General features: G+C 39.2%; 7 protein-coding genes and 1 non-coding gene across 12 annotated transcripts in view; 7 read left to right on the top strand and 1 right to left on the bottom strand.

Annotated features, from left to right (window-relative positions):
* atg9a (ATG9 autophagy related 9 homolog A (S. cerevisiae)) overlaps positions 1 to 7,957 on the top strand; it is an 11,805-nt gene extending 3,848 nt beyond the window's left edge. Inside the window, exons 8-20 of the mRNA XM_042501019.2 lie at positions 1 to 36; positions 138 to 258; positions 407 to 582; positions 727 to 849; positions 1,148 to 1,335; positions 2,064 to 2,217; positions 3,316 to 3,495; positions 4,291 to 4,503; positions 4,613 to 4,845; positions 5,033 to 5,150; positions 5,304 to 5,574; positions 6,027 to 6,175; positions 6,272 to 7,957. The exon at positions 1 to 36 is cut by the window's left edge and continues 105 nt beyond it. Of these exons, the coding sequence (XP_042356953.1) occupies positions 1 to 36; positions 138 to 258; positions 407 to 582; positions 727 to 849; positions 1,148 to 1,335; positions 2,064 to 2,217; positions 3,316 to 3,495; positions 4,291 to 4,503; positions 4,613 to 4,845; positions 5,033 to 5,150; positions 5,304 to 5,574; positions 6,027 to 6,175; positions 6,272 to 6,280 (1,971 nt within the window). The 3' untranslated portion in view covers positions 6,281 to 7,957. The remainder of the gene's footprint in view (positions 37 to 137; positions 259 to 406; positions 583 to 726; positions 850 to 1,147; positions 1,336 to 2,063; positions 2,218 to 3,315; positions 3,496 to 4,290; positions 4,504 to 4,612; positions 4,846 to 5,032; positions 5,151 to 5,303; positions 5,575 to 6,026; positions 6,176 to 6,271) is intronic.
* Positions 7,958 to 8,492: 535 nt separating this feature from the next.
* trnak-uuu (transfer RNA lysine (anticodon UUU)) lies at positions 8,493 to 8,565 on the top strand. Its single transcript has one exon. It is a non-coding gene; the product is annotated as a tRNA-Lys (tRNA).
* Positions 8,566 to 9,820: 1,255 nt separating this feature from the next.
* On the bottom strand, positions 9,821 to 13,371 carry c14h21orf58 (chromosome 14 C21orf58 homolog). The gene is made up of 7 exons (XM_042500756.2): positions 13,339 to 13,371; positions 13,118 to 13,175; positions 12,479 to 12,561; positions 11,630 to 11,806; positions 11,266 to 11,380; positions 11,055 to 11,188; positions 9,821 to 10,944 (listed from the first exon to the last, which is right to left on the bottom strand). Exons 1-7 carry the CDS (start codon positions 13,369 to 13,371, stop codon positions 10,723 to 10,725), a joined length of 822 nt encoding a protein of 273 aa, XP_042356690.2. The 3' UTR covers positions 9,821 to 10,722.
* A 1,086-nt stretch (positions 13,372 to 14,457) lies between these two features.
* Positions 14,458 to 65,043, top strand: pcnt (pericentrin). 4 transcript variants are annotated; one of them, XM_088087286.1, is made up of 61 exons: positions 14,458 to 14,653; positions 16,169 to 16,198; positions 18,923 to 19,099; positions 20,176 to 20,319; positions 21,686 to 21,832; positions 21,959 to 22,860; positions 23,135 to 23,485; positions 24,238 to 24,646; positions 24,901 to 25,317; positions 25,389 to 25,607; positions 26,406 to 26,501; positions 26,655 to 26,798; positions 27,134 to 27,389; positions 27,593 to 27,672; positions 28,038 to 28,335; positions 28,609 to 28,709; positions 29,426 to 29,537; positions 29,782 to 29,908; positions 30,142 to 30,261; positions 30,342 to 30,420; positions 31,017 to 31,121; positions 31,748 to 31,859; positions 31,943 to 31,983; positions 32,065 to 32,187; positions 32,316 to 32,562; positions 32,697 to 32,847; positions 33,787 to 34,240; positions 34,345 to 34,542; positions 34,669 to 34,740; positions 35,669 to 35,773; positions 36,813 to 36,965; positions 37,755 to 37,901; positions 41,105 to 41,265; positions 41,667 to 41,839; positions 42,831 to 43,012; positions 43,108 to 43,270; positions 43,473 to 43,715; positions 44,202 to 44,434; positions 44,652 to 44,759; positions 45,069 to 45,089; positions 45,846 to 46,082; positions 46,180 to 46,353; positions 46,578 to 46,730; positions 46,821 to 47,000; positions 47,198 to 48,217; positions 50,824 to 50,994; positions 51,136 to 51,325; positions 52,383 to 52,720; positions 52,825 to 52,927; positions 53,794 to 53,966; positions 54,054 to 54,329; positions 54,490 to 54,647; positions 55,064 to 55,193; positions 55,335 to 56,126; positions 56,237 to 56,437; positions 56,554 to 56,763; positions 57,955 to 58,181; positions 58,276 to 58,355; positions 58,447 to 58,594; positions 58,702 to 58,829; positions 62,948 to 65,043. In XM_088087286.1, exons 1-61 carry the CDS (start codon positions 14,606 to 14,608, stop codon positions 62,989 to 62,991), a joined length of 12,582 nt encoding a protein of 4,193 aa, XP_087943412.1. In that variant the 5' UTR covers positions 14,458 to 14,605; the 3' UTR covers positions 62,992 to 65,043. The 4 variants fall into 4 exon arrangements, with proteins under 4 accessions (XP_087943412.1, XP_042356084.2, XP_042356086.2 ...); XM_042500150.2 differs by having other exon boundaries at positions 21,683 to 21,832; XM_042500152.2 differs by lacking the exon at positions 16,169 to 16,198 and having other exon boundaries at positions 21,683 to 21,832.
* A 271-nt stretch (positions 65,044 to 65,314) lies between these two features.
* Positions 65,315 to 73,168, top strand: senp2 (SUMO specific peptidase 2). Its single transcript, XM_042501452.2, has 17 exons — positions 65,315 to 65,658; positions 67,044 to 67,105; positions 67,199 to 67,311; positions 67,762 to 67,828; positions 67,973 to 68,054; positions 68,166 to 68,340; positions 69,067 to 69,173; positions 69,288 to 69,370; positions 69,544 to 69,592; positions 69,692 to 69,764; positions 69,870 to 70,025; positions 70,115 to 70,246; positions 71,145 to 71,369; positions 71,607 to 71,686; positions 71,800 to 71,884; positions 71,984 to 72,079; positions 72,169 to 73,168. Exons 1-17 carry the CDS (start codon positions 65,480 to 65,482, stop codon positions 72,229 to 72,231), a joined length of 1,827 nt encoding a protein of 608 aa, XP_042357386.2. The 5' UTR covers positions 65,315 to 65,479; the 3' UTR covers positions 72,232 to 73,168.
* A 979-nt stretch (positions 73,169 to 74,147) lies between these two features.
* LOC121954120 (transformer-2 protein homolog alpha-like) lies at positions 74,148 to 80,238 on the top strand. Its single transcript, XM_042501456.2, has 8 exons — positions 74,148 to 74,329; positions 76,374 to 76,507; positions 76,620 to 76,779; positions 77,066 to 77,254; positions 77,741 to 77,856; positions 77,970 to 78,143; positions 78,411 to 78,481; positions 79,115 to 80,238. The coding sequence occupies exons 1-8, from the start codon at positions 74,312 to 74,314 to the stop codon at positions 79,123 to 79,125; spliced, it is 873 nt and encodes a 290-aa protein (XP_042357390.2). The 5' UTR covers positions 74,148 to 74,311; the 3' UTR covers positions 79,126 to 80,238.
* Positions 80,239 to 81,710: 1,472 nt separating this feature from the next.
* LOC121953839 (obg-like ATPase 1) lies at positions 81,711 to 90,563 on the top strand. Its single transcript, XM_042501079.2, has 11 exons — positions 81,711 to 81,864; positions 82,209 to 82,306; positions 83,639 to 83,782; positions 85,253 to 85,380; positions 86,195 to 86,370; positions 86,505 to 86,585; positions 86,723 to 86,820; positions 86,932 to 87,072; positions 87,477 to 87,573; positions 88,499 to 88,621; positions 88,745 to 90,563. The coding sequence occupies exons 2-11, from the start codon at positions 82,209 to 82,211 to the stop codon at positions 88,847 to 88,849; spliced, it is 1,191 nt and encodes a 396-aa protein (XP_042357013.2). The 5' UTR covers positions 81,711 to 81,864; the 3' UTR covers positions 88,850 to 90,563.
* Positions 90,564 to 92,693: 2,130 nt separating this feature from the next.
* LOC121953986 (transcription factor Sp3-like) lies at positions 92,694 to 106,314 on the top strand. Of its 2 annotated transcripts, none has more exons than XM_042501283.2 (9): positions 92,694 to 92,835; positions 93,162 to 93,259; positions 94,845 to 95,075; positions 96,746 to 97,336; positions 100,360 to 100,560; positions 100,964 to 101,168; positions 101,277 to 101,466; positions 102,168 to 102,364; positions 104,500 to 106,314. In XM_042501283.2, the coding sequence occupies exons 1-9, from the start codon at positions 92,829 to 92,831 to the stop codon at positions 104,748 to 104,750; spliced, it is 1,971 nt and encodes a 656-aa protein (XP_042357217.1). In that variant the 5' UTR covers positions 92,694 to 92,828; the 3' UTR covers positions 104,751 to 106,314. The 2 variants fall into 2 exon arrangements, with proteins under 2 accessions (XP_042357217.1, XP_042357218.1); XM_042501284.2 differs by having other exon boundaries at positions 92,712 to 92,875.
* Positions 106,315 to 136,128: the final 29,814 nt, after the last annotated feature.

Here is a 136,128-nt window from a genome sequence, read left to right as displayed (position 1 = left end):
ATCTACCACCGCATCCTCCGCTTTAAAAACTACATGGTGTGTCCATTTGTGTTAACAGCACTGTCTGACACAGCTATTTCGAAATACAATGAAACAGTGTCACCTCAAACCAAATCTTTCCTCTTGTACTTCTCAAGGTTGCCATGGTGAATAAATCACTCCTTCCTGTGCGATTTCGACTTCCTGTGCTTGGAGAGTCTGTGTTCTACACCCGGGGTCTCAAATACAACTTTGAGCTTATCTTCTTCTGGGGGCCAGGTGCGTCCACGTTTAATGTAATTCATTATATAAATGCATTAGTGCAGTTCTGTGGTGTCATTCAGATGAAATTAACTGTTTGCATGCATTTGCTAATTTGTCAAGGTTTACACTTTAATAGGAGTCTCATTTTAACCTTGCTCTGTAGGCTCTCTGTTTGAGAATGAGTGGAGCCTGAAACCAGAGTACAAAAGAGGAGGTAACAGGCTCGAGCTGGCTGAAAGGCTAGCATCTCGCATCCTGTGGATTGGGATTGCCAATCTGCTTCTGTGTCCAGTCATCCTGGTGTGGCAAATTCTCTACGCCTTCTTCAGTTACACAGAGGTAAGTGGTTCACAAGCACACACAAAGTCAAGACATTTTCTTTCGTCATTTAGTGCTCTAGACAAGAGTTTGGTGTGTCTGTGTGTGTCTGTGTGTGTCTGTGTGTGTCTGTGTGTGTGCGTGCATGCGTGCGTGCGCGCATAGGTGATCAAGCGAGAGCCTGGTTCTCTGGGAGCGAGATGCTGGTCTCTATACGGTCGATGTTACCTGCGTCACTTCAATGAGTTGGACCATGAGCTTATGTCGCGCCTCAGCAAAGGCTACAAGGTTGGTGTTAGAGCTGATCTCCTGCCCATGGCTCTTTAAAGGGATAGTTTACCGAAAAAATAAAAAATAAATATTATCCCTCTTACTGTAGTGCTGTTTATTTATATGATTGTTTTGATGTGAGTTGCGAAGTGTTGGAGATATCAGCCGTGGAGATGTCTGCCTTCTCTCGAATATAACGGAACTAGTTGGCACTCGTCTTGTGGTGTTCAAAGCGCCAGCCCACTCATCCACTGCCAATAATGAAGTCAGTTTCCTCCTTTTTCTCTTCCTCTTCCTTTGTTCCTGTTTAATTCAGGCTGCATCCAAGTACATGAACTGCTTCCTCTCACCATTGCTGACGGTGGTTGCCAAAAATGTAGCGTTTTTTGCCGGGTCTCTTCTAGCTGTCCTCATCGCCTTAACTATCTATGACGAGGACGTTCTCGCGGTGGAACATGTCCTCTCGTCAATCACACTGCTCGGAGTCTGTATCACTGTCTGCAGGTAGGGAATTAGTGTCACCATGTTAATCTGTCTGCTAATCTCATCTGTCTAAATAAACATAGACAGAATTGATTTAATGATTTTATTTAACAGAAGCATTTTGTAAACACACAGAATCATTTAATGGCTACAACAGTTGTGGTTAAATGGGGAGGGAAAGAAGGCGTTGGGGGAAAGGCAGTGCAGCCTGCACCAGCTAATCATTGCAATTATATAAACAACTTAAGTACAATAGGTAAAATACATCACCAGATCATTTGTAATCGTCTATAAATCTTAACCTTTGTCACTATACATCACATACAAATGTAAAGCATGAATACAAGACACAAGTCTCCAACTGCACGAAATGCTAACCATGAGCCATTTCTTTATTGCCCTTTTAAAGCTACCCAGTGGTAATCCTGTTAATGCTCCTCAGCAGCTTATTCTGCTGTATAACTGAGGAGTATAAGAGGGTTTCCTTCTTTAAGTAGCTCCAGACTATCTGCAGTCTGTTAATAGCTCTAAATTGAAATACTCAGATATCAAGGAACATTCTCATGAATTAAACTGTGTGGAAAAATCCACTCAAGAATCCATCATAAAGTTTACAGGTAGATTCAGACATATAGGATTTAATTGTTATTTCCATTTAGAAATCCTCACTCAGAAATATATATTTTAAAATAACTTGATGAGAATGTTTTTCAGTCTTGTAAACTCTCTCTCTCTGTCTGTCCCTTCAGATCATTTATCCCAGATAAGCACATGGTGTTTTGTCCTGAGCAGCTGTTGAGGGTCATCCTGGCTCATATCCACTACATGCCCGACCACTGGCAGGGTAATGCACATAGATATGAGACTCGTGACCAGTTCTCCCAGCTCTTCCAGTACAAAGCAGTGAGTATAACTGAACTGAACTGGGAATAAATATCAAAACTCAGAATAATTACAAGGTAGTAAAGGAGCAGTGTGTAGAATTTAGTGGCATCTAGTGGTGTGGATTGCATGTTCGAACCAGCTGAAACTTCTCCTGGTTTGAATTTTTTCAGTGTTCATTGTTCAGTTGGTTTTTACTAAGAGCTGAATTATCGGCAGAGGTCTCTTTCTCTCCAAAACAAACAGACCAGGTAATTAAAACTGAACTTTAAAGCTAGTTTTGCATCACAAATTGGTATCTCAGACACTGTTCTAGGGGTTGACCGATATTGGTTTTTCAGGGCAGATACCGATTATTAGTACTTAATGAGCCTGATAAACGATATTTGGAACCAATATGCATTTACAATAACAAAGACAATACTTCTTTTGAAGTTTAGAATTTGGAATATAACAAACTCCAACAACAAACTTTCTTCAAATGCCTTTACCAAATGTTTAATCAAAAATTTTAACAGAAGCTCAATTATATGCAGAGGTGTCTTTATCTCCAAAACAAATGGATCCAGTGATTTAAACTGGTAAAAACACTGGTTAAAGGAGTTCCATGTTAAAAAAAACTGTGTTTTTCCAACACTGCTCATCATGGACTGGCTGCTAAATACTGTAGCCAACACAAAAATGCAAATGGCTCTATCTAGAGCCAGTGTTTGGGTTGTCTGTTATGGGCTACGGTAAAAGCATGGCGCTGCAACATGGCAGAATCTGTGGACGAGGACCTGCAGCCTTGCTGGCTATCTGCGTGCACATTGATGATGGGAAAAAGAAAGTAGTCTCATTGAAGCAAATGACAAAAACATGCATAAATTAGTTAATAGTGAGGCTGTCTGGTTTTTTTTACATTATATTCATGTAATATACTTATCCAGAATATGTTAATCTGCATGAGAAATTAAAAAAAAAGAAAATATGGGTTAATACAATCATCAGCGTACAACATTCACTTTGTCCTGGACTGCGTTTCAACTTGTGAATTAGAAGTACCTTTGACGTTTTTGCTGAACCGTCCTCTGTGACATGTGTACAGTGTTACAACCTTTCCCCTCTGTTTTCTTCTAGGTGTTTATTCTGGAGGAGCTGATAAGTCCAGTGGTCACTCCCATCATCCTGATCTTCTGTCTCAGGAGGAAGTCTCTGGAGATCATTGATTTCTTCAGAAACTTCACTGTTGAGGTGGTCGGGGTGGGAGACACTTGCTCTTTTGCCCAGATGGACATCAGGCAGCACGGACACCCTGCGGTGAGGGACTAGCACAAGTGGTTTGCAGTCACGTAAACATACAAATATAAAGATACACATGAAAATACCTGCTGTATGACATGGTTTAAATTCATTAAATCCAGAGTGAATCAGTCTGTATGCAGGTTACCATTAACACTCACATTGTGCAAATTAAAACTGCAAATTTAAATGTACTTAGAGGAAACATGTCAGTTTAAAAAAAACTCCCATTTATCGCAAAAATGTTTTTATGCTTACATGAGTTGGTATTTTAGGCGTTTTGAAAAAGCCATATTTCGCAAAACTGCACTGGAAACACTTTTTTTCCTCTTTTATAAGTCACAAGATGCTATGACTACGCACTTGTGGGTAGGAAATGGCCCCCTTGGGCATGATGCAGCAGGCGCTACAAGAGGTGTTATTGCACATGTAACTCTTCAAAAGTGGAGCAGATCATCGGAAGTTTTGAATTCACAATTCCTCTGCGAAATCGTGAACTATCACCCCCCAAAAATCCCTAATAAGTGGCCGCTCCCACATATAAGGGGTTTGCATTTCAATTATCACTCGTTTAACATTCCTACATCACCTTCAATTGGAAATAATGACGGTGTCTGCAATAGAAATAAACCTGCTGATGTTTTGAACATCCATCGCCATGTGCCTTCAAATGTTATCCCAAGAGGTGAAGTTGCATAACACCGCTCAATAGAAACACAGTCATCTCCCAATTGTGTTTTATCGACATTTCGAAAACATTGCGTTAATTTTTGTGTACATGTGTGCATTTAACCTTCTTTCTTCCTTCTGTAGTGGATGTCAGAGGGGAAGACAGAGGCATCTATCTACCAGCAGGCAGAGGACGGGAAGACAGAGTTGTCTCTGATGCACTTTGCCATCACCAACCCCCAGTGGCAGCCTCCTCAGGAGACCACACACTTCATCAGTCAGCTGAAAGAGCGAGTTCACAGAGAGGCCGCGGGGGCTCCTTCAGACACACATCCGCTCTCGCTGTCTGAGTCTGAGGTACAGGGATAAACCAACGTCATGCTCACAGTGGCCACGAGTTAAATGTTATCACATCCTCAGAGGTAAAAACTGCTCTTGTCTCTTGCCCCTTCTCTCCCTCTTGCAGCCAAGGAGCCTCATTGCAAACCTCTTGGTGGGTCCCTCTACGCTGACCTCCGTTCATTTCGGCAGGGACAGCTCTTTGACCAATCATGCAGTGCCTGGCTTAAGCGACGGGGCATCTGCGTTACGCTCCCTTTCCCCAATTAGTAGCAGTCTTCATCTGAGAGGCAGTTTGAGTGCAGCTCACAGGACGTCTGGCCACACTTCGACCATGAACAAAGCTATGGCAGGCTCTGGGTAGGAAAATTATGCCTCAACTATGTTCCTTTTCTGTACAACACTAATTATTTACTGAGAGGCTGGAGGAAAATCTTAAAGAAATTCATCATGGATAACCAACTTTAAACCCTCAGTTTTCTCTTGTCTTTTCATCATCTCTATCACCTACTCTTCATGTCCTCATTTTTGCATTTCCTTTCTGTAGGACTGATGCCCGAACTGTGAGCTCAGGCAGCAGTGCATGGGAAGGTCAACTCACTAGTTTGGTGCTGTCAGAGTACGCCTCCACTGAGATGAGCATCCATGCACTTTACATGCATGAGGTAATTTTTTTTGTGAGCATGTGTAGGAAGAGAGACAAGGACATCTGCGGGAGGCACAAACTGAATGAAGCGCGGCCTGTCTTCTTACCCTGAATATCTCATTGATCTTCTCCATCTTGTGTCCTGCCTATCTGTCTATTTACGTCCTCATAGCTACACAAGCAGCAGTCCCGTGGCGAGCTGTCCCGTCACACATGGCATCGGCAGGAGAGTGACGAAAGCAGTGACAGCGTCCCCGATGAAGTGAGGAGCGAGCCCAACCGCCACTCCAGACATTTCCCTCGCTCACACACTTTCCCCACCTCAGTTCCCAGTCCCAGCGCCATCCCCACTTCAGCTTCAGCCAACAGCAGTACCACAATGGGCCAGGAGGGGGTGTCATTACACAGCAGCAGCCAGCGGCGCTCCAGTGGACATACACCAGGTGATATTTTTTATCATCTCTACATGTTTCACATCACATGCACTTGAATGCTAATCTTTTTTATATTATTGCACTCATGACTTATAACATGACATATAAAAAGGCCTCAAGCACAAATGTGAGTTTCTTCCTTCTGTGCAGGTCATTGAATCTCTCTGGAGACATGGACCAATTTTTTGACTGTACGGTTTCTGCCATTGTTTCTTTCACTCATCATATCACTCTGAAAGTGATCTCAAGGCTTTGGTTTACCACTCTCATTGTAGTTGGAGAGTGGGCTTTGCCATGCACTTGAGCTAGAATGATTTTTAAAATATATTTAAAGTTATATTCTACTTATTGTTCTTGGGGTGGACAGTCTTATACTCAGCACAGTAGCTGTACAGGTCCTATTCAGATCAGTGTTCATTTCTGGCTTTCTAACCGACGCTGTATGTCATTCTGTTTTTCAGACTCTTTGGGTTCAGGGGGGAAAGTAGTGAGGTCTGCCCGGGGTGTGCCCATGGGAGGGTGGGCAGAGGAGGGTCAGGCAGCTCCACGACACCATGAGCCACTACCAGAGGAGAGCTCAGAGGACGAAATGCCTCCTCACATACACAAGGTGAACGCTGTTTGTGTGTTATTAGAATGGGGATGTTAATTTTCCCGTGCGCACTGTAAGTAAACTGACATTCCTGTTCTCTTTCTCTCACTTTAGATCACATAACCAAGCCATGTGAATAAACACCAACGTCCCACTTTCCATAGATGTCCACACATTCTTGTCCTTGATCAAACGTTTTCTCCAGGATTGACCATTTGATCTGACACAGATAAAAATGGACATGTGGAAGAGTGGTGCACCATGACTCCTACAAACACTTTACCGGTGAAATCATCTGAACAAGTTGATGCCACCATCATCCGTTCAAAGATAGAACTTGCTACATGCCTAACCAGGCAAACAGGGTAAATATCTGAATTTGTGCATCAGAGGAGGATCCACAGGATCAATTTATTTCGATTAGCCATTGATATCATCAGATTACGCTGCGCTCTTTTATAACACCAAAAGATAAGGTAAAGAAAGTGCATGTGTTGCTGGGATGTAAACTAAAATTGTGAAAACTTCATCCTTTGCACTGTGGAGCTATTGCTGTAGAAAAATACGCAACAGTTTGCCTAAAATGTCATCACAATAATATTTTAATCCTCATTGTGCTATCTGTATTGTTTCACTCAAATCAGATGGCCTGAGAGGTGAAATTTGAAGAATGTATGGTGTCTCTCTAACAATAACTGCATTCACCAAAATATGTTTAGAAAGATACTGGTGACACAATGACTTTCATAGTGTGAAACTGTTATTTTACCATTAGCAGAGGGCTATTTATCCTACCCTGTGCCGCTCTGTATTTCAGCTTCAGTCTCTTTGCAAAACATATGAAAGTATCGAATAGTGTCAAAATCACTATTCACATGACAGTTTGACTAACATCCTAGTCCTTAGGGATTTTTTGATTTCCCTCTGCATTTGTGGAATAACAAAAAGTTATTTTAAACATTTTTAAATGTTCATTAATTCTCCCCAGTCTGGCTGAGTTTGCACAGATAGATGCTTGTTTAAAAAAACAACAATTGTACAGCATTGCCTGGTATTCTGCTAGCAGACATGCCCTGTGTAAATAAATGTCATCAGATTATTTCACAGCAATCATTCAGAACATTTAATTAACCAAGTTTACACAATAATAAGGCCAATATTTTGTAACCACACATGCTGTATTCAAGCACATTTTAATCAGATTTAACCCAGATTTTGTATTGTTTACCATTCATTCATCTTAAACAAAATGCATAAGGGCGCAGCAAACAAACAAGGCTGTTTTAAGCATGTTAATATTGACGTATGTGCCATAAAAAAAAACCCTGAAGCACAAGTGCAGACCATCCTCCACACATTTGTCTAACTATCCTCCACATCTTGCTAAACACACAGCATGACTCCCCCCTGCTCCTCTGTCATTACACCGCAATTCTTTAAAAGAAGAATTATGCACTTTATTAATCTGTTAATGCAGAGGTTGTCACTTAACTTGGATTGTTTGTATGTGTATGTTTTCGTATAAATATATTTAGATAATTTTATTTATCAGAGGGATGTGCCATGATGATTGACAGTTGTGAATTAAGGTTTGGTTTTATGTTGTGTACTTGTATGGAGATGAAGAAGCACTGTCACACTGTTAACCTGGACTGATAATATGGTCAGGGATGCAGTGATTCAGTGTGGTAATGTTAAATCAAAAGTGATGCGAGGCGGTTTTTGTTGTTTTATAGATTCTGTAAAATACCGTTTTGTACAGCTGTAAATTCATCCATTAAAGACAAGGCAGTGGTTCAATGATTTTTGTGTAACCTGAAAAAAACAACTAACATAACAAGATGACACAGATAGTCACTGACTAAATATTTTCTAGTTTAAAGTTTGTTTAGCCATTAGATTTTACGTTTGCGCAAAGTCATTGACGGTTACCAACGACATCGTGTGTACAGTTAGCCGAAATTAGTAGCCTATATTACGGTTAAATATCTTATTAATTTGGGCAGCTACTCGGCGTTAGCCGCTAACAACGCTCCAAAGCTAGCACAAGGCTAACCATCTTGTTAGTTTGTAGCATGAAATACAGTCTATTGTTGGTAGCCAGCTATCGTTAGCTGCTGCAAACCGCTAATACCGTTCAAAAGTTAGTTTGTTAGCCTGTTAATCCTATGGCGAGCTAGGCTAGCGTAAACTGCAAACAGCACTCCAAAGTTAGCATACAGCTATCTATCATCATTACCTGTGGTGGCTCCAACTATGCAGTAAATATAAATATTGACCATTGAAATCTGCATGGTACAAGTATATAAATTGTCTTGATGCCGAAGTGAGAAGAGCCCGGATAGCTCAGTCGGTAGAGCATCAGACTTTTAATCTGAGGGTCCAGGGTTCAAGTCCCTGTTCGGGCGATAGTATTTTTTTCTCCCCGTCTGGGCTACAACCGTTTTTGTGGAGACATAACCATGTTTTTATCTGTGGCTTTGGGTTTCCAGTCCTTGTTCGGGGCGTTGAGTCTTTGTTTTTTCTCATTAGTCACATCTCCGCGAACCAAAGCAACTGAAAACTTTAATTTAATTGTGTTAGAACAACGTTAATCTTAACCAGTGGTGTAGTGCTAGTTGATGAGGCGGGTGTACCACTAGCTACATGCGTATGTTATAGAGGAATCCCGGGAAATGAAAGAGTAGATAAATAGGCCAAGGAGGCAGTGAAGAGAGGACATGTGGACACTAGCATCAAACTTTCAAAGTCTGAGGGGAAGAGCATCATTTGGAGGGAAATAAACAGACAGTGGCAGCAGTACTGGGATAATATGACTAAAGGACGAGACTTATAAACACACACACACATATATATATACAGTATATGAGTATATGAGGGTGGAAATAGAGGACGTAATAGACGAGTACAGGTGATTGTCGTGCATGTATTACAGGTTATTGTTAGTAGATTGAGAATTTGTCACACTCTTTGTAAAAGGAAACATCCAACTCCCCTGTGCAGCTGGTGTATCATGGGGGAAACATTGGAGCATGTGCTTGTTTTCTGCAGAAAGTATTTCAAACTAATTTTATTAAGAGATAACCCCTTGAGATGCATCATCTCGTCTTCCAGGGGGTCCTGAGGGGAAGTATGAGGGGAAGAGACAGGTATGTTTGACGGGGCTGCAGAGGGAAGGACGACAGGTGGCCAGTCTGAAAGATGTGATTGAGTGTCTCTGCAAGAGAGAGGGAAGGAGGGTAATTTTTAGGTGTTTGGCAGTAACTGGTCTCATCAGAAGATTGTGAGAGAGTAGGACAACAGAGTTCGCGTGAATCCAGAGGGAGGCAGTAATGCAACTTCAAGGATGCCAACTGCCTTTCACCCCACAGAAGACGAAGAAGAAGAAGAAGAAGAAGAAGAAGAAGAAGAAGAAGAAGACTATAAACATCCAGAAGAAGTGGGTACATTGTATACCACCACTACATCACTGATCTCGACCAGGTTAACTGTCTCTGATGTTTCTGTTCAAGTTATTGTGCCTCATGTCTAGAATGGAGAGTACGTGGTCAGAGTTGATGACTAGCTAATATTAGCACATACATGCAGCTTAAAGTAGTGTTCTCTGTTTTTGTTTCTCTGCCATTCATACATGCAGTTCCGGGGAATCTATTCGCATTAACTTACTACTGGAAAAAAGTTGAACTAAAACAAAGCTACGCTAGTGATAAATCTGGTTTGGTTAACTAAAGGTACTCAGAAAAAGTTGTTCAAACTACTTTGTAAAATAAAAAAAGATCAAATTGATAATGTGCATGTGATATGAAATAATAAATAAAACACAAATAACTTACTTAAGTTTATTGCTGAGGGTGCCCACTTGTTCATAGGTCATATATAAATAAATAAATTGGCAAAAAAGAAACACTTTTCATGAGAAAGTGCAAGGAAAAGTCATCTGTGGCTTTTCTAACATTTAGAAACTATTTCCCTGTTAGCCAGGCAATGTTAACTGCCAAGACAGCATGCAAAAACCTCTCTGAATATCGGTAGAGAATAGCTTGAATCAGTATTTCTGAGGATTGTGGTCACAGGAGGTTCAATTACAGTAGAGACCAAATGTTAAAATGAAAAAAATCATACCTTTTACTGGTTTCAGTTTCAGTAGTTAAATACACAAAATATTGAAAAAAAAATAATTTCACAACCTAAATCACTCTGCAAATAGGAATGCAGATGACCTACCAGCAATCTACTTAGAATTTAGTTAAGTCTGATTATATGTAGTTCACTACTTTCTGACACTGCATAAATTATCGTTTTGGACTTTTTCAAGGATAAGAAACTTTTCCAAGTGACATAGCTCATTTGATTAGTGCAGGAGCAGTTTGTTTCTTAAGTTTTTAGCTCTTTTTAGGTTCCATACGTTAGTCATTCAGGGCTTCACTTTCAATGTGTTTTCAACTATGTGGGGACACTCAGAGTGAAATCTGAGTCCTGTAAAGACATGAACACAATTATATGTTTGTTAGTAAAAACTAATTATTTTAAATACGAAACTCAAAGTACATGTGTGCTGTTTAACCTTATGTATTAAGTGGTGGGAGTGTAAAAGGGGTTGTATGGTTTATGGTTGGTAAATGTCCCGCTGCTTGTCCTGCTGGGACAGATGAGACCATTGGTAACCATGCGGGGGGACAGATGGGAGGCAGCTGTGATGCTGCAGGAGTAGTACCGTAGTGATGATGATGATGGACAGTACGTCCTCTTGGTTTGACATCTGGCCTCAAGAAAATAGGGTAACTGTCCTAAAAATACACATTGGAGACTTTGTTGAGAGACAGAGATGACAATATTGTAAAGGGTCAGAACTGAGCTTTTTTACTTTGTATCACAGAGAGCGTGTATTTGTGTGTACCTGCTCAAGATATGTAGTTTGAGGGACACTGGGCCCTCCAGGTGGCAACATAGAGGGCATGGCTTTCAGCATCATATTGTGCATTATGATCTGGTGCATCTGGGCATTTTGCATCAGCATCAATTCCACCATATCTAACACACAATATAAACACACACACATGAATACAGGTAGACTTAAATAAGATGGATCTCTGTTAGCAGATGCATACCCTCCTTGATGCTGCCTGAGCGTGGTACAGGGTGAGGCTGGGGTGGAGGAATCTGAGTTATCAGAGGCTGCTGTTGTGGCAGCTGTTGTATGATGGTTGCAGGCTGCTGGGGGAGCTGCAGAGAGATAGGGAGACAGGGAATTAATTGCTTTTTTAAAAAACATATTTAATTCACACTATTCTTGCACTATACTTGAGCTTCTTGCAAGCCAGTCTGGATAGCAGTAGTCGGGCAAAAATAGAAGAAAGGAAGGGGATCAGGAGGAGGAAAAGAGGATTAAATACACTTAACAGACCACATAGAAACAGAGAAACAGATCTGGGGGATTGGGGTGTTTTTTGAGATTAATGCTGAGTGTCTTACAGTCTGTTGGATGATGCGTGGAGGGTGAGGAGGGGACACAAAGGGTGGAGCAGGGGCTGACTGGTGTGGTGGGAGCTGAGGAGGCGGGTGAGGGGCAGTGGGGAAATGTGACTTGTACTGTCTTTGTGACCCTGCCCAGGTGTGAGGTCGGTTGAGGTCCTCTAACATGTGCTGCTCCTACGCAGAAGATACCAAATACCAACAAAACACAAACAATTACACACTTTTCACAATGAAAGCTGAAAGAAAAGACGTTTAAGTGCTCTAAACTGTTGGGAATATCTTATGTTTTTCTTTTATTTTGTCATCTTAATGTCTGAATGTAGCAACATAAGAAATTATATTAATATTGTAAGGCTGCCTTCTTCCAGCCTTGACTTTAAAGGCTGAATAACCCGAAGGGTAAGAAAAGCATGAGGACATATTCTCAGTTTCTTACTCTCTTTTTAATGTCTATTGCAACAGTTATAGGAAAACTGATTTCGACTGAACGCACGTGAAGCATCTCTCATATCACTTCGCAGAGGGTGCACCACATTAAATAGTTCCTCATTTTAACTTAAAACAATATAATGTGTAAGTTTAATGTGAATTAAATTAACTTGTTGATCTAAATAAATAAGAAAATAAAATAAAAGTTCACAAAAACAAATCTCATCTTACAACATGTTGATACCAGAAATAAAAAAAAATGTATGTTTACTTTAGAAGACATACAGGGTTAGGATGTCACTAGATAATCTCTTTTGTCTGTTTATATGTACTTGCCCTCACTTTTTTTGTTATAACAGTATTTTGCCATAAACACAAAAAAAGAAAAGAAAGATAACTAAGATATTATGAACAAACCTTGAGCCTTTGCAGTAGGTCCTGCTTTCGCCTCAGTGCACGATGTAGTTGATCCAACTGTCCTCGATCATAACGATAAGTCCCTGAAAAGACAAACTCACATTCTCATAAACCACTCTCTTCATTTTTTTCAGTTTTCTCATGTCTGCCTCTTTTATTTGCTAGTATCTTGTTTTGAAGTTAATCAAATTCCTTCTACCTTAGTCATCAGCTTCTAAGACGCCTCCTCAGTGCTATGCTTTATATCCATTTACCACCAGATTAATACACAAAATGTATTGAAGTATGTTATGTTTGCATCTTCATCTGCCATCTTTGGATATTATTCTTGGCCTAAGTGTAGATTCTGGGGGGACGCAGGGAACACATCTCCCACATATTGAAATAATTTGCATTTGTTTCCTACATTAAAAACATAAAAGTAGCAGAGGACTTTTATTTTGACAAAATTAAAGATATTTACACCATAAATTGATTCTGAAAATGCACAAATGGTACATAGGGTTGAAACGAAACCTACATCCTTGCTTCTTATTATCAGATATGTCTAGAATGGAGAATGTAACTCTTTCTGTCATGGCAGATGGTGCCATCCACAGTTCAAAATTCTTTATCACAAAGGCGCTTTGTTTATCTTACTTGCAGACTGGGCAGACTCTGCTCTCTCGTCCATATTGTGCTCTTTGTTTTCCAGTCTCTAGAAATAAAGATATTTCTTAAGGATTTGAATGTATAGTTCTCAATAAAAGCAGAAAGAAAAATAATGCTGAACTATTTTACTTGAGAATACTAAATGATCAAAGTATATTAATTTCAAACATTATCTTTCCACCTTAACAAAATGTAGACCAGCCTCTCACCTTCTCCAGCAGTTTGAGTTTGAGTCTTGTCATCTGATCATGCTTTTAATATCTAATTTTACCTGCAATCTTTGCATTTGGATTCACGCAGACGTTTTGTGTACACCTGTGTGTTTGAGTCTAAACTAAAACCAGACAGCGGTTGCCATGGGACACACCCATTTACCAATGGCACTTCATAATGACCTGCATGTCTAGCGTACTTGTTGAGATACACATGATGCATGTTGATATGTCATGTTGATATGTAAACAATATTTATTATATTTTTTACTACTTATTTTTACTACTTTTATTCTATTTGAACCCTCAGGCAGTGCAAATGAATTTTGTTTTATTCTGTACAAACTGTGGAACACTTTGCCCAGTGAGATCACACTCCCTACTTCATGAGCATCTTTTAAATCCCTTGTCAAGTCTTTCTCTTATAGGAAAGCATTTATGGATATTTAATATGTAGCCGTTGCTAGGTTTTATCATCCCTCCACGGCCATTGTACGCTACATTTATATTATGTTTTCTAGTATTAATTTATGTGATTTGATTTGATGATTTATGTGTTGTTTGCACTTTATTTTATTGTTGTTGTATTGCTGCCTTGTATTTAATATGTTGCCTGTCTAAAAAGCACTTTGTGACCTTGTTAAGAAAAATGCTTTATGAATAAAGTTTATTATTTTTATTCATCTATTCGATGACAATTATTCTATTCTATTTTGTGCTATTCTAAAAGGTTAAACTCGTCAACATTGCTTTATTGGAAACAGTAATTTGAGTGAGGTTAACCTTTTGTTTTATAGGTTTTTGCATTGCCATAGAAACTCCTCAGCCAGTGGATGACTCCATACATTCGCTTTCAAAACATAGGAACGAGCAGAGGTGTGTTTTGTATTAGCCTGCTCTGATTGGCTACAAAAGCCGTCAATCCTAGGTTGTCGACTGGATGCAACTATTTCATTGGTCAGCTGGATTCTAGTTTTTGAACGACTTACATGATAGAAGGCGGTACTTAAAGGACGCAATCCCCATTGGCTGAAGATGTGAAACGGAATGATTTTATTGGTCCGTTCGTTCGGGGAAACTCGATAAGGGCGGAGTTGAAGCTACTTGGCGGCCATATTGAATATTATCTGTTGACAGTTGTGTCTAAAGGAAGCCAAAAGATTTAGTTTTAGCTAACTTATGCTTAAAGTGAAGGCCTGTTGACTTTATAATCTGAATTAGGACGTATGTCCTAAACTTTAAATGGTTTGATTCAACCCAAGAGATGGATGAAAATGAACGGCAGAGGAAACTAGAAGCTGGAAGAGCTAAGGTTGGTTGCTAATATTTAACACTCGCTAATACGGAATGCTAACAGTTAACGCTAGCCAACTCTTTTGTCATAGCTTTGCGTTTGTCCACTGCTAACTACACCCACATGCAACATTATTGTATGTTTTGTTTGACGTTGCTTAGATCCCGTTTGATCGTTAAGTCACAAATACTCTGACTTTTACTAATTTGCCGCGCATATAGCGCGGGTTGATTATTAGCTTGCACACAGCTAACGATAACAATAACATTTATGAAGTAGGGCAATCGGCTATTGAGTTGGACCACTTTGTAAAACGATACACTTGGAGTCCATCAGAGACAGAAGGAAGCACCTGTTTTCACGGACAAGGGAATTTGTATGTAATGTGTGAAAAATATGTTACCTATTTCAAGATTGTTGCCCTTGAGCTGTGACAAAGCAAAGTGCAGGTGCACCTCAACAAACAAGCACATTTTACATATATAAAATGTCCCGATCTGCTTGTATTGGTGGACGAAGTAATCAAAATATTCTACTTAAGTTAAACTAGGAGCACCACAATGTTGAAGTACAATATAAGTGAAAGTCCTGAATTTAGAATTTAATTTAAGTACGAAAGTACTACCATCAGCATATACTTAAAGCAGCAAAAGAAAAAGTACTCATTATGCCCTCAAAATAATAATAGTAATAGTAATATCACAGCACTGGATTACATTTATTTATGCATTAATGTGTGCATCCCTTACATGTTGCAGAGCAAAGGCAGAGCTCATTTTAACAACTTTACATAACTTTACATGCTGTGTTGTATTTTGTGTTAATTATCTTAATATACATACAAATTAAAAAACTGAAGTTGCAAGATACACGTGGAGTAAAAAATAGTAGAAGTATAAGGAGAAGAATATGTAAATACTATATTAAACTGCAAGTATCTCAGCTGCACTGAAGTACATTACTTGAGTAAATGTGCTTAGTTACATTCCACCTGTCTATGTTTGTAATACAGGTATTATTGCACAGCCTCGCTGCCTTGTAAACAATTAAATAACATATTCATAATCCCTATGTTAGTTGTTAGATGTTTGCCATACTTAGGCTTTTTTGTAACCTCCCACAGCTTTTAACAGTTTTTAAGCTGTACCTAACTGACACTTAAAAGAGCTGATGACTGTCTGCCCGTACAATAGAGTGTCTCCTATGGCATTTTTCACCAGTCTCAGTCTAAAAATGGCTACTGTAGTGTTTTCAAGATTGAAAAAGCAAGCAGCTGTGTTTATTTCAGTGGGAGGTTATATTAGTAATGGGTCAATAATTAAGAACGGCTTACCCTGACTGTATTGATAACCATGTTGTCTAAAAACTAGCTCATGCTAAAACTAGGTCACCTGTTAAGAGCAGCTCATTAGATGTTGTAGTTCAATCTCAGCTCATGGTAGAACTCATTCAAAATATACATATGGTACATTAATATGATGCATAATACTGATAAAAATAACTCAACTGAACTGCTGATATTCTTCATGACAGAAATCATCCAACATGCCCCGAGGCCAGTCAGTAAGTATGGAAAGCGGTGACTGGCATATGACTTTGTCATGGGATTGTGGGTTTATGGATATTGTTTCTTTGTGATTTCATATGCTTTTTCTTTTTTTTTTGGTGGGCAATCAGGGCTTTCTTCTGTTTTCCTGCACCGTATGATTGCTGTCACCTTTTGAGATTTAATCCCACTGCTCTGAAAAGAATGACTCAGTTATCAAGACTGTAAACCTGAAAGGAAATCTGTTTTGCATTAATAATTTCAAAGTCTACTGTACAGACGGGTGACGAATTAAAGGAACAAAACAACATAAAGTGTCTGAGTAAGGTGTTGGGCCATGTGGTGCGGCATGAACAGCTTCAGTGTGCCTTTGCATTGATTTTACAAGTCTGTGGAGCGCCAGTCTTCCAAAAGATATTTGCTCATATGGTGTTTTATAATATAAGTAATTTTTATGCATGCTGCAGAGCAGGGCTGGATGTTAAATGCTTAATTTCACAATGCACTGCAGCTGTGTGGAACAGGGTTTGAAATGAACGTATTTGTTGACCTGCCACTGTGGCTGATGGATTCCAAAATCTACAGATTACCATTATTTTTTTGGCTTGTTAGTGAAGCAAATACAGCAGATACTTGCATATTTTTCCAGCATTTGGCTGGTGCTAATTTCCATCCCTGGTGTGGAAGCATCTGCATTTCTTATGTTTTTCCACTCATTTAATCAGATTTTCCTTGAATTTGTCACCCTGTAGTCACACAGCTTCCATACATTGCCATGCTAGTTGCAGGCCATCAGGTGGTGCAGCGAGCCCATGAGATTTGGTGAGGTTCAACATGTTGCACTTGCATCTCACATGAATGGTGTTGCTATGGCAATGCAGCGCTGTCATTTGCCTTTACTGTATTTGGCGCATCACAAACCTCTCATTGCCACTTTGAAAGCATGGCACGTATGAATACACTTACACACAGACAAACATGGAAAACAATCAGATGGTCTTTGTAGTGACATTGTGGAGAACACAGTAGTAGCATTCAGCAGTCTAGTAACATGAAGTAGCCACAGTAAGCTGCATACAGCCAGTTAGTCAGACTCTCAGTAGTGCGGAAGGAAGCGGCCTTGGGCTAAGCACCGCTCATCTGGCTAATATTTCTTTCTGAGATGCGATGTGTGTCGTGGCAGGCGGAGGCGGTGAACAGGGTGATGGAAGGACACAAAGGGTGTGGTTTGAGTGACAATGAATTTAAAAGCAGAGGGACAAAATGAGGTGGCAAGAGATTTAAGTGAGGTCGAGTTAAGGGATTGATTGTTTTAGGAAAAGCTTTTGGTTTTGGGAGTCAGTAAAGAAATATGATGTGATGCAGTGGATGCACTGCAGGGTGCTAAATTGGAACACAAAGCAAATCTACAATGTGGTTTTATAACCAGGCACGTAACACGTCATCAGAATAATAAACATCGGTGCACATGCATGCACATACTATGTGGTCATGCACATGCGTGTGACTCATCACACAAAGCAACAAGTAGCTCCCCAGGTGCCATGCAATCTCAGATTGAATAGAGCATGCACACTACAATGCTGCTCGCCACACTCACAGCTCTGTCTCCTCCTCTCCATGTGAATGCATCTCCCAGTCTCCACCCTCTCTCCTTAGTCGAGACACATGCCATCCCCTATCCAGAGTTTGTGGATCCCTCTGCACTGTACGTTGGATGTGGCAGGGAGTTTTAGGCTGAATGGTTTGGCACAGTGTGCTGTTGTCTACAGACTACAAGGTATACATCTGGGCAGTAGAGCAGCTGCCCTGATGAGGAGGAGTTGACAGGTCTGACCATGAGCAAGAGGAGAAGTCGATGATTGACTGTCAGTTATTGATGGAGGGATTCATGAGGGTCTCTGTCAGAACGTGGACTGCTGTAATCTGATTTAAGCTGCTTAAAGAAGACAGACCGGCTGAGAGACAGAGAGGGACAGCGATAAAAAGAGGAGGAGTGTGCTGCAAAGAGAAACGGCCTGAGGTGGATTTGCACTAAATCGGTCCCTCTGGAATTCAAGCTAAATTTCATGACTTGATTGAGGACGATGTTTCTCGCTGTGATAGGACTTCACTTTTGATTTTTTTTTTTTTGTTCTCTCGTGGTTTCAGCGAGGACTTTGTGATGCTTCACAAAACTCCTGTCAACCACTTTCGCCCACTCCGACTTTGACTTTCCTACTTGCTGAAAAAATGAGACTGACTGAGATGGATGTGCACTTTTTTGAGTTTCTTCTAACCTTGTGCTGTTTCTGGTCCGCTGAAAGGTTGTCCAATGTGTGTCACTGAAATCTGCACTTCTCATGGGTTTGATGAAGCTCTCTGGAGATTTGAGAATATTTAGCATCGTCACCTCATTTTAAACTACTTTGTCAGGCTCCGGTGTAGCCTATTTTGGGTGTGAGTTTGGGATTTCTTCTTGCTTCACTGGGCACTGTCTTTGCTGCACAACTCTGACTCATCAGAATATAAGGGCCGCCAATCTTTCTTCTTTTCTGCTGCGAGGAGAATCAACTTGCTTTGAAGTATTGAGGGCTGTTGTGATAATTTTGAAACTTTTTCATTTTTCAACTGAGGAGATAAATCTGGACTCCAATTCTTTCCTATTTTTGACCCCTGAGCTTCACCATGCTGATTGTGTGGTGGTGCTCAGTGGTCCTGACCTATGTGTCCATCTACCTCTCACTGTCATTCCTGCGCAGCTTGCTAGCTACCGACAGAAGCGGGCGAAAGGCGACGGTGCGGGGGCGCCGAAAAAGACGCAGAAGAGGAAGGGCCAGGCTGTCTCGCAGAATGACGGAGAGACGCAAGGCTGCCGCGTAGAACCGGCACTTTCTTCAGCCAATGACACAGAGCTGACCAAGAAGACCAACCATGAGGTACACCACTGATGGGCGATATAGCCAGTCAAAATCTTCTGTCATGATTTATGTAATGCTGTAACACAGTAATGATTTATAACATAATACAGTAATTATTCTGTAAGTTCATTTTTGAGGGTTTTGTTGCATATATTGTTAGAATGGTAATATAAAATAATATAATAGCTATGTTGCCTTAAGTTAGTTTCAAGGAGTTCATGTTCAGCACACAGGGGAAGTTTCAGCTGGTTGCAATCTGCAGTGCTCACCGCTAGATGCCACGAAATACACAGAAATGAAAATTCTTTAAGAAATGGTTTCAAATAACCATACCGTACTTCATCAAGTGTGATTATTTAGTTCTTTTATTTGGAAAGTCAGTACAAACTAACAAAAAACAACTGGCCCACAATGCTAAAGTTGAAAATAAATGACTCAAAACAATAAGACTACAAGTCTTTGGAAATGGAGGAACAATATTTCAAATGTTACAGGTTTTAGTATTTAAAACTTTACTCTCCTCTTTGTCTCTACCCAAATTGCGTTACCTTGTGAGGCAGCTGGAATTGTAAGATCATGTGGACTGCCCCAAATAGTTCCCGTGGTAGAAATGGTATTGCCATATCTCTATGCATTTCTACTGTTGCACGGTAAATACCGTCACCCAACCCTACTGCTAACGCTACCAGCCAATAGAGATTATAAGTCATGCAGCATTAATAGAGCCACAGAGACAACTGAAGAAGTCTGATTTGTGTGGACCTTCAGACGCTTGGTTTAATTGAAACAGCTGGTCATTCTCATCACACAGATTGCGTGAGATCACTCAGAACTGTTCCGGGGTCACACTACATGACCTCCAGTGTTTGTCTAATCTTGTTTGCTCACTGTATGATTTAACAAGTGGTCCGTGCCCCCTGCTCAGTAAACATACATTTGAGAAATAGGTCACTAACCATTATGTTCGCCTGTGGGGCATGTTGTCATAGCAACCTCATAAGGCTTAATGTTGGCACTATTTAATGCCTCTTTAAAGGGAAAGTTTGCATTATTGTCAGGAAAAGTGGAAGAAATAAAACAATTTAATCCTGTAGGAACCCGAGCAGCCAGAGAAATTGGAGGTTCAGCAGAACCAACGACAAAAGGATCAGCCCCCGACCCTGGAGAAACATCCGTCTCCTGAGGAAGATTTAAAAGAAGAGGAGCTAGCTGTACTTACTGGCAAGGAGCAGCTTAAGGTATACACAGTCAATAAATGAACATTTACAGAGCATATCTGGCTTTTTTTTAGTATTTCTCCCAGTGCGTGTTGAAGCATCCGCCTTCTTTTTTTGTATTCTAAGTACTTCCCTTTGACGTTATCTGGTTGTTGCTGTTTGAGACTCAGCTGGGCTTAGCTATGACTCGATTTGACTAGCAAAGAGTATGATGGGTTTAATGTCATGAATGCATACTTACGCATTATAATCTGACGCTCTCAATTCAGAGTGGAAACTGGGCTCTGAAGCTATTCTATAAATCAGCGCTCCTGTTTACATGCAGTGTATTTAAATAAGTCTGGTCATAAGGAGTAATGCGTCTTCATGCTTTGTTTACATTAAGACAATTGGAATCTTGTTATGGTATTTCTGTGTGGATGATTGAGAGAGAGAGAGAGTGTGTGTGTTCGTGTGTGTGTGTGTGTATGTGTGTGTGTGTGTGTGTGTGTGTGTATATATATTTGTGTGTCATCACCAACCCATGGGGAATGTAAGGGTCTGCTCTTCTGCATGGCTGCACTGCTGCACTGATCTGAAAATACAGCATAGTTTTTCTATATTACGTCTCTGCGTAGAGGAATGAGTTTAAACTCGGTGTCTCATATTGTGGGAATGTTTTAAAAAGTCAAAAGTTATGTTATGGGAAAATGTCGTGATACTCCATTCACACAAGTGCATTTTTGTTTTAAAATGCCATATTTTAAATACTGCAACGTTTACACCTAATGTCTTCACTACTCCTCTCTTCTGGAGTCCTAAGAGCAGAGAACTGTGAAGACACTGCTAATTCTGTTTTCTTTTCAAAACTCTGAGGTTGTGTTCAATATGGACAAGCAGAAATGGCTACTTTTGGAAATGATGACGCAGACATTCACGTTTGCTCCCGATTGGGGGTCTTATCAGTCACAACATTTCAAGTCAAAACATAGCTAGATCTACATACTCTTGTGATTTCATCCTTCTGGAGTAGTTCCTGTTGTGACGGCTCCCTCTGGCAGCAGATAATGGTCCTGACTGGTTCCGCTCTTAGGCTTTATGCCACTATATTTACTTTGTAACGACTTCAGTCTCTTTTCTGCCGCCTTGACTACCTTATACTCGTGTTACCTTCAGCAACACTTCCTCCTCTTTGTTGGCCCAAGCAAAGATACTTTTGGTCTTATTTTTTACCATCTCTTTAGTATTTCATCAAACAATGCAAGTCGACAACCTGCTTGGCCTTTTAAAATGCAAACATTAGTGTGGATGTGTTGGTATTTTTGTCTTAATTTCTATTCTAAGTATGTGTATGGACTGCTCATGCTTATAAAAAAATCAACCCATACCTTTATTCCACTTTCAGCAGTTACAGCAGGCTGTGGAGAAGCGTAATGAGATAATTGCTCGGCTCAGCTCCAACCTGCAGGAGGCCCTGGCCAGCAGAGACCAGGTACAACTGGAGGCACAGTCACTGGCTGGACAGATTCAGGCACTTCAGAGACAGCTCCAGCAGGTAAGTGCCACTCAAAGCTAAATCTGTGGCAGTACTTCAGGATTATCGTTCCCTAAAAATATGCACACCACCATTGATATGTACAACAACTTGACTCACAAGTTCTTTGAAAAATCTTTCACACAGACTAGCGTAGAGTTTCTGCGCATAAAAACTCAGTCAGGGGCTGAAGTCCTCAACAATCAACAACAGCATCAGCTCGGCCATTGCTCCCAAGATGCAGACATCAATCATAAGGAGGCGCCATCAGGGGAGTCTGGGAGTGCAGGCCCTGGCTTCCAGTCAAGTTTTGACGGCTCCAGCGCTGGCACCGACAAAGAGACAGACACCGTTCTGCACAATCTGAGGGCCAAGCTTGAAGAAGAAAGGGAGAAGAGCCAACACATACGTGCCGAACTAGGAGAGGAGATTGGGAAACACCAATATGTGCTTTCTTTACTGGAGGAGGAGAGGAAAGGTAGGGAAGAGGAGCGAAAGGAAAGGGAGGCACAGCTGCATGACCTCCAGACCCAGTTAAGTTTCGTCCAGACTCAGTGCCTTGAGATGCAGCAGTTCAAAGACGAGAAGGAGAAGCTGAACAGAGAAGTGCTGGAGCTGAGGAGAAGGCTTCAGGAGGAGGGCGATGCAGAGAGGAGATTAAGCGACGAGGTGGCCAGCTCTGCTCTTCGACTCCAGAGACAGGAGGAGGAGATGCAGAGGCTGAAAGAGGAGCACAGAGAGGAGGTGGAGAGAGTCAGGCAGCTGTTGGAGGAGAGGGAGAAAGAGCTGAAGTTCAGAGAGGAAGAGGTCAAAGGACTCAAAGCCTCCAAGAATCGGCACAACCAAGCAAAAGCTGGTTTTAATTGTGATGAGAAGATCAGTATAGGTGATATCAGCGGACCTGATGAGGACAGCATGAATGTATCGATACCTGGAGATATTCTGATGGAGCGCTACCTTTCTTCAGCTCCTCTTGCACACTCACAGTCTTCGGTGATCAATGAAAGCTTTGAACACCGCAGTCAGCTGGACATCTCTGCAGACTGCAGGTTAGACATGCTAACTGTTGTGTGTGTTCGTGTTTCATTTAATCCCCTAATCCCCTTATCGTCCATGTGCAATTGATGTAAATATATTTTAACTGTTGAGTTTGCACTTTGTTTTTTACTGTTGCACCTTGTTTTTTTTTTACTATTTATATTGTTTTTTTTTAACTATTTATATTGTTCTTTTGCAACAATGCAAATTTCCCCATTGTGAGACTAATAAAGGATTATCTTATGTTATCTCATCTTAATTTGTCTCTCTGCCTCTCCTTCGCAGTTTTGAGCTGAACAGTGAAGTGTTGGGAGATGAGCCTCTGTTGTCAATCTCAAACCGCTTGCAAGAAGGAAGCGACAACCACCACAACACCTCCACCCCACAGTTCTTCCCTGTGGATGATGATTCCCACCCGCAGTCTCCATCTCAGTGGCCTCACAACTCCACCGCTGGTGAGCTGGAGATGAGTAAACTGTCCGAGCAGCAGTTTGAGGAGACTGATCTGGAAAAGGAGCTGCTGCATCAGCAGTGTGGGGAGCTCCGCGATGAGCTGGCTCTTAAGGACAGGGACATGAATGTGTTACAGGAGGAAGTCATCAAGAGTGCTGAGGAGCTGGATGAGGCCAGGAGCAGGTAATGGAGTTATTATCTCTGCCAGGTATAAGCCTACAGGCGATCATGCATTTGGTCTTTTGAGTGTGTGCGTTGGTCTTTTTGGTCTTTCGAGTGTGTGTGTGTTTGTGTGTATCTGTCTGCAGCTAAATGCGCAAACTACTGGAACAGTCAGCCTAATATTTTGTGTGCACATTTATGACAGTATTCTCAAGGATCAGCTGCGGGTGTGGTTATTCACAATTGTTGAAAAACCTGTGTTATTGGCTGTTTTCCTCTGTCATTGACTGCCTCTTAAGCGGCCACTTCAATTTTCAATTTAATTTAATTTATAAAGCCCAAATCGCACGAATCGCAATGTGCCTCAGAGGGCTTTACAGCATACGACATCCCTCTGTCCTTAGACCCTGACAGCAACCTCAGGAAGACCACCTTTTGTTTTGAAGTTAAATGTTTCATCATTTTTCTTTTCTCCAACAACAAGTTTCTCCAGTGTTTGTGGTTTCACAGCCGTGCATTTATTTTCAAAGTAAATAGCCCCTGCTCTTTGAAAACTAGCTCCCCCTGGATTTTATTGTGAACGTATCTAAAAATCTATGTTGAAGCTTTTGGATAAAAGTAAATTAATCTAAACTCATCTACTAGTTATAAAAAATATAAATGGGCGTATTAGCGAATGCAGAGTGACCTGGAGTTTTTATTGGTTGCTTAAATCTATGCTACTGTTTGAATCAACTCGTTAAACTTTTTTTGAACTGTGTTTATATGTTCAGGTGGGCTCAGGTATCAGAAGAGCTCAGACAGGCTCTCTGGGAACTTGAAGAGGAGAAGGAGAAGAGGAGACGCGTTGAGGAGGAGATGAACTTGAAAGCCCACGAACAAGACAACCTGAAGAACAAACTCAGTGCCTTAATGGATGACAGAGAAAAAGAGAAAGCAGTAATGTTGAAAGGAAATGAAGCTACTGGACCCTCCCTGTTTGCTCCTGCTACCTCTTCATCAGAGGAGGGGGATAAACTGGTAGGGGATCTAAAAAATGAGCAGGAGAGGGAGGCTGGTCTCTCGTCTCATCAGAAACAGCAGGAGCTGCTGCTGTTGTCGCTGCAGGACATAAAACAGCCCGCAATCTCTGCCAAACAGAGCTCCGAGCTCAGAGATGACAACCAGCTGCAAACACTACAGGTACACCAGTGTGATAAGTGCGTCTGTGTGAACAGCTTAGTAGGACTGTAAACATGCTGTTTTCTGTGTAGTTGTTTTTATTTTTTATTTTATTTTATTTTACACAACTTGATTTAGGATGGATAGAATAATACTAAACAGCAACAGTAATGCGTTTGTGCTTAAAGGCTTTTAAGTGACTTAATGTCTTGATAACAGAAATAAGTATAATGCACAAAAAGCTAATAGAAATCCATTTTTTTCCTTTTCCCAAGGCTCAGTGTGAACTTCTCACGTTGGAGCTAGAGGAGACAAAAACGACCCACAAAACCACAGCAGCCCTGCTGGATCAAAGGACTATGGAGCTGGACGAAACATTAAAGGAGCTCAAAACGACTCGTTCACAGGTTCTTGATGTTCAAACCGAGGTGGAAAGATTGCGGGAAGAGCTGGAGAAGAGTCAGGGCAGTCTGGACAGCGCTGAAAAAGAGAAGAACGAACTGGAGTCTCAAATCTTCTGTTTGAAACAAAACCTGATAAACCTGGAGGAGGCCCAGCTCCAGGCAGTGCAGGAGAGAGAGGAGCACAGGAGGAAAGAAGAGGAGATGGATGACCGGATTAAGAAAATGGAACAAGTCTTAGAGGAGGAACTGGAGCAGTTTGAGAATCTGCTGAAAACCAAAGATGTTGAGGTGAGACGTTATGTAATAACGTATTTCTTCTCTTCTAGAATGAGATTAACATAATAAAATTATTTTTACAGTTGGCTGAAGAGAAGGAGAAATGGGAGGAAGAAAGACAGGAGAAGGAGAGAGAGCTCCTTGATGTGAGGGAACACCTAGAGGAGCAGAGGAAGGAGTGGGAGGAGGAGGTGAAGGCTCTCCTGGAGAAGCAGCTCGTGGCTGTCGAGGAGGCTACAAAAAGGCTCAAGACATCTCACCAACAGGAGATAAAAGACCTGATGGAGAAACACCAACAAGAGGTGGGATTTACAAACTGCACAAATGTCTCTGATGTCACATTCGGGCACTATTGTCACTTAATTTTAAAGATTTTTTTCATGGCATTAATTATTTTAGTTTTAATTGGAAAGTGAAAACATTTAAAATACGTGTTTTTATTTAAAACCCCCAGGGACCCATATTTACTCATCAACCATGATTGCTTCACATTAGTTATTTATTTGTGTATTATGTTTTATATATTTATATATTCTGTATACTGCATGTAGTATAACCATAAACATAGAGTTCTGTCTCTTTAAAGTACATGTTCCATATTGAACTGCATTGTAGTGAAACCCTCCTTGACTGTATTTAGGGCAGGACATCTCAAAAACTTCTGTGTTTTTTTTTTTTTTTTTTTTTTGGTTTTAATTTTTTTTATTGTTTTTTAGTCTTTTTTTCAGTTTTTTTCTGCATACTGTTCAGCGAATTTGTATGCACTGTCTATACAAAAGTTTTTCAACATGTTGTTTATATGTATTTCTTTGTTTTTACTGGAATGTTTTCCTTTTTTTTTTTTTTACTTACTTTACTTTTTTTACTATCTAGATTTTATGCAGTCTCATGTATGTGCCAAAAAAAGACATTTTTTTCCTAAGCTTCCAAAGTAATCTTAAGAAAAAGGAAAATGAGAAATTTAATACAAATTCGGATTTGTCAATTTTTTTAGCATTAAATGAAAACGAGAATAGTGCAGAATTAGTGCGGCTAAACTTTGTGTGAGTGCCTTGTAGCCTGGTAATTTACTCAATATGTTTTCCTCCATAAATTCTTAGATTTCTGAGTCGAACACTCGCCTGGAGTCAGAACTGCTGAAGCAGCGGCACGCTGTGGAGGAAGAACAGAAGAAACAGATGAGTCTAATCAAACAGGTATCTGCATTAATAAGTCTGAATACCACTGAGCAAAAACACCACTCTTAACAAGAGCAGTGGAATCTGCCCTCTGACTTATTGAACTTTTTGGATTCTGTTGCAGTTTTGTGTAATGTTTTTTAGCTTCTCGTGTCTCCCATTCTTCCCCAGGTAACTGAACGTGAGCATGAAAGGATGCTATCACAGCTGACTGCCAAACACATGGAGGAGCTTAGTCAACTGAGGACAGAGGTGTCATTAGAGCTGAGGGAGGCTATGGAGGCTGCTCACCAGGCTGAACTGCAGCAGGCGCAGGTATACTAAATATACGCTCACAGGCACAGTGTTTAGTCTTAAGCCACAGCATGCTACAAGATAACGCTTCTGTCTCTCTTCCCAGCTTTTTTCCTCCCTTACATAACCATTTCATAGTTGTGGGGATTTTGTCACTTACAATGACTCACTTAACTTTAGAGTTTATGAATTTAATTCTACTTTTTATAATTCGGTATGGAGGATAACAGTGTCAGCTAAATGCCTGAACAGTAAATATAACACTTAATCCTCTTTTCCCCTTCAAAAATGCAGTCACTTTTAGACTCATGAAAAGCTCTCACATGAATCGTACCTTGTGCTTTAATTTCCTTTAGGTCCAAAAGATCAGCGAGCTTGAAGCGTTGCGTCTGAGCCTGACCAGCGTCCACACGTCCCAGCTGGAGCACTCCCAGGTGAACATGCAGCAGGAGCAGGAGTCTGCTCGCAGCAAGGTCCAGGCCTCCATGAGGGAGACATTCGCCAAGGAGCGTGCTCTCCTGCAGGCCCAGCATCAGACAGAACTGGACCAGATCAGACGGCAGAACCAGGAGCAGCAGGAGAGACTGCGTGAGCTGCACCAACAAGACATGAGTGAGTGCAGATTAGAGTGCTTTTCAGTTGTTCAGTTTCATGTTCGCCCGCAGGTGCACTGAACATGTGTGCCATTATGTATGTGGGCGAATCACACTCATTCTTTAGAGGATGTTCTGGACAAAGTACAACGGCAGATGTAACCTTCACATTCTGTGACGTGGGTGAATCTTTTCATTTGTTTTGTATGTATATTTCTTTAGATGAGTTGAAGCAGCAGTGGGAGACTCGTGTTGCTCAGGAGAGAGCTGCCGCGGAGGAAAAGCAGACCAAAGACATACAGGTCAAGCTTCATAGAAAATTGTTTTACAGTGATTGCATTTGGTTACTGAAAGTCTGTGGTTTGAAAGCTCTTTGAAATTACTCATTTTTCCAGTATTATATTATAATCAATTATTTTTATGATTGATCTCTTTATTGAGTTTTCAATGATAAGGGCAAAATACATTCAATGTAATTAACACCAAAAATAATTTATTCCCAACTTCCCACCCAAGTAAATAAACAAGTAAAGGACCAAACTTACAAAAAAAAAGAAAATAAATAATAAAGTATAAGTAAAGGGGGTGGAGGGGCATAACAGTTAAAAAAAAACATAATTGTCATTATTATCATATTCAGTTCTTCCTCATTTTGTCTTTTCCTCAGGCTCTAAAGTACCAGTGGGATAAGGACGCTGAGAGCACCCAGTCGAACCTCCACACATCACTCTCCGAAACCCAGAACAGCCTTACTGCCACTCAGACAGAACTCGCCAGTACCCAGGCCTCCTTCATCCAGACCAATAAATCTCTTACTGAAGCCCAGGCAGCTTTGTCCCAGACCCAGTCAGAGCTGCGTGACTCATGTGCCAAACTGGAGGAACTCCAGGCCTCCAGTAAGGAGCAGAACCAGAAACTGGTGGACGAGCTGAAACAAGCCCGGACTGACAGAGATGCTGCTTCCCGTGAGTCTCCTCCTCACTCAGGCTGTATATTTCCATGAACACTGCATAATCCCCTAAATTCACTATTTTACTAATTAAAACAGTTTTCATTTTAATCTGCATCTTGTGCATCAGATAGACAGCCTCGCTGACTGGCTGATGGCCAATCATGTCTGCCAATATTAGAGCTTTGTACAAGCCTGAATCATGCATTTGCAATTATGCATATTATTCCATGTATTTTCTGTTCTAGTTGATGTAAATTGTGATTGCTTTTTTCACTCCGCTGCTCAGGTGCTCTGGAGGACTTGGTTTCAAGTCACAAGGCAGTGCTGGAGGAGAAAGAGCAGCAAGTACTCCACCTACAGGAGAAGGAGCAGCAACTGCAGCAAGAGGTGAGGTCATTCAGACACGTTAACATGTAGTTAAATTTGCCAGTTATTTCACATTTTAATCCACAGGCTCTATCAGTAATTGATGGAAAGTTTGTATATTGTTGATTTTTTGTGTGTTTTCATTTTATAGACGTTTCAGTCATTTAGCTATCAGCTATCTATCAAACAACTGGAAAAAACTTTATGCAGAACTTTAAAGAAGCTGGTTCTCAACATGGAGGTGGCTTAGCTGGCAGCTAGCAGCTAACAGTGCTAACCTTGTTAACCTGGGAGTGAACCAGAGGTGGGGTTGCTACGCTTCCATGACAACGCCTTGGTTTGGGTAGCGTTTGCAGCAGTAACCACTGAATGAGTGCAGATCAGAGCGGCAGCGGAAAGTATGCCAGTGGGATACACACACAGGACCTCACATGCACAAACATGCGCATGCCACTGGACTGTCTACCACAACATTGGGCACATAACCTCAGATTAAATTCCCCACAGCGGGAGTGTGACTTCATTCTTTCATAGTTCATGCATTTGTGTTGTTACATATAATGTTTGCTCTGTTTTTTTTGGTAATGTTTTCATGTGTGCTTTTGTCTTTTTAACTTTTGACTTTTTTTTAGCCCCTTTGCCTTTTGCCAGGCCGTATTTGTAAAAAAAGAATTTGCTCTTAATGAAAGGCCTGGTTTAATTTAAATAAAATCCAATGACTTCTCTCTTTGAACCAGGTTTTGCACCTTCAGGAGGAGAAGAACTCGCTAAAACAGAGCTCAGAACAAGAAGTAGGTCAGCTGTGGACCCAGTTGGAGAGCATGAGGGCCAGTCGCCGAGAATTGGGAGGTGAGATTGATTTACCAGTCTGACATCTGCTTGACATGAGGCTGTATCTTCATCTACTACTTTTTTTTAAAATCTCATAGTTAAGATATTCCAACCTCTCAAGTACAAGATGTCAAATACATGTTACTTTATCAACAACAGCTGGTCTGTGATGCGATATGAAGCACAGAGAAAATAGAGCTTGACTGCATGCATGCTCTTACCTTTTTTCTGTCTTTGTTGTCGACCTTTTTTTCTCTCACAGAGCTGAAGGAGCAGCTGCTTGCTCGCTCATCTCGCGTTGATGACATTGAGCGCCTGAAGACAGAGTTTAATGAACAAAAACGGGAAATCAAAGAGCAGAATGAGGCTGAGCTGGAGAGCCTGAGGAGGTATGAGACCACAGTCTTGATGCATTCAATCTTATAAAAGTCTTTACCGATATTGCCTCTCCGGTTTTGAAATGTAATGTTTAAATTAAAATCTATGGTTATTTATCACTGATGTGGTTTGTACATCCTGCTTTATTTTGGTCACAGTCATGATTGTCAGTTATCTGTCACCTGTTCTCTCCCTGCCCTTTCACTGACCAAATAATAAATGTTTTACCTTCGTCCTCCTGCAGGTACTTTGAGCAGCGATTGCGTGCAACAGAGGAGAGCTACAGAGAGGAAATTGCTCTGCTCCAGCTGAGGCTAGTGGAAAGTGCCTTGGAGGAAACTGTGCTTAAAACTGCAGATGACAGGTAGGTCACAAGACCAAATATACGCACTTAAAACTTGGATAAAATTCTTCTGATATAAATGCATTTGGCTTCTGTTTCAGTTTAATATTTCAAGGCCAAACTAAGGAGGAAAAAGATGATGTGCTTTCTGATACCAGCCTCAACCTGGAGAAACACGAGGTGCGTACATACTGTGTGAGGAAATCATTGATATAAGGCATTTTAAAGACCCTGTGTTGATTTTTTTTTTTGGTATTGAGCACTTGAGAACTGCAGGTTTCATGAGGTAATTATCTTTATTTTTTCTGCACATTTTATTTGCATTAGTGTTGTGATCTTAATCACTATCTTTCTTGTTTCAAGTGTTTTTTTTTAACCGCAGAAGATAATACATAAAGTTTATTGTCGGTCACTGCTTATTTCCATTTATATAAGCAAATTATAAAATGCATGTACACACGCAGGTGTAAAACAGATCATTTAGAAGATAAAGGATTGTATTTTGAGATTGGAAAAATATATAAAAAAATAAGCAAGTGAAGAGATAGAAAGAAACACTTTTTCAAAAATAAAAGAGTAATAAAAGAAAAACTGACAGATAAAGATGTGTGTAAACTAAATTCAAGAGACTTATAAAACAAATCTAGGAGCATTACTCAGATAAGGTGGTCTAGGAGCATTGATTTCCTTTATCTTCCCCCACAGTCTTTCTTATCTTCCTAAACCTGTCCTCTTTATCACAGTACATCCTAAGTATCGTGTTATTTCTCATCCAGGAAGCTCATGACTGTTTGCGCCTTCAGCTGGAGGAGAAACACAGAATGGAGCTCTCCAGTCTCCAGTCTTCAATGACTCTTTCCTTCAAGGAGGAGCTGAGACAAGTGAGACATTCAGTCTTTAATGCCTAATATGAGAGGCGCTGTTGGTAAGGTTGCACAATATATTTTTGTGTTTTTTTTAATGATCATCGTGGCAATGAAAACATTGCAAAAACTATGATATTGCACAGTATTGGGACTTTTTGAGTCTGTTAAAAGAGAGAAACAGCAGAAAACACTTTTAAATGTTACTATTCACCTTTTTCTTTAATGCTGCTTTTTGTGTTCAGTTTGTTAAATTAAAAAAATCATTTTCATCTTTTAAAATTCAACAAGCAATACTTTATAGTTTAACAATACACTGAACGTAGCAGAGGCAGAATAAACACTACGTTTTAATATCTGTTTATTATCGCTAAGTAATGTTTTTATCACAATATTTAATGTTATCACATTGCATTCTTTTCTCATAATGTGACTATCGGGTTAATGGGGCACATTTTCAAACATTGTCTCCTGGAAGGGGTTTGTAGTGCTGCATTTTGATGCTAATATAAAAATCACTCATCCAGCATCAGATAGATAAGGGCAGAGGGGCTTCTGAAACTCAATGACCCTCCAACAAGCAGAGTATATCGACCCTTTTACTCTCTGATTTACTTGTTTTTATATCATTCCTTGCACATTAGGTTCGCTCAGACCTCACTGACCAGTACTATCAAGAGCTGCAGGAGAAGAAGACTCGTCATGCCCTTGAGCTGGAGCAACTCAGAGCCAAACTATCTGACCGTCACTTACAAGGTACTTCACACAAAAAAAATACAGACATGGGGTTGAGAAACTGAGCAAGTTAAATAACATGTTCTTATACATCTTCGTTGCAGAGCTTACCAGAGCTCGTTTGGAGGCTGCACGGCATGTTGAGGTGAGAAAAGATATTTAAATAAAGACATATTACACAGAGTTTATGGGCATAACAATGTGAGGTTGTGGTGATTTTCAATAGGTGGAGGTTGAACAGAGGATGTGGTGTCACACTGAGGAGCTGCACACAAAGTTGGGCATCATCAGTTCCCTGGAGAACCGACTCTCTGCCTTGAGTAAACAACATGATGCAGAAATACAAAAGGTACACACTCGTATACAGGCCTGCACACTAGAAAGTTAAAGATAAACAGAAAGTTCTACAAAAAACACAGATTTAATGGTACAATTTGTGAATTTTACTTTTGTATTTGCTCTTGCCAACTTCCACAGCTGAAACAGGACTTTGCTGGGGAGCTTGTCCATCTGGAGGAAGCTCTTAAACAGGAGAGGGAGGATGTTCAGGAGCAGATGAAGAGGTTGAGAGAAGAACTCCAAGAGCAGCATGAGGCAGAGCTCTCAGTCCTGAGGCTGGACCTCCACAAAGAGACGGAGAAGGAGAGGACTCGCTTTGAAAAAGCACTTGATGAAGAGAAGGAGAAGTTAAAGTCTCTACAAGCTGCTCTGGACAATGATGAGAGTAAGAGCATTTTTGAAAGACCCACATGGTTTTTAGTAGTCTGTCAGTTCATTGTAGCTTCCAGTTAAATCAGATATATTTTGAAATTGAATAATTTAAATGTTCTCCATCAGCTTGTGCATTTTGTCTGTCAGGCCCACAGGTTCTGATCGTGCGGCAGAGACTAAAGGCCCAGTATGACAGTGAGCTGCAGAGGGCAAAGAGCACCATGGCAACAGAAATCAAGGAGCTCACTGCTCTTCTCCAGGAGGAGGCTGAAGAGCGGCTACACCAAGCCCAAGAGAGGTGAGCTCTATGGAGGCTCAAGATCCTTCAGACCTGATAGTGGCTGGAGTTTGTCAGTTAGACCCTGACACGAGTCATGTTTGTGTGCTGTTCCTTTCTCTTCGAGTGGACCACCACTCGAAAGACAAAAATCTTTTTTTTTCTCGTTTGAATTTTTGTGCCATAAATTACACATATGATGATTGTCAATTTAAAAGATACATTTTTTGAGTCCAGAATGTTGCAGTTTGTCATAATGTCATTTAGTTTTGTGTGAAACTGCTCAGTGAACTTCATCTCTCACCTCACACAATATACGTCACCAACACCAGCATGGCATTTAGCTTAGGCAAGATAAAAATTATTTTAAAAATAATAGCAAGTGTCGTCTTGAAATTGGTTGTTTTTGTGGCAAACAATACGAAACTCAAATGTATTCTGTTCAAAACAGATAATACTGGCAAATATTATGGTATTTATTTCTACGATTTAGTGTAATTTTCTGTTGATCTGCGCTGCAGCTATGGAGGTGATGAGAAATGTTCCTTTTTTCCCAAAAGTGTTTCATCTAGTCCTACCCTACTGTGCTGTTTTGACTAGTACTAACCCTAACCGTGAACACTCTGCCTTCATCCTAACTGTGACCAACCTTAAAGTTTCGGCATGAAGAGTACCAGATATTCACAACACAATAGTGTGGGACTCGGCGAATGAGCTAATGGGAAAAAACTAAAACTGACAGTCCACTTTAATAGCTATTTTGATATTTATCAAACATGACAAATTTTCAGCGACAGTGTTGCGTTAATGATTAAAAAAACTAAATGTTATCCATCAATTTACTGCAGACTGATGTGTTTTTCCTGAAATTGTAACAAAATCACATCCAGTTTCATCTTAAGGACCCTTGGAAATGCCTTGTTTTGAGAAATTTGTGTTATTTTATGTCTGTGTCTTCAGGTTCCAAGAGGAAAAAGCAACGTTGGAGCAGAGTTTGGCCCAAAAGTATGAAATCTCTCTGGCAGAGCTGAAGAACAAACATCAGACTGAGCTGGAACATGAGAGAGCGACACTACTGAACAAACACTCACAAGAGAAGGACGCACTCAATGCCAAACACAAAGCACAACAAGATTCACTTGGTGCCAGTCACAAGGATCAGCTTGCAGCTACGGCCGCGGAGCTCGAGTCCAAACACAACGCCGAGCTTGTTGCCTTGGAAGCAGCTCTTAATTCCAAACGAAAGGCAGACCTTGAGAGTCTGGAGGCTGTTTTTCAGGACACCAATCAGGCTCAGCTGGAGGCTTTAGAAGCCGAGTTAACTCGCAAACACCAGGAAGAGAGGGATGAACTGGAGAAGAGGATGCTGGGTAATATGGACACTTTGGAGGCCACATACCTGCAGGAAGTGCAGGTGAGGACACAGAGTTTGTAATGTCGAGCCAAGTACATAATACTGCTGTTGTTTATGGTTTCCCAGTTTGTCAGTGCTTTTGAAAGCCTTTATTTTTTTTTCAGACTCTGCGTGATGAAATGGTGCAACTTGAAGAGAAACATCGTCAAAACCTGGATCGTCAGAGTTCAGAACGTAAGCAGCTAATGGAGCGCCACGCCGCCGAGCAGCTGTCTGTCAGAGAGGAGCTGAGGAAAGAGCTCGCTCAGATGCACATTGAGAAGTTTAGTGCCATGGCAGCAGAGCTCAGCCACGTTCACAAGGTGAGGTCGACTGCCGGCTGGTTTACATCCAGTCAAATTCAAAATCACAGTTGGCAAAAGTACAGGTAGTTTACAACTTCTACTGTCAACTTTGTCAAAATGTTTCTTTTTTCTTTGTTCTTACAGGCTGAGCTGGCGACTCAAAAAGAGGCCTTAGACACTGAGCACTGCAAAGCCCTGGAAACCCTGAAAAAACAGGTACTCATGCAATCATCTATATGTTATTTTGGTTTTCAAATTCCTACAGAGCCTGAATTTCAAGTGTCTTCAATAATGGCTCAGTAGTTTTAAGTCTACATGCTAACCTAAATACGAAATATTGAATGTTTTATTGTCCTTAAATTAAAAAAAATTCAAAACAGCTGTTTCCACTGATTTAGAACATGTTTGTGTCGGTTGGCGATCACATACTACTGCACGTGACTGCACCATTTTGTCATTCCTACCTTGAAACAGCATTTATTCACAGTCTTTACAAGGAAAGAATGTGAAATTCTAATACTAAATAAAGTCTTTTCATGTCTGTTGGGTGGGATTTCCAAATAAGACAGAAAAAGGGACATTTTATGCAGCTAAATTGAAGGCTTGGATTGTTATCATAAATTGCTTGTGCAGGGCAATATATATACCATGAGACATTATGCTGTCAGTCTATTTGTATTTTACCTTTGAAGGTAATGCTGGGAAACACTACGGCAATAGTGGATTTTTAGAATTTTTGCATCTGTGTACTCGAGTATCTTGAATTGATGTGTATTTGATTTGCAGAATTAGAAAAAACAATTTATTGATACAATAATAAGATAAATGTTTTGAATGATTTTCTAAAAATATACCACTATGTATATTACAATGCAATATGAAATGACATCACAAAACTACAGCTCATATGTGATATACGATTTTATCCATTTTGCAAACTCTTGTGTTGGTGTTAAATTAATTTTCTCTAATGCTTTTGAATGCTATTTCATTTCAATAGTGTTACTAAATCATATCATTACTTTTCTTTGTTATGAGTGTTTAGACAAAAAACCTCCATGATGGTTCATGTTGACTTTTCACTCCTGCTCTCTCCAGTTTGATTTTGTCTTAATAGTTAGAAATATTTTTTTGTCTTTCTCAGGTTTTGGAACTCGAGCAACAGCACAGCACCGCTCTTCAGGAGCTCTCACACACGTGCACTACTGAGAAAGAGCAACTCATCACACAGCACCAGCTCCAGCTCCAGGTGTGTGAATATGCCTCTTTTACAGCGTGAGTTAAAGGGATAGTTTGAATTTTATTAGTGGGGCTGTAGGATGTACCTATCCATAGTCAGTGTATTACCCTGTTTGGAGAAGCAGCCAGAAGTGTTTGCATTGAAACAAAGCAGTGTACTGCTGTGGATGGGATCAGAAACAAAACATGAAAGCCACCCAAAAAAAAATCAGTGTAAGTTCAAGCGTATGCGCTATTTTGAATATTTTTACAGCTTTGTTTTGATGTCAAAGCCTTTTTGACGGGGGAAGGAAGCAGTTATATCATCCTCTTCACAGCCACCAGACTCTGCTGCCTTGATTGGTTAGTTTATTTGTGTTATTATGTGACTTGATGTTTTAAGTGGTTACTTCAGACTCACCAAAGTCACATAATAACACAAGCTCACTTAATGATCGAGGCAGCAGTAGACCAGCAGCTCCTGTGTTCTGTGAGGTAAAAATTATGTTTTTTGTCAAAAGAATTTGCTGGTTGTTCCCTGTCAGAAAGGGCTGTCTGTCTGCAAGCAAAAACAGTGAGAATTATTATAATATAGCGTACACTTACACTGATACTGTTTTATTTTTTATTTTTTTATTTTTTTTCAAGGTGGCTAAAATCTTATTTAATGCTGCCCCCGTCCCAAGCAGCACATTGCTTAGCATCCATGCCAGCACTCCTGCTTCTCCAAACTGGGGGTGCCGACTGCCATCTACTCTAAGTAATACACTGACAATAGATAAGTACACCCCCCAAAAAAACTAATTAAAAAAAACCTCGAACTATCCCTTTAACATCCCGTGCTCTGCCTGGCGAGTTGTTTTAATGGTTGTCAGTGGAGTTCTTGTCTCTGTGGCTCTTACAGCCCATTAGAGAGGGGATTACACAGAATTATTGTTCATCCTTCATAATGGTGTATTTGTATGCAGAGACACAAAGTATTTATTTGGATGCACTATGAATCTAAGCACTTGACCCATCTTAATATCGTGGCATTAAACAAACAATGTTGCACGTGTCTGCTGCTGTAGGAGCTGAGGGGCGTCTCTGCACGGGAACTGGAGGCATGTCGCAGGGAGCTTGAAGAGGAGTCATCGAGGCAACGTCAGCACTTCCTCGAAGAGGTGGAGCTCCTCAAAGTCCAATCAGAGGAGAGACTGCAGGACAGGATTAATCAACTGAAGGTAAAAGATGAGTGATGAGGAAAAAGATGTGGATTGCTGCGAAGCATCTATTTTGCTAAACATCTTTAATATTTTAACACCTTTTACACACCCCGTAGTCTGAATACAATCACTAATTTCATGCGAAAAAATCTGATATTTCCCATTTCATTTTAAGTTGTGTGTTTATTTGACTTTATATGTTTGAAACATCATTATGTAATATCTCTGGATTATAAGAGCTGTCGTGTGTGTGTGTGTGTGTGTGTGTGTGTGTGTGTGTGTGTGTGTGTGTGTGTGTGTGTGTGTGTGTGTGTGTGTGTGTGTGTGTGTGTGTGTGTGTGTGTGTGTGTTGTGGCATTGCCCTCTCTAAGCTCCAGCTGCACCAGTTCAGTCCTCGGGATAGCTCTTCCTGTTGGACTCTGTCCCACTGGAGCTTTAGTCAAACCCAGTTTCCACATAATCCCACCATCATCATATATGTAGAAGTGTCCTTGTCCGTCTGTCTCTCTGTTCTGAGTCTGTGTTGCTATGCTGTGAGTGTGTTTGTGTTACCGCCATCTGAACAGTGGCTAAATGGGATGGACCTAAGCTTTTTATCCTCTGATGCAGAAGGTTTTAAGGCTGAAGGTACTTTTTTTTTCAGACATTTGGCATTTGACCATCTGAAATGTGCAAGCCAGCAGTCAGCCGTAAGCCAGTGAGACATGGCCAGCTATCTCTGTAGCTGAAGAACAAATAGACCTGCGCTCTGCTGCAGCTTTTTAATATGGTGATTTGATTTACCGACATCACTGCTTTCTTTTGAAGACGGAGTTCGAAGAGCAGAAGGAGGCGGAGCTCGAGGACCTGAGGCGGAGCTTCACATCTGAACAGGAGGAGAAGGAGCGGAGCTACACGGGCAAAATGAGCCAGCTCACTTTCCAACTGCAGCAGCTGGATGCTGTGGTTGCCCAGGTACTAGACGCACATGAAATCCCTATCTAGTCTTGTGTTTATATAGATTTTACACTTTAATGCTCTTTCTGCAAAAGATGATGACACCTAAAACTTCACTTTACTCGGAGCAAGACTGGACAGGCCTCAGAAAATGTGTTATATCATGGGCGTGGAGGCTTCAAGGACAAAAACTAGACAGTGTGGGAATCAAGAGTTGAGAGAATGTTGCTGCTAAGGCATAACATCCATAGGCTAGATTTTGCATGCATAGGATTACACCTTGTTAAAGAGATTATCATATCAATGAAACGCCACACTAATCTTGTGTTTGTATGTTTGTGTGAGTTGTGGAGTCATGCCCTCTTGGTTGAAGCCTGCAGAAGAACTGAAATGATTAGTTGGGCTATCAATAATCCGTAAATCTTTTCAATTGTGGAGATTTGCGGCTTTGTTTTGTCTTTTGTTGGAATTACGTGAATATCTCGTGGTTTTGGATTGCTGGTCTGACACAACAAGTCATTTGAAGACATTGCTTTGAGCCTCAGGAAATGTATTTACTGACAGTTTTTTAGACTTGAAAACTAATTCGAGACTATAATTGTCAGGGAGCATTTCCTTGAAACAGCTAGCAGAATGCAATTTGATTTAGAATATTTGAATGATTCCAGTAAAAACAGCACGCTGGGGAGGGACCTGTCACCGATATTGATTGGCGGTAATGGTGGTCAATTTGACGTCAGCAGTGCTAACAACAGCAATATCATTTATGAGTTTTCAGTGATTAAGGGCAAGTTACGTTAGTTTGTACAAATAATAAGCGCGTTTCAGCTGGGCATCTGTTGATGCAAAGTACTACATTAATGTCACAATACAGACCCATTGTTTGACATAATTTAGTCCATCTACATGTCAATATATATTTGCGTTATTTAACTGTATGTATTTTCCGGTATAACAATGTGATGGTTTATTGGAGAACTACTCATCTGTCAGGTAAAAGTCATTTGAAAATCTGCAGAATTTCAGTTTAGTTATGGTTGCAGCAGTGCCTGCAGAAAAATCAAAAATCAAAGTGTATTTTTGTAGATCAATTATTTAAAAACAAAAGGTATGAGCAAGCGTGTAGGTTTTGTACGCCGGTCAGTAACTGGCAGAATTTATTGTCAAGGGGGAGAAACATAACAATTAATTTCATTGGATGCCAAATTAGTACACACCCCTGAGAAGAGTCATCAATGTTTCTTTTTTTTTTTTTTTTTAGTTTTCCTCAAAATGATAAACTCTAAAACACCATTAAGAATTCCTAAAAAATGGCATTATGTCATGGTTGGCCTGACAGTGGCGTATAGGTGACCGTCAGTGCAAGTCATATTTGATTTTTAAAAAGAAAACCCAAATAATATTTTAATTTCATGTGTACTTTAATGATCAAAATAATCTATAAACTCAAACATGCATTTATATTAATTTATGTCTCCTCATGTTTATTTGATCATATTTGTCTGTCAGTCAGAAATTATGGAGCAAAGTCTTACATTGTTGTTGGTTGTTGGGGAGATTGTCTAACACACAACGCTTACATGTTAATTGTTTACTGTCCCCATTGTTACTAACAGGTAGTCATTAAACTCCCCATAAAATCTAAACTATATCTAAAAAAATATTTTTTGACTGCACAGGGACTCACTTCATAAATAAATTTGGGATGTCTGTTATGTGCCTCTCTTATATTAATTCTGTAAATCCATGATAAATCTTGTTGGCACTATTGGCATAAACGGTTGCTCGTGTATGTATACTTTTGTTTCCATGGCACCTTCATGGCTTGGCTCTTGATAGTTAGATATTAGCACACACACACACGTACACACACACACACACACACACACGTACACGCGTGCATGCATACACACACCCATGAGGTCAGCAAAGAGAGGTTGGGAGGGGGCTGTTGTCAGGGCAACAGCATTGTTTTGTGGAGCCAGGTGGCTGCATGAGAGGTGTTTGATGGGAGGGAGCGGGAGGGAGAGGAAAAAAGAGAGGGAAGACGTGGTGAAAGGGAGAGAGAACGAGAGGACAGAGGAACCAAAGGTAGGAAAAATTTACTCCAGCAGTGCATTAAAACGCTGATAAAGACTCCACTGAGAGAAAGTGCAGCAGTGAATCCAGAAGTTGTGTTTGCCTTAATCCCACACGGACTTGGCACCTAACTGGGGAATTTCTGCCAAGACAGCCTGATGATTACAGTCTCTGTGTGCATGTGCGTGTGTATGTGCGTGTGTATGTGCTTTTGGCTGATATTAAAGGAGGAGGAATGTGGGGTTTTTTTTTGTCTTATAGCGGATGAAATTAATGTATTTTCGGCACTGATAGTGGTGTTTGTCATTGGTGGATAAGGCCGATTTCTCTGATAATCCACATCTGGTTTTGACTTCCTTTTGTATACAGAACATGCCTTCTGCTTTTGTCATGCTCTTGGCTCTGATAGTAAGCAAGTGGCCATGTGATTTTTGTTATTTCTCTTGTACAGGAGACTAAGAATGAGAAAAAAAATCATTTCTTGGATGCATTGCAGTTCTCTCTCGAAAAATGATCTCTGGATGTAGAAAAGTAAATATTTAAGACTCAGTTCTTGCCAATATGATCGCCTGTAACAATTTGTAAGGCTATTGTCCTTACATCTGAGTCAACTTACATTCTAACTTAAGCTACTTGTTGAGTTTTGGTGAGGAGGGTGGAGTTGAAGGACAAAGGGACAATGGCTACACTTTATGCACTGTTTATTTTAATCATGGATCATTAGAAATATGCTATGATTTTAAGGTAGCAAGTAGTCACAAATTGACAAAAATAAATCATACTTGGAAATCAAAAAATTTAATGCGTCAAGATGCATCTGTAATCCTTTTATAATCATATCGTAATCCTCTGAATTGGAATTGAACCCTGGAGTGATTCCTATTCCCTAATGCAAAATATATGATGCTTTTTGAACAAATAGAACAAGCGTGCAGGGAGCCAGTCTTTGAGATGTTCAATGAGAAATTTTGGTTTGAACTTCTCGCCATCATTTGTTGTCAATGCATTGTTTCCCCCCTGCCTGGCGCACATGGGCAGTTTTTAAACAAGTCTCGTAGCTCAGGAGGCAGAGGAGGGAGTTAACAGGTTTGTGTTGATTGTTGGTTTAAATTAACAAACTTTATCTGTGTTTGTTTTTCAAGCTGCGAGCAGAGGTCGGCTGTCTGCAGGGAGAATTAAAGGGGAAGCGTGCGGAGATGGAGACCTTGGACACTCTCCTCCAAAGACGAGAGCGAGAGAGTCAAGAGGGAGGCAACCTTCTGAGGATGCTCACTGATGACCTGCAGACTGCTAAAGAGGACAGGTAAGAGATGCTCTCTGTTGAGTGTCCTGTGTTACACTTAAACATGTCTTAATGGTGAGGAAACCAGCCATCTGTTAATACACCTGGTGACTTTTTTCAGTCAGATTTTTGACATGTCAAGCTAATGGCAACTTTGGACTACACAGATAATAACAGATTCAGTATGCTCTCCAAAACCGGAGCATGAATTAGCTGCATGTTTAATGAATACCCAGAAAAAAACTATTTTAAACTGTCTGCCCTGAGAGCTCTTGTAGGTACTACTTTGTGGTTTTTACTGTGTTTTCTAACCTTGAAATTGTATTACTGTCAGTTTGTCAATTTACCAAATAATTAGTCTCTGAACGGGCATGTACTGTGCTCTAGCGTTTGTGTGTCTGATGTCACTGTTGTTTTCCCAGACATAAACTGCACCAGGCCAATGAAAAACTGAAGAGAGTGCTGATTGAGATGATTCGAAGCACCATCGCAACAGAAGATCTGATTGGACAAAAGATCAACGCCAGAGCCAAAACACCTGAGCAGGGGACCAATCGGAGATGCTCAACAGGAAACAAAGATGCACAAGAGTCAGGTCTGTGGGCATCTCATTTATTGTGACACACATGACCAAAATTAACATTAGCGAATATTCACCTCCCGTTTACTTGACTGTTATTGGCTGTAATTTTCCAAGTGAGCCAAGGTGGAAGAGACAGTGATTGTTAGCATGTCTAACCAGCCAATATTGTTTGATATTGGCCGTAAAAATACAAACTGACCCCCATGAGAGATTCTTCCTGGCTGCCAGCGAGTCAGGAGACATCCATGGAACGCAAGAAAATGTATCAACAACATCATGTTTTTCTGTATTTATTAGCAACCTTGTTAACAACCATTATTGACATTAACAGACTACACACCTGCAATCTCATTTCTGTGTGCATTACATCTGGCCCTGCCCACATTTAGCATGGATATCGCCTCTTTAAGTGATGATCACTTGCCTGTATTTGCTATGACTGTGCCCTTATGCGTTAATGATACAGGGAAGAACATTGTTCTTTTTGCACAGTCAGATTTTGTTAAATATAGAGTAGGCGTCGACCTATATTGATTTTTCAGGGCAAATACCGATTATTAGTACTTAATACGACCAATATCCAGTATTTGGAACCGATATGCATTTACAATAAAAATGACATTTTTTCCTGTCAAAATTAAGAATTTGAAATATAACAAGCTTCAACACAAAACTTTGTTTAAATGCCTGAAACTTATAATCACATACAGCAAGTTCCCTGCAACTTGTTTTTATAGGTTCAGTGAGAATTTAAATAAAACATAATAAACCAAAAAACAGCTCCCTGAGGATTTACAAAATAAAAGTTCCTCCCATGCTGACACTTTGTTTGCATGTATTGCAGACTGCCTTTCCTTGTGTTGTAATTCACACACTTTTTCATCAGTCAATTTTATCTGTGATCATTAAAATAATCGCCGGTACAGATATTCGGCAAAATGTTTGTGCAATTTTACTGTTTGCGTCTGTGCAACAAATCATTTTTGACTTACTCTTTTCGTAGGCATTTCAGTTGCAGACTTTTCTTCAGAGGACATGGAGCTGACGCAGCTGCTCTGTGAGAGCCTGCTGGTGTCAGATACTCAGATCAATCCTGGGGGAGAAGAAGCGGCTCTGAACGCCTGCAGCAGACTGCGTCACACTGTTGACACGCTGCTGGAGCTGCTCAACCAGGCCAACACACAGGTAAAGGATGCATTATACCTGCTGATACCTCAACAAACACACAAAAACCTCCTCTCTTCTTCATAGTATTGTTCGCCGTCTCACTTTTTCTCCAGCTGGAGCAGACTCATGGTGTCCACCTCTCTCTCGAGGAGAAGTTCTCTCAGGGCAGAGACGACTCCGCCCAACTGCTTGAGCAGCACACTCTCCTGATGGAGCAGCTCGATCAGGAGGCGAAACTGAAGAGTAAACTCCAGCTGGAGCTCCACAAGGCAGAGGGTGAGCACTGCATCCTCGCTGGCTCCACTTCACTTGTCTACTCTTATGCTGCCAAATTACAGCAGTTAATCCACTGACTGTTGCCACGCCTGCCTATGCTCAAATTTTATCTATTGCACTGAAGTTTAAACATAACATAAAGGCTATTTCTGATGCTAAGCATGATGATGTCATACATTTTGGATTTGCATTATGTGTTCAGGTCTTCTGGAGGGCTACGTGGCTGAAAAAGCAGTCCTAGAGGAGTCTCTACAGCAGAAGGAGGCACAAGAGGAGAGGCTAGTGGAGGAGCTGGAGGGCCTGAAGGTGAAGCTACACCAGATGCAGGGCCTCACCGCAGAGCTGGACAACCTCAGACTGAAGCACCAGGAGCTCAGTGAGGAGCATGCACTTCTCCTGCGTCAGAAGGAGCATCTTTCTGCCGGTCTGGGGGAGAGGGAGAAAGGTAAGCAGAGAAATCATGAAATCGTGTGCGTCTGTCTGCAAAAAATATTACATGACCTCTTTAGCGAGCTTGACCACACACTTATAATAATGTCTGTGCTCAGATGTTTCTTCTCTCCGTAGGCCATTGGCTCAATTTAGATCCTGACGCAGGTTTGTGGGTCAGAGTGGCGAATGAGTGTGTGTGTGTGTGACGAGGGGGTTGGGGATGAATATGCAATATACTTGCAGTGCTGTGTGAGGTTGCTGTTTGTGACATCGCCAGTAGCTTGTAGCAAAGGCTCTCTGAGTGCTGTGTCATTTTTACCTCTTAAAAGTGTTCTAGTTCAGAGCTGCCAATGCATTCAATGCCTTTTCAGGAGGAAAGGTGCAGTATTTGTAAAAGTATGTATTTAACTCCTCTGATGTTTTGGCTCTTAAAAAAAACCTGCGTGCACATATTTGCATCGAAACATTTTCCCTAACCTTCCTTTTTTTAATTTTCAAGCTCTACTGGCAGAGACGGAGCGGTTAACCCGGGATAGGCTGGACTTGCAGCGGCAGGCGGAGAAGGACCACAGCTCTCTGTCGTTGCGCCTCCGGGCCTTGGAGAGAGATCTCGAAGAGCAGGAAACAAAGGGCCTGGAGACGGAGCAGCACCACAAGACCCACACTGAAGATCTGCGCCAGCGCGTCCAGGCACTCGAGAAACAGCTAAAACACGACCGGCAGTTTATTGAGGTGATTTTAAAAATTCAAACTTTAAGTTTAAAATGTATTTCTTTTATATATCTGTTCTTTTGTTTGCAGTCTCTTAAACCTTACACCTCACATATGATGTTGCATTCTAGTTTCACTTTCTTTTTAGTTTTATTTCAGAGTGTCACAGGCAATTTTTCATGTTGCTGCTTAATGTAGCGGACACAGTCTCTCACATCACTTGTTCCCGTGCGTATAGGAGCAGGCTGTGGAGCGTGAACACGAGAGAGACGAGTTCCAGCAGGAAATCCGAAGCCTGGAGGCCCAACTCAGACAGACAGCCAGCGTGGATAACAAGGGACACAGGGTGAGGGGCATTCATTTGATAGCAAGTATATACAGATGCAAATATAAGGTAATATTTCTCTAGAGGACAATATCATATACAATTTTTTTTATTCATAGTTATAGTGCATTGTGTTTGCAGTGTGTGTGTTTTGATGTATTTGTTTGTGATGAATGTCTAATACTACTGATAAGATTATGAACCGGTTAACTGAAGTATATGTAATAGTAAAAATACTTACAGAGGTTGAAGTGATGAATGCATTGTTTGTTTGCCATTGAGCCTGACCTTTGCCATGTGTTTATCCCTGTGCTGAACGGATTGCTGTAGTTTGAGGACTTGGTTCTGCAGGTATGAAATCTAACTGTAGCGTACTTCTCTAAGCTCCTCTGACTCTTATGCATGGTGTGTATCCTGCGTCATTATTTTTGTGCAGTCATCCATAGATCCATTCTCACTGCTTGTCATACATTCATTCCCATTTCATCCAATGTTTGTTTATAATTTGCTTGTTTCACCTTCATGTCACTGCTCTTTGGAATGGCTTTAAGGGATAGTTTGGATTTTTCAAAGTGGGGTTATAAAAGGCACTTATCCATGTTCAGTGATTTTCCCAAATGCCCCCAGCTTGGGAAAGCAGGCGATAGTACTGGCACAGAAGCTAAGCAATGAACTTTTTTGGACCTGGGCAGCACCAAACCTTTCTTAGCCTCTGAAAAAAAAATAATACCAGTTTCAATGTACACTATTTATGGAATATTTTCACAGCTTTACCTCTCTGTCAGACAGCTCTTTCCGATCGGGATCTGTCCACAGCAGTACTTTGCTTAACTTCCTTACTGGTCCTGCCTTTTTCTCCAAACTCGAAGCGTGTCAACTGCCATCTACTGTGTGTAATATGCTGTCTATGGATAAGTTCCTCATACAACCCCTCTTCGAAAAATCCAAACTCTACCTTTAACTTCAGTGTTCGGTACCAGTGGCTGCAGATCCTGAAAGGCTTATTTATCTACAAAACTTGTAGCTTTCCATTTGCAAATCCTTTTCTGCTACTTAAAACTCCAGAAACTTGTCATCCAAAATGTCGTCCCCTCTATGTCTCTGCAGGTGGAAAGTCTACAAGCTATCATCAAAGACAAGACGGAGGACCACGCCTCCCTGCTTGCAGCCAATCAGCAAGCCCAGCGCGATCTCGCAGAGCGCAACGAGGAGATAGATAAGCTAGCTGGGCGAATCAGAGAGCTGGAGCAAGCACTGCTGAACAGCGCTGAGAATAATCGATCCATCAGTCAACTGGAACAAGAGCTCCACAGAGCGAAGTTGAGAGAACAGGAGCTCACGCAAGTAAGAAAATGTCTTGTGTAAAAACTTTAAATCACTCTAACTAACCTCTGCACCCACTCGTTTTTTTTTTTCTCACACATGTGCTCACTTTTGTCAGGACAAGGAGGCGCTGGAGCAGCAGCAGCTGTCCAACAGGCTCCAGATCTCCGCCCTGCAGTCCAAACTGGATGAGACAAGACACTGTTACCATGACAACACGCGTGACCCCACCCACGAGCTTAGCGATGCCCTGGATGCTGCTCAGCAGAGTCTACAGAGCAAAGAGCAAGAGGTCTATAAGATTTTAAACAAAGCTGGTTTATGGTAGCTGAGATGGTTTGGGCTGACTGATGCATGTGGCTGCAGCGCCACCTTTTGGTACAAATGTACAGAGTAGAGATGTGCAGACTTGAGCTTTCAGGGAATTCTAGTACAAGCGATGGCTTGTAGAAAGTTGTATGAATATACTGTATATATTTTGGTCTATATTTAAGAAGTAATGTTATGTCTTTCTAGATTGAGGTCATACTCAGCCAACTGGAGACGGTGCAGAGGGATTTGAGCATCAAAGAGGTTGAACTGAAACACCTCACACTGCAGCTGGAGCTGCTGACCAATCAGAATGCAGCTCATGTTAACGAGCTCCAAGAACAGATTGCTGCCCTAAAGGTAACTGCCTTCTCACCTGCATATTTATTTCTTTATAACTATGTTTTTAGATCCATTCTCTTAATAAAAGTAATTTCTGTCTGCTTGCAGGAGAATGTGTCTGCTCTCACGATTCTCAAGGAGGAGAAAGAAGGACAAAACGAGGTGGAGGATACAGAGGAGGATAATCTCCCTTCAGCGTTACTCCATGAGAAAAATCAGGAGATCGACCACCTCAACGCTGAGATCCAAAGACTGGAGCAGGAGCTGGAGAGCGTCAGGGAAAACGAGGTCAGTATAAATACACACAGAATACATGCAGACAGTGTGGAAGTTCCTGTAGTTGATGAGAAAAATAAAATTGTTTGATTATATTCTTTGTTTATTTTTTGTAAAAATGTAAATGTAATTAACTTTAATGCATATATATATTTCATAAATCAGTTTTTGTGAGGCTGATTCATTTTTCTGGTTTTTCTGATAAAAAGGCTTTAGAGGCTGAGCTCGAGGATCTGCGCTCACAGGTGGAGCACCTTCAGTCTGAAGTCATGAGAGTGCGTCAGGACAAACAGGAAGAGGAGGAGCGCCTTCATGAGGTCATCAGCACGCTGCAGGCAGAACTCGCCACGTTAGGGCCCAACCTGCACGAAGTCAGTGACTCTCAGGATTGTGACAGCGTCACTCCGTCACCGGCTCCCAGCCCCGAACCTCAGCGCTACCCCATCCAGGAACAAGTGAGGAGGGGAGGCCCACACAGCCTGAAGCAAGAGCTCAGTCTGAGTCACTCCGCCTCCTCTCGTCCCCTCCGATCTCGTGTCAAGGCCCTCCAGAGTCAGCTGGAGACTGCGGTGGCAGAGAAAGAGGGGCTGGAGCGATTACTGCTCACCCAGGAGGAAGAGTACAGAGGACACGGGGAGGAGTTCGGGAAGAGGCTGACAGCTGAGAGGGAGAGGGCAGATGAACTCCAAGGTGTCCTCGCTGTCAGAGAAGCCGAGCTGGAGGAGGTCAAAGCTCAAAAAGAAGAGGAGGCGCAGAAGTGGAAACTATCTGAAGAGGAGAGGGACAAAATTCAAGCCCAAGAGATGAGCGCCCTGCACAAGAAGAACGCCCACCTCAGCTCTCTGATTACAGAGCTCCAAAAGAAAGAACAGGAGAGCGCGAGCGTCATCGAGACCCTAAAAACAAAAGAGCAGGAGATGAAAATAGAAATGGAGGTCCTGAGAGAAACCAGTCTGACTCTTGAGAGACAAGTCCAGGAGGTGAGAGCCGAGGTGGGAGACATGGAGGAGCTGGTTGCTGAGGAGAGGACAAAAATTATAACGTTTGAGACTGTGAAGGGAGAGCTTTCTGCTGAACGCGAGGCGCTGAGGAAGAGGGAGAGACAACTCCAGGAGGAAATTGAAAGGCTCAGACAGGAAGTGACTTCAATGAGAGCGTGTATCCAGGACCTGACGGCTCAGCTCCATGAGAAGGAAACCAGTCAAGAGGAGGCTCAAAAGGAAGTGCTGGTGAGTGTCAGCCACAAGGTAAACTGCATTGTTTAGGCAGAGCTGCAAGTTGATTAAATGACTAGTCGAGTGTCATAAAATTAATTTGTAACTATTTTGATAACTGAGGAATCGTTTTTAATATTTTTTTTTATCAAAATGCTTCAAATGCAATGCAAAATGATTTTATGCTTCTAACATATGAGACTTTGATGCTTTTCTAATGATTCACTAAATAGATTTGGATTTTTGGACCTTTAATCCGATAAAACACACCATCTGAAGACGTCACCTGGGGCTCTCGGAAATTACACAGCATGTTTTGCTATTTTCTTATACTTTATTGACAAAACACTTAATCTATGAAAATATTTGGCAGATAAATATATAATTGCTGAAGTACATCTCTGCACAACCTAATGTGTGACCGGTGCGTCGGAGGAAGGAGCAATCTAAAACTGAAGAGAGAAACTCTCACACACTGTCCGCTCACTGCTGACACATTTATTGAGTGAATGAATAATATTTAACTATTTTCGTAACTGAGTAATTGTTTTTGAATAAATAGATAATGAAAATATTTTTTAGTTGCAGCCCTGGTTAAAAGCATAATCTGAGATAAAAACAGGATTCCCACGGTCATGAAAAACCTGGAAAAGTCATGGAATTTCACAGTCACATTTTTTCAGGCCTAAAAAAGTCAGTGAGTCAATGTGTGACAGTGTTTTGTTTACCATCATGTAAGTTTTCTCATTATTTTCCCCACGTTGCATCTCCCTTCATGTTTGTTCGCTAGCTGAAATTACATTTGAATCGAGTTTGAATCTGATATTTCTGAAAATGCTGGGCAAGAAAAAATAATATTATGGGTCCTTTAAAAGTCAATGAAAAGTTTTGAAATTTTGTCTGTAAAATATGAAACCCTGCATAAATGTAAACCAAGAGTTCAAACTCAGAACTGCAAACTCCTTACTTTTCAAACTTAAGGAAATAAACAATCAGAAAATAACCAGAGCTAAAGCTCTATTCACACAAAGCTACAATCACCTGAAGATCTTTGATTATTTATAATAATTGTGGTGATCATTGGTGATTTAAATCTTATGCATATCAGTCAAGTCCGTTTGTCAGGTGAAAATTCCACCACAACTTACCTGCCGTATCTTGCTTTAACCCACAGGTCATGTATATAATGTTTGTCTTGTGTTGGGAATCAGCATCTGTGTGATTTGGGGTCGTATTTAGGGTTTTTTATTTTCATATCACCTAGCGTCTGCTTCTTTGCCAGTGTTAAGAATTATAGAGGCTGTGTCTGTGATTATCATAAAAAGTTTTGACAGCATTTTCAGTGCAGGAGCCTCATCTCGCTGCACAGCAAAGAGACCCGTGTGCAGAAAATGCATTCTTGAATCCATCAGAGGACTGAAATCTTAAAAGATGATGAGAGTAAAAACATTTGACATTGTGTAGCAGAATCACGTCTGTTTGCTGAACCCACCGAAGGAGGTTAAGTCTGTACATGTCCTCTAGTATTGCTGTGTCGTATGTCTGTGTTGTGCAGAGTGGAGTTACAAATGACTGCACATTATATCCCTGGTAATAATGTCAGTAAATTTGAATACTTTGCTGATGCAGTGCGAATGTGCTGCACAAAACACAGACGTGTGGGTGTAATTTCTAAGTTAAATGAGGTCCCCTGGTAACACTTATCCCATCCAAATAGGCCTTAAGGAATTAATTACCTAAGATTTTGATGGTATAAAAGGCTATTAGTTAATAAACAGCAGTTGGAGAGGCCATTTTTTCCAGATAATCATGTCTTTAAATGTGCATTACTGAAGATTTATGAGGTACCGACAAGTCCTTGGTCATAAGAACCAGAACAAAAAACTTTCTCTTCAGCCTGTGCTGTAGGTTTGATGGGATGGATTTTTTTATTCAACAAAGGCCTTCAGACAACTTAGAAAACCTGCTTCAACAGGCCCCGTGTCTAAACAGGAAATATCTTTCTGCCACTTAACTTTTTTTTTTTGCTAGCATACAGCTGTGCTAGCAGCTGCAGCTGAGGGCACATCTGGTTACAGTTAACTGTCGTAACACGTCACATCACAGCGTCGCTCCTGAGGCAGCAGATCTTACTAACACAGAGGAAGTGACATTAAAATGAGGAAGAAGGAGCACAATCTTTGTTAGCTGCAGTTTTTAAAACCTCTGAGGAATTGTGTCTTTCATTTCTTTTCGTTCTAAGCTGGCAGGATGTGGTAAGGAGAAGTTGTGGTCGTCAGAGAGAATGCATGAAGGCTGTAATGCATTTGTTGGGCTGCTGCATGTCTTTGCAGTCTGATCTGTTTTTTGGGGAGTTCATAGTTGTTTGAAGCAAATGTAGCTGTTGTTGTAGTGTAAGGAAGTATCTAGCATGAGATTTGAAAGAATGAATGAGACATAATGACATCTGGTACTTGTTAAGCTGCTGTTTACATTGCAAGGCAAATCATCAGCGTGTCTTTTGTATAAACAGTACTTTTTTTACAAGAAAAAATATTGCATTTTGATGCCGAATTTTAATGAATATGAATTTAAGAAAGGCACTATGTTGCTGCTAACGACACTGTCTCTCTTTGTCTCAGACCCATGCTGAGGTGACCCTGGCCAAAGCCGACGCTGCCTTGAGACAGAGCGAAGCTGAGCTCTGCAGACTGAGGGCAGAGCATCAGGCTCTGAGGGCGGAGCTGGCTGCAGTGAAACAGGGTCTTAGTACCAGTACAGAGAGGGCTGAGAAGCTACATGAGGAAGGACAGGTGGGAATGAATATATCACTTAGTGCACAATATCAGGTATAAGTTGTAATGTGCCAATATTTAATCTGTCTGTCTCTCTTTACAGATTCACTGATTGTTGTGAGATAATGTGTTCTAATGTCACTTATTTCTGTTGGTTAGTCCAAAGACCGTGCCCTGGTGGACCTGGAGACTGACAACCAGCGGCTGAAGGAGGAGCTCCGAGGTCTACAAGAGGACCTGGCTGTACAGGAAGAGGAACTGGCCTATCAGAAAAGAGAACTACAGCAACTCAGACATCACTGTCCCCAGCAGGACACACTTCCTCACCATCAAGGATACCCACAGAAGGGTGAGTGCTGAAGGGAATATTATGATTTTTTTCAAGTGGGATTATATAAGGGCAATTCTTTCTAATCAGTGTATTACATGCAGTAGATGGCGCCCTGCACACCCCCAGTTTGGAGAAGCAGACAGAAGTAGCGACACAGAGGGACGCCCAGTAGCTCAGTAAAGCGGGCGCCCCATGTATAGAGGCTACATCCCTGCCACAGCGGCCTCGGGTTTGATTCCAACCTCGGCCCTTTGTAGCATGTCATCCCCTCTCTCTCCCCCTTTCACCCTTAAGCTGTCCTGTCTAATAAAGGCAAAAGCCAAAAAAAAATCATCTTTAAAAAAAAAAAAGAAGAAGCTAAGCAATGTACTACTGTGGACAGATGCAGCAGCGAAACATATTTGGTTTGGACTCACCAAAGTCGCACAATAGCACAAACAACTAATTGATTGAAGCTGCAGTAGACCAGCAACTCCTGTGTTCTGCAGGGTAAAATTACTGTTTTTGTTAATGGAGTCTGGTGGTTATGAAGAGAGCACAGATAGCAGCTTCAGTTCTTCGTCTAAAAGGGCTTTCTGATGGAAAAGTACAACTTTGAAAATATTCTAAAAACAGTGCACTCCTGTGACACATTCATACCAATTACATAGAATTTATGTTTATTTGAGTTTGAGCTATCCGTCTATAATGTAATGGTACTAGGAGTGCAGTGATGTTGGTCTGGATTGAAATCAACGGTGAATGTTACTCGAGCTTAAACTAAGTTTTTGGAAAAAGTCTACTTGCCAATGAAGGTAGAAGGTAGATTTATTAGTCATTTTTTAAACAAAGTTTAAAAAACAAAATGATATGTTTCCTTGATCCTGCTACATCTGAATACCAGCAGCTTGCAGATGTTATATTGGCCTCTTGGACCATGTAATGAGCCTTTTTTTAGTATTTATAAATATACCAACTCCATAGAATGATTGCGCTATAAGAGCTGTAAAACTCCACAGGGGAACCTTTAAACATGATGAAGTTACAACAGAAATGTGCTCTCATCATGACAATTTTTATTTTCTCCATCTGGCAGATATTTCTCACAGAGCTTTTGAGGACGTCGTCAGCGTCTCTCGAGATGAAGTCTCTCTGAGCTCTCCGGAGGTTTTAAGGAGACTCGAATGCTCCGAAGACAGAATCCCTGAGCGGTTCCACGCCTCCATTCTCGGCTCTCGTCTGTCTGAGCTCAGTGCTCTGAACAGCTCGGGCCTGGAGCTCCACCAGGTGAAAACGTCTCCCAGGGTTGTGATGGAACCTCCGCCACACTCCAGGACCATCACTCCAGATCCAGCCACACAGACTACCCACTCACCAGGCTCCGTGTCGGTGTCTGATAACTTCTCCATGCTCGACTCACTGGACACTGATAAAGTAAGTGGTCTAACATTTTCATGCATGCTACCTTTTGGGATTGTCTTTTGTTCAGATACAGTTTAATATTTATTTATATATTATTTTTTTTTAATTTTTTTTAGGCGCGTGAACTGGAAGATCTTGACCTGACAACACCGCCATCTCCTCTTGGCTCCACCTCCTCCTTGTCTGCACCAGAATGGGCCAGTGATGGATATGGCAGTAGTGAGTATCGCCACTTTTTTTAACATAGTTTTTGGACAAAATGGAGCGATATGGCACAGGTGAATAAGTTGCATCAGGCTTTGGCTACATAGACGACACTTTTTAGTAGCATCAGTTAACTGTTGGTTTTGACCTGTTAAATGATTTTCTTTGACAATAAAGAATATATATATAGTGTTCCTGTAGGTGCTGGGAATCCTTGAAAACACTTGGATTTTAATGTGGTATATTTTCAAGGTTTAAAAAAATGCTTTGATTTTGAATAAAGTGCTTGAAATTTGAATTGCTTTATTTCCATAATAAATACCAATCTGACTGAATAGTTTGCTTTTAGATAAAGAGCTTAAGATAAGTCAGATTGTATCAAATTGTACAGGTGTACCTTGTAAAGTGGCTGCACAGGTAATTGAAATATTATTGAAATCGCAATATGGCCAAGTGCAATATCTTAATGAAAGAAGCTAATAATAATAATAATAATAATAATAATAATAATAATAATAATAATAATAATATTTATTTATTTTTTTAAATATGTGACACAACATAACATTGTAAATGAAGCTTTGTTGTGCAAAAATTACCGTTACCAGAAAAATCAGGACTCAAATGGCAATTTCAATATCTGTCAAAATAATTGCAATATTATTTTATTTTATTTATTGCATATTTGTGGCCACTGAGTATGTGTGTTGAGTATAAATATGTAATTTACTACAGCTGTAAGGTGCTGAAAAAGCTTGAAAATGCAACTTAAAAAATGCTTAAAAGTGCTTGAGTTTGACTTTGGGAAAAGTGTGGAAACCCTGTATTTAAAATATCGCCTGAACTATCTCATTAAATCTTCTTCCCTCCTCGTTTTTCAGATGTGAGCTCAGAACTGGGTGCGAGGCTGAGAGTGGAGCTGGAACAGACTGAAAGGCTGGACGCTCAGTTTCTTGAGTATCTCCGCTGCCGAGGAATGAACCCCACAGTTAACACAGACAGTGCTGCAGGCAGTATGAGCTACAGTGATGACCTGTTGTCACCTGAGCTTCAGGTAGGCTTTATTTATGCGGTGAAATAATTCTGTTCATGTGACAGGAAGCCATAATTTTACTCAGTTTCTTTCTTGCTCTTTCTTCAGGGTCTGCTTAAAAAAGTGTACCAGGAAAGCTGCAGAATTCTCACTCTGTCCCAGCGTCGCACCGCTTCCTCAACACAACCTCATGTCTCGGACGTAAGAGCCTTCTCATTAAACCAAACAGAGCATCATTCTAAAGATAGCTTTGTCATACGGGACCGCCTGGACAATTCGTCCTCCAACCCCCCCATGAGCTGGCAGCAGGAGAAGAGGGCACTGCAGGAGACTGTGATCGCTCTCCGCGAGCTGCTCTGTCGAATGGCCCAGAGAACCACACAAGTGAGTATTAAAGAGACTTCACAGTCATTGTTTGAAAGCACATTTTGTTTTAAATTTTAACTTAGTTGCCTGAAGACATTTTTTATATAAGTAAGAGAAATGAGAGAGATTCAACTTGATATCTGAATGTGCGCTGATCACATGCTTCTTTCTTCCTCAGACTGACTGCAGAGATGAAAGTGACTGGCACAGAGATCAACTCCAGACTGACAGACAAGTTGAATTTCAGCTGAGGGCCGAGCTGGAGGAGAGCCAGAAACAACTGAAGTGTGCTCGCGACACTCAGCAAGAGCAGAAGAACAAAATACAGTCATGCAGGTAACATATCATACAAAAACAGAAAACTCTATATTGTCAATCACATTGGGTAAAATCAGCATTTTTTCAATAGTGGGATGCAATTTACTAGTGTTTTGTATGTTAAAATTGTGCATTCTGTATATTGAAGTGGCAAATTGTATTTTCGAAATTGAGATTAAATGACTTTGGATGCAGGTAAATTAATTAAATCCACAAAAATGATACTCAGTGGCTGACAAAACTGCTCACCTCCCTTATTTAAAAATAATCTTGTATTTTGTATTGTTATAACAGTTTAGGGGTTCTTGGTTCCTCAGGTCTTGTTTTGGTTTAATGTATGGGTGGTGCTAATATGAATTTCTGTCACACACACAAACTTCATTTAATGCTCATAAAAGCAGAGAAAAGTTTTAATTTTACTTTTTACCCTTCAGACTGGCTATAGAAGAGAGTGAAGAGGCTTTGAAAAGAGAGCAGAACAAAGTCCAGGAGCTTCAACAACAACTGGAGCAGGAGAGAGCCCTGAGTCTCCGTAAGGACAGAGAGGAGGAGGAGAAGAGAGAGGTAAGACGAGGTCTAAAAACATGCACTCACACAAAAATGATGAAATGACAGCCGTGAGCAATGTGAAGAATGTGTAATCAGAGTGTGCTTTAGCTTTCCCTTTTTAAACTCTGTCTCTCCCTCTCCATCTGTCCTCTCCAGGCTGTGCAGGTATCCTCTGAGCAGCAGAGGTCAGAGGTCATGACTCTGAAGGGTCAGGTGGAGCAGGAGAGGGTGGCCTGCAGCAACCTCAGACAGGAGCTTCAGATTGAACAATCCCGCAGCGTGCTGCTGGAGAAATGCCTCAGCGACACCCAGAAGGAGCTAGAGGATGAACGCCAACTTTCAGCTCGCCAGCAAGAGCTCAACTTACAGGACAAGACTCGTCTTGAACGCCTCCTGACTGAAGCAGAGTCCCGCCTTGCAGAAATTCACTCCAAGCTCGCAGATGCTCACAGGAAGCTGGATGAGGAGCGAGACCGTTGCTCCAGACAGGTGGACGAACTCAGCCGCAGATACGAGGGGGACACAGCCCGAGATAGGAAGTTCATCTCCGACATGCGCGCCCAGCTAGAGCAGGAGCGTCGGCAGGGGGAGGAGCTGGCAACTGTGATGGACAAACTCAGGGCGGAGCTACTGCAGAGCAGGAGAAAGTGGGAAGAGGAGGACAAAGCGAGGAGGGAGGAGCTTCAGAGGGAGCAGGAAGCCGCCACCCGGCATCGTGTAGCGATGGAGACACTGAAGGAGCAGAAACAGGAGGCCTGCTGTGCTGTAGAGGTGGAGCGAGAGCGGTTCAGACACCAAAGGGGAGAACTGGTCGAGCTGAAGGAGAGACTGCGACTGCTGAAGGACAAAGAGAGGGAGAGGGAGGAGCAGTGGGAGAGAGAGAGGAGAAGAGGGAGGCAAGAGCAGATGGAGAGGGAGAGACGGCAGGAGAGGACCAACAGCAAACTGGTAAATTATCATTCTTAAACTATTCTCACAAAGTTCACAAATATTCTCTTAATTTAGACATATTTAAGATCATTTTCATAAACACAAACTTTGTGTTTGTTCACTTTTAGTGTGAGTTGGAGTTGTTGAGGCAACAGGACCAGCAGCGCATGCAGGAGCTGCAGCACACTCTGGCAGAGCTGCAGAAAGAGGAGAGAGAGATGGCCGCTCAGAGGCTGTCAGGACGAACCTCAGGGAAGCAACACGCGGCTTCGTCTTCACAGCAGCTCCAAAGTGACTTCCAGACAGGAAGCGCACAACAAAACCAGCAGGTACACAAACACTTGAGTTGAACCAGAACTTGGCACACTGCCGCACACCCCTGTACTTGGCTGGTATTATAGGAATGTAAATTTACTAGACTGAAAATGTACTTTTCCCACTGTAGACGCCACCATCGCCCGGCCTGCTGGAAAGGTTGTTGAAGGAGAACTCGGAGCTGATGGAGCGTGTGACATCACTGAGTCAGGAGAGAGCCACCCTCAAACACAGACTCACCTGCCTTGAGCGACAGCTGCAGCGAACAGAGAACGAGCTCGCCAAGGTCACCGCAGAAACTGAAAACAGGCCCATCAATGACGTCACCAGCAACAGCAAGGTCAGTGGGAAACACATGCACATACACACATTCGTTATGATTTTAAAAATGGCATAATGAAGATAATTCTGTATCAGGGGTCCAAGAACATATTTTTATAAGATTAATTATTACACTGTTGCTATTCTTTCCTTTTATTTTTTCAACTGCAAAAGTGTTGCATTAACAAGTGTTGAACTTCTGAGTTTAGGCCACCTCAAAGAAATGATCATCCTGGGGAAAACATGGTGCCACATGTCGAAACTTTCCCCAACTGTGGTTGTAAATACTTGTTGTTTGTAAAGTGGCTATATTATTTAACTTTTGTCTCTTGTTACTTAACACATTAACTGCACCAAGTCCCAATATATTTTAAAGTTGTTGATATACTTTGATGATTGCAGTCAGACAACCTGGAATTTAAGTTGATAAAACCCTGGCATTAACTTTCTTGTTTTGAGTAGTTGGTGTTATCTGGCTTTTAGGAATAATGTTAAGGGGAGGGGCACTACTACGGATTGGCATGAGTAAAGGAGTACTCAGTTTGGAAGTCAGTATTTGTTCAAGTAAATCACTTTTTTTTCTGTCCTTTGAAAAAATAAAAAAAACAAACAAACATGAATTGATCCTGTACTGTATTAAGAGTTTACATTTTTTTAACAAGATGCAATGATTTCACTATCTGTGGGTATCTGCACAGATCCACAGAGCGAAAATGATCTGTGCAGCCGCAGTTGGCGTTTTCAGTCAGGCATCGCTCGATCTAACGTTACAGACAGAATAGGGACCAGGTGCAAAAATAATGTTTGGAAGTATTTTGACAAAATAAACAAAACTGATGTGCAGTGCAAGGTAAATGTTTTGTGGATATGGTTTTTGTTTATGTGGGCTAATCTCTAAAGTCTGTGCAGCACAGAAAGGAAGGCTAACCTTATCTGCATTTCTGCTTGACTGTCCATTTCGGACCTTGTCCTTACATTAGATTTTTTTTTTTTTTGGCAAGTGCTCTTTAATATAATAATGGGTTTATTCAAATATGGAGATTACTTGAAAAGCCTATCCAAACCCAAATTACTTTATGTTGGCTTAACTGTAAAAATATCATTGGAATATAATATTGCCTAATGTCACCCAGCGAGCCTGAACTATTCACTGTTCTGCTGATGCAACACGGCGATGGAACATTTACAACCTGTGTTTGTTGCTTTGCAGGTGCAGCGGTTGTATGAGCGGTACCTGCGTGCTGAGAGCTTCAGGAAAGCTCTGGTGTACCAGAAACGTTACCTGCTGCTGCTGCTGGGAGGTTTCCAGGAGTGTGAGCAGGCCACGCTGTGTCTTATCGCCCACATGGGGGCTCGGCCGTCACCCCCTCTCTCCTCCCAGAACAGACCACTCGGACGATTTAGGGCTGCTGTACGAGTTGTCATCGCTGTGTCGAGGTAGGGAGCGTTCCAGGATGTGAAGAGTTACCGCAGCTTTGTGTGTGGATAAAAATGATCACACAATCACGTTGTTTTGTTTTTTTTTCTTCAGAATGAGGTTCCTCACCAGGAAATGGCAGAGAGCCATCAGAAGATTGTCTGTCTCTGGGACTGTAAACGGGCACGCTGCAGGTCAGCTTAGGGAACACATTAAATGATTACATGAATCACTTGACTGTGTGTGTATGAGTGGGTGAATTTTTAATCCTAATGTCTCTTACAGGACCTAAAGCTGAAGTTTTAAAGCAGCAACAACAACAGCCAAGATTAAAGTTCGACTCGCCACCAAACAGAGACAGTGGTGCCGTCCACAGAGACACAGTGTCTGCTCTTGTTCCACCCACAAAATCACCCTTCAGGTTGCACAACAGGTTTGAGCTCTTCTTTAACTTTTAGATTGTGAAGTGGCAGCCTTCACAATAATTTTATTAATTGAATTAAGTTATTTTTTCCTCAGTGAGTGTTTTTCACTCCTCAGGACGTACTCCAGCTCCACGCTGGCCTCTGGGCATTCAGGAGGAACGTCTCAGGATCCAGAGCGATCGCTGACTGAATATATCCACCATCTAGAGAAAGTCCAGCAACGATTGGTGGGAGCAAGACAAGGTGAGCAGCATCGTGAAACGGGTTATTTTCAGCACAGTAGATGGAGTTGAATACACAAAGCTGGATGAAATCTTAAAAAGCTGTCTTGAACACTGGGTCCATTCATTGGTCAAAGGATTGGGGCACTGCCACTTTCTGGCTTTCATGCATTGCACTCTTCTCTATGTCTATGTTTGTAATATTTGATCCGTGATTACTTGCACAATGCTTTGGGGCAGAATGCAGTTAAAATATGAATTACACTGGTGATGGTACTTGCAAATTTCTTGGCATCCCACTCGAAACCAGCCAAATTATTAAGCACACCTCTCGGGTTCTGAGCGGCTAATTGGAAAAGTAGCGAGTGATATCACACTGGGAGATGTTACAAGGCACTGGGTTTGTGTTTTATAGCACTAATGCTGAGATCAGACCACACAATATCAGCCTGGTGATAGTCCAAACAAAAAAAAGAGATAACACAGCCACTAGGAGCACAGACCACTTTCTGTCAACAACTCTAAACACAGACGGAGCAGCAGAGCGACAGGTGCAGTGAAAGTCAAACTTAACCTGTTCATTGCTCCGGGTCCTAAAGTTTGCTATCACTTGCCTCTGCAGCAGCTGCTCCTCTCATCCATCAATCTGATCTGATGAGCTGTGATCAGATCGACTGATCAATTATCCACGCTGTGACTCAAAGTCTGCAAACTGCTATTGACGATCTTAGGAATTCCTCCTGACTTGCAAAAACGTATAAATTTTGAACTGACTTGACATGACACACACAAAAAATTTTTTTTTTTTTTTTTTTTTTTTTTTTAAAATTAAAGTTTGGCCATCTGACCAACCAATACAACCACATAGTTTCAAATTCTGTGGGAAACACTTCACTCTCTACCTTCTATTCCCTGGAAGGAAAAAGACGGAGCCACCTTTACTGTCAAGCAGTTGTTAATATTCTCAGGTTTACATCATTCATGTAGGTGCTGTCAGATGGAACAGTTATGCTGTTTTCTGGCACCTTACCCATCACCTCTACATGTCAGTCAAGTGAGAAAGACTTTAAGCTATGATAGGCTGAGTTCCAGCTGCTGTCTGCCATGATACTGAGGCAATTTCTGCATGACTCTGATTGACTTATTTGACCAAAACATTGTGTCGTCTGATCCCAGCATTAGATTCATGTCTTCTAATTAGGTCATTTGTTTTCCAGGAAGTGTTTATCCCATATATGAGAGAAATATAGTCAGAAAACATGTTACAGAGTTTTTTTAACAAGACAAGTAACTCTGGGTAAAATTAAGATTCTGTGATGGGCAGCCAAACACTTCCTGCCAAACAGCATGTGATTAAATCCCACCAAACCTTTGTGCTCTGTCATCTCCCAACATAGTAAACAAGACTCATTTAGCCCCGCCCCCTAAAGTGGAAAGGAGGATACAGTCCGCCTGTTCCCCTGATATGATTGGTTATCGGCAGCGCTGGCTGCAGGAGAACAGGACGTGGCTGTACCTGAGCTGCTTGTCGCCCCTTTACCTGAACGGTCCAGGTGAGTGTGAGTGTAACATACTCACTCCACCAAATAACAAAGCAGCACAGTGCACCTCTCAGGACGGTCGCTGACTTTTCACCAGTCGCTGAGGTGGCACTATCGAAGGTGATAACACTCTGGTCTGGAGTGTACATGCCCTGCAGGTTTTCCATATTTATGGTTATTCAATAAAGCCTATTTTCTGCAGATTGTACACATAAAACTTCAAACTTTTTAAATGCATTTGCAGATTATCAAGCCATTTGTTTCAGCGTATGTCGGAGTGATGTAAACATCAACGAAACATGGATGTAAATTAAGCGTGATATTAAAAAAATCCTTCACAGAGAACAGTAAGCTTGTTATCACTGAAAGAAAACATGAAAACCATCTTGCAGAGTGGTGCTTTTAATGTGATGGTTGGAAAATTACGTTGACATGATATGATAAATAATTTCAGGCCAAATCGTCTGACGATTTTTATCAAAGTTTCATACTTTGGGCGTCATTACTGTCAAATGAGGTATTAAATTGCATTCTGGGTTGTATTTAAAAAGTATTTTAAACGTTTTTGATGTAACTTGTTAAATCCTGCAGAAACCCTGAGAGATACCCCTTTTCTACTAAACGGAACAGGTCCCTGATGCTAAAATGTCCTGGATATGGCCGCTGCCATCTTGCGCTGGTGAGGTTATTGGGAGCCAGAGTCTGTGCAGTAATAATATCCACAGTGGGGGGAGTTCACGCCAAAACACTGGCCACCAATCACGAGCAGCGCCATTGAATTTGAGTGCATGGGTTGGCACGCACAGCTGTCCATCATGGCGGAAAACCCCCTTTTTGTAGAACTGAATAACTCATTAAAACCAAACTTATCATAAAAACAAACACTTAAACAAATATCAGGGTGACGAGAACTGCCTTCAGTGACAGAAACCATCTTTTGGAAAAATGTATTTGGTGTGTACTTTACTACCTGTACTGCAGTCAGACACCAGGAGCCGACGAGATTGAAAAGTTACACTTTGGTAAACTGTCATGTTGTCCATCTTTACGTACAGGCTATGACTGGAACCAAAAAAAATAGCAGGTTTTAATTGACCTGAGGCCATGTTGACATAAGTGGGCGTGTCATATTCGTCATATTGGAAAGAAAGCATGAAATCTTTCAAATAATAGTCCTCTGCATCCTGTTAACGTTAATAGTTGATTTGTGCCTGTTTTTCGCTTAAAAATAGATTTTTCTCGAAAGAATAACAGCTTGTAGGCAATCAATTTGATCATTTATGGCCCTACAATACAGACGCATCCTTGATTACAGAGGTTTCCGCTCAAAAATGGTGGAATGCGGCTGGTTCGCTATCGTACTAAGATTCCAGGAAACCTAACAGAACTGGCTTAGAGCTAATTTCGTGGAAAAGGGGTATCACTGAGGAACTGATAGCTGACACAGCCCGAGCCTTAACAAACCAGTGCACCCTGTATAGCTCTGTAACAGCTCAACCTCAGCTGATTCACTGTGACGGATTACCTGTAAGGCTTGTTTCATACATGCAGACATAAACTGACACAGTGGTTGTCTCCATGTTAGAAAAAAGACATTCAGGAAAAAAATGGCATCATCCGGGGAGAGAAATGTTTGGCCGTACTTAAACACGTTAAATAGAATTCAGTTGATGAATTAGAAGTTGATGCAAAACCTGCAAGACATTTACCCAAAGAGACCATAACAATAATCTGTTATGCTGCCTTCTTGTGCTTCTCTTAGGAAATATCGTACTTCCCAGTTGTGCAGTCGTAATTAACGACATTCCAGTGCTCTGGTCAAAAAATAAATTAAAAAAAGCAAAAAATATGGACACTAGAAGTGAAAAAGGTTGTTTTTTTTTCATGGCTGATGTTTTACCAAAAGCAAGTAGCACAGATTTTCTCACTGTTTCCATGCTTTCTGCCATTTCTGCTGCCATGAAACGTCTCAACTCTGCCACTCAGGTTTCATTTAAAATTTCCCAATACACCACTCGTAATTTCGACTTTGGAGGGCCATTCATGTGCTCGTAACTCGTAAAAAAGGTATATACAATATTTCTGCGGAGCACATGAAGGCAGCATTAGTCATGTGGGGTTTTTATTTTATTTTTATTTCATTGCAGGAGCATTTTCTCATGTATTGTTTTACAGAACTGAATACTTTGATGATTATAGAGGGTTCTGCTAACACACCTTTGCATTATTTACTCGTAGTAAACTGCATCAGGAACGTTCAGGCTTTTGGCAGCAGAGCAGTAGATGCAGAAAAACACCCAAAAAAGATGTGCAACTTCAAATATTCCAGTTTTTCATCAGTGCTGTATTGCTGTCTATTTATGTCAAAATCTGTCATTACAGAGCACTGTTGTTTGAGTTCACATATGTAAGGACACTTTTAGCAAATTATAATTTAAACAAATGCATAGTTGTTTTTTACTCAAAGAAATACTAGTCCGACCGTAACCAGTGGTTTTATCTTAACCTTTACGATAGCTTATGTGTGGAATTTATACTCTGGATGCGAATCACCTTGTCTGATACTTTTCTTTTTTTTTTTTGGTGTGTTTCCCATCAGGTCCGTCTGTTTTCCAGCCCGACCCGAAGTTATCCGACCACTGAATGAATGATTGTCTGCTATCTGCATATCCAAAACTGTCCATGCCTTACATCCATGTAGAAATATCTAGAAAGGAATATCAAACATGTTGATTTTTTTTTGGATGACATGTGATTTTATAAGTGCATAAATTATTTTTCAACATTTTCTATTGTAATTTTTCTATTCTCTGTATGATAGTATTTTGAAGGACACTTGAGATGTTGCGAGTACAAATGTTTTTCATGATTTGAAACAGTGCTGTTTGTTATTTTTCTACTAATGTTTTTATACCTTTTTGTGCGATGTAAATAAGGCTGATAATAATTGTACATGTCACCAAATTTGCACTGATTTTTACTGGAAGTCCATGATCAACATAGCTAGTGAGCACATTATTGCATAAAGGTGAACCATATGTGTTTTTTGTACTATCTATGTTTCTACCATAAAGTTGATAAATATTTTAAATGTGTGTTTTCAAAGCAAACAGACTGAGTTTATTTAATGGCAGCTCATAATCGAAGTGCATCCTGAGATTTCTGTTACATTTGCACAATGAAAAAAACACGTATATGTTTGTCCTGTGCTGTTTATTTAACCCTAATACAGGATAGACTGAGCATACATGCTTTTTATACAATACCCTGTTAACAGTTACAATAAAATAACAGCATCTGAGTACAAACAATAAAAAATGTAGAAGCTTATTTAAAATGGCCACATTTGGCAGGCAGCGGGTGATCACTGAACAGACTTTTAAATAACTATAGACACAACTGATATCAGCAATATTGTGTCTTCCATTAAAGATGTTTTACTTTTCCAGTCCAAGTTTTAAACTATTTTAAGTTTTTCTCTCCATTTTCACCATAATGGATCAATTTCATTCTTGGCCTCTATACTGGCTGTTAAATTATTTTTTTGGTCTGCTAGATAAAGTGACTACTTTTTTACTTTTTAGTGAGATTTATGACGACCATGTAAATGACCAGTTTTCACCAAAAAATAAAAAATGCATGAGAAAAGGCATGATAAAAATGTTCATTGCATGTCAGATGTATCCCAAATCATAATTGTCACTAGCAGTATTTTCATTGGTGAAATTATGAGCAAATACAAAGTCAATTTCAAGCTATCATTTTGACTTAGGAAGTTACATTTCTATTGAAGCCAAGAACGGTCGTATGTCCAATTATTTATTTTATTTTATGCTTTTATCTCTATCGTGTGGTTATTATGTCAGTTTCATGAGAAGAGCTTTTGTTATCTTGTAATGAGATAATGTGGTGTCACAAAGAACAAAAAGGGGTTTATTTTGTTATTTCAAGAAAACAAGCTTTGTTATGTTGATATGTATATTGAGATAGTTGCAAAAAGCTTATAGTTTGAAATGTTTATCAGAAACATTATCTTTTTGTAATTATCTTGTTATTTAAGATAGCAAAGCTTGTTTTCTTGAGATAATGAAATAAAAACTTTATTATAAGAATCAGCTCATCACAAAGAAACAAAAGCTTGTTTTATTTTTTTTATCTCAAGTGACCAAAATAAAGCTTGTTTTCTCAAGATAACGAAATAATTTATTTGTTTGCTCAAGATAAAGTTAGTTTTGTCGAGACAATGTGATTAGTAGGACATTATTTTGAAATAACAGCATTTTAAAAAACAGTTTGGTAGACTGCCATGTTTGGCTTCTGTACATTTCTGACTTTGACTTTAATTTTTTAGATATTTCATCATTTTGACTTAAGATGGGCATTTTTATCAGTACAATACTTTTTTGTCCGAAATGGCCTTCCCTTGATTTTTTTAAATGATTTTTTTTTTCATTGATTACACTCTGTTTTGTGCAGGAAGGCTCCTTTTCTAATTTTATATGTCATAAAGTCTTAAATGTGATTAGATGCGATTTATTTTATGGTATAACAAGACATGAAAAGTACAATTGCAGTGGCCAAATAATTTATTTTTATTTAAAAATTACTGGATATTTTAAAGAGTTCGGTCTATTTCAAAATATTCTGTATTCGCTACCAAGTTTGGTATTAATCAATAAATACATTTCTCTGTTATTTGTTTGTCTTCTTGAGTCACTGTGATGTTGTAACTATGATATCGATCATTATTATGTAACAAATAATCGAAGTCTGAGCAGCTCGGCAGCAGCCAATGACAGTCTGCTCTGCCACTGACGCTCTTTACCCTCTCACTCAGGGGTTCGTTTGTTTTTGAACTCCGCATACGCCGCTTGCGTTTGCTCCGCCACTTTAAGGTTCCATTCCAACCGTACTTTAGAACTCCGCCCATTTGTTTTCAGCAGGCCTATGAAACATTCGCACTACGTGGAACATCAACACTACATGACGCACATCCTTCGTGCTGCTAACGCTAAGCTAGGTTAATGGCAGGCTGTGTGTCGTACATCGTTGTTTGATATCTTTATCTGCTGGTGAAATAGTCCTGGACCGCGCCGAAGACCGCGCTACAATTTACTCGTACTTGTCTGGGATGTATGGATGGATAGTTGACGGAATCTCGTCGCTGTTTGAGCCCGTTACGAGGCAAAACCCCACCGAGTGGCCCGGGAAAGGTAACGTCCGCGAGGAGGTATCCACGCGACCTGGCGTGGAAGTGGGAGCGCAGCGGCAGGAGAACCACAGCAGACCGGCTAAACGGAACTACCAGAGGTCGGTCGGTGGAGATAAAGACGATTTTGGTCCTCTTACAAGCGTTAGGGGTTCACGAATAGTGTTTGAATTGGTGGTTCACCATTTTATCCTCTTAGATTTTAATTAATCAATAACACAAGGAGGGAAGTTTACGTTAAGTCATTTAACTAGCTAATGTTAGCTAACTAACACTAACGGTCGTTTTTGCTCACTGTAGGGATGTTACATCAGCATAGACATCATCTGACATTGTTGTTAAGTTATTGTGATATTGACATTTTAGTTAATTGTTCGTGTCTCCAGAGCATAACTTAAAACATTCATATAAACCATTCAAAAGTATATGATACTTTAGTATGCTATAATTGTCTTTAGAGACCAACAGCCACTCAAATATAATGTTTACGTTTATTATTATTTTTCCTGCGGATAATTACAGGTGTGCTTTATGTTGTGTGTGGTTAGCTGTGAATAAACCGCTGTAACAAATGTAATTTCCTGTGAGGGATTGATAAAGTATCAATCTATCCATTTATCAATCTATCTATCTATCTATCTGTCTATCTGTCATGGACACTAGTTCTCATGAGGTTAAGGCAGTCCAATATTATAGTCCTGCAGTAAATCAAACTTTTGTGGAGGTTTTAATGTTCCGTTTTTCGTTTCAACTCTTTCAAATGTTTTGATTTAATTGTTAGGGTCATTTTGGAGGCTGTAGTTCACTGTACAGTTGAATTGTATTGTTGGCAGAGATGTTTTTAACATTATGTTGGAGCCTGTATCTCATACAGCTTATCGAAAGGTATTCCATAATTCTGGAGCATGGTCAACAAAAGCTGGATTGCCTTTTTTTAGTTTGTGTATAATTGTGTGTATTTAAAAACCCAGCAGTAGAAGAGGCAAGAGCTCATCAAGGATTATAAAATAAAGGAGAGTCTGAAATATAGTGTTTCGGACAGTTGCTTCAGCAACCCAACGATGTTTTGAGATGTCACCTTTGACTTTGGAAGAGTATTTCACACTTTTCTTACAGTTTACTGACTTGTATATGAAAGACTTGGCAGATGACTCAACAATGAAATTTGTTAGTTTCGACCCAAATATTTTGTCTCCCCCATTTTAATCAATAATGGTACACTAAGCAGGTTTAATGTAATATCAAAAGTACAACAAACTGAAGCCTCCAAAATGACCATGAAGTTGAATCAACACCTCTCTAAAACATTTTAAGCAGGTGAACCTAAAAAACTGGTAACTTCATAGACAAAATATATGATAATTACAAATTGAAGCTAATCTTAAGTGTCATTGCATCGTTGTATTGTGTTATTGAATCGAGGTATTGTGATATTTTATTGCTAGTATCACTCATTTCATTTCAAACCTTGTTTCTCCGGTTACAGTGTTGATGTTGCAGACAGTGTTTGCCAGAGTGACCAGGTCGAGGTGAAAAGACGGAGGCGAGGTTTGTTGAAGAAACAGAAAATCTTGATATTAATTCCAAAAATGTCTCCCACAAATGAAAACGGTTGTTGATTTGTCGTGTCCTGTGTGTCAGATGTAGTCATAAGTTTTGTGAAGAAGACAGTGGCAGGGGTGGCAGGTCTGCTCAGGTTGCGGAGACCACTGACACCCAGGTGTGAGAAGCCCAGACATTATGAAGAGACGCAGGTTTGTGCTCCAACTCCCTTCATCACACACGTTCATTTGAGGTTTTATACAGGGAAATTACAGTCTTGTTTACACAGATACACTGCTGCTAAAATCTTCTGCAGACATTGTTTCATGTAAATATCAGTTGTCCTGTTTAGACTATATTTAAATGCTTTCTGGGTGACCACAAGTAAACACTTCAAATTAAAGGTGTTACATCCAAAATGCACAGAGAACGTATTTAGGAATTTTACTGTGTTTTTGTATGAAGTGTATCATGAACACACTTGACTTTTTAAAATTTACTCACCTTTGTAGTTTGCATGATCTGAAATAAACCTACAAAAACAGATGGACAAAGTTGTGGGGTTTGGACAAATAGATCAGGAAGTGCCCACAGCTTAAATCTGATACTCTGACTTTGTATTCTCTATCTTGAATCACCTTGCATTTCCTGTTTTGATCCAGCCTATTACTCTGATGGGAATAGATGAGCTCCACACCTCCTGGCTGAACAGTACAGAGTGGAGAATGAGTAAGTGAGGACAGCTGTTACTGCAGGAGAAAAATGATGTTTTGATTGTGTTAATGTCACTTTGTTTTATCCGCACTCCTTATTAAGTGGTCCTCTCAGCTGTATCCTCGTTGTCAGTTGGTTGATTTTGTTCTTTCTCCACAGGTAAACCAGTAGGAGGAGGGAATGAGAGGAGTGGGAAGAATCCCTTTCAGAGCTCCTCACCTCCTTTAATGAGGAAATACAGGTAAGTCACCGTCCAGTTCCTTTGGCTCAGCCGGTTTTCTGTAAATACACAAATCAGTGTTTCCGTTTGAAAATGCTCGCTTGCTAATGTAAATATCTTTCTTGAATCCAGCGGGGCAGGGCTGCCTGCAGGGCTCCCAGACAGAGGGAAGGACAGGGAGAGGAGAGGCTCCCTCCAGCTGCTGCCTTCCAGACCTGCTCTGAGAGTGGGAACCACTAACTCTGATTCAACCTGCAATGGCTTTGGACACAACCGCTGCTACAAGCCCAGTCTTACTGTGGAAGAGGTGAGATAATCAGGATTATTAGGCTTTATTGGTTGGATTTATATAAAGATGCTTTATAATCCAGCATTGTTGGCACCGTTTTTTTTAATCTTCTTTGTAAAACATGATTGCCTTATTTATTATGTGAAGTTTAAAGGCAGGCTGACACTATCAATATTTCAGAGTTTTAAAAAAATCTGACAATGGCATGCCCGCTTACTTTTTTAAAAATCAAAACACATAACAATCTTGACAGGGATCCTTTTAAAACCCGAAAAGGGCACTCTCTAGAGTGCTGGTTCCTTTTCCCACAATTGTTGTAATTCCAGTAAACGCGATGCAGTGGTGGACAAACTATGTACTGGTGAGACTGTTTCTATATGAACTCAAAGCTAATTCAGCATTTCTTGTTACATATCGACCAACATGTGCAGCAATACAGTATATCTTCAACGAGCTTATATTAGCTGATTTGATGGTTTAGCTCTAGGTAAATTATGAAAGGTAGCTGAAACAGTAGATTTATTCTCTTTGCGATCAGGTTGAAGAAGTAAAGCTCACTCAAATGATTTCCATCTAATTAAGTTTCAGCCTTCAATCCACATTTCCTGCTTTCAGCATTCTGAACACCTAAGTTTTTAAGTAATATTCACCAAGAGAAATCCCCTCATAACACCATGACTCTTGCTTCAAGACTCTGTTTCACTTGGCTGTGTCAGTTATCATGTGTTTGGATTCTCTCTTTAGGCCATAAAGCAGAACAATAAAGAGCACTACAGGCGCTTGCTGGAGATGGTTACAGAGAAATACAGCAAAAGCCAACCACTACCTTTCAACCAAACAAAACCGCAACAGTGAGTATAACCCCGTTATTCATGTGGAGTATTTGGACTTTTCGTCAAGGTCCATTTAACAACATACCGCAGGACATGAGCTGCTCTTATAGTCTCTGCACCCTCTGCTCCCAGTGAGTCGCTTTCACAGGTTGATCACAAAACTGCTGCTTCAGGGAAAGCCTTTGAATCAGTGCCCAGGAAGACGGGATACACAGGTAAAGGCCTATTCAGCTTAATAAGAAACTGATCTGAATTTGTACTCGGGTAGTTTTACGTGACCCTTGTTTTCAGGGTCGTGGTTCCCATTAAATTGTTTTTAAAATATTTAAACAATTATTTAAATAAACAGACTAATATGACTGACCCTTATATTTTTTTTTTTGCACAGCTGCCCCAAGTGTGTTTACATGGAGAAATGCACCAGCAACCAAAGACAGGTTAGTGTAGTACGTCTGTGTTTATATATATATTATGTTTGTCATTTTTTAAAAATTAGTTTTGATTATTTTACTAACCTTTATATAATTCTTCTCCAGGCGGAGTAGCTTGACTTTTAGCAAGACATTCAGTGGAGCCTTTGATGACACACAGCCTGTTAGATGTGCAAAGGTAGTCATCTCTCTCTCTCTCTCTTTCATGACTTGTTGCAGGAGCTGTTAAATTTTTATCATGAGTGGAAACACAAATGCATTATTTCTGTATTGTGTGTTGCAGGAGAAGCAGGCCGCAGACTTGGACCTTTCAACAGAAGTAGCTACTCGCCTCAATCTAGTGGACAGAGAGACTCCTGCTGTCAGTCTCCCTGACGCGCATCCTGCACACACAGCACATACGAGGCACAGCGATGAGGACATACCCAGGCTGACCAAGGTGAGAGGGTCAGGAGTGAAGGTGTAGTCAGTATACTGGAGAAAGCATAAAAGCAGTTTATTTCATTTCATTGTTGTCTTTGTGTGCAGGAAATGGCAGCGGAGGTGAGTTGTGCTCTGGCTCAGAGTGATCCCAACCTTGTTCTCAGTGCGGCCTTCAAACTACGCATCACACAGAGAGACCTGGCCACTCTGCAGGAGGGCAGCTGGCTCAACGACGAGGTATGTAACTAGTGTGAAGACAGTTTTGAGTAAGTTTATTATAAGTGGGATGCCAGTTTAATTCATTAATCAGACATGTGGTCACACATGAATGAATGGATATACTTAACAATGTTTTAGGGAGGAATGGATACGGTACCCAATTTACATGTGTGTCACTGGCAACATACTGTCAGCCCCTCCAGGATGTTGCAGTGCCGAGATCAAAACGATCAATGCAAATTCGACCAATCGCTGTGAATTCTGCACAACACTGCAGTTTTCTCCAATCACTGCAACTCTTCCACAAATTCGAACAGTCATTATAGTTCCTTGTCAGTTTTGCCAAACATAGCACTCCCAACATCACCAAGCTCACTTCCTTGTTTCTGGTTGTAAAGATGCAGACATGCGAGACACAAATGTCTCACATTTACCAAAAGGCAATTCTCCAATGTTATGCACAAAAGCTGGTGCATAAGGTTAACTGTGGTGAAACACAAACAAAAGTCATTGATAAACATTTTTCACCTGCAAAGCACATCCGGAAAATTGCAAAATCACCATGACAGAGGCTATTGCATCCAGATCTACTGCAAGTGCTGAAAGCATAATGGATAGATTTAATATTCATGTTTAGTGGTCACGTGATGTCATATAAATCACAAACTTATAACTGCTTTTTTTTTAGAAATTATAACTGGAACGAGTTGCCTTCGATTTTAAACGAATTATACAAAAAAAAACCAACCAGTTCTGCAATTCTATAAAGGCTAAAAACATCTCACACGCATTGCTTTTTTTAAAAGAAAAATTAAGATGTGAAATCAGGCCATTTAGGCCGATGCAATCCCAATTATGTTTAAGAAAAATTTAAAAACTTGTATTGTCTTGCACAACCTCTATTTCCTCTACCAAGGTGATGAACTTCTACCTGTCTCTGGTCATGGAGCGATGCTCTGGTGAAGCAGAGGGATTAAAAACCTACTCGTTCAGCACCTTCTTCTTCCCGAAGCTGCGGGCTGGAGGAGGCGGACAGGCTGGAGGACATGCCGCTGTGAAGCGCTGGACCAAGGCTATCGACCTGTTCCTCTACGACCTCATCCTGGTGCCTCTGCACCTGGGCGTCCACTGGGCAATGGCTGTGAGTCACAATGATGTCACATTCCTGCTTTTTAGTGGGTGATTTTTGACAGACCGTGTTTTCATAATCCAGTAATTAATTTGTCACTTAAATCCGAAGTATTTCGTTTTTCTTTATCAGTGTCAGAAAATCCTAATTATTCAGTGTTGTTAAAGAAAAGCATGAAGAAGAAATCCAGTTGGGTAAATTTTACTGTATATTTTAACTTTTTTTTCTTCCCTCTCTGTCTCATTCCAGGTGATTGATTTTAAGTCAAAGACAGTGAGGTCATACGACTCTATGGGCCAGAGACACGATGACATCTGCAGTCTTTTACTGTGAGTCCTTGTTGCGCTCTTCAGCTTTACAAATCTGGCTATTTTAAATGCTATTTCCATATATCTGCCTGTATTCTTGCACATTGAATGCCATTAATATGCAAATTTTCCAGACTCTACCTGAAAGAGGAGCACAAAGCAAAGAAGGGCAGAGAGCTTGACAGTGCTAAATGGACTGTTGGAAGCTTGAGGGCCACTGTAAGTCAAACTTAGACAACTGACTCATTACTAAATTATTATTATTTTATTTTTTGTATGGTGAGTTTAATGGCTCATACACTGTTCATGCCCCTGCAGGAGATTCCCCAGCAGAAAAATGGCAGTGACTGTGGTGTTTTTGCCTGTAAATACGCTGACTACATCGCAAAAGGAAGACCTCTCACCTTTAAACAGGTATACACTTTATTCACCTCACATGGTAACACTTTTTTGTTTATGTTTCACAGCATTTTTATACAAACATTTGCTTTTTTTTTTGACAGTGCCACATGCCTCTCTTCAGGAAATTAATGATTTGGGAAATCCTCAACCAGAAGCTGCTATAGAGGATTGCAACAATCTCAATTAAACCACCTAACAACAGTGACTTTCTCAATGGGAGCAGCATTTGTGTACAGTTACATGGTGAAGAAAGAGAAATGAATGGGCCAATTAAATGGACTCAACTGACTGAAATCTAACCCAGTCTAGCTGATCTGGTCTGGAAAAGTTAAAACACTAGTCTTAATTATGCCCCCTCTTCTGTCGGGGACGTATTAACCCTTTGTAATCTCTGAGTTGTAATTGGAGACATTATCGTGATGGAAGAAGTGTGTGTATGACACAAGCTTTGGCACTACTGACTGAATGGCTTTTTTTTTCATTGACTTTGAATTGTTTGTGGTCCTGATCAAAGTTCTGCCTGAAGTGCCTTCAGCCCTCTGACACTGAGCTCAACCTAGAATATGCTTTTGTATATTTTTGGAAATTACTTGGTCACAACTCAAAAGTCAGAATTTATTGAATAATGCTGTTGCACGTCGGTGATATTATTGGGGTGATTTGGCTGTCCCAAGTATGTTGAGCAGAGCAGACGGCAATAAAAATCAATATCTCTGTATGTAATAGACAATGAAAATCAAAATACCTCCTTTCCAGTCCCATTTCCAAAAAAATGCATGGTTGTGCGCTTGTAGTATGTTTGTTTTGCTATTATTTATGACTTGACTGGATGAGAGAGTGTTTTTGGATTGTGTGTATCGTTTGTTTTTACTCCATGACTGGAGCGTTAATAGTTGTTTTCATGTGTAACATAAGGCGCTGTTAGATCTGTGAATCTTTCCATGAGCATATTGCAAGAGGCTTTTAGGGCTATTACATTGACTTACAGTATAGTGTACTGCATAACAAACTACTGTACACATATGCATGTTTGAGTTCATGCTTTAAAATGTGATTTGTTTTTTTTTTCTCCCTGTAATAAAGGATTTCATTTTTTTTTAATTGGAGTTTGACACTTAAAATGAATTATGCAGTGCTGCAAGAGGGTTCATCTGGAGTTGGATCCCATGACCTAAAATCTATATTACAACAATTTGTCACATTTTCCTAAATATTAACACAATGTTATACGATAAATCAATGCTGTGTTGGTCGTCTGCAACATCAGGGATTATAATGCAAACTGGAGTCTGGGGGTTGTGGTACAACATAGTGATGTTTTGTAGTCTCATTTAGCCACTTGTTAGCAACCATCTTTTTTAGACACATAAGATTCAAAGTTCAGCTTTGAGACCTGAGCAAATTGGCTTGATGTCTTTCAGAAACATTAGGAAAAAGGCAATGACCAAATTAAGAAGAAATTAGCCAAAAAAAAAGCACAAGAAAATGTCCTGAAAATTAGCAAAAATAAATTAAAAATCACAATAATTTAAAATAATTGTATATAATTAGACTTGTTTTTCTACATTTCCCCCAGCTTCTCTAAAAATAATTTTCTAAATCTAATTTCTAGCAGTTTGTAAGCCATTTCTTACCAAGTTGCTTATTTTCTACATGCTTTAGGAAAAAGTGATGTTGATTCAGGTTTCAAAGGGTTAACCACAGACCTTATTTAATGCTTCTAAACGAAAACCCATTGACTTTGACACGAGGTAACCGGGGGTACGGACTCAATATTTGGGGTTCTTTAAATTTCCAGTTTGACTAAAACATAAGGGGCTGTAAACCTGCAGGAAAAAACATTATTCTGTGTTGCAATCAATGCCCCCTTTGCCCCCCTTGTGGGCGCCACTGCAATATAACGTTACATGGTGAAATGTATGAAAATGTAGCCATAAAATTGCATTTCATTCTTAAATTGTAGAGGTGATCATTAATTATTTACATTCTTATTATTGCACCAGTTTCTTGTACCTTTGTCAAATAGTATTCAGGCGAAGTTTCCAGAAGTTTTATACGGATCAAACCGGAACAGGTAACGATCTCCTCCGTGAGCAGGACGTTTGCATCGTTAGCTAACGCTAGCCCGTTTCACATCTAATCGGCTTGTTAAATGGTGAATTCAGCAGGCGGTGACGTTAAATCAGTCCTTAAAGGCAGTTTACTGCGTACTTTTTAACACATCTACTGTCTAGTTACGATAAAATGAGCGACACCGAGCAGGTGAGTTTTGTTTAACGTTACACGTTAAGATAATAGCAGTTGGAAAGACGTTACGCTAGCTACGTTAGCTAGCTAGCTTAGACGTTAGCTGCGTTTGCAGGTCGGATAATGACAACACATTTTAACTCTCCTCAAATCTAAATGAAACATGTGCATTTGGCGTTTAATTGTGAATTATTGAAAACAACGTTAGAGAATGTGTCGTAAATGTTCAAAACGCACAGCACAAAGCATAGCAGCCGAGAGCTGTGACCGCCGCCTTTCCCTGCTACTTTAACTTTTTCATCAATTTTAGATATTTACAACAATTAAATAACGACCTATACTCAATATTAGTGGTTGTAATGCTCAGCTGTTTATCCGTGTACAGTAATTTAGAACCGACCGAGACCATACCAAGCTAACTTACAAACGTGCGTTTTATTCACTTAAAATGTTTTCCTGGTTTTGCTGTTTTTGTTTTTGTACTTTTTTGGCTCTTGCAGAAACCATCATGCCTTATCACCCTTGTTTGTTCTTTGTCAAGGTTGAGGTTCGAAGAAAGAAAAAGGCGGAAGACGTTTCAGATGTGAAGTTGTTATTGTTTGGCGCTGATGGTGTTGATGCATGCTAATGATATTGGATGCTGAAAAAAGAAGCGGTCAAGATCTGTCCCCACTACTAGTGTTGTAATGGCAGATGGTAAATGGGGGAAGAGGAGGAAAAAGAAGTCGTAATGTCAAACAGAAGAAAGAAGAAATGAAGGGTTGTTTTGAAGTAATGAAGTTAAAGAAGTTATGAAGTTAAGATCAGAAGTTTTCCAGGGTATGAGTAATTTCATAACAGCCTGCTATGCTATTCTGTTTTATCCTGTTTCTTTCACTTATGAAGCATGCCCATTTTTTCTCTATCAGAAACAACACTGAACAATCCTTTCATACATTTTAGTAGGGATGTCCCGATTAAGTTTTTTGCCCCCTATCCGAGTCATTTTATATTCGATCATCAGCAAGAGTCTCCGTCCAATATTTGTATGTCTACTTAAAACAGCAGATTGCACGCATACTTCCAACTACATAGAATGTATTAAAATCAACCCAGTGTATATACTTGACAGTGTAATAGCTCTGCAGTGTAATACAAGAAAAATATCTGCATCCAAACTTCTTTTTTTTTTAAATTTACAAAATAACAAAGTAAACAAATTAAAAATCTTTTAAATGCAGCGCATCACAAGTCCACTTGGTGCAGCTTTTTTTTTATAATCAAGTTAAACCAAAATGTTTTTAGAAATTGCTCTCAATTCCACTTGTGCAGCATTTGTTTTTTCAAAAACAAAATAACAGTAAACAAACTAAAATGTGTCTTCAGAAATAGCTCTCAAATCCACTTAGCGTAGCAGTGTAATACAAGTAAAGGACACCATAAATGAGTAATATAACCACAATTCCACTTCAAAATAGTGTTATAGGCTAACTAAAACTTTCCCACTCACAACAAATAAAAACATCACAGTTAAGTTTATTACAGTAATATATAGTTCACCAAAGATGAACAACAAGAATTTCAATTCCACTTAAAGTGTTGTAGCAGCTTAAGGTGAACCTGAAAAAAATCTGTTTCTTCTCATTAGAGTAACAACAATACAATAAAATTTGAATGTGTACCACAAATAGTGCTCTATGTTTACAACCTCTGTGTGACAAAGGATTTGGCTGGGCACATGCTCCAAAAAAATAATACCGATCCTTCAGATCCGATCGGGACATCCCTACATTTTAGGTTTACTTTTTTGTAAAATCTGTCTTTCAGTTAAATTACTTAATTTCTGATTAAATATTTGTTGCAATGTATGACCTCTTATAATCCTAAATGTGCAGTGTCAAACCTGTGATATGCCAAAATGTGCTGAACTCTTTCTGAAGGGGGTATCTAGAGGGCAGTGCTGTCACCTCCTCGCCCTTCATGTTTGTTTTTTTGTTTGTTTTGTTTTTGCTTTTTCTTTTTTTTGTTTAGCACACACTGAAGTTTAGAGCGATCTTACCTGAATGTCTGGTCTGTCCAGGATTCACGGCATGGCTCAAGGAGTGCGTCCCCTCAGGGCTCAGGAAAATCCACCAGCCGCTCACCAGCACACTCAAAAGATGGCTCCCGCCGCTCCAGGTCCAGATCCCGATCTCGATCCAGATCCAAATCAAGGTGAAATGGGTTTTCATGTGCATGTAAAGATGCTGTTTTCTGAAGTTAGGTTGTGACATGTTGACTACATTTTTGAAGGTTGTGTGCACGAGCTCTCTATGTCTGTCCCCAGGTCCCGTTCCCATCGAAGCTCACGCAGGCGCTACTCTCGATCTCGTTCCCGCTCCCACCGACGCCGATCCAGGAGCCGATCTCGTAGCTGGGAGTACCGCCGGCACAGGAGCCATAGCAGATCCCCCATGTCAAATCGTCGCAGACATATTGGCAACAGGGTATGTATTAAGTGCTTCCTCATCATGCATGATTTGGGGGTTCCCACGGGCCTGAAAAATTGTGAAGCGGAAATTATTTAAGCGGGTTACCTTTAAAATACTAATGGTTTTCAGAGTGTAGGTTTGACAAAAATCACATGTAAAACTTCTTTATGGTGTCCAATCTTTGGGAATTCCACGTCTTAAACATCTCTTATCAGATTCCAGGTGTTGATGTGCTCAGATTTATTTCAGTGATGTTTCAGATGCTCACAATTTTTCCACACTCCTCTTTACACTCTTACAGGCGAATCCAGACCCCAACAACTGTCTGGGTGTGTTTGGACTGAGTCTGTACACCACTGAGAGGGATCTGAGGGATGTTTTCTCTAAATATGGCCCTTTAAGCGACGTCAACATCGTGTACGACCAGCAGTCGCGTCGCTCAAGAGGCTTTGCCTTTGTCTACTTTGAAAACTGTGAGGACTCCAAGGAGGTACGGAGGAAAGGACAATGATATTATATTTGAACAATTTTGACAACTTACCACCTTTTACATTGAAAATATTTTTATCACAAGAACTTGAATAGTTTGGGGGTTTCAGCATTAAATAAGCAATTTTATTAAATAACTTTAGGCTCCGCTAACATGTAACGGATGTTTGTCAATCTTTTTTTTTTGACCATGTATTGTATAACTGACAGACAGTAAGCGTGTCTGCTGACAGGAGAGAAGTTAAAGCTTATGTAACTACAATCCAGACTAGAGTCTCAGCTAGCAGTGGCAGCCATCCCATAATTGGGTTATGTGCGGGTTGAATATGTATACGAATACATTCAACAGACCACATCTTACACAAATGACTGCATAACAGGAGCATTTGTCTGAAGTCTGCAGTGCATTGAAATCAGGGCAAAGATTAAACATACTAACTATTAGATTATAAAAGTCTACTTCTAACTGTGTTGTCGGGGTTTTTAGGCCAAGGAGCGTGCTAACGGGATGGAGCTCGATGGCCGCAGGATCAGAGTTGATTTCTCCATCACAAAACGAGCCCATACACCCACTCCAGGAATCTACATGGGCCGTCCCACGTAGTGAGTGTTTCTTAACTAGGCAGCTTTGTTTTTCCAGCATGGACACATTCCAGAAGCTACAGTATGTGCTTGATACCATCTGAGGTGTCACTAACTTTAACGTGTTTTTACAGTGGCGGTGGCGGTGGTGGCGGCGGCGGCGGCGGCGGCGGCGGCGGTAGCAGCAGTAGTGGAGGTTCATCACGGCGTGCCTCAAGGGACTATGACAGGAGCTACGACAGAAGTTATGACAGAAGTTATGATCGTGACTATGATCGCTATGACGACCGGGAGTACAGATCATACAGGTGAGTTGTTTTTCCAGTTTGGCATTTTAGTCTATGAATTGTATTAAAGTGAATTAAGTGTGATGTTAGAATATCTTTGATCTTTTTAGTAAAGATCAAGAGTAAATATGAATATATAAATTGAAGCGCATGTACAAACAAATGTGAAGTCAAGGTCAGCTTTAAAAATTTCATGAATCATGTTATGGCAGTCAGTTCAGTGATCCTAAACACCTGTTACACTGAGAGGCTCAAGTTAAATGTTGTGGTTTTGTTTTCCTCCAACAGACGCAGATCTCCATCTCCATACTACAGCAGGGGGTACCGTTCACGATCCAGATCACGGTCCTACTCGCCACGTACGTTTAAAGCACGTTTCTATCATTAGACTGCAAGTATTTTAATGTTACCGTATTTACAGTTTGCATGAAATCCTGATATTTATGTAACCCAGGGTTTCCATTAATTCTTTATCAGTCTTAAAAGGCATAAAATTCATAAAGTGTCTTTAATCAATCTCTCAAAAGACTTATAAATGCTAAGACATTGCAAAAAGTAAATTATGAATCTTTTCTTTTTCTGACATTTCAGTTTAAAATCTCAAAATAACTGATAATTTTGATTTTTCGAATAGTTTACTGAATTCATCATCACACAGCTCAGGATAAAGGAACCAACAAAACAACACCTATGTACATTTACCACATTCAATCAATTAAAAAATAAAGCTTTTTTAAGGCAAACCAAATGAAGACTTTTTTGACAACATAAATTCATTTTTTTCATGTGTTCAACTTGGGAAAGTTAAAAAATAAAAATAAAAATCAGCATTTGAACTTTGGTCTAAATTGGTCTTAAATATCATTCCAAGTGGCATTCAAGGAAGTCTTAAAAAGTCTTATATGTATTTTTCTTTAAACTGTAGGAGCCCTGATGTAACCTTCAAACAACAAAACCTAACATTTCTATATTATCTTTTTTTTTCTCCACAGGTCACTACTGAGCACTGAGAGAAGAGTCACAACGTTTTGAGATGCTTGTCTTTTTTTATGTTGATGTTTTGGACCAGATTATGTTTGTGATTTGTTGATACATCGAAGGTTAAAGAAAAAGTCCTAAAGATGAAGTCTGTTTAAGAACCACAATGTCAGTGGTGAGTTTATCGTCACCAGTATCTGGGTCAAGATTCATTGATTACAGTCCGATTAGCAACTTAGGCGTTACATGACACAGTCATGACGATCTATAAACAGATATCTACACATGAATACAGATCAGTTTTTAAAAAAAAAAAGTTTAATAGTTTAATATAAATCTAAAAAGTTTTCTGGTGATTGCTCTCTGCATGGACTGTTTACCTGCATGCAGTACAGACTGAAACAAGAATGCTTCCAATAACAAAATCCTGTTGCCTTCAGATTCTGCATTCATGTGCAGATATTTGTTTAAAGAGATCAACAAATTTGTAGGAAGAATCGTGAGAAAGAAACACCTAAAATGACAGAAAATAGGTTCAAGTGGAAATTATCAATACTTCAGACCTGCACCAAAAAGTTATCACTTTATCACGCTCAAGGCCTAACTTTTCCCAACACTTTGGCGGAAATCTATGAAGTAAATTTGGGGGTATCTCTCCTAACAGCGAACAAACAGGAATCAAAATAACCCGTCTGGTGCTGATAATGAAATCGAGCTGGTTTGTTAAAGCTCGACTCAACAGACTTGATTTGACACGAGCAGGACTTTCGATGGCAGTTCTATTACAAGTTCTCATTTTGCTGTTTGTATGTAGATGGTTTCTTCAACTGTCAATCCAGATCCTAATTTGCATTTTGAAATGTTTTAAATGCCATGTTGGGTTTTTTTTGTGTGTTTTTCTGGTGGAAAATATTGTTTTGGGGTGTTGTACATAAACAAAAGTTACCTGGGTCATTTGCTCTGTTGTTTAGTAACAGTGTAGTAAACAATAAATGGCCACATTGCCCCGTGGTTTTAGAGGCAGGAATGCCGCAGGTATCGTACCTTGAAGTCCCATCAAACATCTTGAATTATTGTTTGGTGTTTGGTTTTTTTTTTGACAAAATAATAAAAAAAACATACTACTGCTTTGACTTCATACACGAACCCTCATTTATTATGATCATCGGCGATCTTGCATAATCAAACCCTGTTGGTTTAAGTCTTTTACAGAACAAAGCATTTTTTAATCTTATGAAATGTTTTGTCAATATCAGATACATCAAACACTACTGACATGTTACAAGTAGACTAAAATATTTTGAATTGATGAAAAAGACGTGCAGTTGAATGCAAACAGATGATACATTGTGAAGCAATTATATAAAAGATTTTTATACTACTGAGAAAAAGTCACACTCAGGAAAAAAAAAATTATGACAACTGGTCAACTGCATCTGATATCTGAGGATGAAAATCTCCAGCACAGCTGCTATGATACAATGACAGTGTTTTGTCATTGGATGTTTCTAAGGTCAAGAACAAACTTAAATTTTTAAGTAGTAAATTTGTCTGGACACTATTTTATCATATTATATTTAGGCTTATTTGGGTCATTCCTGTTCTGCAGCAACAGTTTGACTTGTGAATTTTGTATTGTATTTTGTTTATTTGCATCATAAGAATACTCTTGTGTCTGTCAAGAAAACATTGTCCAATTGCAGACGCTCCTATAGTAATCTTTATGGGTTGGCTGCTTTATGAATTTTAGCTAAGTCATAGCTTTGTGAGTGATTTATATTCAGTTTGCTAATCTATATACATAAACACAGCTGTTCTAACTTTATTAGTTATTATTATTATTATTATTATTATCTCTAACTACAATCTCTAACTTTATAATGTAACATCTAAAAGGAGCAAGCCATTATTTGTGCCAATTAATATCAGTGAAATGAGAATTCTAGAAAGATTTCTACAACCCGTAATTTTCTTTACATTTAGAAAACATTTTCTAATATGCCTATTTGTGCATCTGCTGCTTGTGATGTCAATACCATTTACATGAAGAGTGCATGTAAACCTAGGATCTCCATGTTTACAGCTTTTTTTTTATTCATTCTAACATGCTGTTGGGAAAATGTAACTTTTTGCTTTTTCAAAAAAATATATTTTGTTGACAAACCGAAGATCTACAAAACATCAGGTAAGGAGTTACCGCATGGGTAAAAAAACAGACAATACATCAAGTAAAATGCAGTCTACTCAGATAAAAATGATAGACAACTAATCAGACGAGAAAACAAATAGGTAAATAAAAAGTGAGAAACCAAACAAAAGCAAAGATATAACAACAAAAATAAACAGATGTGCAAACATACAAATACACAATACAGTCAGAGGATTCAGGGAAGAAAGTGGCATAACTTTCCTAAAGCTTTACACTTTTATTGTTACTAAATAAGCCGAGTGACTTTTTTTCACTTCCAGGAGGAAAAACACAAACTTCGACTGAGTGAATTTGTGTTTGTCAATGAAAAAAAATAGCATTTAAATTAACAAATATGATTCAATTTGGAGCTTTTTGCAGCCTGTCACTTGGTACATGGCTGTGGTTAGCGCACCTCTGACGTAGCGAGCTTTCGCTCTCTGACCAATCACAGACCCCCTTGCCTCAAAACACTTCCGGTTTGCTCTCCAACTTGCCTTTCCACCGGAGCGGCTGGTGAGAGCAGCGACCAGAGGAGTGAACTCCACGCAGACCACAGGCTAAAAAGACATAAAGGTACCAAAACATTGGTTTTTACAGCTAATCGGGTTTTCGGCTAACTGTAATAACCGATAAATGCAGGCAGTGGTGTGTGTTCAGTCAGATATTGTGGCTAACAGGTAGCTAGGAGTGGCCACAGTGAAGCAGCTAACGTTAGCATGATGTGTTTGAATGAGCGTCAGCCTGCAGCTGGCTTACACGTTTCCAGCTGAGCTTATCCAAAAGGAAAGCGCTATACGGTCATAAATACCAAATCTTGACTTTAAGCAGGACTGAGATGTTGCTACAAATAACACTGGATTTGGTGGAGTATTTATGCGCGGTGTCGTGGTGTAACCAACTTGTTGTAACTCTCGCAGATGCCCCCAAAGAAGCAAGACGCTCCCAAACCACCGCCACTAATCGGTCGGTTTGGTACCTCTCTGAAGATCGGAATTGTTGGGTTACCAAATGTTGGGTATGTACATGTTACAAGTGTTGTTGATCTTTGCATAGCATGTTGTTTTGTCAGTAAATGAACACATTTCATCGGTTTTATTTATAAGAACAACACGCATTAATCAGCATTTCTGTAAGGTACAAGGTAAATGTATTAGTCTTAAAAATTAAGATAAAATATGTCCTGAAATCCTACTACCACATATTTTGGAGTCAAAGGAGGAGGAAAGAAGCTGCTCTGTAGTCTGGTGGTTTGGCAGCGGATACTTCTGTATCTTTTCCCAGAAGGCAGCAGGGTGAACAGACTGTGGCTGCTGTCTTGCAGACACCTCACCTCCCCGAGGTCACTGATGCTCTGTAGACAGGTACCAGTGATGTCCTGGGTGATTTTAATCACCTGCTGTAGAGCCTTCCTGTCCTGGGCTGTGCACGAACCATGCCAGTTGGTGATGTTTCCAGTCAGTTTGCTTTCTATTGCTCCTCTTCAGAAAATAACCAGGATCCTGCTCTGAAATTTAGCCTTACTAAGTTTAGTTACTAAGGTATAGCCTTTTTGTGCTTTTTTAAACCTCGAAGGTGATGTGTGATGACCATAATGGTCCTCAGTGATGGTGATTTCAAGGAACCTATGTTTACCTGCTCCACCTCGGCTCCACTTGTGTAGCCGGTGTGTGTCTTTAGATGCGCCAGTTTAAGCCATTTGGCTCATTTTCAAGTGTAGTCCTTTGAGAGGATGTTTCAAAACATGCAAATGATAAAATTCACATAGCAACTGCAGGAGGACACCATAAAGACAGCTACAACAAACAGGAATTTCAAAGACAGAGCACAAGTTATCCGAAGCAACTAGAAATCAGTACAAAAAATAATAATTATAATAGCACAACAACATATAGCTTTTTAGCACAAATAGTTATTCATGCAGCATTAAGCAACAACATATAGCTGAGCATAACATGCAGAGCAGCAATAGCAACAAGAAACAGCATAGACAGAAGCAGAGATGAAATACAAGAGTCATAATGTAGACCTTTAATAAAATGTGAAAAGATGCAGTTACGGGTTAACAATTCGTTCGTATGCACAGAGGCAGGTCATGCAACACAAAGGTAGGCAGGTTGTCAATAAAATAGATATTTTATACATACCAATGCAAAGCTGGCTGCCTGGCAACGGGCAGAAGACATAAGGCAAGTTAGCTGGTTGGCCAATGTAACAGCTGTTGTGTTTTAGTGAACAATGCAGTGTTGATTACAAATGTCTGCTTATCAAAAAGCCAGGCCTTGAGCTTGTTGGATGAGGATTATTTTTGTTGCACTGCTGTTGACACTCCTGACTCTTTCCACTGCAGGAAATCCACCTTTTTCAACGTGCTGACTAAAAGCCAAGCTGCTGCAGAGAACTTCCCGTTCTGCACAATTGATCCAAACGAGAGCAGGGTCCCTGTTCCCGATGAGCGCTATGATTTCCTCTGCCAATACCACAAACCAGCCAGGTGGGTGCTCAGAATCAGAAATTAAGGATGCACAATAATATTGGCACGTCATCGATATCGGCAGATAATGTCTTTAAAATGAAATGTTGGCATCGGTCTGAAATAGGGGTGGGCAAATGGCCATAAAATAATTTCATAATATTTCAGGGTGTTTTTGTGTTAATGTTATTTTTGACAATCTGACAAAAATACTGAGAACATTTTATTATTAACCCTTACGGACTGTTTTGCACATTTTAAGCACTTTTCTTTCTTTTTATATATATATATATATATATATATATATATATATATATATATATATATATATATATATATATATATAATAGTGGCTGTGTTCATGCATATGGCGTACATTTTGATAAGATTGTGTATTTTTATTTGATCTTTGAGATTTCAGCTCTGCTCCTACAATAAGTCTTAAATACACTTTGTAAACAAAATTGTTACATTCATACTGTTAAGTGCAAAAAATGTGCCACTGAAACCGATTCAAAAAGCAGTTTTTGATCCCACAGCAATCAAACCACAAAAAATGCATGGTATTATTTTTTGTGTCATTCTGTGTGCTTTTGCCTGGAGTTTCTTACTATTTTCCACTTAATGATGTTTTTTTAAAAATTTTTTTTTACCATATTTGGCATATGGAGAAAATACATGCTATTTCCACTAGGTGCACTGTCACAATCAATGATGCTTGACATATCCCAGGCTGTGATGTTAAAAAAAACCAAAAACCTTTGCACGTAGTATATTGATTTTTTTCCCCATTTAAAAACATAGTGGTATTGTGACAAAAAATGACAATTAAAGGGTTAAAATTCTGAAAATGAATTAATATTTGATATTTATGATTAACGTATTATGACTACGCATTGGCAATCGGCCAAAATGACTCCGAATATATCAGCAAAAATCATGCATCCCAATCAGAAATACTTTATTTATCTGTAGGGGAAAAACTGTGATTCATTACTGTCACTCTGATGTAAAGCATAAAGAATGATAAATGTAGAAGTAACAACGTGTAAATAAGTATGTGAACCTGAAAATAAATATAAAATATGTGCATTATGCTACAATGCTGAGCACCTGTGTGTAAAATATTAATATTACTAAATATAAATATATTTATTATGTGCTGAGTATGTAAAGTCTGCTTAAAAAAAATGTCTAATGCTTCAACACAATGTTAAAAACTAGTATGCAAAGTTGCAGAAATATAAAAATAGGTATTATGCTACAATGTTCAACACAATATATACATCAGTAGGAATAAGAAATATGTACAGAATGTGCATTATATGTTAAATATACATTCAAGAGGTGAGAATAAATATGTGTACTAAAAAAATACTGCACAGTTGAATTATTGCACCAAGTGTCATAACTGTGTGTCCTGACAGCTGGCTGTAATTTGTCCAACCTCCATGGGTTTCTGTCTCTTTTGTGGCTGTTTTGTCTCTTTAGTAAGGTTCCAGCTTTTCTAAACGTCGTGGACATTGCTGGTCTGGTGAGTGGAGCTCACTTGGGCCAGGGACTGGGAAACGCCTTTCTCTCCCACATCAGTGCCTGTGACGGCATCTTCCACATGACTCGTGAGTTGTCCATATTACTGCCTGCAGCTGCTGTATAGTAACAACTGAGTAGAGTGGACAGGTGTTAGAGGGCAAGTTAGGACGCTGTACTACACTGCCTAAAAGGGGAACAAGGCTCATTTTAAGAATTCACTCATGTTCTGCCTGTGGCCAAGACAAGATGATATGGCCAGCACTGAACACACTGTTTTCCATTTTAGACTCTTTTACTTAAGCAATTGTCTTAATTATAGCGTTTGTATCAGCCTCTTACTTCTTGACCTCTCCTGACACTTTTTTTTCAGTCAACCGATTTTATTGTGTACAAATAAGCTAAACTTAAAAAAAAAGTACATTTTTTAAAGTAAGGATAAGAATAAGCATTTTTTCTGTGCTGAAATCATTACTAGTAGCAACATTTCAAATGGTCCAACTCTTTCCTAAAGCTAGAATTTAGAGTGAAATTTTTTATATTTGTGATTTGCCTGGCACTTAAAATCAGGGACTGATAAGATGCAAAAGGATTTTCAGGCCAATATGAAGTTTGTCAGCATTTCTACAATATTAGTTTTACCTCGGTGCAGAACCTTTTCCAAAAGTATTAGGGATCAACAGAATCAGTGTGTCAGTCATTGCCTTTTGAATTGTGCAGGACTTTACATCCCGGTGATATCACTTCTCAAGTTTATAGCTTCAGGAAAGACTTCCACGGTCATAATTTCTGGCTGAACTACTTGGCTGAGTTTGTTTATAATCAATCTTAGTCCCGTAGATTTCAAAATGTGTACATATTTGTAACAGACTGACTTCATCTGTCATCGGTGGTGTGTTTTAGGTGCGTTTGATGATGAGGATATCACCCACGTGGAGGGAAACGTTGATCCAGTGAGGGACATTGAGATCATTCACGAGGAGCTGCGACTAAAGGACGAGGAAATGATCGCTCCAGTCATCGACAAACTGGAGAAACTGGCCGTCAGAGGAGGTGACAAAAAACTCATGTCTGAATATGTAAGTAAAGTGTGTTTTTTCTCAGCTAAGCACCTACTGTCCCGTTCATATCTGTGTCACTAAGCATCACTATCGGAGGATTAAGGAGATGATCAGTCTGCAGACATCATATAACCGGCTGCTTCTTGCTTCAGGAAATCCTGATGAAGATCCGGCAGTGGATAGTAGAGGAGAAGAAACACGTCAGATTTAACCATGACTGGAACGACAAAGAGGTAATGATGTATGCGTGTGTGTGTGTGTGTGTGTGTGTGTGTGTGTGTGTGTGTGTGTGCTTGAATGAGTTTGTATTAGCCACATTATCTCAAGCTGTTTTGTGATTTGTACCCTTTTTTTTAAATTCTCTCCACAGATTGAGGTGTTGAACAAATACCTGTTTCTGACATCCAAGCCCATGATCTACCTGGTTAATCTCTCAGAGAAGGATTACATCAGGAAAAAGAACAAGTGGTAGGTTTGCCTTTACCTTCCCAGTGTGGATGTCACATACATTGTTTTTGCTAAAGTATAAAGCGACTGTTTAACACCCAGAATAACTCATCCTTTTACCTGCTTTGTGAGGTTGTTGAAAATCAAGGAGTGGGTAGACGCTCATGATCCCGGCGCTCAGGTTATTCCTGTGAGTGGATGTTTAGAGTCCAAGCTGCAGGAAATGGAGGAGGAGGAGAAGAAAAAGTACTGTGAGGAGGTGAAGACGCAGAGGTGAGACATGAACTCACAGTGCAGCAAGAATATCAGAAATCAGACTAAAAAACAGTTCAGCTAACACTAAGGGCTGCAGCTATAACGTTTTTTATGTTTGTCAATTGATCTCTAAATTATATATATATATCTATAAAATGTCAGAATGAAGAAAAATACACCAAAATGCCAATATAAATGTTTTTGATTATTGTGTTTTTTCTGCCATGACAAGTCAAAATGTTTGCAGTGCAAAAGACATTTGAGTCAACCGACGTTAAATAATTCAATAAATCTTGTGTTTTGTTTCTTTAAGTTTGAAGCTACGATAACAGGACAGCAAACTGAACTGTATTTGTTCAAATGCACCTAAAGGTTAATATTGTGTTGAACATCAGCATCACGGTTTGACTGTGTGTTTCTAGTGTCCTGCCCAAAATTATCAAAAGCGGCTTCTCGGCACTACAGCTGGAGTACTTCTTCACAGCGGGACCAGATGAGGTGCGAGCGTGGACTATCAGGGTAAGTGCTGTGATATGAATGACCTTAAAGTTCATCATTTCCATATTTCCTCAAAATTAACTAAAAAAGCAGAACAATTATTCTGGTAAACCTTTGTTAGATATCTATTTATCTCAAATAGCAAATGCTATTGTCAGGAGTGACTGAGGAGGGATCCCTCTTCCAGGATGGACAGATGTGCAACAGATGTTGTAAATAAAAATTAAATTACAGTAATGGCATAAAGGAAAGAGAGCAAGAAAGAGAGAGGAAGAGAGATGTGCAGCAATGATGAAAGCAGGCTGTTGTTTCGCTTCACGTCACCTCTGTCTTGGTCAGTTTCACTTAACCCCTTGCAAAGACGACAGCCAACCACCCATTAGCACATACGGCTGCATGAGAGAAAATAACTCTCCATACTAGCGGATGCTGGTGGTCTGTAATCGTCATTCAGAAGGGGAAACTGGAAGATCCGTGCGCCAGTGAACAGCAACACAATGTTTTTGTTAAAGTGCTAAACAATCGTCTCTTGTATAACAAGTTTGTTTCGACCAGCGCCTAATTTGAAAAGCAGTGCAGTCAAGGCATGTTTTTGCAGCCGGGCAGTCGTGTGTGTTTATATGTATATATATATATAGTATACATACATTGGTTTTCCACTGAAAATTAGGCATACTTACTCTTTAAATGTAGGTGTGTTTCTCCTTGTGACCACAAATGGGCTTTTCTTTTGGACATGTATCTCCACCTCATGGCCTTGCCCCAAAGTTGCAAATAAAATGTACTGTTTTTTTGACACCATCATGTTCAGGGGCAGCGTATTGTGTTAGCATTGGGAGTTAGACTATAATGCATGTCATTATGTGTGATAGAATTCTCCGTGGTTGCAGTGTGTTAATGTATTTTCCCTCTATTTTTTTGTTGTTGTTGTGTTTTGTTTCAACAGAAAGCGACCAAGGCTCCTCAAGCTGCAGGAAAGATCCACACTGACTTTGAGAAAGGCTTCATCATGGCCGAGGTCATGAAGTACGATGACTTCAAAGAGGAAGGCAGCGAAAGTGCAGTCAAGGTGTGTTTTTATGAAGCCCAATTATATTCCTGAACTGGCGCACTGTTGAATTTCTGCCAGTGACAGCGTTTGACCTTCAGACAAACGTCCTTGAATACAATTGGACTTTTTCCTCTTTTGCAGGCTGCTGGAAAATACAGACAACAGGGCAGGAACTATGTGGTGGAGGACGGGGACATTATCTTTTTCAAATTCAACACACCGAACGCACCCAAGAAGAAACCATGAGACCACACAGACACCAGGGGGAGAACTCAGCATACTGTTTAGTTTGGCCCCTGAGAGCTGCACTGTCTGCTGGTTTTCATACTTCTCTTTTGAATTCAGAGGATCAACTCGTGGTTGGCCAGAGGTATTTACCCAACCGGCCTCCCAGGCCTGGACCAGAATCTTTAACAGTTAATGTTTCTGCACAAGCATAACATACATTCCTACCAGTAATATTTGGAGCAAATTTTCAAACAGAGCCAACTCTACTAGTCAAACATTTTAAAAACACTATATTTTTGGTCTCATGGTCCAAATTAGAACAGGTATAACTGAACTTAGAAATATGACGTTTTGACTTTTACTGGAACAGCATTTTAGGGCTGCAACTAACATAATAACCATTATTAACTTATCTGCAAATTATTTTCACGATTAACCAATTTATTGTGCCATCTGTGGAATATCAAACAATTGTGAAAAATGCTCATCACAATTTCCCAAAGTGACGACTTTCAATTGTCTTAAACCCAAAGACTCTTCATTTGTGATCATGAATGACTAAGAAAAGCAGCAAAGTCTCACATTTCTGAAGTTGAGACCAGCAAATGTTTGACATTTTTTGCTTGAAAAGTTGACCGAAGTGATTAATCGATTATCAAAATAATTTTCTTTCAATCAGCTAATTGTTACAGCTCTACTACATATCGTTTTTAACAGATACTGGCGCTATTTATGTGTTTAAAAGTGCATCAGGTAATCAGAGCTTGCCCTCTTTTCTGGATGCTTTTTGATCATTTAAACTACAATGCTTTTATTATAACCTTAAGATGATATTAATTCCTCTGAGGTAACTTTTATCATCTAAGCCAAAAAAAAATCAAACAAACTAGAGAGCATTTTTCTTCGGGGTCACTCCAGCTGGGATTCAGTGTGGCACGACTGAAAATGAATGTGGGACGGGTTTAAATGGGAGTAGATAATGCCCCATTCCCCATTTCCTACTCCTAAGCTCCTTGAACTGGCTCTGATTGTCGTAACGGCTGTAAATCTCACGGTTCAGAGACAATTCAAAGCATGTTTGTATTGTTAACGTTAACAAAGTTATATAAATTTTTGGTAGCATCGATGCTACGCCAGTATCTAAACCATTTACTCAGTTCCTTTATGCCTTTTCTCCTTTGTGTTTATGCTTTTCATGATAAAGAAATAACACCTTTTTCAAAAATTCTAAAATATACGTTTTCTACAAATGTTTGACTGCGTTATCAAGAGAAAATGAAAACCATCACTCAGTGTTGCACTAGTTGTCAGTACTGTGCCGTATTCTGAGGGAGAGGAATATTATTTTAGGAAGAGCAAAGTAGGATGAGACGCCTGAATGGAGAGGGTTGTATTACCAACTACTTTTATTGACTTGGGTTCGGGATGGTTTATAACGGGAAAAAAAAAGAAGCCAACCTCTACATTATGAACTCCACCCTGTGTCACAAGACAATGCTTTATTGTAAATCAGCTACTAGAGTGCTCTGTGGATCATCGGGACGGTACAGCTTCATAATGCCTCGTTTCACCTCACAGCCCCACAAGTTTGAATGTCTTTATTTTCAAGAGCACCCAAAAATCCCCCCATCAAACACCCTGTGAAAATCTTTATGAACTTAAGGGAGCTGGGATATAACAAATATCATTCTCATCAATATGCATGTGTCAATAAAAGGAGACAAACCTGTCATTGCTCTGAGTATTTATAATTTACCCCAAATCATGTCAGACTTTGTATACACAGCACAGTGGAATAAATTAACTGCCACTTTAATAATCACAGTTTTCAGTGTTTAATAACAATCAGTTTCTGAATTGAAATATTTAAACAAGCTATTATCAGTTTAATAACTCAATTTGTCTTAAATTAGGCATTAACAGGCTTTAATTTACAAAAAATCAGCTGTTTTTAAAGTGAAGACAAAGTACAAACTGATTAAGGAAAAAACAAGTAAAGTAATTTCATTTGCAGTTAATTACATTTCCTTATTTAAATGTTCAATTAATTGAATTTTAAAATGGAACTGAAAAAGTAATTTTTATTTTATTTTTTTGTGTCTGCCTTTTTCAAGCGACCTCACAAAATTCACTGACGCTCATCTAGAGCTTTCAATCATATCAGTAGATGAAGCTATCGTTAAAAATTTAAATGTTTAGTTTTTTTTTCTTTGAGGACTTCTCAAGTTGACGTTAATGTCGTGATTGAAAGTTGTACTTGATTGTTTTATATTTGAAACTGCTGTTTCTGCGGCCAAGATTGAACTTTAGTTCTGGACATTTCTTTCCAGCCTCAACATTTAGTTTCCACTTTATGACTTTAATGATTGGATGAAAACTAAACAGCAACCTTTTGTCTAACAGTTGGTTACATTTGTTACACAACATGAAAGGTTATCCCCGGAAAATTAACTTCTTTAAGCACAAAATAAAATGCATGACTTCTCTTGGCCTGGAAAATGAGATTGTGAAATCCATGACCATTCCAGACTTTTCATGACCGTGAGATTTTTATTTTGTGTTTTGCTGAAAACATTGACTTTGAATCACTTTCAGATGGCAGAATAGCTTTTACTGTAGACCATGTTCTACTCTGCTTTGATTATATACAAAAAGGAAACGTAAATTTAGCAAACTTTATTTGTTGTCAAAAGCATGTGATAGATAGATTTAAGACTTTTTAAAAAAAAAAAATGTCAGGCAAAAACACAGACATACATGAAAGCACAGATAATTGACATTCTACACAGAACATAATTAATAATAATAAATAATCATAATATCAATACATAAATCAATATAAACTTTTTTTTTTTAAAAAGAATGGACACTGGCAGACGAAAGCAAACAAAAAATAATTCACTCATATAATGTCTGGGGGTATTGCCACATACGTTTTTGTAATAGAATAGAATAGAATAGAATAGAATAGAATATTCCTTTATTGATCCCCCATTGGGGGAAATTCCAAATGTTACAGCAGCATGAAAAAAGAAAAGTGAAATGTAACAAAGAAAATAACAATAACAATAAATAAGTAATAAAATAAGTATGTACATAGAGGAAATAGGGTATGTACACATAATAATAATTAAGTAATAGAATAGTATGTACACAAAAGATGGTATAGTCTAAAAATGTTGCTTTTTTGTTATTTGTAAACGCAAGAGAGCAAAATGTTGAGTTAAAATCAATCAAGAAAAAATTGAAAGAGGAGTGATTTCCTAAAAATTCTTGTTTATGGATAAAGAATTACACTTAAGACACTTTCATCTCTCAATGTCCATGTTAACACTTTCTTTTTGCTAATTGCGTAATCATTTAAATATGAAATTAAACTAAATTAAACTACCAGCCACAAGTCCGTAAACAGCTGTAACATCTTTTGTTGTAGGCTTGTAATGGAGGCGAACTGACGATTTAAAGTGAACACAAAACTTTAAAAACTGACTTTTGTCGCACATTTACTGCATGTTTACGTGCTTATGGCGATACCACCACGCACTACGTCAAAGCATCGACCAGTATTAAGAATGTGTAACTTGATTGTACCGCAAACGTATAAAATAAAGTGTTAAATTTCAACACAAACGCCACTTTTTAACAAGTATCTCTGTTGGGAATTCAACAACTGCATTCCATCTCCTGTCTCGCTCAACAACAAACAGGAAACACACGTCCTATGAAAAGTGGCTGACATTCCGCTCAGCCAATAGCGGGCGCGGAACCTTTCGTTAAGCCAATCGCGTTAGAGAAGAAGGGCGGGACATCCTGTAATGTGATGCAAATTCGACGGTCAAGCCTGTTAGTCCCACCTTTTTGTGTTTCCCGCACCGTCAATCAAAATAGAAAAAAAACGACCCGAATTCACCGATCAACACTAGCCCGCCTTTGATAAAATAATCATGTTTGGAGTTTAGTTTATCTGATAATCCTCCCGGTTACTACCGTTAACGCTATGACTGGTACGTAAACATTTAGCGCATCGAAGCGTGCAACTAATCGGTGAGTTTGTGCAACCTACAGCGAAGCAAGCTGCGTCTTTTTTATCTTTTGCTCCGCTGCTAACTAGCTAGATATGGTTAGCTAACTGAGCTAGCTGGCTAGCCACGGAGTTGACAAAGTAAACAGTCGATCTGGGCCAAAATCGCCACACAATCTGCGCTGCAAAGTTGAATTTCGCAGTCAGCTCCTTTTGGACTGGAGAGTGGGGATGCTTTGCGGGCTTTTCTGGCAGGCAGGAGTTGAAGATTACAGAGTTTTGCTGAGTTTCCCCCTCTCTCCCTGCTAGCGCCAGAGCAGCCTCTGAAACAAGGAGAAATGGCGTCCGCGGACGTGGACAGCAGTCAAAGCGAGTTTCTGCAACCCGCCGGCGCAGCGGAAACACAGGTATCCGACATTTTCTAGCTCGTCTTTCTTGCTCGCTTTCGATGTCTGGTTGTGTTTTTGAGAGCATGAAGTTCACACGTTTTAAAATTTTGATGGCATGGGGTGAAAGCCGTACACTTCCTGTGTTCCCCTCAATAACGGCCACCCACTTTACCCCTGTAAAACCCGCCCATAGTGGGTAGGACACTGAAGTCAGTCACTTGGGTCGGCTCAGTGGAAGATAGCCGGTGTACCTTGGGCTGGGAGGATGCCGGGGTGTGATAATATTGCAGGCAAAGACTCCATAATCAAAACAGTAGCGTTCAGTTGTGTTGCAATAGCCACCCATCCCCCACACCATGCTCTCCAGCCTGTTATGTTCACTCTGCATGTTGGTGGTTGTGGTTGTTGCATCGTTTGCATCAGAAGAAATCCTGCACAATCGTCCACTCCCTTTATCAATAATAATTATAACTTGATGTGTGTAGCACCTTTGAACAGAGTTTACAAAGTGCTTCGACAAACAAAGCAAAAGAACAAGGCATAGATGAAAATACAACAACAGAGATCCAAACAGTCCTACAAGGGTAGAGTTCAGGGATGCACAATAATACAGACACATCATCAATACTGGCAGACATTTGCTTTAAAATGAAATATCCAAATCGATGATTTCTGCCCATATCACAAGCCGATATATATGCATTTTATTGATAAAGTGCAGAACATCAACCCTAAGTTGAAGCATTTTTTATTTTGCACAATGAATAATATTACATACACTGAAAATCGTTATATTTCACGTCTCCATCTGCTGGTGAGCCATCACAGCCAGTGTATGCATAATATGATGGTAATTCTACTCCAGAAGAGACTTGATTCTCACTTAAATAAGGTGGTAAAAAAGTAGATATATCAATATCACTATCGATTATCAGCCAAATGGGTTGTTTGTTTCCTATTGGCATATGGGATATCATCAAAAAATACAGTATCTGTCATTCCTAGTAAAGTCAAATTAAAACAAAAGGACAAATAATGTAATATGCAGGTTGCCAAATGTCAGTACAGAATTTTACAAACAAATAGACCATAAATAGTAAAAAAAAAAATACAACAAATAAAATGAAGTGAAACATACATAAAATAGGTGAAAGCAAGTCTATAAAAATGGGCTTTAAGAAGTGATTTAAAAGAAGTCACTGATTATGGGGTCGAGGACCTGGTGGCAAAAGTCCCTGAAGTTTTAAGCCTCTACTTTGGACCAGCCAGAAGGGCCCCACCTGAGGATCTAAGGCTGCGAACTGGCTCATATGGAGTCAGCATTGCTGTTATGTAGCTTGAGGCAAGACCCAGACGAGCTTTGAAAGTGATAGGTGAAATCTTAAAATCACTTCTAAACGGAGAGAAGCTAGGATTGTGGTGATGTGACGCCGTCTGTTAAATCTAATGATTTACTCTTTCTTTCATCGAAATCTCTGAATCCATTACTGATTTGCAGATAATAGCCGGGCCGGTCCTTCGTTCCTGTGATGTAATCTGAAGATGAGATGAATCTTGTTGATGAAGTGTGATCTGATCTTTTTAATCTGAATGTTACTCCCAGACGACAGATATGTCAGCCATTCAGCTGACGGGCTCAGACCGATGGGAGGTGTTAACTCCAGTCTCAACTGGGAAGGAGGACCAGGGAATCGTTCACATTCCAAACTCTGGGATCGTCACGTCCAACGGGCAGTACATGCTTCCTATCGGGAGTCTCCCCAGCCAGCCCATTTATGTTACAGCATCTGGGAATGAGGCTGCAGCCAACGGCGTGTCCAGCATTCAGTATCAGGTAAGAACAGAGAAAGACATTTTAAAGTACAGTAGATGTTCTGTTTAGGTCAGTCCAGACTCTGGTCTGGTGGCCAATTGTGGCCTTCAGACCAATTTTAAGCGGCCCTCGGCTTGTCTCTAAAAATATACTATTTGGGCATTTCCAACAGCATGTCGATTCGGTTCAGTCCAGTTTGGTACACATTTTCTTTAAATTTCCATTGTAAAAAGTTTTGGGTGGTACCTTTTTGTACTTTTGTCACCCTTCTGCTTCGGGTACCCAGCGCACAGTTCTGGTACCAAAATGTGGAGCTAGAAACACTTTCAGTCTACTGGATACACAACGCTCTCTCGAGATGTAAACAAAAAGTAATATTCTTACGTCCATTTTCCTTATTAAACAGAGAAACACGACCATACAACTTCTGAATTCATGTTTCTGTCTTTTACCAAAAGTAAGACTTGTGCGTCACAGAACCTCTTGTTGTTGTTGTTGTTGTTGTTGTTGTTGTTGTTGTTGTTGTTGTTGTTTTCAGCTGCAGCACATCTAGAAAATCTGAGTCTCGCAGATTTTTTTTCGTAGTACGCCAACAATTTTCAGCAAAAATAGACTGTGAAAATGGTCTTTTGATAATTATATTGATTCTATACCACCTATCATTACAGTTTTAGTGTCTTTATCTGTCGCAGACATGAGGAAATACAAATGTATCTGTTTAACTCAACCTTTCTTGTTTCTGTTTCAAATTATAAGCCCTCAGACAGTGTTTCTGTTGACAGAATCCCTTCAGTTGTTGATGCAAACCTTTTTACTGAGAAACATTTGCAGGATTGTGTTGCTGACGATGCAATAGCTTGCATGACTTCATAAATTAATAATGTGTGCTTTTAATTGTGGAAATACAGTAGTTATAACAGTAGGCAGCTCTGCAGCAGTGCCGTAGCAACAAACGCTGCCAGCATACACTGCTCACGCATGCAGTGTGGCTCCGGCGTAACCTCCAGGGCACATGATGCGCACTGCATGCCAAACATCCTCAATACAGCCTCTCCAGTATGGAGTTAATAAAAAGATGAGGGTCTGTATTTTTGGTGGTATTATCACTTTCAGGATTTTGAAATACCCTGGTAAACTGTAATACTGTGATACTGCCCATACCTTTTAGAGTGTTTAAAATATGTCAACATAGACATACTTGGACCCTCTAAATGGGTCCAAGTCTATTTCCCGTTAGAGAGTTTGTTAATGCAGTAGCCATAGCAACAGAAGAGCAATGAAACAGTCTATTGAAGACTATTTTGCTTTAAGATGAAACAGTTTGTGTCATTTGTATGTGTTTTATTTTACATTTTTTTAAATAACCCTTATGACGCAAGAAGCAGCTGGTCCTCAGGTATTTTCGCATTATCCAGTCTATCCCCCAATTCAAAATTTTGGACACCCCTGGTTTAAGCTATGATCTTGCTAAAAACGAATGCTGGTAGGGCACCCGCTAGCTCACCTGGTAAAGCGGTCACCCCATGTACAGAGGCTGTGTCCTTGCCACAGCAGCCGTGGATTCGATTCCAACCTTGGCTGCATGTCATCCCCTCTGACTCCCCCTTTCACACTCTCTGCCCTATCAAATAAATGGAAAATCACTAAAACATAATCTTAAAAAAAACAAAAACAAATGCTCGTTCTTCCAGGTCATACCCCAAATCCAAAATGCAGATGGGACACTTGCAGGATTCACACAGGGACTGGATGACGGCACGGGACAGATCCAGCTCCTCCAAGACGGCACCCAGGGCAGCATTGGTATCAGCTGTGCCACGACGGCGACCACAGACCTCCTGACGCAGGCGGGGCAAGTCCAGTCAATTCAAGGTGTTCCGCTGACTGGGGGGGCAGCGTACACAGGCACAGTCCCCGTAGGACTACCCAGCAATATAACATTCGTCCCTATAAACAGTGTGGATCTGGAGTCTCTAGGGCTGACCGGTGCGCAGACGGTCCCCATTGCGACAGGTGTAACACCCGAAGGTCAGCTGATCATGGGCAGCCAGACGCTGGACAATCAGGGTCAGGACGCTGGCGTCAAGCAGCCGCTGGTGACGGTGAGCGGCACCAACCCGGAGCTCTACGTGCCAACCACCACTTCCTCCTCCAACACCTCCCAGCTTCCGGAGACCATCGACGGCACTGGGGTTCTGACCCAAGCGACCGCCGTGTCCGCAGGTGTGTCAGACCCCTCCTCGGAGAACTTCAACTCCCACAACCACCTGCAGCAAATCCAGGTAAGAGCGTGTGTCTTTAACACGATGTCATTGTATGTTGGTTTGCATGCTTTAAAGTAGCAGTCCTGAGATAATCTGATGGGTCACAAGAATTTCAGTTTGAAGAAGAAAAATACATATTTATGCGAAATAAAATGATGAGATGCACGATACTTTCACCTTTTAGGCCTCTAGAAATGCAAAAAGGAAAAATCACTTTTAGTTCCAAACTAATTCCATAACTGCTAAACACAGATACATGAGACCGGTACAGGGTTCCTACGATCATGGAAAACTTTGAAAAGTCATGGAATGTCTCAGTCTTATTCTAGGCCTAGAAAAGTCATGGAATTAGTAAAAAATCAATAAAAGTTTTGATTTTTTTTGTGTGCGGTCTTACGTAATGTAAAACAAACTTAACTATCAGAAATTGGAAAAGTTTGCTGTTTGATTTGTACACAATAATTGACGTTTGTAGTAAAACAGGCAGATACTATACTGTTCTGTTCATGTTATATGCTGTGATTGGTCATTCAGTTTTATTATTGGTCCTTGAAAAGTCATGGAAAAGCTTTGAGATTTTGTCAGTGGATACGTGTGGGGACCCTGGTGGTAGTGTTGTTTCTTTATTATTTGATTTGATAGTTTAGACTTTAAGTCAAACTTAAGAACATTAGTTTAATGAAAAAAAGGAGTATATTGAAAAAGCCTAATAATAATCTTTGAATTAAGGCACGTTAAAAAGTTTTATTGGTATCTTTATCAAAGTCAGGTATTGCGTTACCACTAGTATCTTGAAATTTCAAACGATATCAGCCCTATGATGGGGAGTATAAAGTTGATTCAATTTAAGGGTCACCGGCAAAAATGGTTGGGAGCCACCTCTTTAAAGGGGAATTACGGCCATTTTCAAAATTCATACTTGCTATTCCTGTGGTCTCAGACAGCCCTAATATGTAAGTTAAGATAAACGAGTCTTCCCAAATCCACATACTAGAGAGCTAAAACTCAGATATGTGATGTCATAGGGCAGACGTTCTCAAAGTCCGGACCCCGGTCCGACAGCAAGTCAGTCCGGACCGAACCCATACTCTGTATTGGGAATGCAATAATACAAAATAATGAAGTGTTCATTCAAAATTAGCAAGTTAGTTAACAGCTATCAGGCGTTCATGTTCTGAGAAAGACATTTGGCGTCTCTGTTAGTGTACATGACGTTGCCAGTGCAGTGAGGATGTCAAAACCGAGTTTTCGCCAAACAGTGGACCGAGAAATATGCGCTCATTTTGCCCCAGTCCATCTCGAAGCCCATGTGTTTGATTTGCACAGGGACGGTTTGAGTTGTGAAGATTGGGAATGTTAAACGCCACTATAACAAAGAGCACAGACATTTCAAACAGCAATACAGAGGTGAGGATAACAAAATCTCAACAGTTAAAATCTTCTGATGAATCATCAAACAAGTTGTGTGTGAGATCTGTGACACAGCAAGCTACTGAAACCTCTCTCCCAACATCCTGGGTGCTGGGCAAAAAACGTATCACCTCAACACCAGTCGTTCCGAACCTCTGGCCTGAAGTAGAAATCAGATTCAGACCTTTGGATATTAAGTTTGAGAAGCCCTGTCATAGAGTATGTAGTCTGATGCTACTCTATAGATGATCATTTGGAGGGAGATTTTATAGATGACAGTGAGAGCACCCGGGGAAGTCCTCTGAGTACGTGTGTACATTTTCTGCTACAGAACTGAAAACACTACAATCGAATAAATCTCATTTTGGTTTAAAACCGAAAAAAAACAGTCTGGGAGTCCATAAAATCAGACTCCCATTTATTATTGACGAAGCAGCTCCAGACTTGATGACATCATATGTTTGTCACTTCACTGTTTTTTTTCCTTTTAGAAAAAAACAGTGAAGTGACAAATCAACGATATTGATTAACCTTTCCAAGGCCACAAAAATAACATATGTGGCTTCCTAATTTAGGTCAGGAGCCCCTTGAAGGACCCTCAGTGTGTCTTATACGTATCTCAGTTTTACACGAACATATTTGGACAATCATAGTAGCCTCCCACAAGGAATCATTTGTTGTTTTTTCACGTCTTTATACATGTTTATTTGCTGCATAACTACAGTTAAAAGTGTAAACTGCACTTCTGTGATCAGATGTCAGCTTGTGAATACAATGCTCTTGTGCAACCAGCTCTCAAGTGCTGGGAGTCTCCCTGAGGGCCAACAACCACAAATGAATTCTTAGCCTGTGGGAAATGCTCTTGCTTGCAATTTATTAACAACACTAAGGCTAAATGTCCACTGTACTGTTAAACCAAGGCCTCTGACATATTCGCGTGATTTTAAAAAGTCTAAAAATGTCGAATTAAATTCAATTTGGTAAATATTAGGTCTTAAAAGTAATTTAATTTGTGAGGTTTTGATAGACACAAATATTTTAATTTCATTTTTCCATCTTTTAATTCATTTTTGCCAAAATGAGTTATGCTCCTCTGCATGAAAGTCTGGACACCAGATGATGTGAAAGACATTTCTGATGTTACACATTTTTATACCTGCCGCTGAACCTTATACTCTCTTTTTACTTTATACATGCACTTATCGGTTGGCAAAATGTAGATCAACCTAACTCACTCTAATAACCGTACTCCTACATGAAACCTACCTCTGCAAGGCATGATTTTTTAAATAGCACCCTTCAGACACAAGGCAATTCAAAGTGCTTTATATGGGCAGAAATTCACGAATTACAATACATTAAGAAAGCATTAAGATTGCATCCAAACACTTAAAGACAATCAAAGAGCAGAAGCAAAAAGCAAACAAAAAGGGACCACAAAATTAACTTACATGCAATGGTTGAATAAGAAAAAGATGATTTGTTCCAAAATTAATGTCAGATATGGTTAAAAATGATCTAAAAGGCATTAAATTTAAGTTTCTGACACCTGTGGTCACCCTGTAGGAACATAATGTGAATGTATTTTCTCAGCCTGTGTGTGATTGTCGTGTATTTTCATTCCTCTGCAGGTTTCATCCTCGAACGCCACCACTATCTCGCAGCCCATCCTGCAGCTGTCTGGGGACAGTCAATCCCAGGTGGCTCAGGGTCAGGACCTGACTGCAGCAGGCCAAACTCTGCAGAGTGTGCAGCTGGTCAACCCAGGGACCTTCCTCATCCAGGCCCAAACTGTCACCGCTACTGGACAGATCCAGTGGCAGACCTTCCAGGTAACTGATGAGGAGGTTTCTTTATGTTTTATACACAAGTTGCTGATTGGCAATATCTGAGTAGCATGTTGTGTTTTTGCACTGTGAGAGATGTCACATTGCTAACACATATTGCACAGGGTTCGTACGGGGGCTGGAAATACTTGAAAATTAATTTTAACGTGGTGTTTTCAAAGTTTGTGAAGAGACTTGCCTAAAATTGTAATTACATTCTTTTATAAATCACTCTCTAAAAGAAGTCTGGTTGGTTTAGATCGTACAGGTGTACAGAATAATGGTGTTTATAAATAAGCATGTAGATTAACACAACTGCAAGGTGCTGGAAAAGTTTGAAAATGCTTGAAAAGGGCTTGAATTTGACTTTGGAAAAGTATAGGAACCCTGACCCCATCTCTCTCTGTAGGTTCAGGGTGTCCAGTCACTCCAGGGGCTCCAGTTGCCTCAGGGGCAGGGGCAGGCCCAGCAGCTGACCTTAGCCCCGGTCCATACCCTCCCTCTGGGCCAGACAGGCCAGGTCAGCCTGCCAAACCTCCAGACAGTCACGGTGAACTCTGTAGCGCAAAGTGGAGTTCAGTACACACAGGGGGAGGACACAAACAGTCCAGCTGGTATGGGACACCTGCAGATGCTTTACATCACACATAATTCTTATTTGACTGAGCACCTGTTCAATTTCTTGGTGTGACATCTCGTCTTCATCTTCTTCGGTGGTTCAGGTATCCAGATTAAGGAGGAGCCGGACTCTGAGGAGTGGCAGCTGAGCGGCGACTCCACGCTGAACCCCAGCGATCTGAACAACCTGCGTGTCCCGATGGGAGATGAGGACATGGAGACGACAGGCGGGGAGGGCAAGAGGCTCCGCAGAGTAGCCTGCACCTGCCCCAACTGCAAAGAGTCTGGAGGAAGGTGGGCCTGTCGAAAAACACAAACATTACAGATGCCTGGAGGGGCTGATGATCTGCTTACCTTTAAGAAAAAAAGAAGTACTTTATCAATCCTTTATTGGGGAAATAATTCTTTTTAATTAGAAAAGATAGGAAATTAACACTTAACTAAATGAGTCACTAAAACTTTATTAAACATCATAATTACAGTAATGAACAATATTATAACAATATTATGCAGGTTTGTTCAGAGACAGCCCATTTTCATGCAACCATAAAATCAATTTAAAGAGGCGTTTCATTGATAAACCCAGATGTTTTCAGTAGAGCGACTGTATTAAACACTCAGTGTCTCAGTATCACAAATTAGCTTTTATTGCTTCTTTTATTGTTTTAGAACTTGTGTTTAACTGGGAATGATCTGTTGCAGCCAGCTTTACATTCCTGTACTGAAGGAGTTTAACTGGTTTTAAATCCTGCTCGTGTGGTATTAACATTTCATATTCCCATGCAAAACTCAATTTGCATGCAAAAAAACATTTATGCAAATAAAAAATGCAAATGTTTTGGCTAATCTTTTATGAGCACAGTGACATAATATTATTATTCTTTCATTATTTAGAAGTTCTGGTAATTTTGTTTCTTTTATCTGTTTGTATTGTTTGTTTGCAAATTGTTATCCTTTGAATGCCACAATATTTGTGTCTCCTACCCACTTTGCAGAGGTTCAGGCATGGGGAAGAAGAAGCAGCATATCTGCCACATCGCCGGCTGCGGGAAGGTTTATGGTAAGACATCCCATCTCCGAGCTCACTTGCGCTGGCACAGTGGAGAGAGGCCCTTCGTCTGTAACTGGATGTTCTGCGGGAAGAGGTTCACCAGGAGCGACGAGCTGCAAAGACACAGGAGGACACACACAGGTGACACAATGCCACGTTTCACCCCATAACACAGTTTTTATACAGTTTTCATGTTTTTGAGCTAGTCTGAAGCTGTGAGTAAGTATCGTGTTGGAAGAGTGACGACAAAAACGTTTGTACCTGGTTAATTACTGTTTTCTGTCCATGGTACAAACTTTAAAGGAAGATATTTAGTTTTTAAGAGATGTTCCTGTAGCCAGACTTTGCAGTTAAAACATAAGATACCAAAAATAATTTTCCCGTTTGTCTGCAGCTGTCCCTTCCATTGTTTTTGATTACGCAATGTTCAGCGATAAAAGGTGTCAAGCATCATCTGTGAAATGAGAAAATGAAACCGGCTGCAGCTTCAAATCCAAATGCTGAGACATTTTAAATGATGTATAGCTAAGTCTGGCTTTATTATGAAGGCAAAAACTACAGGACCACTTCATTAGAATTCAAATATGTTAGGTGTTGAGTTGAATAATGATCTATAATAGATATTGAAATGATCCAAGCTGTCTAATCAGTATCTATAAAAAGTATCTGATTTAGGGCTAAAAAAGGAATGTTGATTTAATGACTAGTTATAATAGAAAGTTAACACTCATATATTGAACATTTTAAGTAAAATGTCAAAAGTGTGTTATGTATTTCATTATTTTTATGTAACTTAAGTCTTAAGACGCTTTGTGTTTCATCTGGCTACAAGAGATTTTGTGTGGCCCCTGAGTGTGATTTGAAATGCATGCATTGTGTTTGTATCATCAGCGGTACATTTCAATGCTTCAGTGCTTGAATTTCAATCACTTCCAGTAGCTTACAGTTTATACACAACTCAGCTACTGTGTGAAACTGTGTCCTCCTAACAAGCTTCAGTAACGTTAGAAAGCACTCCGAATGCCGCGGCTGCATGGCAAATAGTGGCACCTTGTGAGTGTTGCAGAAATTGCAACCTGTCATCAATGCTAATGCCAAATTTAGAGATTTTGAGATCTTGGCAGTTGGGGTGTTGAGATGAGAGGGAAAGATATTTAGTTGTGTGTGTGCACATTTTTTTTCTGTGCGGCCTCAACCATATGGGGGCTATTTTATAAAAAAATCATAGTAAAAATATTCATAGTATAGTATGTCATAGAATATGTTATGAAAAAGTTATTTTATATTAAACCAGAAAAATGTAATGAAAAAGTCAGATAGTATGTTACAAGATATACAAAAAAGACCATAATATAATGTCATCAAAAGTCATAGTATAGTATGGCTTAAAATGTATTTTAAGATGTCATGGTGTAGTATGCCATAAAAAGTCATAGTATGGTACGATATATATATATCTAATTTTTTAAAGTGTCAGTATAGTGAGGCCTAAAAATGTTTGAAAATGTTTGTATATTATGGCATAAAAAGTCATAGTATATTTTTCCGTAAAAAGTATGCTGATCAGAAAAATAAAAATTTAATAGTATACAGTTAAAAAAGTCATAATATAGTATGGAATGAAAATATATATTAAAAACTGTTAGTAGTAGTTGCTAGTCATAGTATAGTACAGCAGATAAATAATTGTATAGTAGGGTATAAAAATGTTATTTAAAAAAAATGCCAATACAGTACGACCTTAAAAAGATACATATAAAAATATTGTCGTATTGCATAAAAGTTTATTCAGTACAGTATGGCTTAAAATTGACTTTAAGCATATTACAGGATTCAAATGTAACAGAATAATAAGACAGAAAGACAACAGAAAGTTCATATCCATCCATGTTCGCATATATGCTGATGGTTGTGCTTGCCTTTATAAATTTTACGTAATGCGAGTTCAAGTACTGAACAAATGTTTTTTTTTCTTTCATAGCTGATTTTTGATTTGAAGCACTTGTCTGTAAGAGTCTGTAGTAAGTTTTACACACTTTACAGGTCAGAAAAGACTCTCGTGGGAAAACTTTGTAATGGTTTCACCTTCTAAATGATCTGCAAATAGATTTTTGATTTATCTGTACCGCAATTTATAGTTACTTATTAGCAAACATAAAGCAAGTGAGCTGGTCTAGTGCATTTTCAGTCAGTGTTTAATGGTGCGTGTGTTAACCGGTAAAGGTTCTATTTGCTCCTGTGCATTGTCTGATTTTTCTGTTTCACGGACGTCACAGGAGAGAAGAAGTTCGTGTGCACAGAGTGCTCCAAGAGGTTCATGCGGAGTGACCACCTGGCCAAGCACATAAAGACTCACCAGAATAAAAAAGGTGGGGTGCCCTCCTCCACGTCTCCGCCCACCACCGACGCCGTCATCACTGCAGACGGCACCACACTCATCCTCCAGACCGCCGCCCACGACCTCGTAGCCAATCAGGAGATCCCTTTGCAGCTGGTCACGGTGGCACCTGGTGAGGTTATGGAATGAGGGGGTGAGGTGGTTTTTGAGAACTGGCCTATCACAGGGACCTCTTGGGCTTTTTTCTCTCCCCTCTTCCTATTTTGTTTGTTTTTTACATATGAATATATACGTAAATATATATGACAAATATATATATTTTAAGTAAGAGTTATCATGACTTTGTTTGTTTTTTGCAGTCTTTTTATAGGCGAGCAAAAAAAAACATTAAAATGTGGTTGCTATGTACACGCGTAAACACACAGACAGACATCAAAACGCATTAACACACAACACGTGACATGAATACTCAACACAATGAAATGCCTTATTTTGTATCATACTCTTGTATAAAATGCTGGAGATGCATGTGTTTTTTTAAGCTTTGCAGAAGATGTAAGTGTAACGGAGATAAATGTGTTTGTGAAATGGAGATGATGGTGAGTAGTAGTTTCTGAAAGAGGGAAAAGGAAGCAGTGAACCTTTCTGGGATGATTACATTTAGAGTTCTGACAAAACCGAGCAGTCTGTTTGAAACAGCGCTGCATCTACGCTGAACTATTGGAGCCATAAATGTAAGCTTTTGTTTTTAACGGAAAAGTTCAGCATTTTGAGAAACATGCTCTTTTGTTTTCTTGCAGAGTGATATCAATCTCACTTAATTTATGGCAAGAAAACAAGTGATTTCCCCCAAAATGTTAAACTCTCCTTAAAGCCGCAACATCTGTTGCACAATCACGAGTGGCTCTGATGTCTTGCTGTGCTGCTTCAAGCAGGGCGGGAGGTTCAGCTGGTGTCAGAGTAGGATGACAGTGCCACTGATCTGAAGTTGTTTTCCACCTCGAGGTGGGGGAAATGGATGCAAGCCGCTCTGAAAAAGGGCAACTTCTTTCAGCATCTGGTCAGTCTGAACAGAATGTCTCATCTGTCCTCACGAGCACGCCGTCCGCTGTGCTTGTCAACGTCAAAATCTTTATTTTTCTTTCTTTTTGCATATTTTTGTTGTAAATTCACATCGTATTTCAGTTTTCTGTCTCTCTGCATGTCTTCTAAATCAAAGCCACACAATGGCAGTCGAAGAAGTGTAGAGTGGTTACCTCTGAATTCCTGCAGGCCTCCCCATTGCCATTGTCAGCTGCATACGCCTGCAGGAGAACATGCACCAATGTGGCCATGTGAAGAAAACAAACGGATGCAACAAGTCAGAAAGCCCCCAGGGTTGTGTTTGTCATCGAACATTTCAGTTGGACACCAGATGATGTGAGTTACATTTTGCAATAACTGCTCTGTTGGTAATTCTGGCCAGATGTCACTCAAGTTAAGAGGAAAACAATCATGCCATTGTTTGTTTTGTTTTTATTACTTTTAATTAATGTAATCCCTTCCTCAGTTTGTCCTCATGTTTGTAGCATTCATTTACATGTATATTATCTTATTTTCACATTGTTCATAGAAGCCATTACTTAGTTAACGGAATTTGTTGTATCAAACCCTTATTTTAAGTGATTTTTTAAAGAATTGGTGTAAAAATTGAATGTTACCTTTTCTAAAACCTTTTTTCAAATGGATCACAATAAAAGTCTGAAACCTTCCAGCAACAGCTTTGTGTATTAGGGCAGCATCTAGGTACCATTTACATAAAAGAAGAAAAAAAACCCCATAAAAAATCATAGTTCAGTATTTAAAAAAAAAAAAGCTGTATTATATATCCAAAAAAAAGTCATAGTATAGTATGTAGAAAAAAGTGTCTAAAAGTCATAAGATGTCGAAAAAACACTCATAGTATACTATGTCAAAAAAACTTTAAAAAAAGTCAAAACACTATGTAAAAAAAAAAAAGTTATATTATGTTGAAAAAACTCAGTATATTGTGTTAAAACAACTAAAGAAAGTCACATTATAATATGTAAAAAAAAAAAAAAAGAATTAAAATACAGTTTTCAGAGGAAAAAGTCACAGCTTAGTATGAAAAGAAAAAAAAACCTTTAAAGTTACTGTATAGTATGTCAGAAAAGTCATAATATGTTGGAAAAAACTCAGGATAGCATGTCAAAAAAACTTAAATCATTGTATAATTTGTCATAGTCGACAACCTAAAATAATAAAAACATTCCAGCAAGACATGATATTAAGGTATGTCGTCAAAAGTGGCACCGAAACGTCATAGTACAGTATGTCGTCAAAAACGGCACCAAATTGCCATAGTATGTTATGTCATTAAAAAGTCACCAAAAGGTTATAGTATAGTATGTCGTCCATATTGGCACCATATTGTCATATTATTGTAGTATAGAATGATGTCAAAAATGGAACAAAAACGTCAAAAGTATACTATGTTGAAGAAAAAAACCCATCAAAACCTCATTGCATTGTATGTTATCAACAACGGCACCAAAACATAGTGTAGTATGTCGTCAAAAGGGCTCAAAAACCTCATGGTATACAATGTTGAAAAAAAACTTGTATCAAAATCTGATCGTATAGTATGTTGTCAACAATGGCACCAAAATGTCATACTGTCGTCTAACGTGAAAAGTGGCATCAAAACGTCATAGTATAGTATGTCGTCAAATTGGTATGTAAAAATGGCACCAAAATATCTTCAATCATCGAATCATTTGTTGTCAAAAACATCCAAAACGTCACAGTATAATGTGACGGCACCAATATTTCATAGTATAGTATGTTGTCCATATTGGCACCAAAACGTCATACTATAATATGTTGTTCAGTGGTGTTCATGTTTCTACCGCCAGCCATGAAAAATCCAAACTAGCTGTCTTTTCTCCTGAGCCACACTTACCTTACCTAACATTTGGACAACAACCTTCAAAAGTCACCTGTCCTGATAAGGCTTGATCCCGCTACCTCAGAGAGGCCAACTGGCCTACTAACTCACTGACCAAACCTCCTGACACTTCAAAGTTTTTGATGTTTTCGGTCACACTCTCTTTTGACGTTTTCCGACATATTAAAATATGTAGTTTTCAGCCATGTTTCAACATGCTATATTATTACATTATTTTTCCTTTTTTCTACTTGCTATACTATTGGTTGCTTTATGTGTCTGCTCTGCTGATACAAGTCATGGATGACGTACCTTATCACAAACACTTAAGACAGTTAAAAAACATACAATTGCCTCCTGAATTTTCATATACTGAATACCGGATTTTCCCTGTTAAGAACTTAGTTGATTATCAGCTTGATTTATTCATCAGTTAAGTTTTCGATAGATGTCACTGGCAATACCAAGGTGAAGAGAACACCGAAACTCTCTGGACAGACAGGAGGTTTAGCTCAATGGGTAAAGTGGTTGGTTGGTGTGTCTGCAGTTCATGGTTCAAGACTTACCTGGGAGAGGACATAATTGACTTTTATGGCATAAATCAAATAAAATATCGGCTGATTTATCTGTTTGCTCTGCTGATATAGGTAATCGATAACATACCTTGCAATGAACACTTAAAACAATTAAAAAACACACAATTGTCTCCTTGTCTCCTGAAATTTTCACATACTGAATGCTGAATTTTTCCTGCCAAGACCTTAGTTGATTATCATCCTGACTCATACAGCTGTCAACTTTAACAGACCTCACACCTAAAGGGAACGTCGAAAAATTGCAGTTGTCAGGAGGTTTAGCTCAGTGGGTAAAGTGGGTGGTTGGTGAGCACGAGGTTGCTGGATCAAGACTCATCTAGAGCAGATAACATTTTGAAGACTGAGCTAAACCCAAAGCAAGCACAGAGCTAAAGGGAACATCAAATACATGAAGTCTGATTGAGAGATAGGAAGGACAGTCAAGAGACAAGAAGGGTGAAGGAAAGACAAGAAGTTAGGTAAAGAGATAGGAAAGTCAGTCAAGTTACATGCAGTTGGGTTGTGAGACAGGCAGGACAGTCAAGACACAGGAAGTTGAGGTGAGAAACAGGAAGTTGGGTTGGGAGACAGAAAGGTTAGTCAAGTTACAACAATTGAAGTTGACAGATAGGAAGTTGACTTGAGTGACAGGAAGTTCAGTGAAAGTAAAAGATGGAGGTGGAGGATGAGAGTATAAGAGGTGAAAATAGGAATACGAAAGGGTCAGAAAATAGAGAGTAAGGGACTGTAATAGGAAAGTCAGGAACATAGCACAATGCATCCTAGCACAAGTCTGAAAATATGACAGAATGGGCTGATACATTCCTTAGGTTAGTGAAGTTACAGCAAGTTAAGTTGAGAGACAGGAAGTTGAGTTGAGAGACAGGAAGTTGAGTGAAGGTAGAGGATGAGAGTATAAATAAAATATCAGCTGATATACCTGTCTGCTCTGCTGTTAAAAGGGTCATATGGGGTTGAAACAGAGAATTCAGTATAGGCAGTGACGTCCTTCAAAAACTCAACTCATATGAGTCAGGCCGATATTCCTTGATTTTGACAGACGCATCTGCCGGTACTGGTTTTACCTGTTTCTGGACCACTTCACCTGATTTTTCGGCCAAAACGATATTTCATCAATTTAACATGCTTTAATTTGTTTTGCAATATCACAGTCAGTGTCTAAACTGTGTGAAAATACAGCCAAATAATATTTAATGGCATAAATAAAATAAAATATCGGCTAATATCTGTCTGCTCTGCTGTTATAAGGGTCATATGGTGTTGAAGCGAAAATTTCAGTATCGACAGTGACGTCTGTCAAAACCTGACTGATATATGAGAAAGGCCGATATTCCTTGATTTCGACAGACGCATCTGCCGATACTGGTTTTACCTGTTTTTGGACCACTTCACCTGATTTTTCGGCCAAAACGATATTCTATCAATTTAACATGCCTTAATTTGTTCTACAATATCACAAACAGTGTCTAAACTGTATAAAACTACAGCCAAATGATATTTAATGGCATAAATAAAATAAAATATCGGCTAATATCTGTCTGCTCTGCTGTTATAAGGGTCATATGGTGTTGAAGCGAAAATTTCAGTATCGGCAGTGACGTCTGTCAAAACTTGACTGATATATGAGTAAGGCCGATATTTCTTCATTTCGACAGACGCATTTGCTGATACTAGTTTTTACCTGTTTCTGGACCACTTCACCTGATTTGTCAGCCAAAATGTTATTTTATCAACTTAACGTGCCTTAATTTGTTCTGCAATATCACAATCACTGTCAATACTGGACTTCCTTAATTTTAGGACTGCTCCCACTCATTCAAGACCTAAGGAATGTATCAGCCCATTCTGTCATATTTTCAGACTTGTGCTAGGATGCATTGTGCTATGTTCCTGACTTTCCTATTACAGTCCCTTACTCTCTATTTTCTGACCCTTTCGTATTCCTATTTTCACCTCTTATACTCTCATCCTCCACCTCCATCTTTTACTTTCACCGAACTTCCTGTCACTCAAGTCAACTTCCTATCTGTCAACTTCAATTGTTGTAACTTGACTAACCATTCTGTCTCTCAACCCAACTTCCTGTTTCTCACCTCAACTTCCTGTGTCTTGACTGTCCTGTATGTCTCACAACCCAACTGCATGTAACTTGACTTTCCTGTTTCCTAACCTATCTTCTTGTCTTCCCCCAACCTTGTCTCTTGACTGTCCTTCCTATCTCTCAATCAAACTTCATGTATTTGATGTTCTCTTAAGCTCTGTGCTTGCTTTGAGTTTAGCTCAGTCTTCAAAAGGTCACCTGCCCTAGATGAGTCTTGAACCCACAACCTTATGCTTACCAACCACCCACTTTAGCCACTGAGCCAAATCAACTGACAACCAACATTTTTGGATGTTCCACTTGGGTGTGAGGTCTCTTGAAGTTGACCGATGTATGAGTCAGGATGACAATTCAGCATTCAGTATATGAAAATTCAGGAGACAAGGAGACAATTGTGTGCTTTTTAACTGTTTTAAGTGTTCATTGCAAGGTATGTTATCGATCACCTATATGAGCAGCGCAAACAGATAAATCAGCCGATGTTTTATTTTATTTATGCTATAAAAGTCAAATGTCTCCTGTTTCAGATAAGTCCAGAACCAACAACCTGAGGCATACCAACCATATTCTTTAACCACTGACCTAAACCTCTTCACAGACTAATACCTTTGACGTTCCCTTCAAGTCAGTATTGCCAGTGATATCTGTTGAAAACTTGACTGATTCAGGCCAATATTCAACAAAGGTCTTGGCACGGAATATTCAGCATTCAGTATATGAAAATTCAAGAGACAAGGAGACAATTGTGTGTTTTTAAACTTTTTTAAGTATTCGTAGCAAGGTACATTAACAATGAATTATATCAGTAGAGTAAATAGATAAATCAGCAGATATTTTATTTATGCCATAAAAGTCAAATGTCACCTGTCCCAAATTTGATTTGAACCAACATCCACAGGAACACTAACCAACCACTCTACCCACTGAGCTAAGCCTCCAAACAGTTCAAAGTGTTTCGATGTGCAAGTGACACAAGGTCTTGGCAGGGGAAATTCAGCAGAAAAGAAAAAGCAATACTACAGTATGATGAAAAAATGTCAAAAATGATGTGTCCCAAAAACAGCTGAAAACTGCATAAAACAGCGTGCCGAGACACGTCATAGCATGGAATGTTGGAAAACCGGCCAAAAGCACCAACACCTGGCGCAGTCCTACTATGAAGACGATGGTGGTATTGATCACCCAAAAAGAGGGCCTTGAGTTGCTGTGGTCCCTGCAACACTTCGAGGTTTATGTACGCTCGAGCTTGGAACCCGTTAAGATTTATTCTGAACACAACCCCCTCGTGTTCTTGTCACGCATGCGCAATTACAACCAGCACCTTATGCTTTGGTCGTTATTACAAGATTTTAATGTGGAGATCCATCACATCAAAGGTGTCAACAATATTGTTGCTGATGCCTTGTCTCAGGCAGGTTTTTACGAACCATACATTTCTGGAGGGGTAGAAATGTTTGATCTTAGGTGGGGGGTGTTATGACTGTGAGCCATATTATTGTTAATGGGTGTCAAATTATGTTATTATTATTATTATTATTATTATTATTATTATTATTAGGTCGTTCTGCTGTTTGTGCCTGTCTCTGTCTGCGTGCCTGTCCTCTGTGCTGTAGTGCAGGTCTTGTGTGCCTCGGACGGAGAGGACAGCAAGCGCCAGTGCATGATTGGACAGAGCTCGTCATGTGGCTCGGCTTGTGTTGGCTGAAGGAATGACAGTGGAGACTTTAAAAAGCTGTCATGCCCCCACCTCTGTCCTGGCTTCCTATGTGATCACCGTTGATTTTGAGTGTGGTAGTTTGTAACAGTGCCTTCTGAGCATTTGTAGCATATTGTAAATAGTTGTTTCAATTTATGCTAACAGTCCAACTGTATTGTAGGTTTTCTGGATAGGGAGTGAGGTAATATCAGTGTCTTTTATTTATTTTTATTCTAGGTAGGTCAGTGTTTAAAAATATAAAATGTTTTTGTTTATTGTGTTTAGCCTTTCCATGATGCCTGTTTAATTTCTGAGAGAAATTAAAAGAGAATTTTGAGGAGTGTAGTTTCCTTTTCTGGGTCATCAGTTGGGAGAAAGGAAGTAGATGGTAATTTTATGTTACGTTATATATCCCCTAATCCGGGCATAAAAATATTGTATTTTGAATAAATGACCCAAAAAATAATACAATAGAATGGTGAAATGTCAAAAAACAAAATGTCCCCCCCAAAAAATGGCAACTGCACAAAATAGTGTGCCAACACACGCCATAGCATAGAATGTTACAAAAATTGTCAGTCGAATTGTCAATTGGTCATTTTTTCGACATGCCAAATCTTGGTGTTTTTGGCAATTTTTGCAACTCTCTATGCTATGGTGTTTCTTAGCAGGCTATTCTAAGTAGTTTACAGCTGTTTTTGGGATATGTAAAATTTTGACATTTTTTGCTATACTACAGCCTTTCATTTTTCGGTCATTTTTACAAGATGCAGAATTATGGTGTTTTGGGGCATTTCTGCAGCTTTCTATGCTATGGCGTGTCTCAGTAGGCCTTTCTAGACTGTTTACAACAGTTTTTGGGACAAGTCAAATTTTGACGTTTATTGCCATACTATAGCCTTGCCTTTTTGGGCATTTTTTTCCATATGCCAAATTATGGTGTTTTTGGTCATTTTTGCAACTTTCTATGCTATGGTGTTTCTTAGCAGGCTATTCTAGGTAGTTTACAGCTGTTTTTGCGATATGTAAAATTTTGACATTTTTTGCCATACTACAGCCTTGCATTTTTCGGTCATATTTCGACGTGCCAAATTATGGTGTTTTGGGAAATTTTTGCAACTTTCTCTACTATTGCATGTTTAAGCAGGCTATTCAACGCTATTTCCAGCTGTTTTAGGGACATGTAAAAGTTTGGCATTTTTTGCCATACTATAGCCTTGCCTTTTCAACAATTTTCTCAACATGCCATATAAGGTGTTTAAAGGGGTGTTTTGGGCTGTTTTTGAGAAATTATATGCTATGGTGTGTCTTGACACGCTATTTTATGCTGTTTTGAGGTGTTTTGAGCTGTTTTTAGGACATGTCATATTTTGACATTTTTGACTATAGCCTTGCCTTATCGGTCATTTTTTCTACATGCCATATTTAGGTGTTTTTGGACGTATAGCTTTGCCTTTTCGTTCATTTGCAAAATTCCATGCTATGTCGTGTTTAAGCACGCTGCTTTATGCTGTTTTGAGGTGTTTTGAGCTGTTTTTGGGACCTGTCATATTTTGACATTTTTGCCATACTATAGCCTTGCCTTTTCGGTCATTTTTTCAACATGCCATATTTAGGTGTTTTTGGATGTTTTTGCAAAATTCTATGCTATGGCGTGTTTTGGCACGCTATTTTATGCTGTTTTGAGGTGTTTTCAGTTCTTTTTGGGACATGTCATATTTTGACATTTTTGCCATACTATAGCCTTGCCTTTTTGGTCCTTTTTTTAACATGCCATATTTAGGTGTTTTGGGGCGTTTTTGCAAAATTCTATGCTATGGCGTGTCTTTGCACGCTATTTTATGCTGTTTTGAGGTGTTTTCAGTTCTTTTTGGGACATGTCATATTTTGACATTTTTGCCATACTATAGCCTTGCCTTTTCGGTCATTTTTTCAACATGCGTTATTTAGGTGTTTTTGGGCGTTTTTGCAAAATTCTATGCTATGGCGTGTCTTTGCATGCTATTTTATGCTGTTTTGAGGTGTTTTCAGCTCTTTTTGGGACATGTCATATTTTGACATTTTTGCCATACTATAGCCTTGCCTTTTCAGTCATTTTTTCAACATGCCATATTTAGGTGTTTTTGGGCATTTATGCAAAATTCTATGCTATGGCGTGTTTTGGCACGCTATTTTATGCTGTTTTGAGGTGTTTTGAGCTGTTTTTGGGACCTGTCATATTTTGACATTTTTGCCATACTATAGCCTTGCCTTTTTGGTCCTTTTTTCAACATGCCATATTTAGGTGTTTTTGGGCGTTTTTGCAAAATTCTATGCTATGGTGTGTCTTTGCACGCTATTTTATGCTGTTTTGGGGTGTTTTCAGCTGTTTTTGGGACATGTCATATTTTGACATTTTTGCCATACTATAGCCTTGCCTTTCCGGTCAATTTTTCAACATGCCATATTTAGGTGTTTTTGGGCGTTTTTGCAAAATTCTATGCTATGGTGTGTCTTTGCACGCTATTTTATGCTGTTTTGAGGTGTTTTCAGTTCTTTTTGGGAGATGTCATATTTTGACATTTTTGCCATACTATAGCCTTGCCTTTTCGGTCATTTTTTCAACATGCGTTATTTAGGTGTTTTTGGGCGTTTTTGCTAAATTCTATGCTATGGCGTGTCTTTGTGTGCTATTTTATGCTGTTTTGAGGTGTTTTCAGCTGTTTTTGGGACATGTCATATTTTGACATTTTTGCCATACTATAGCCTTGCCTTTTTCGGTCATTTTTTTCAACATGCCATATTTAGGTGTTTTTGGGCATTTATGCAAAATTCTATGCTATGGCGTGTTTTGGCACGCTATTTTATGCTGTTTTGAGGTGTTTTCAGCTGTTTTTGGGACCTGTCATATTTTGACATTTTTGCCATACTATAGCCTTGCCTTTTTCGGTCATTTTTTCAACATGCCATATTTAGGTGTTTTTGGGCGTTTTTGCAAAATTCTATGCTATGGCGTCTCTTTGCACGCTATTTTATGCTGTTTTGAGGTGTTTTCAGTTGTTTTTGGGACATGTCATATTTTGACATTTTTGCCATACTATAGCCTTGCCTTTTTCGGTCATTTTTTCAACATGCCATATTTCGTTGTTTGGGTGCGTTTTTGCAAAATTCTACAATGTGGCGTGTTTTGGCACACTATTTTATGCTGTTTTGAGGTATTTTGAGCTGTTTTTGGGACCTGTCATATTTTGACATTTTTGCCATACTATAGCCTTGCCTTTTCGGTCATTTTTTCAACATGCGTTATTTAGGTGTTTTTGGGCGTTTTTGCAAAATTCTATGCTATGGCGTGTCTTTGCACGCTATTTTATGCTGTTTTGAGGTGTTTTCAGCTCTTTTTGGGACATGTCATATTTTGACATTTTTGCCATACTATAGCCTTGCCTTTTTGGTCATTTTTTCAACATGCCATATTTAGGTGTTTTTGGGCGTGTTTGCTAAATTCTATGCTATGGCGTCTCGTTGTGTGCTATTTTATGCTGTTTGAGGTGTTTTCAGTTCTTTTTGGGAGATGTCATATTTTGACATTTTTGCCATACTATAGCCTTGCCTTTTTGGTCATTTTTTCAACATGCGTTATTTAGGTGTTTTGGGGCGTTTTTGCTAAATTCTATGCTATGGCGTGTCTTTGCACGCTATTTTATGCTGTTTTGAGGTGTTTTCAGTTCTTTTTGGGACATGTCAAATTTTGACATTTTTGCTATACTATAGCCTTGCCTTTTTGGTCATTTTTTCAACATGCGTTTTTTAGGTGTTTTTGGGCGTTTTTGCTAAATTCTATGCTATGGCGTGTCTTTGCACGCTATTTTATGCTGTTTTGAGGTGTTTTGAGCTGTTTTTGGGAGATGCCATATTTTGACATTTTTGCCATACTATAGCCTTGCCTTTTCGGTCATTTGTTCAACATGCGTTATTTAGGTGTTTTGCATTTATGCTAAATTCTATGCTATGGCGTGTTTTTGGCACGCTATTTTATGCTGTTTTGAAGTGTTTTGAGCTGTTTTTGGGACCTGTCATATTTTGACATTTTTGCCATACTATAGCCTTGCCTTTTTGGTCATTTTTTCAACATGCGTTATTTAGGTGTTTTTGGGCGTTTTTGGTAAATTCTATGCTATGGCGTCTCTTTGTGTGCTATTTTATGCTGTTTTGAGGTGTTTTCAGTTCTTTTTGGGAGATGTCATATTTTGACATTTTTGCCATACTATAGCCTTGCCTTTTTGGTCCTTTTTTCAACATGCGTTATTTAGGTGTTTTGGGGCGTTTTTGCTAAATTCTATGCTATGGCGTGTCTTTGCACGCTATTTTATGCTGTTTTGAGGTGTTTTCAGTTCTTTTTGGGACATGTCAAATTTTGACATTTTTGCTATACTATAGCCTTGCCTTTTTGGTCATTTTTTCAACATGCATTATTTAGGTGTTTTTGGGCATTTATGCAAAATTCTATGCTATGGTGTGTCTTTGCACGCTATTTTATGCTGTTTTGAGGTGTTTTCAGTTCTTTTTGGGAGATGTCATATTTTGACATTTTGCCATACTATAGCCTTGCCTTTTCGGTCATTTTTCAACATGCGTTATTTAGGTGTTTTTGGGCATTTTTGCAAAATTCTATGCTATGGCGTGTCTTTGCACGCTATTTTATGCTGTTTTGAGGTGTTTTCAGCTGTTTTTGGGACATGTCATATTTTGACATTTTTGCCATACTATAGCCTTGCCTTTTTGGTCATTTTTTCAACATGCGTTATTTAGGTGTTTTTGGGCGTTTTTGCAAAATTCTATGCTATGGCGTCTCTTTGCACGCTATTTTATGCTGTTTTGAGGTGTTTTCAGTTGTTTTTGGGACCTGTCATATTTTGACATTTTTGCCATACTATAGCCTTGCCTTTTTGGTCCTTTTTTCAACATGCGTTATTTAGGTGTTTTAGGCATTTTTGCTAAATTCTATGCTATGGCGTCTCTTTGTGTGCTATTTTATGCTGTTTTGAGGTGTTTTCAGTTCTTTTTGGGAGATGTCATATTTTGACATTTTTGCCATACTATAGCCTTGCCTTTTTGGGTCTTTTTTCAACATGCCATATTTAGGTGTTTTGGGGCGTTTTTGCTCAATTCTATGCTATGGCGTGTCTTTGCACGCTATTTTATGCTGTTTTGAGGTGTTTTCAGTTCTTTTTGGGACATGTCAAATTTTGACATTTTTGCTATACTATAGCCTTGCCTTTTTAGTCATTTTTCAACATGCATTATTGAGGTGTTTTTGGGCATTTATGCAAAATTCTATGCTATGGTGTGTCTTTGCACGCTATTTTATGCTGTTTTGAGGTGTTTTCAGTTCTTTTTGGGAGATGTCATATTTTGACATTTTTGCCATACTATAGCCTTGCCTTTTTCGGTCATTTTTTCAACATGCATTATTTAGGTGTTTTTGCGCATTTTTGCTAAATTCTATGCTATGGCGTGTCTTTGCACGCTATTTTATGCTGTTTTGAGATGTTTTCAGCTGTTTTTGGGACATATCATATTTTGACATTTTTGCCATACTATAGCCTTGCCTTTTTCGGTCATTTTTTCAACATGCATTATTTAGGTGTTTTTGCGCATTTTTGCTAAATTCTATGCTATGGCGTGTCTAGGTGGGCTATTTTATGCTGTTTTGAGGTGTTTTCAGTTGTTTTTGGGACATGTCATATTTTGACATTTTTGCCATACTATAGCCTTGCCTTTTTCGGTCATTTTTTCAACATGCGTTATTTAGGTGTTTTTGGGCGTTTTTGCTAAATTCTATGCTATGGCGTGTCTTTGTGTGCTATTTTATGCTGTTTTGAGGTGTTTTCAGCTGTTTTTGGGACCTGTCATATTTTGACATTTTTGCCATACTATAGCCTTGCCTTTTCGGTCATTTGTTCAACATGCGTTATTTAGGTGTTTTGGGGCGTTTTTGCAAAATTCTATGCTATGGCGTGTCTTTGCACGCTATTTTATGCTGTTTTGAGGTGTTTTCAGCTCTTTTTGGGACATGTCATATTTTGACATTTTTGCCATACTATAGCCTTGCCTTTTTTGGTCATTTTTTCAACATGCCATATTTAGGTGTTTTTGGACATTTTTGCAAAATTCTATGCTATGGCGTGTTTTGGCACGCTATTTTATGCTGTTTTGAGGTGTTTTGAGCTGTTTTTGGGACCTGTCATATTTTGACATTTTTGCCATACTATAGCCTTGCCTTTTTTGGTCATTTTTTCAACATGCGTTATTTAGGTGTTTTTGGGCGTTTTTGCTAAATTCTATGCTATGGCGTGTCTAGGTGGGCTATTTTATGCTGTTTTGAGGTGTTTTCAGTTGTTTTGGGGACATATCATATTTTGACATTTTTGCCATACTATAGCCTTGCCTTTTTCGGTCATTTTTTTCAACATGCCATATTTAGGTGTTTTTGGGCATTTATGCAAAATTCTATGTTATGGCGTGTTTTGGCACGCTATTTTATGCTGTTTTGAGGTGTTTTGAGCTGTTTTTGGGACCTGTCATATTTTGACATTTTTGCCATACTATAGCCTTGCCTTTTTCGGTCATTTTTTTCAACATGCCATATTTAGGTGTTTTGGGGCGTTTTTGCAAAATTCTATGCTATGGCGTGTCTTTGCACGCTATTTTATGCTGTTTTGAGGTGTTTTCAGTTTATTTTGGGACATGTCAAATTTTGACATTTTTGCCATACTATAGCCTTGCCTTTTTGGTCATTTTTTCAACATGCCATATTTAGGTGTTTTTGGGCGTTTTTGCTAAATTCTATGCTATGGCGTGTCTAGGTGGGCTATTTTATGCTGTTTTGAGGTGTTTTCAGTTGTTTTTGGGACATGTCATATTTTGACATTTTTGCCATACTATAGCCTTGCCTTTTTGGTCATTTTTTCAACATGCCATATTTAGGTGTTTTTGGGCGTTTTTGCAAAATTCTATGCTATGGCGTGTCTTTGTGTGCTATTTTATGCTGTTTTGAGGTGTTTTCAGCTGTTTTTGGGACCTGTCATATTTTGACATTTTTGCCATACTATAGCCTTGCCTTTTTGGTCATTTTTTCAACATGCGTTATTTAGGTGTTTTTGGGCGTTTTTGCTAAATTCTATGCTATGGCGTGTCTTTGCGCGCTATTTTATGCTGTTTTGAGGTGTTTTGAGCTGTTTTTGGGAGATGTCATATTTTGACATTTTTGCCATACTATAGCCTTGCCTTTTTGGTCATTTTTTCAACATGCCATATTTAGGTGTTTTGGGGCGTTTTTGCAAAATTCTATGCTATGGCGTGTCTTTGCACGCTATTTTATGCTGTTTTGAGGTGTTTTCAGCTGTTTTTGGGACATGTCATATTTTGACATTTTTGCCATACTATAGCCTTGCCTTTTTGGTCATTTTTTCAACATGCGTTATTTAGGTGTTTTTGGGCGTTTTTGCTAAATTCTATGCTATGGCGTGTCTTTGTGTGCTATTTTATGCTGTTTTGAGGTGTTTTCAGTTGTTTTTGGGACCTGTCATATTTTGACATTTTTGCCATACTATAGCCTTGCCTTTTTGGTCATTTTTTCAACATGCGTTATTTAGGTGTTTTGGGGCGTTTTTGCTAAATTCTATGCTATGGCGTGTCTTTGCACGCTATTTTATGCTGTTTTGAGGTGTTTTCAGTTCTTTTTGGGACATGTCAAATTTTGACATTTTTGCTATACTATAGCCTTGCCTTTTTGGTCATTTTTTCAACATGCGTTTTTTAGGTGTTTTTGGGCGTTTTTGCTAAATTCTATGCTATGGCGTGTCTTTGCGCGCTATTTTATGCTGTTTTGAGGTGTTTTGAGCTGTTTTTGGGAGATGTCATATTTTGACATTTTTGCCATACTATAGCCTTGCCTTTTTGGTCATTTTTTCAACATGCCATATTTAGGTGTTTTGGGGCATTTATGCAAAATTCTATGCTATGGCGTGTTTTGGCACGCTATTTTATGCTGTTTTGAAGTGTTTTGAGCTGTTTTTGGGACCTGTCATATTTTGACATTTTTGCCATACTATAGCCTTGCCTTTTTGGTCCTTTTTTCAACATGCGTTATTTAGGTGTTTTTGGGCGTTTTTGCTAAATTCTATGCTATGGCGTGTCTTTGCGCGCTATTTTATGCTGTTTTGAGGTGTTTTGAGCTGTTTTTGGGAGATGTCATATTTTGACATTTTTGCCATACTATAGCCTTGCCTTTTTGGTCATTTTTTCAACATGCGTTATTTAGGTGTTTTTGGGCGTTTTTGCAAAATTCTATGCTATGGCGTCTCTTTGCACGCTATTTTATGCTGTTTTGAGGTGTTTTCAGTTGTTTTTGGGACCTGTCATATTTTGACATTTTTGCCATACTATAGCCTTGCCTTTTTGGTCATTTTTTCAACATGCGTTATTTAGGTGTTTTTGGGCGTTTTTGCTAAATTCTATGCTATGGCGTCTCTTTGTGTGCTATTTTATGCTGTTTTGAGGTGTTTTCAGTTCTTTTTGGGAGATGTCATATTTTGACATTTTTGCCATACTATAGCCTTGCCTTTTTGGTCCTTTTTTCAACATGCGTTATTTAGGTGTTTTGGGGCGTTTTTGCTAAATTCTATGCTATGGCGTGTCTTTGCACGCTATTTTATGCTGTTTTGAGGTGTTTTCAGTTCTTTTGGGACATGTCATATTTTGACATTTTGCTATACTATAGCCTTGCCTTTTTGGTCATTTTTTCAACATGCATTATTGAGGTGTTTTTGGGCATTTATGCAAAATTCTATGCTATGGTGTGTCTTTGCACGCTATTTTATGCTGTTTTGAGGTGTTTTCAGTTCTTTTTGGGAGATGTCATATTTTGACATTTTTGCCATACTATAGCCTTGCCTTTTTCGGTCATTTTTTCAACATGCGTTATTTAGGTGTTTTGGGGCGTTTTTGCTAAATTCTATGCTATGGCGTGTCTTGGTGTGCTATTTTATGCTGTTTTGAGGTGTTTTCAGCTGTTTTTGGGACATATCATATTTTGACATTTTTGCCATACTATAGCCTTGCCTTTTTCGGTCATTTTTTCAACATGCATTATTTAGGTGTTTTTGCGCATTTTTGCTAAATTCTATGCTATGGCGTGTCTAGGTGGGCTATTTTATGCTGTTTTGAGATGTTTTCAGTTGTTTTTGGGACATGTCATATTTTGACATTTTGCCATACTATAGCCTTGCCTTTTTTCGGTCATTTTTCAACATGCATTATTTAGGTGTTTTTGGGCGTTTTTGCTAAATTCTATGCTATGGCGTGTCTTTGTGTGCTATTTTATGCTGTTTTGAGGTGTTTTCAGTTGTTTTTGGGACCTGTCATATTTTGACATTTTTGCCATACTATAGCCTTGCCTTTTTGGTCATTTTTTCAACATGCCATATTTAGGTGTTTAGGCGTTTTTGCAAAATTCTATGCTATGGCGTGTCTTTGTGTGCTATTTTATGCTGTTTTGAGGTGTTTTCAGCTGTTTTTGGGACCTGTCATATTTTGACATTTTTGCCATACTATAGCCTTGCCTTTTCGGTCATTTTTTCAACATGCGTTATTTAGGTGTTTTTGGGCGTTTTTGCAAAATTCTATGCTATGGCGTGTCTTTGCACGCTATTTTATGCTGTTTTGAGGTGTTTTCAGCTCTTTTTGGGACATGTCATATTTTGACATTTTTGCCATACTATAGCCTTGCCTTTTTGGTCATTTTTTCAACATGCGTTATTTAGGTGTTTTTGGGCATTTATGCAAAATTCTATGCTATGGCGTGTCTTGGCACGCTATTTTATGCTGTTTTGAGGTGTTTTCAGCTGTTTTTGGGTGATGTCATATTTTGACATTTTTGCCATACTATAGCCTTGCCTTTTTGGTCATTTTTTCAACATGCGTTATTTAGGTGTTTTTGGGCGTTTTTGCTAAATTCTATGCTATGGCGTGTCTAGGTGGGCTATTTTATGCTGTTTTGAGGTGTTTTCAGTTGTTTTGGGGACATATCATATTTTGACATTTTGCCATACTATAGCCTTGCCTTTTTCGGTCATTTTTTTCAACATGCCATATTTAGGTGTTTTTGGGCATTTATGCAAAATTCTATGTTATGGCGTGTTTTGGCACGCTATTTTATGCTGTTTTGAGGTGTTTTGAGCTGTTTTTGGGACCTGTCATATTTTGACATTTTTGCCATACTATAGCCTTGCCTTTTTCGGTCATTTTTTCAACATGCCATATTTAGGTGTTTTGGGGCGTTTTTGCAAAATTCTATGCTATGGCGTGTCTTTGCACGCTATTTTATGCTGTTTTGAGGTGTTTTCAGTTGTTTTTGGGACATGTCATATTTTGACATTTTTGCCATACTATAGCCTTGCCTTTTCGGTCATTTTTTCAACATGCCATATTTAGGTGTTTTTGGGCGTTTTTGCAAAATTCTATGCTATGGCGTGTCTAGGCGGGCTATTTTATGCTGTTTTGAAGTGTTTTGAGCTGTTTTTGGGACATGTCATATTTTGACATTTTTGCCATACTATAGCCTTGCCTTTCCGGTCATTTTTTCAACATGCCATATTTAGGTGTTTTTGGATGTTTTTGCAAAATTCTATGCTATGGCGTGTCTTTGTGTGCTATTTTATGCTGTTTTGAGGTGTTTTCAGCTGTTTGGGGACCTGTCATATTTTGACATTTTTGCCATACTATAGCCTTGCCTTTTTGGTCATTTTTTCAACATGCGTTATTTAGGTGTTTTTGGGCGTTTTTGCTAAATTCTATGCTATGGCGTGTCTTTGCGCGCTATTTTATGCTGTTTTGAGGTGTTTTGAGCTGTTTTTGGGAGATGTCATATTTTGACATTTTTGCCATACTATAGCCTTGCCTTTTTGGTCATTTTTTCAACATGCCATATTTAGGTGTTTTGGGGCGTTTTTGAAAAATTCTATGCTATGGCGTGTCTTGGCACACTATTTTATGCTGTTTTGAGGTGGTTTCAGCTGTTTTTGGGACATGTCATATTTTGACATTTTTGCCATACTATAGCCTTGCCTTTTCGGTCATTTTTTTAACATCGTTATTTAGGTGTTTTGGGCGTTTTGCAAAATTCTATGCTATGGCGTCTCTTTGCACGCTATTTTATGCTGTTTTGAGGTGTTTTCAGTTGTTTTTGGGACCTGTCATATTTTGACATTTTTGCCATACTATAGCCTTGCCTTTTTGGTCATTTTTTCAACATGCGTTATTTAGGTGTTTTTGGGCGTTTTTGCTAAATTCTATGCTATGGCGTGTCTTTGCACGCTATTTTATGCTGTTTTGAGGTGTTTTCAGTTTATTTTGGGACATGTCATATTTTGACATTTTGCCATACTATAGCCTTGCCTTTTTGGTCATTTTTTCAACATGCGTTATTTAGGTGTTTTGGGGCGTTTTTGCTAAATTCTATGCTATGGCGTGTCTTTGCACGCTATTTTATGCTGTTTTGAGGTGGTTTCAGCTGTTTTTGGGACCTGTCATATTTTGACATTTTTGCCATACTATAGCCTTGCCTTTTTTGGTCATTTTTTATACATGCCATATTTAGGTGTTTTGGGGGCGTTTTTGCAAAATTCTATGCTATGGCGTGTTTTGAAACGCTATTTTATGCTGTTTTGAGGTATTTTGAGCTGTTTTTGGGACCTGTCATATTTTGACATTTTTGCCATACTATAGCCTTGCCTTTTTGGTCATTTTTTCAACATGTCGTTATTTAGGTGTTTTGGGCGTTTTGCTAAATTCTATGCTATGGCGTGTCTTTGTGGGCTATTTTATGCTGTTTTGAGGTGTTTTCAGTTCTTTTTGGGAGATGTCATATTTTGACATTTTTGCCATACTATAGCCTTGCCTTTTTGGTCCTTTTTTCAACATGCGTTATTTAGGTGTTTTGGGGCGTTTTTGCTAAATTCTATGCTATGGCGTGTCTTTGCACGCTATTTTATGCTGTTTTGAGGTGTTTTCAGTTCTTTTTGGGACATGTCAAATTTTGACATTTTTGCTATACTATAGCCTTGCCTTTTTGGTCATTTTTTCAACATGCATTATTGAGGTGTTTTTGGGCATTTATGCAAAATTCTATGCTATGGTGTGTCTTTGCACGCTATTTTATGCTGTTTTGAGGTGTTTTCAGTTCTTTTTGGGAGATGTCATATTTTGACATTTTTGCCATACTATAGCCTTGCCTTTTTCGGTCATTTTTTCAACATGCGTTATTTAGGTGTTTTGGGGCGTTTTTGCTAAATTCTATGCTATGGCGTGTCTTGGTGTGCTATTTTATGCTGTTTTGAGGTGTTTTCAGCTGTTTTTGGGACATATCATATTTTGACATTTTTGCCATACTATAGCCTTGCCTTTTTCGGTCATTTTTTCAACATGCATTATTTAGGTGTTTTTGCGCATTTTTGCTAAATTCTATGCTATGGCGTGTCTAGGTGGGCTATTTTATGCTGTTTTGAGATGTTTTCAGTTGTTTTTGGGACATGTCATATTTTGACATTTTTGCCATACTATAGCCTTGCCTTTTTCGGTCATTTTTTCAACATGCATTATTTAGGTGTTTTTGGGCGTTTTTGCTAAATTCTATGCTATGGCGTGTCTTTGTGTGCTATTTTATGCTGTTTTGAGGTGTTTTCAGTTGTTTTTGGGACCTGTCATATTTTGACATTTTTGCCATACTATAGCCTTGCCTTTTTGGTCATTTTTTCAACATGCCATATTTAGGTGTTTTTGGGCGTTTTTGCAAAATTCTATGCTATGGCGTGTCTTTGTGTGCTATTTTATGCTGTTTTGAGGTGTTTTCAGCTGTTTTTGGGACATGTCAAATGTTGACATTGTTGCCATACTATAGCCTTGCCTATTTGGTCATTTTTTCAACATGCCATATTTAGGTGTTTTTGGGCGTTTTTGCAAAATTCTATGCTATGGCGTGTGTTTACGCGCTATTTTATGCTGTTTTGGGGTGTTTTCAGCTCTTTTTGGGACATGTCATATTTTGACATTTTTGCCATACTATAGCCTTGCCTTTTTGGTCATTTTTTCAACATGCGTTATTTAGGTGTTTTTGGGCATTTATGCAAAATTCTATGCTATGGCGTGTTTTGGCACGCTATTTTATGCTGTTTTGAGGTGTTTTGAGCTGTTTTTGGGACCTGTCATATTTTGACATTTTTGCCATACTATAGCCTTGCCTTTTTCGGTCATTTTTTCAACATGCGTTATTTAGGTGTTTTTGGGCGTTTTTGCTAAATTCTATGCTATGGCGTGTCTAGGTGGGCTATTTTATGCTGTTTTGAGGTGTTTTCAGTTGTTTTGGGGACATATCATATTTTGACGTTTTTGCCATGCTATGGCCTTGCCTGTTTCGGTCATTTTTCAACATGCCATATTTAGGTGTTTTGGGCATTTATGCAAAATTCTATGCTATGGCGTGTCTTTGCACGCTATTTTGTGCTGTTTTGAGGTGGTTTCAGCTGTTTATGGGACCTGTCATATTTTGACATTTTTGCCATACTATAGCCTTGCCTTTTTTGGTCATTTTTTATACATGCCATATTTAGGTGTTTTGGGGCGTTTTTGCAAAATTCTATGCTATGGCGTGTCTTTGCACGCTATTTTATGCTGTTTTGAGGTGTTTTCAGTTTATTTTGGGACATGTCAAATTTTGACATTTTTGCCATACTATAGCCTTGCCTTTTTGGTCATTTTTTCAACATGCGTTATTTAGGTGTTTTTGGGCATTTATGCAAAATTCTATGCTATGGCGTGTCTTTGCACGCTATTTTATGCTGTTTTGAGGTGTTTTGAGCTGTTTTTGGGACCTGTCATATTTTGACATTTTGCCATACTATAGCCTTGCCTTTTTCGGTCATTTTTCAGCAGGCGTTATTTAGGTGTTTTTGGGCGTTTTTGCTAAATTCTATGCTATGGCGTGTCTAGGTGGGCTATTTTATGCTGTTTTGAGGTGTTTTCAGTTGTTTTGGGGACATATCATATTTTGACATTTTTGCCATACTATAGCCTTGCCTTTTTGGTCCTTTTTTCAACATGCGTTATTTAGGTGTTTTAGGCGTTTTGCTAAATTCTATGCTATGGCGTGTCTTTGCACGCTATTTTATGCTGTTTTGAGGTGTTTTCAGTTCTTTTTGGGACATGTCATATTTTGACATTTTGCCATACTATAGCCTTGCCTTTTTGGTCATTTTTCAACATGCATTATTGAGGTGTTTTGGGCATTTATGCAAAATTCTATGCTATGGTGTGTCTTTGCACGCTATTTTATGCTGTTTTGAGGTGTTTTCAGTTCTTTTGGAGATGTCATATTTTGACATTTTGCCATACTATAGCCTTGCCTTTTGGTCATTTTTCAACATGCGTTATTTAGGTGTTTTGGGGCGTTTTTGCTAAATTCTATGCTATGGCGTGTCTTGGTGTGCTATTTTATGCTGTTTTGAGGTGTTTTCAGCTGTTTTTGGGACATATCATATTTTGACATTTTTGCCATACTATAGCCTTGCCTTTTTCGGTCATTTTTTCAACATGCATTATTTAGGTGTTTTTGCGCATTTTTGCTAAATTCTATGCTATGGCGTGTCTAGGTGGGCTATTTTATGCTGTTTTGAGATGTTTTCAGTTGTTTTTGGGACATGTCATATTTTGACATTTTTGCCATACTATAGCCTTGCCTTTTTCGGTCATTTTTTCACCATGCTTTATTTAGGTGTTTTTAGGCGTTTTGCTAAATTCTATGCTATGGCGTGTCTTTGTGTGCTATTTTATGCTGTTTTGAGGTGTTTTCAGTTGTTTTTGGGACCTGTCATATTTTGACATTTTGCCATACTATAGCCTTGCCTTTTGGTCATTTTTTCAACATGCCATATTTAGGTGTTTTTGGGCGTTTTTGCAAAATTCTATGCTATGGCGTGTCTTTGTGTGCTATTTTATGCTGTTTTGAGGTGTTTTCAGCTGTTTTTGGGACCTGTCATATTTTGACATTTTGCCATACTATAGCCTTGCCTTTTGGTCATTTTTCAACATGCGTTATTTAGGTGTTTTAGGCTTTTTGCAAAATTCTATGCTATGGCGTGTCTTTGCACGCTATTTTATGCTGTTTTGAGGTGTTTTCAGCTCTTTTTGGGACATGTCATATTTTTGACAATTTTGCCATACTATAGCCTTGCCTTTTTGGTCATTTTTTCAACATGCGTTATTTAGGTGTTTTTGGGCATTTATGCAAAATTCTATGCTATGGCGTGTTTTGGCACGCTATTTTATGCTGTTTTGAGGTGTTTTGAGCTGTTTTTGGGACCTGTCATATTTTGACATTTTGCCATACTATAGCCTTGCCTTTTTTCGGTCATTTTTTCAACATGCGTTATTTAGGTGTTTTTAGGCGTTTTGCTAAATTCTATGCTATGGCGTGTCTAGGTGGGCTATTTTATGCTGTTTTGAGGTGTTTTCAGTTGTTTTGGGGACATATCATATTTTGACATTTTGCCATACTATAGCCTTGCCTTTCGGTCATTTTTCAACATGCCATATTTAGGTGTTTTTGGGCATTTATGCAAAATTCTATGTTATGGCGTGTTTTGTACGCTATTTTATGCTGTTTTGAGGTGTTTTGAGCTGTTTTTGGGACCTGTCATATTTTGACATTTTGCCATACTATAGCCTTGCCTTTTTGGTCATTTTTCAACATGCCATATTTAGGTGTTTTGGGCGTTTTGCAAAATTCTATGCTATGGCGTGTCTTTGCACGCTATTTTATGCTGTTTTGAGGTGTTTTCAGTTTATTTTGGGACATGTCAAATTTTGACATTTTGCCATACTATAGCCTTGCCTTTTTGGTCATTTTTCAACATGCCATATTTAGGTGTTTTAGGCGTTTTTGCTAAATTCTATGCTATGGCGTGTCTAGGTGGGCTATTTTATGCTGTTTTGAGGTGTTTTCAGTTGTTTTTGGGACATGTCATATTTTGACATTTTGCCATACTATAGCCTTGCCTTTTTGGTCATTTTTCAACATGCCATATTTAGGTGTTTTTAGGCGTTTTGCAAAATTCTATGCTATGGCGTGTCTTTGTGTGCTATTTTATGCTGTTTTGAGGTGTTTTCAGCTGTTTTGGGACCTGTCATATTTTGACATTTTGCCATACTATAGCCTTGCCTTTTTGGTCATTTTTTCAACATGCGTTATTTAGGTGTTTTTGAGCGTTTTTGCTAAATTCTATGCTATGGCGTGTCTTTGCGCGCTATTTTATGCTGTTTTGAGGTGTTTTGAGCTGTTTTGGGAGATGTCATATTTTGACATTTTGCCATACTATAGCCTTGCCTTTTGGTCATTTTTCAACATGCCATATTTAGGTGTTTTTAGGCGTTTTGCAAAATTCTATGCTATGGCGTGTCTTTGCACGCTATTTTATGCTGTTTTGAAGTGTTTTGAGCTGTTTTTGGGAGATGTCATATTTTGACATTTTTGCCATACTATAGCCTTGCCTTTTGGTCATTTTTCAACATGCGTTATTTAGGTGTTTTTAATGCGTTTTGCTAAATTCTATGCTATGGCGTGTCTAGGTGGGCTATTTTATGCTGTTTTGAGGTGTTTTCAGTTGTTTTTGGGACATGTCATATTTTGACATTTTGCCATACTATAGCCTTGCCTTTTTTGGTCATTTTTCAACATGCGTTATTTAGGTGTTTTTGGGCGTTTTTGCTAAATTCTATGCAATGGCGTGTCTAGGCGGGCTATTTTATGCTGTTTTGAGGTGTTTTCAGTTCTTTTTGGGACATGTCATATTTTGACATTTTTGCCATACTATAGCCTTGCCTTTTTTGGTCATTTTTCAACATGCGTTATTTAGGTGTTTTGGGGCGTTTTTGCTAAATTCTATGCTATGGCGTGTCTTGGTGTGCTATTTTATGCTGTTTTGAGGTGTTTTCAGCTGTTTTTGGGACATGTCATATTTTGACATTTTTGCCATACTATAGCCTTGCCTTTTTCGGTCATTTTTCAACATGCATTATTTAGGTGTTTTTAGCATTTTTGCTAAATTCTATGCTATGGCGTGTCTTTGCGCTATTTTATGCTGTTTTGAGATGTTTTCAGCTGTTTTTTTGGGACATGTCATATTTTGACATTTTGCCATACTATAGCCTTGCCTTTTCGGTCATTTTTCAACATGCATTATTTAGGTGTTTTTGGGCGTTTTGCTAAATTCTATGCTATGGCGTGTCTTTGTGTGCTATTTTATGCTGTTTTGAGGTGTTTTCAGTTGTTTTGGGACCTGTCATATTTTGACATTTTGCCATACTATAGCCTTGCCTTTTTGGTCATTTTTTCAACATGCCATATTTCGGTGTTTTTGGACGTTTTTGCAAAATTCTATGCTATGGCGTGTCTTTGCATGCTATTTAATGCTGTTTTGAGGTATTTTGAACTGTTTTTAGGACCTGTCATATTTTGACATTTTTGCCATACTATAGCCTTGCCTTTTCGGTCATTTTTTCAACATGCGTTATTTAGGTGTTTTTGGGCGTTTTTGCAAAATTCTATGCTATGGCGTGTCTTTGCACGCTATTTTATGCTGTTTTGAGGTGTTTTCAGCTCTTTTTGGGACATGTCATATTTTGACATTTTTGCCATACTATAGCCTTGCCTTTTCGGTCATTTTTCAACATGCGTTATTTAGGTGTTTTTGGGCATTTATGCAAATTCTATGCTATGGCGTGTTTTGTAACTATTTTATGCTGTTTTGAGGTGTTTTGAGCTGTTTTGGGGACCTGTCATATTTTGACATTTTGCCATACTATAGCCTTGCCTTTTTGGTCATTTTTCAACATCGTTATTTAGGTGTTTTTTAGGCGTTTTGCTAAATTCTATGCTATGGCGTGTCTAGGTGGGCTATTTTATACGGTTTTGAGTTGTTTTCTGCTGTTTTTGGGACATGTCATATTTTGACATTTTTGCCATACTATAGCCTTGCCTTTTCGGTCATTTTTTCAACATGCCATATTTTGGTGTTTGGGGGCGTTTTTGCGAAATTGTATGCTATGGTGTGTCTTTGCATGCTATTTAATGCTGTTTTGAGGTATTTTGAACTGTTTTTAGGACCTGTCATATTTTGACATTTTTGCCATACTATAGCCTTGCCTTTTCGGTCATTTTTTTGAACATGCCATATTTAGGTGTTTTTGGACGTTTTTGCAAAATTCTATGCTATGGCGTGTCTTTGCGCTTATTTTATGCTGTTTTGAGGTGTTTTCAGCTGTTTTTGGGACATGTCATATTTGACATTTTGCCATACTATAGCCTTGCCTTTTGGTCATTTTTCAACATGCCATATTTAGGTGTTTTTTAGGGCGTTTTTTTGCTAAATTCTATGCTATGGCGTGTCTTTGGGGCTATTTTATGCTGTTTTGAGGTGTTTTCAGCTGTTTTTGGGACATGTCATATTTTGACATTTTGCCATACTATAGCCTTGCCTTTTTGGTCATTTTTCAACATGCCATATTTAGGTGTTTTTGGGCGTTTTTGCTAAATTCTATGCTATGGCGTGTCTAGGTGAGCTATTTTATGCTATTTTGAGGTGTTTTCAGCTGTTTTTGGGAGATGTCATATTTTGACATTTTTGCCATACTATAGCCTTGCCTTTTTGGTCATTTTTTCAACATGCGTTATTTAGGTGTTTTTAGGCGTTTTTGCAAAATTCTATGCTATGGCGTGTCTTTACTTGGGCTATTTTATGCTGTTTTGAGGTGTTTTCAGTTGTTTTGGGACATGTCATATTTTGACATTTTTGCCATACTATAGCCTTGCCTTTTTGGTCATTTTTTCAACATGCCATATTTAGGTGTTTTAGGCGTTTTGCTAAATTCTATGCTATGGCGTGTCTTTGCCGCTTATTTTATGCTGTTTTGAGTGTTTTCAGTTGTTTTTGGGACATGTCATATTTTGACATTTTTGCCATACTATAGCCTTGCCTTTTGGTCATTTTTCAACATGCCATATTTAGGTGTTTTTAGGCGTTTTGCAAAATTCTATGCTATGGCGTGTCTTTGTGCTATTTTATGCTGTTTTGAGGTGTTTTCAGCTGTTTTTGGGACATGTCATATTTTGACATTTTGCCATACTATAGCCTTGCCTTTTTGGTCATTTTTTCAACATGCGTTATTTAGGTGTTTTTGAGCGTTTTTGCTAAATTCTATGCTATGGCGTGTCTTTGCGCGCTATTTTATGCTGTTTTGAGGTGTTTTGAGCTGTTTTTGGGAGATGTCATATTTTGACATTTTTGCCATACTATAGCCTTGCCTTTTGGTCATTTTGTTCAACATCGTTATTTAGGTGTTTTGGGCGTTTTTGCTAAATTCTATGCTATGGCGTGTCTTTGCGCTATTTTATGCTGTTTTGAGGTGTTTTCAGCTCTTTTTGGGACATGTCATATTTTGACATTTTTGCCATACTATAGCCTTGCCTTTTTGGTCATTTTTTCAATATGCGTTATTTAGGTGTTTTTGGGCGTTTTTGCAAAATTCTATGCTATGGCGTCTCTTTGTGTGCTATTTTATGCTGTTTTGAGGTGTTTTCAGCTCTTTTTGGGACCTGTCATATTTTGACATTTTTGCCATACTATAGCCTTGCCTTTTTCGGTCATTTTTTCAACATGCCATATTTAGGTGTTTTTGGCGTTTTGCAAAATTCTATGCTATGGCGTGTCTTTTGCGCTTATTTTATGCTGTTTTGAGGTGTTTTCAGTTGTTTTTGGGACATGTCATATTTTGACATTTTTGCCATACTATAGCCTTGCCTTTTGGTCATTTTTCAACATGCCATATTTAGGTGTTTTTGGGCATTTATGCAAAATTCTATGCTATGGCGTGTTTTGTTGCTATTTTATGCTGTTTTGAGGTGTTTTGAGCTGTTTTTGGGACCTGTCATATTTTGACATTTTTGCCATACTATGGCCTTGCGTTTTTCGGTCATTTTTCAACATCGTTATTTAGGTGTTTTAGGCGTTTTGCTAAATTCTATGCTATGGCGTGTCTTTGCACGCTATTTTATGCTGTTTTGAGGTGTTTTCAGTTTATTTTGGGACATGTCATATTTTGACATTTTTGCCATACTATAGCCTTGCCTTTTTGGTCATTTTTTCAACATGCCATATTTAGGTGTTTTTGGGCGTTTTTGCTAAATTCTATGCTATGGCGTGTCTAGGTGGGCTATTTTATGCTGTTTTGAGGTGTTTTCAGTTGTTTTGGGGACATGTCATATTTTGACATTTTTGCCATACTATAGCCTTGCCTTTTTGGTCATTTTTTCAACATGCCATATTTAGGTGTTTTTAGGCGTTTTGCAAAATTCTATGCTATGGCGTGTCTTTGTGTGCTATTTTATGCTGTTTTGAGGTGTTTTCAGCTGTTTTGGGACCTGTCATATTTGACATTTTGCCATACTATAGCCTTGCCTTTTGGTCATTTTTTCAACATGCCATATTTAGGTGTTTTTGGGCGTTTTTGCAAAATTCTATGCTATGGCGTGTGTTTACGCGCTATTTTATGCTGTTTTGGGGTGTTTTGAACTGTTTTTAGGACATGTCATATTTTGACATTTTTGCCATACTATAGCCTTGCCTTTTCGGTCATTTTTTCAACATGCCATATTTAGGTGTTTTAGGATGTTTTTGCAAAATTCTACGCTATGGCGTGTCTTTGCACGCTATTTTATGCTGTTTTGAGGTGTTTTGAGATGTTTTTGGGACCTGTCATATTTTGACATTTTTGCCATACTATAGCCTTGCGTTTTTCGGTCATTTTTTCAACATGCGTTATTTAGGTGTTTTTGGGCGTTTTTGCTAAATTCTATGCTATGGCGTGTCTTTGTGTGCTATTTTATGCTGTTTTGAGGTGTTTTCAGTTTATTTTGGGACATGTCAAATTTTGACATTTTTGCCATACTATAGCCTTGCCTTTTTGGTCATTTTTCAACATGCCATATTTAGGTGTTTTTAGGCGTTTTGCTAAATTCTATGCTATAGGCGTGTCTAGGTGGGCTATTTTATGCTGTTTTGAGGTGTTTTCAGTTGTTTTGGGACATGTCATATTTTGACATTTTGCCATACTATAGCCTTGCCTTTTTGGTCATTTTTCAAGATGGCATATTTAGGTGTTTTTGGGCGTTTTTGCAAAATTCTATGCTATGGCGTGTCTTTGCGCGCTATTTTATGCTGTTTTGAGATGTTTTCAGCTGTTTTTGGGACCTGTCATATTTTGACATTTTGCCATACTATAGCCTTGCCTTTTTGGTCATTTTTCAACATCGTTATTTAGGTGTTTTAGGGCGTTTTGCTAAATTCTATGCTATGGCGTGTCTTTCTTGGCGCTATTTTATGCTGTTTTGAGGTGTTTTGAACTGTTTTTGGGACATGTCATATTTTGACATTTTTGCCATACTATAGCCTTGCCTTTTTGGTCATTTTTTCAACATGCCATATTTAGGTGTTTTAGGCGTTTTGCTAAATTCTATGCTATGGCGTGTCTTTGCACGCTATTTTATGCTGTTTTGAGGTGTTTTCAGCTGTTTTTGGGAGATGTCATATTTTGACATTTTTGCCATACTATAGCCTTGCCTTTTTCGGTCATTTTTTTCAACATGCCATATTTAGGTGTTTTTGGGCATTTATGCAAAATTCTATGTTATGGCGTGTTTTGGCTGCTATTTTATGCTGTTTTGAGGTGTTTGAGCTGTTTTGGGACATGTCATATTTTGACATTTTGCCATGCTATAGCCTTACCTTTTAGGTCATTTTTCAACATGCGTTATTTAAGTGTTTTTAGGCGTTTTGCTAAATTCTATGCTATGGCGTGTCTTTGCACGCTATTTTATGCTGTTTTGAGGTGTTTTCAGTTGTTTTGGGACATATCATATTTTGACATTTTGCCATACTATAGCCTTGCCTTTTGGTCATTTTTCAACATCACGTTATTTAGGTGTTTTAGGCGTTTTTGCTAAATTCTATGCTATGGGGCGTGTCTAGGTGGGCTATTTTATGCTGTTTTGAGGTGTTTTCAGCTGTTTTTGGGAGATGTCATATTTTGACATTTTTGCCATACTATAGCCTTGCCTTTTTGGTCATTTTTTCAACATGCGTTATTTAGGTGTTTTGGGGCATTTATGCAAAATTCTATGCTATGGCGTGTCTTTGCACGCTATTTTATGCTGTTTTGAGGTGTTTTCAGCTCTTTTTGGGACATGTCATATTTTGACATTTTTGCCATACTATAGCCTTGCCTTTTTGGTCATTTTTTCAACATGCCATATTTAGGTGTTTTGGGGCGTATTTGCAAAATTATATGCTATGGCGTGTCTAGGCGCGCTATTTTATGCTGTTTTGAGGTGTTTTCAGCTGTTTTTGGGACCTGTCATATTTTGACATTTTTGCCATACTATAGCCTTGCCTTTTGGTCATTTTTCAACATGCGTTATTTAGATGTTTTGGGCGTTTTTGCTCAAATCTATGCTATAAGCGTCTCTTTGTGTGCTATTTTATGCTGTTTTGAGGTGTTTTCAGTTGTTTTTTGGACCTGTCATATTTTGACATTTTTTGCCATACTATAGCCTTGCCTTTTTGGTCATTTTTCAACATGCGTTATTTAGGTGTTTTGGCGTTTTTGCTAAATTCTATGCTATGGCGTGTCTTTCTTGGCTATTTTATGCTGTTTTGAGGTGTTTTTGAGCTGTTTTGGGACATGTCATATTTTGACATTTTGCCATACTATAGCCTTGCCTTTTGGTCATTTTTTCAACATGCCATATTTAGGTGTTTTTGGGCATTTATGCAAAATTCTATGCTATAGGCGTGTTTTGTACATATTTTATGCTGTTTTGAGGTGTTTTCAGCTGTTTTTGGGAGATGTCAAATTTTGACATTTTGCCATACTATAGCCTTGCCTTTTTGGTCATTTTTCAACATCGTTATTTAGGTGTTTTAGGCGTTTTTGCTAAATTCTATGCTATAGGCGTGTCTTTGTGTGCTATGTTATGCTGTTTTGAGGTGTTTTCAGTTGTTTTTGGGACATGTCATATTTGACATTTTGCCATACTATAGCCTTGCCTTTTGGTCATTTTTCAACATGCGTTATTTAGGTGTTTTTAGGCGTTTTGCTAAATTCTATGCTTATAGGCGTGTCTTTGCAGCTATTTCATGCTGTTTTGAGTGTTTTGAGCTGTTTTTTAGGACCTATCATGACATGTTTTTGGCCGTTTAACCAAAGAGCCTTGGCTATGGTATTTGTATAGCAAAAATGTCAAAACATCGTTGACTTTTATGTCTAACACAAATGAAAACACTCAAAAACACATGACTAATAAGCTGCCCTCTACCAACGCAATCAAACTGCATAAATTTTATGCTGTTTGAGCCCAAAAATGACCTTGTTATTTATCGATGTAACAAGTGAAATATTGACATTTTATACTAATATTTTTACCTTTTGGTCATGGTAAATCAGTAAAACAACATATTTAGGTGTTGAAGGCAAAAAACATAGCATAGAATTTTGCTAAAAAGGTCCCCAAAGATGCACTAAATATAACGTGTATGAAAAATGACCGAAAGGCGAAGAGGCTATGATGTTGGCAAAATGTCAAAATAGGGTGAAACACCTCAAGCTGAAACACCTGAAAGGGACAACACAGATGTCACTTTTTTTGACTAAAATTTTGCTCAAAAAAAATCTATGAGACACTGTGCCTTTTTAGTCATTTTTCAAAAACAGGTGAAAAAACGCTGGCATGGTGAATTTTGAGTCCGGCTGGGCTGACATGGCATTCAAAAATTCAAAATATGCTGTTGGCGTACGAAATGACTGTGCCATATAGTTCATAACCTGTTTTGAGGATGTTTTTGGAACATGCATGTTGAAAGGAATGTCAAATTTGACATTTTGCCATAGACATAAAATTTACGTCAAAAACATGTTGAAATCATTTTTTTCAAAGTTAAATGCATAAAACTCAAAACAGCATAAAATATGATGCTAAATTCTATGCTATAGTGTGTCTAAATGTTGGCAAAACTGTTAAAAAAGCATAGTTTTAAGCAGTGTTAAAAAAATGCGGACCGGCTGGGCTATGTAATATTGTAATG

The sequence above is a fragment of the Plectropomus leopardus genome, chromosome 14 (genome assembly GCF_026936395.1).
Source record: "Plectropomus leopardus strain MGB_pleo_1.0 chromosome 14, ASM2693639v1, whole genome shotgun sequence".
Lineage (NCBI taxonomy): Eukaryota > Metazoa > Chordata > Actinopteri > Perciformes > Serranidae > Plectropomus > Plectropomus leopardus.
Note: the sequence above shows the minus strand (reverse complement) of the source record. Positions and strands in the feature narration are given on the sequence as shown.

Bases quoted from the DNA above. Each gene is read 5' to 3' on its own strand.
- LOC121953839 (XM_042501079.2), top strand. From the start codon at position 82,209: ATGCCCCCAAAGAAGCAAGACGCTCCCAAACCACCGCCACTAATCGGT. The intron at 82,307-83,638 runs GTATGTACATGT...TTTCCACTGCAG, and splicing joins GTTGGGTTACCAAATGTTGG to GAAATCCACCTTTTTCAACG. The intron at 88,622-88,744 runs GTGTGTTTTTAT...CCTCTTTTGCAG, and splicing joins GCAGCGAAAGTGCAGTCAAG to GCTGCTGGAAAATACAGACA.
- LOC121953986 (XM_042501283.2), top strand. The intron at 100,561-100,963 runs GTAACTGATGAG...CTCTCTCTGTAG, and splicing joins TCCAGTGGCAGACCTTCCAG to GTTCAGGGTGTCCAGTCACT. The intron at 102,365-104,499 runs GTGACACAATGC...CGGACGTCACAG, and splicing joins ACACAGGAGGACACACACAG to GAGAGAAGAAGTTCGTGTGC.
- LOC121954120 (XM_042501456.2), top strand. The intron at 77,255-77,740 runs GTACGGAGGAAA...CGGGGTTTTTAG, and splicing joins ACTGTGAGGACTCCAAGGAG to GCCAAGGAGCGTGCTAACGG. The intron at 78,144-78,410 runs GTGAGTTGTTTT...TTCCTCCAACAG, and splicing joins CGGGAGTACAGATCATACAG to ACGCAGATCTCCATCTCCAT.
- senp2 (XM_042501452.2), top strand. From the start codon at position 65,480: ATGTATGGATGGATAGTTGACGGAATCTCGTCGCTGTTTGAGCCCGTT. The intron at 67,312-67,761 runs GTTTGTGCTCCA...GTTTTGATCCAG, and splicing joins GACATTATGAAGAGACGCAG to CCTATTACTCTGATGGGAAT. The intron at 71,687-71,799 runs GTGAGTCCTTGT...CAAATTTTCCAG, and splicing joins GACATCTGCAGTCTTTTACT to ACTCTACCTGAAAGAGGAGC.
- pcnt (XM_042500150.2), top strand. From the start codon at position 14,606: ATGGATGAAAATGAACGGCAGAGGAAACTAGAAGCTGGAAGAGCTAAG. The intron at 29,909-30,141 runs GTATGAGACCAC...GTCCTCCTGCAG, and splicing joins GAGCTGGAGAGCCTGAGGAG to GTACTTTGAGCAGCGATTGC. The intron at 50,995-51,135 runs GTGGGAATGAAT...TCTGTTGGTTAG, and splicing joins AGCTACATGAGGAAGGACAG to TCCAAAGACCGTGCCCTGGT.
- c14h21orf58 (XM_042500756.2), bottom strand. From the start codon at position 13,371: ATGACAAGACTCAAACTCAAACTGCTGGAGAAG. The intron at 13,176-13,338 runs GTGAGAGGCTGG...CTTTATTTCTAG, and splicing joins AACTCAAACTGCTGGAGAAG to AGACTGGAAAACAAAGAGCA. The intron at 11,807-12,478 runs GTTTGTTCATAA...TCTTCTGCGTAG, and splicing joins ACCTACTGCAAAGGCTCAAG to GAGCAGCACATGTTAGAGGA.